General features: G+C 35.7%; 2 protein-coding genes across 2 annotated transcripts; one reads left to right on the forward strand and one right to left on the reverse strand.

Annotated features, from left to right (window-relative positions):
• Positions 1-8,577: 8,577 nt before the first annotated feature.
• CACNA2D3 (calcium channel, voltage-dependent, alpha 2/delta subunit 3) lies at positions 8,578-105,954 on the forward strand (the record flags this gene model as incomplete). Its single annotated transcript, XM_010153524.1, has 21 exons — positions 8,578-8,703; positions 13,649-13,720; positions 13,997-14,058; positions 15,936-16,003; positions 17,841-17,886; positions 18,040-18,137; positions 18,937-19,030; positions 19,369-19,464; positions 20,445-20,566; positions 21,179-21,259; positions 62,413-62,474; positions 63,436-63,480; positions 67,000-67,062; positions 70,316-70,386; positions 79,449-79,524; positions 82,717-82,769; positions 84,353-84,408; positions 88,144-88,255; positions 104,031-104,143; positions 104,583-104,665; positions 105,545-105,954. Coding segments are annotated over 21 exons (1,692 nt in total), but the record flags the coding sequence as incomplete, so codon positions are not given.
• Positions 33,048-40,271, reverse strand: LRTM1 (leucine-rich repeats and transmembrane domains 1). The gene is made up of 3 exons (XM_010153523.1): positions 40,262-40,271; positions 36,494-37,090; positions 33,048-33,481 (listed from the first exon to the last, which is right to left on the reverse strand). The coding sequence occupies exons 1-3, from the start codon at positions 40,269-40,271 to the stop codon at positions 33,048-33,050; spliced, it is 1,041 nt and encodes a 346-aa protein (XP_010151825.1).
• Positions 105,955-113,735: the final 7,781 nt, after the last annotated feature.

Consider the following 113,735-nt stretch of genomic DNA (forward strand, 5'->3'; position numbering starts at 1 on the left):
CTGCGCTGCCGCTGCCCGCAGTCGGGCCGGGCTGCGCCGGAGGCGGCCAGAAACGCATCTCAGCCCAGGAAAAATGCCTTTCTCATCCTTCTGCCCTATTTCTAAAATTTATTTTGTTAATTACATCCCGGATGAGTACGTTTGACATGTCTTTTTACACGGGATACCCTTCTGAGGGTGCCTTTCTCATCAACAACAGAAGAAACGAGAGAGGATGGTAACGATGTTTCAAAATACTCCTACATGCTGCGGTTTGATTAAAGTCTATTTTTACGGAGTATTATTTTATGTTCCACAAGAGAATGTTTTAAATTGTATGATGTAATTCTGAATTTTATTTCAAGTTTTATTTTAGGTTTAAAACCATGGCTTATTAAAAAAAAACAAAACCAAAAAACCCCCCAAAAACCCCAAACAAACAAAAACAAACCAAACAAACAAACCCCAAAAGAACACCCTATTTGTCTGGGGGTTCAAAAGTGAATTTTGAGATTTCCAAGGCAGTAACTGGGTTTCTGAGGCTCCTCACACGTGCTTGAAACGTGTACATGAGGACAAAGTTTGTCTCCGCAACCTTTATGTCAGGTCGAATTGCTTGCTTTTCAGTACCCTGTTGGCACTTGCAGCATGCTGGGTGTTACTCCGTTAAGTTTTAAATTGCAAAATGTGTTATGATGATATTACGGTTTGCCAAAGAAATGAGATTGCTGAGTGTGAAGGGGGAGTAACAAACGTGAGATATACTCTTTACATACGCTTAAAAACAACCACCATATTAATTGTGGCTGAATGCTCGTTACTGTAACTGTCACCATGTAGTCTGTTAAATGTTGGTGCCAGAGGAAAACTGCTGTCTTAGGAAAGTGTGGTAGGATTACAGAGAAATTAAGAAATGCCACTGCAAGATTAGTGTCTGCCAGACTCACAGATTAACACCTGTGCGAATCTTATCTGGTGTTAGGGGTTTGTAACTGTTGCCTCTCACTCCTCGTATTTGTGTGGTTTCCAGTGAATAATAGCAAGATTGCTAGTACATTTTGTGAAGCCTGTGGCTTTTTTTGATTCACCGTTGGCAATGGAATTTGTATTTTTGTTCAGGGAGTACAGGGAGATTTTGTTTTCAGTAATTAGGTTCATTTAGGGTAGCATACTCAAAGTTCTTGAGCAAGGGGCTCAAGTTCCTCAATTAAGGAAAATATGCATTTAAAGAAAAACATATATATTATGGAATTGAATTGCATCTTTTATCCAGATTCTACCTTTTTTTGATAAATGTAAGATTACAAATGTGTTATGACTTATGAATTCATGTAATAACATCCATGATGACTACAGATTTCATAATATTTCTGAGTTTAAACCAAAATCCTCTATCTCTTTGAGAAGATGGAATTATGCAGTCATACTGGGCACTGGAACAGGTTGCCCAGAGATGTTGTGGATGCCCCATCCCTGGATGTCTTCAAGGTCAGGCTGGATGTGGCTTTGAGCAACCTGGTGCAGTGGAAGGTGTCCCTGCCCATGGCAGGGGGGTTGGAACTAGATGATCTTTAAGGTCCCTTCCAACACTAACCATTCTATGATTCTATGAGAAATTAAGAGCAGTGTAAGTTCTGGAAAGCTATTAATGGTGATTTTTAAAAATTTTTTTTGAATGGCTGTGTGTGAATGCAATTTTTATAATTGTAAACCAATTGAACTGATACATTTTCTTTAAAATTATGCGCATCTTTAATTTGGTCAGTCAATAGGGAAAGTGACACATAGAAATCAAAACCCATGTATATATTGCAATACCCTCACCGAAATGTATCGGTGGGTTAGCATCCTGAGTAAGTTACCCTTTTAAACTGTTGACTGTCACAATATATTTTATTAAGCTAAGGGACCTGGAGTATTTTAAGATTGCTAGATCAGTATTAAGTCTTTTGTAGCAGTAAATTCAGGGAAAATTTGTTTCTCCTAATATAGAAAAACAGAGAAATTTAAGTCTCAGGGGAAACATTAATGCCCCACTTAAGCAGTGTTAGCCTTTCATAAGCAGCAAATCTCATTTCTCTCTAGGGAGTCCTGCCTGGAACGTAAGATAACCTACAGTTACCCTTGCTTTATTCAGTGACTCCATAAAACTCTACAGCTGTAGCTGACAGCAGAATATTTAAATGATTTGAACAGTGTAAATGCTTCACGTTCATTTAAATAACTGAAGAATTCAATCACTTGAATGCCAATGATTATTCCTATTGGAGTTTACATTTCAAAAAAGACAGCCCATCTGAATCCCTGTGAGAGCATTAAATTGCTATCTAATTAGAAGTGCAAAATTACATATATTTAAAAGATAATTAAAGGTTTGAAGGCTGTTGAATAACTGCTTGTACATATAAATGAATCACTGAAAATTTGTTAGCAATATGTGAAGCTTTCTTTTATTCTTTGCTTTCAGCTTTGAAGTTAGGTATAACCGAGCTCATGAGTTTAAGTCTGGTAGTATTAAGATAAAGACAGATGTTTTTAATTATTTCTACTCAAACCCTCAAATAATTATAAGCAGCTGCCAGTTTTACATAATCCCAAATGATAAGGTCCTGAGAATGCAAATAAAATCCTAAATAGAGGGATTGTTTTTTTTCATTGGGGTAAATCACATACATGACGCATTGCTTATCAACTGCAATCCACCTGAAAATGTGGACAAAGAGTACATTGGCTGAGCTCAGTCTGTAGGTGTGTGACTTAAAGCAATTTTTTGTATTTGCTTGTACCTCACTCTCTATATTTCCATATTTTGTTTCATCAGTTTAAACATTACTGCACCATTTGTAATGCAAACACGTTATGTGTGTAAATAAAACGAGTAATTTAAATACACATGGCATGAGAATTATTTCTTCTATTACTTTGCCAGAGGGTTCTTCTGTGTACATAGCACATCTAATTGTTCCTACTTTTTCTCTGCCTGGAAACTTAGAATTGCATTGTTCTCTTTTCCCTAGCAAATGACATGGGTCCTGTTGTCATCTTTTCTCTGCAGTGTTTCTGCAATTTTTATAGCGTGACATTTTTTCACTGCCATCTGGCATGAAAAATCAGTCCAAAATAGCTGGGTTTTACTGACAACCATAAACTAGGAACTTCTGTATTAAAATCTTAAATAATAGGCTTGTCATGGAAATCTCCCTTTGGAAAGGGAAGTTGTTCTTCCTATTTTCATAAGAAAATCAAGATGTTACCCTTTTTAATATTAAAATAAGGAGCTTTGTATAGAAAACAACTTTGGTTTTGACCGGACCATTAAGGGTGTACTACAAAATCAAGATTAAGTGCAGATCAGTAGAAGATCATTTGAGGCGACAAACTGGATACAAATCATGAAATAAAAATATCACAAAAGACAAATCAGGTTAATGTGAGCAGGAAGGAAAAAAAAAAAAAGAAATTAAGAGCTTAAAAGCCAAGCAGTAGTGATTTACATTGAGATAGGATGCTGCTTCACATGTGTCCCCAGGCAGAATGTTTTGGAGCCACATAGCGCATGGTGGATGAAAGCTCTGTTGCTGCGGGTGGTGTTATAGAGACAGGTAAAGTAGTGAGTGAACACAGTTTTTCGCTAGTGGTTTGGGGTTTTTTTCCCAAATGTCAGAGTATGAATCAGTCTGTAGAACTGATCTCTTCCCCTGTCTTCTCACAACTTTTTACTGTTTTTTCCATTATCTTGTCTTTGTCTCATAGTATTTATACTCCACATATTTTATGATAGAAGAATTATTTTATTAATGGACTGGTGTTGAAGGACTTAATCCATAATTAAAGGAATTTGAAATTTGGAATTCTTACTATTCTTGCTGAAAAGTAGAAAGGGAATGCCCCTCTCCCCTTCCTTTCTGTGCATGTTTACATAGCAGGGGGGCATGGCTCTTCTTGGAGAAGTTCCTCAATCCAGCACGTATTCCCCTTTGCAGCCAGGAAAGGAAGTAGCAATATACTCCTGCCTTATTCTGTGTAAAAACCAAAGAAGACATGTTTGGAGGTCTGGTAACAGATGCAGATGATTCTGCTCCTAATCTCCCCCTGCACAGTCACCTCACTAAGGAATAGTGTGAGTCAGTAGCCAATTATGCTGGGATGGATAGCTGATAAAGGTCTTGGTATCAGCCATGACATTGACCAAGTAAAGTCAGGTTCAATGAAGTTTCCATTCAAACAGCCACAATCTTTGCATTATGTCAATCAGAGCTACACTAGACAATAAATAAGTGATAATGTTAGTGTCCAGAATTTTAGACGAAGGAGGTAGCTGAATAACAGGCTAGAGTAGGGAATTGATATAATATACTCGGTTTGTGTCTGTTTATTTAAAACTATATGGAAAACTGACATTTTAGTTAATGATGCTTTTCCTCTGATATTTGTTCATTCAACTTTTTCTATGAGACTTTGTAGACAAGAATGTCTTTACAGAATGGCTTAATGTAAGCTACAGTTATACATGCAATTGTATCGTGTATTTAACTATGTAGAATTAAAGCTCAGCAAAACGTCTTTGTTTGTCTCCTCTAAACAAAAAAGAGGTAACATTCTCATATCCTGTTCAGATTAATACATTATCTTAATCTTGAAGTACTAATCCAAAGAGATGAAAATTGATTGATGCTATGTTTTAAAATGGGAGGAGTTTTTCCAGTTCCTGATTCCTTACTTTTGTACATAGGAAAATAGTTTGGCAAGGAAGAGCTTTCCCTTGGAATTATTTTACCTCTCTAGCTTTTGGTTGCTGTTTACTAGATACTTTCTTGCTGTAATATTTTCTCACAGATGATTTCACAAGTGTGGCAAAGCAGGTTCATGAAAATCTATCCATGCTTTCAAGGCAGCTATCACAGCAACTTACTCTTTCCTACCTCCCCATTATCCAGATGGAGCATGTCTGAGAAATTCCAATCACCTTAGACCCAAGGCTTGCAGCTGTTAAGATGTAGCTTGCTCCCTCCGTGATCAGATTGCTGCACTCTGACTATAAACACGTGGCAGGTCATATTCAATGCAGATGGTTTGGGACTGCTCGTGTTAAAAAAAAAAAAAAAAAAATCAAAGCAAAGATTTTAATAATGGCACATGTAAATGGTTGTATACGGGGTGGTGAAAAAATGTGATTCAGTCTTTAAACTGTACACGTCACATGTTGTTTGAATCACCCAGTGCTGGAAGAGTTTGGCCAAGCCTGAAATAAAAGATACTGGGTAAGATAAAGTTCATTCTGATTACTGAACAAAATCATTTCCTGTGTTGTTTCCACAAACAAAAATATGTTGGAGCTATCATGTAATTTGAACAGACTAAAAGGTTCTTGTATTGCAGTCCAGATATTTGAAAACTTTCAGTATTTTTTTTTTTTTTCTTCCCAGGGGTTAACTACTATATAATAACATCACATGTTTTATACTGGCCAAAGTAGATTAACAGCACACAGTTTAAATCTAGCTCTTTTCCTCATGTACTTAAATCAGAGTAATTTGGTAGAGCTCCTAGTTTCTGTCTTTCCCAGTGGGTCCCATAATAATTTGTTTCAATGCTTTATAGTAATCTTGCAGATGGGTTTGGCTTCAGCCTTCAATCAGTATTTTATACTTCACCCAGGAGTCTCAGAGATAAAAAGATTAGGTCTGCTACCAGAGAAAAAGATGTAGATGAATGCCATTTTTAAAAGGTGGTGAATTGCTTTTATGTCCATGAATAACTTTTATTAAGAAATTAGTTAAGCAATAAAGCTAGAAAGAAACTAGGGAAGAATAGCCAATTGAGCAGTAGTGTTATGAAGTATTTTGTATTGGTCTACTTGCATTTGTGATTTAAGCTCTCGTTACAGAAGCATAAAGATATGTAAATTTACTGCTGGGAATAATGTAATATCTTCATAAAGGTTAGATTTGTAAGCAAAGTTACACAGATATACAAATAATTGCTGGTTTTGGGTATCCTGTCCTTGCTGGAGGTTGGTTTTTCTTTTTTCTGTCATCCCTTTCCAAACTATAACATAAACATACTCTTCACTTATTGAATTCCTGTGTAGGCAATTACACTGTAGTCCCTAAAATGTAAGAGCTAAATGAGGGGTTAGGCATCTCAATACTTCATTAATTCCTGTCCTAACTCTGTTTAAGCCTGACCCTTGCTTGAGCATTGGGATTTTGGTTTCGGTTTATCTGAATTTTAAAGACATGAATGCTTCCAATTCTGGCTTTGCTGCAGAACTTTGAATGTTTTATCCAGCTCTTCGTTTGATTGGTTTTGGATTTTGTTTTTGCTCTTTGAGTGCAAGGTGTGGAATGTATGATTAAAATAAACACAAACCCCATAATCAATATGATGCAAATGGTTTGTCTTGTGTTTGAAGCCTGGTGTCAGACACACAAGATCAACTCCTATTGTCATAAGTAAGAATTTGCACATGTGTCTGAGAATGCACTATAGCCCAGCAGCTCTTCAACATCTGTGAGTAAGGATGTAATTAAACATTGGAACAAATACGGGAGCTGTTTGCTTTACTCAGATAGTCCCAGCTAGCTTCTATGTAGCTCTCTGTATTTCAGAGCTTGACTGTAACCATTTCTATACTAGAATGACTAAATCGGATCAAAGATTTGTTTGGTTAACTGGTGCAGCAAGAGAGAGTATACATGGTTATTCCTTGTAAAGATTAAAGATAATGTTGATATAGCTGCAGACATAATGAAAGGCTTGCAAAACAGCTACAAAAACCAAGCCCTGCTAATGAACTCCTCTCATATTTTATTCTTGTGAGATTTAATTATGTTGGTTGCAGATTTTGTATTTCACTGGTTGGGTATAGTTATCTCTGGCTATCAGAGCTGTCACGTAGCTAGAATTAATCCTAGCATTGAGCTGCTTGAATTCAGAGTCTAGTGTACAAGCATGTGCTGAAAGCAGAAATTCTTTACATCTCTCTACCCATGTGTTGAATAGCATTAGCCCAGAAGTAGATAACCTTGCTGGTGGAATAGTGGTGACTTCTAGCAGAGGGACAAGAAGAGCACATGAAAATACTCTTCAATTGCGGCTGCATGAATTCTCACGTTAGCCTGAGTCTTGCACCAACAGAGCTGCTAGGATTTTTTGTTATTTAAAAGAAGAGTGAGAATTGATGCAGATTTTATCCCACATAGTTTCCCAAAAGAATCATCTGTAGAAATATCCAAGTTGTTATGAGCAAAAATTAAGGAGGCTCAGTGAAACCTGTGCTAGAAGAAACTTTGAAGTGCTACCATTATCTCAAAAAATCTTTGTGATCCGGTAGTCAATATTTTTAAATGTTTGCTGTTCTTCAGAAGATTTTGTCATGCCTATTTTTAAATAATATTTTACAAAAGCAACTGTGGTATTCACATGAGAATCTTTTAATTTAAAGAGGAAAAAGTCAGGATGGAAATAACCTTCTTCAGTGCTCAGAGAGCAGGTTTTTTCTTTGGCCTCTCTAGTCTCTCTGTAATCTGCAGAATGTGATTGAAAGTTACTGCACCATTGGCCCCAGTGATGAATTGGCTGTCTGAAGCATTGACAGGTTTGGTTTATGGTATAGTTTGTCCCGCCCTGAGGGAGGAGAATCAACTATATATACTGCCTTACAGGTACATTTGCTATCCTTCTATGATGCCATATTGTTGGGGAGTCACAAAAGCAGTTTGAGAGTTTTCCAAAGAATCCCAATGTCTCCTGTCATACTTCACAGAAAGGCTTGTGGTCTTCTCTCCCACTTCCATGCATCATAAAAGATAAAAGACCAGATTTCACATTACGCTGATCCTCTCTCAAATTTAATGGTTTTTTTTTTTTCCAAATATATTCTCATAGTTTTTCTTAGCCAGTTAGATTCTTTACTCAGATCTTCCTAAATACCATTTGCTTCTTCCACCAAGCAAAGTTTTTGTTCTTACACTAGTAGGCTCTCTGATTTTGAATGTTCAGTAGAGGGCAGAATTTCCTACGTTATAAACACCTCAGTGTCAAATCAATTTGTCACTAGAATGTTTATTTTAAATGTGTGATTTACAGTGTAATGGTGACTAGTGATAAAAAACTATAAATTATCATTATTGGTGTATTACTTTTTCCCCCATGAAGTTGTAGATTAAATGTAGTATCAGCAAATGTTAACACCATACTTCCCAAGACTTGTGTCTTATCTTGTTTAAAGAGAAATGGGTAAACATTTTGTTGATAAGAGCTATAGTAAATATAACTTCCTGTACAGCTGAAAGAACTAGTTTGAGACATTTAACATAAACTACAAGATCAAGGTCTCATGTATTTTCCATATGGAGAGAAGAAGGTACAACTGCTGAGTTTGACTTCCCAGCGTGTCCATCATGAACAGTTTTGTATCATGGCAAGAGATTATGCAAATAACCATGTGTGATATAGGTTTTCAGTTCACAGACAACATTTACGTAGCATTATGGTGCACTTTGTATGAGTTAAGATGCCTACTGTGATGTGTGTTGCATGCAATCAGTATGCAAGGAGTAAATATTTAAAATCTGATACAAAAACTTTGTGCAGGTAAAACAGGGTGTGCTAAATATTTCACCTCTTTTATGCCAGTATGAAGAGGGAAAGAAACGAAGAAAGCCCAACTACAGTAGTGTGGATCTTTCTGAGGTCGAGTGGGAAGACAGAGATGATGTGGTAAGTGATGTGTTTTTAAACCCTGACATAAAACTTTGTTGCATCCCACTACTGTACCTGGAAAGTGTTTAAGGAGTCATTAGAGAGGCCACCTGACTGCCCTCAGGAAGGCAAGGACAATAGGTTCTTTTACTTCATTCAGATTTTTGTAGCTGTTTTGTATTGATTCCTTGTTCCATATGCATATACCATAAACAGACTCTTAGTATCCTTGGTCATTACCCTTACAGTCTCCCTGCATTCCATTGTGTATTTTTTCTAGATAGAAAATACAGTGCTAGAAAAGGGAATAGCATATCTCTCCAGGGCTGGGCCAGACAACTGCTGAAACTCAGAACTTTAGGAATGAGTTTACCCTCTCTCCCTGAGATCCCTCTCTTCTTAACGGAAGTAATGAGAGCTGTGTTCCTTGATGTACAAAATCAAAAAACATCAGACAAATAAACAAAATTGGATTCTCTGACCTCTGTTCACAGCATAGATTCACTCCCAGCTCTTAATTTCAGACACATGGGTATTTGCAGAAGCATGTGTTCTGTGCCTATCAGCTGTTATGCACACAATCCCTTCCATTAAACTAATTTTTCAGTGTTCCATCTCCCTTGCCAGCTTAGCCTTTTCTGCAGTACTGTATCAAAAGCTTTCCTTATGTCCATGGCTTAACCTTTGCCTGGTTTTTCTGTTACTTCCTCAATAAATCTGATTTGTTAGGCATGATTCGTTTTGTGTGAATCTGTGCTGACTGTCCTTAATTAAATCGTAACTTTCCAGGTGTTCCCCTTTCTGTCTTGTAATTTAGTTTTTCCCATAAGTTCCCTACTGCCAAAGTCACGACTACATGTCTATATTTTTCATAAATGTCTCCTCAATCCCTTCTCAAATATCAGCACTGTGTTAGCTTGTCTCAAGTCCCTCATACCTCTACTTTTCCAGAGGTTTTGAATATATCCACTGAAGTTCCCATATTTACTTTGACATGTCCTTCCGAAATCTGGGATGGATCACGTACAACTGTCCCTGGAGTCTTGTCAGTCTTCAGATGTACTAATTTCTTGATCCCTGTTCTCAAAATATATATCTCACATTCCTCCTGCTCTCCACCCCCTTTGTGAATAGTGAAACAGTTCATTGATGTTTTAAGCAATGTCTGTTCCATCAGGTGATAGATTGTCCTCATCCTGTCCTAGGAGGCCACCTTACTTCCTTATTTAAAGTGTTGTGTTGGAGTGCACACTCAAATTTTTTTTAAATGTTTCTTCTATAGCTTTGTAAAGTTTTCTATGCAAGCACTATGTAAGCCTTTCTCATTAGATTTTCATATACTGTAAAAGCTTTCTGCAGTCTTTGCGATCACATTGACTTCATATTTTGTACCTTGCCTTTTGTCTTTTCTTTGATTGTGGATTACTCAGCCAGTTCCTCTGCAAATGACCTTTTAAAATTTACTTTCTCCTTTCAAATCTTATTGCTGTAGTTAAGTACAGATTTTAAACCTTCATGATTTTTTTTAAATTGTTTTTCTTTGGTGTTTTTTTAAATTATTTTTATTTCTTCCAATAATTTGTCTTCTTAATTTTTACAATTTTAATCCCTCATTTTTAATCATATCTAATATAAATTCAGTGATTCAGTTAATGTAACATTAAACTATTTCTGTGACATTGTTTGAAATTGTTGTATTTATAATGGAGGTTTTATCTGAATACACATGAAAACAACTCCTTAATATTATTAACTTTGAGTGCAAATGGTAAATATTGTGTAGGAGACTTAAGTAACTTACTGAAGTAACTTACTGATTTGAGAGCTACCTGTGACTCTGTTTCACCCAAGACCTTGGATTTGATGTTCTTAATTTTTTCCACGCTTCGGTAGTAAAGCATTGTTTATTCACCTGTAGAGGGGAAGAATTAATGTATTCACATAGCTACTTTTAATAATATTAACTACTACTGGTATATTTTTTTCTCCCATGAAGCACTTATGTGAAAGCTGGTTATGACATTCTCTTACTTTTTACCACTTTAAATTAATGTTTAAATATTTTTCCAAGAATATAGAATGATCTCATACTACAGCAATGGAATTGGGTTGTTAGCAACTGATTGGAAGATATTTAGTTGGAGGAATAAAATGTGTTATTCTGAAGAGGTGAAGAAATAGATTTTCTCTAGTTCTCAATAAGGAAAAGGTGGCAGAAACAAGATTAGATTTTTTTCACCATGAAGGAGAGTTGGTGTAAATATATATTAATCAGTACATTTTCCAGATTAACAGTACCTGCTATCTTGTTGTTGGTGCATTTTATTAGAAATAGAAATCTTTGCATCAGCTTATTAAACTATCGGTATCTTCCAGCAAAAGTTTGGGATATGCAGTACCAAAGACAAGGAGTTTTGATTTGGACAGAGACTTCTTTTTTCTTTAACTCGCTTCTTAAAATTCTTTTAATATCATTTCTAGCTGAATGAAATATTTTTTTCCAAATACAAAAGACCATGAATGAATGTTCTGGGGCTTGAAGCCAACTGAGGCAGTACTTATTTTATGCATTTGAGGAGGGAGATGAAACTGCGGAAGAGCTGAGAAACCAGATTACAAAGCCAAGAAATGTAATCACAGCAAGTGGAAAAAAAAAAAAAAAACACAGAAAAGTAAAACTCTAAATCCCACATGCAGACTTGATCTTAAACACTACTGAGAGTTTGGAGGCCCTTTTAGTAAATCTATGACTTGCCTGAGGCTTGTGGGAGGAATGGGTCTTAGACAACTGCAGGCACCAATAGGAGAAAAATGAAAACCATGTTAAAGATAAATGGAACTGTTCTGTAAATGTTAGAAAGTATATGGTTAATTAAGACCAGCTCTCCAAGTCCAAAACCACAAAACTTAAAATGGGAAAATATTTCTAGAATTGCCTATTATGTATTGTTAGAAAAAATCCACAGTAAAATATCTGCTTTATTTTATACATGCCTCCAGCTAAAAATTATTCTTTTACACACACTGACAGAAGAGTAAGACTGTTAATTCAAATCTAGATGCCCCAGAATTAAATTTAAAGAGCTGCAAAGTTTGCAGTTTTTCATAGGTCAGCCATGCTCAACTTGTTCGTGAAAATAAAACCAGGTATTTTGCTGGCACATTTGGTCATTCTTTTCACTCCATGCTAACTTGAAAAGCCTGCAGAGAGCATTGATGTGACTATCTTCATAATTTTTCGTTAAAATCTGACTGAATTGGCCAATCTGGCATGAGGTACTTGAGAACAGGAGATATTTATTTTTCAAGAACACGATGTTCAAAATTGTGTTCAGATAGATAAGAAATAGAAGACACATAAATATGCTCATTTTGTTAACCTGCATTTTGAATATCCTTGAGGAGGGAGTGTGAATTGTTCAATGATAGTGGAATTTTCCTATTTTAATGAAAATTACAGCTGCCAAAGATTTATAGGTGCTTCTTACCACAAAAAAAATCCTGTAAATATAACAAATTTCACTTTGTAATTGAAGATATCTTGAAACAATCACCCTAAACCTTCTGCATTTGTGCCATTAATTAAAAATATAAGCAAAATAAGTTACTTCTTCCATTTGTAAATCTAACAGCAGTCAAATAAAATATTACACCATATGGATGGTTTAACTGCTAAACAGTAACGTTCTTATTTCTTCCCTAAAGTCCTGAACTGATAAATTCAAAGTGCTTTGGCTGAGGGATTCTCAAAAGCCATGCCTTGTCATTCTTCAGTTTCAGCCCAGGGACCCTGCTCTCAGGCCAGCTGTGTCACCGTAGTGTGTACTCCTTCTAAGGGACACTGCAGGTCATTTGGCTTATAGACCTGGGGGACAGTTGGGTTTTTTCATTCTTCTTCTCATCATCGTGTCATGTTCACCTAAGGGAGAGGCTGTGACAGCTGGTGGTGAGCTCTGGGAGGAAGGCTCTTGTTCCTAAGGAGCAAATAGGTATGTGAAGGGAAGACTTTTTAGAGGTGATGGGTAAGAGACTTTGCAGCACAGATCTGGGATCCTGCAGCTCATATAGAGGCAACAATGAAGTTACAGAAAAACAGTGTTTGTGGTAATCTAAAAAGTGACAGGTTTAACTTGCAGAGCAGATAAGCCATTGTCTATAAACACTTCCAAACTTATTTTTGGTTTTCCCTAGATGCTTTGAGGTTTTGGTTTATATAGCAATGAGAAACTTGTTTTGAAGGGGATTTAAAAAGTCTTTTGGACAACTTTGGAAGGGAGAGGTCCAGGACAATAATTAAAGCTGTGACTGATCTAGGGCTTCCATCACAGAGATAAAATTTATTACCTTGCAAGGGAGGCTTGGACATCAGTGGAGAACCAGAGGGAATCTCACAGAGCACTGCAGCTGTGTGTTCCTATTGGAAGAGGTTACTGACCAAAGGAGCTGTAATTCCTTTGCTAGTTCTTAATTTCTGATGCAGTTAGGATACAGTTTCTGGTGCTACTTTAGGATGCAGCCCAATGTAGAGTATTAAGCAGAAGCAGAATGAATAGTGTTGGGTAAGTGGGGTTTTCTCTTTTTTGCTTTGTTATTATATGATAATTGTTGATGTATTCAAACACTGAGCCCTGGTCTAGCTTCAGCTAAATCCACTGGGGAACCTAGTCCTTATTTTCCTATGCAGTAGGAAACTACACTGGTTATCTCACATAACGTCCAGATTCCTACACAAAGAGCTATTTTACTCTGAAGGATGCAGAGAGTTGTGTGGCAGCCTTGGTCTATACAAGTCAATAATAAAATCTGTAATGGTGGTGTTCAATGTGTAGTCGAACTACCAAAAATGAAGAAATTAAGAAAATTAAGTACTGCTTGGGCCAAATGAGTGTACCAGAGAGCTCAGAGTTGATAGAATTACAGAAAATGCAAATAGAGGAATTGACACACATTTCCTTCATTTCAGCTTCGAAATGCAATGGTGAATCGGAAAACAGGGAAATTTTCCATGGAAGTGAAGAAGACAGTGGACAAAGGGGTACAATGTATAAAATATTATTCCAATTAAATATAAAGCAAGCAGTTCATTTTTAAAACAATTTTTAAGATTGCCTTAAGTATGACTCCTTGCAGTGGTGTTTGGGGGTTTTTTTGTTTGTTTTTGGTTTTTTGTGTTGTTTTTTTTTTTCCCACTCACTGAATGTAAACACTGCTTGTAATTTTATCAGTGACTAACCACTTGATCTTTTATACATTTCTTATAACTAACTTCTTCCCCCCCCCTCCCCTTCTGACTTTCTTGTTCTGAACCTAGAAGCGGGTATTGGTGATGACAAATGACTACTATTATACAGACATCAAGGGTACTCCGTTCAGGTAGAGCCGACCATAATAAATGGACATTTCATCAGACTCATTGGATTTGCATTTGTACCGAGTTTGTGAACTCATTAAAAGCTCATCAACAAAAGTTGACAATGAAATATCCCTGGACAATGCTGAAAATAGCAAGGAAAAGGAGCCTACCAGCATTCCTTCCAGCTTTTCCAGGGATGGAAATTTTGTGCAAGCTCACACAAGCAAAATCAGTGTTTGTCATGGCTTACGTTTCATTAAAAAAATACTCAGTTGAGGTTTACATTGAATGAAAGTCTTTCGTGAGTACTTGGAGAGCTATAAATACTATAATCCATTTAAGTAACTACATATTGAGCCCCATTTTGATTTTTTTTCCACAACAAAAATGTAATGTAAAATGAGATAGGATTTCACTTCCAATTTGAGGTTTGGATATTTTGTTTCTCTGAACTACCTTCAGTGTATTTGTATAACTAAAACTCAGTAAGTCAGCCATGTTATTTTGGCATGCATCTTAGGAGGAAAAAAAAAAAAAGAAAAGAGAGTCAGGAAGTCACTTAAAAATGCTCATAATTGAATTAAAAATAATACATTAATAAAAGAATACTAACTGCACTTTTTTTGTGCTTAAAGCAGGAGGCTGATAGTTGCAATACTCAACTGAAATTTTCTTCAATGGAACCGTTTCATAGAACTTGAGCTCCATTTCCACAGAGAGAAAATATAGGCACATTTCTCTGATCTCTGTTTATTCTTGTTAAAATTCACACATGGTGCTAAAACTCAGTGGAGTTGTTTTGTTTCATGTTTTTAATCTAATTGTGGGGGTGTGTGTGTGGGGTGTTGTTATTGGTCTTCCCCCCCTTCCTCCTGTGGCACTGTCATATTCTTACCCTATCTAGTAAACAGATATGGGGCTATATATATGTGTGCAGTGCGAGTTCTGATTCTTAGGACAGAAATACAGTAGGAAAACTGTCCTGCCTTTCTCAGCACTTGTTGAATTGTTGTTGAATTGTTGTATATAGTATTTAGCTGTATATAGTTGTATATAGTTTTGAAGGGTAGGAGTATAGAGTCAGGAAGACAGCAGGGGCAACAATTATTAAAATATACACTGTAGTGTCAAAGATGTTTACTATTCAGCCCATTTCCAGATTGAGGTGTTGATTGTAGCATGTGTGCTCTTGGAGTTGGTGCCTCTACGTGTACGTAAAGTATCAGCCCATGCATTTTCAGCCTTACTGATTACTGGCAGGTTCCCAGCCTGATGTAATCCCCTTGAATGAATGGATGCCAGAAGGTATTCTGTGTTGGTGTTCAATAGGAAGAGGCACAAGATTTCCCAGCCAGTTCATTAAACTTGAGTAATTTAAATGGCAAACTAAAGACCAGATCAAAACTGGGCATGTAACTTGTGAGAGTTTATGAAGCTGAAGTCAATACAAAAAAGTTAAGCTAGCTAAAAATATGAATCACAGAAAAATTAGTCTAAGAGGAGTCATGATGAGAAATTCTTTTCCTCTCAGTAGCTCCTTTGATTCCCACACTTACGTAACTTCTCAACAGCTTAGTCTGGTTTGCAAAAAATTGTCTCCTTCTCTGTAAGACCATGGGCATGTTCAAGGCTCAGCTGAAGAAATCTCATGCTGAGCAATAGTTTACTGCACCTCTAAGCACACATAAATACAGCCGATTGTTCCAGGCACATCAGAACTGAAAACGCACTAAAGCAGCTATTTGAACAATGAATATGATCGTTGAGGGTTTGGAAACAAGCAGTTTTAAAGTTAGTCGTAGTACACTAGCTGGAAATGTTAGAAATGAAAATAGCTCTGAATGTCTGTTACTGTTTGTCTCACAGATTTCAAGGTCTGCTTTATTTCTCTGCACAGTTTAGGTGTGGCTCTCTCTAGAGGACATGGAAAATATTTCTTCAGGGGGAATGTAACTGTAGAAGAAGGTAAGATACCTACCTTCTCATGTTCCTTACACAGTGGTTTTATTGTTGTTTTGGTAGACCTAAAGCTTGTATGCTTGTCTGCAGATTCCATAAGGCAACTAGATTGTTTTTTTTTCTTTAAAGAACTTTTACTTCATGGGATTTATTTTTTCTTCCCCCTCATTTATGTTAAGCGTAGTCAGACTGTCTCTGAATCTTCTTTAAATGGGAATCATCTTCCATCCTCTTCTCTGTGTTCCAGAGGATCACTTACGGTCCAGTGTTAAGTTTTTGTGGTGTTTTCTGAATGAAGCAACCACTGGGAGCATTGTAGAGGCTCTGGCTTTTTTGTACACAGACTACACATTGAGATCTCTCAGAGCTATGACTAATTTGGGCATTGTCTACAGGGATTTACGTTTTGCATTTTTATAACAGTAGAAGTAAGCAGGGAAGAACTGTTCTTTCTTTATGGTTTTACTTTTTGATAAGTCCACAACTGAATGGGGGGTCAGCTGTGAGTGGTGATGAAGTTTTTAATTAGTTAACAAGATCAAAACAAAAGTTTCCTGAAGATTAAGGAAGAGCAGAGACATTTCAGAAGAGTGAAGAGAGGGTTGAGAAGTTTTAGCAGTTGCTGAGCAAAAAAAGTTTCAGTAGAAGAATGCTTTCTGATTTTATGCTTAAGTCTCTATTTTTAATTCTGCTTCTTGTTTTGTCAGTGATGTTGAATAAGATAGTTAATTTCTTCAGGTGTTTGTTCCCCAGCTGTATTTTGGGACATGAATACTCTCCTGTACACTAGAGAGATGTAAAAAACAATGCTTTAAAGTTTAAGTCACTTGCACACAAATACATGTCTATATGGTAAGAAAGCACAGCAGGAGACTTGGAGCTGCTTACTCTCCGAACTGTTCCCAGCATCGCTCTCACCTATTTTCTTTAATCCAGCCATACATCTCAGCCAGTCTGTCTGATATTTCCTCTGGATGCACCACCAGAAATGTTAACATAGCCACAACTAACTGTTCCTTTTCTCCCACTCTTCACTGATTCTCTGTCACTGACACCTCACTGTCCTCCCCAAGGACTGTAATTATGGTTCTGGTGTTGACTTCCCTGCTTTCCTTAATCCCTGTAGCTCTGCCATTGTTTATTACGTACTCAGGGGGTTTAAACCCAGACCCTGCCTTCTGAACTCTGTTTGCTTATTGTCTATTGATAAGTGTTTTCAGAGTTTTTAAAATTGCCAAAGTACATTTTTATTGTGCTATATAACTAATGATATAGTTCTTATTTACAAGCATTTGCATGACCTGTTAGTACAATAAACCAATTCTGAACAATCCTGTAAATTGCTGTTTGTGTTCATGGGCTGTGTGCTTAGGTTTTGAGGGATTTATTCTTTTTAAAGTTGGAGGGTTTTTTGTTGTTGTTTTGGGGGTTTTCTGTTTGTTTTTAAGAGATAGATAACAACTCTAGTGAAATTTTAGCATAAAGAACTTTAGTAGACAAACAGAATCAAAGGAGGACAAAGAAGAGTCTTTTACCAGTGTGTATTTCTCTTTGCTCAAGTTTTCTTCCAAACTTCAGATATATCATGTGAATGATTTATATAAGTTAAACACATCAGCACAGAACAAGTTTTTCCTACCTTTTCAGTTTTAGATCTGATTTAGCTGGCTTTTGCCAGTTTGTTAGTCCATAAAGTGTATTTGAAGGTAGTTTACTGTGATTTATTAAATTGTGTTAATATTGCACTATCCAAAAAGGAAAGGTTTATGCTATAGAGCGTATGTAAATAATCATCTGTTACCACAACTGCTCCCTAAATAACCCATTATGATTCCTCTTACAGGCCTACATGATTTAGAACACCCTGATGTATCTTTAGCAGATGAATGGTGAGCCTTAAACAAAGCATGAAATTGGTGTCTGTTACCCTTCTTGGTTTCCTATCATTTGTGCTTGCTGAGCCCAATTCCTTACGTTCAAAGACAAACAGTGATCATGCTTATACATATTAACGTCTTAATGCTTTAACAATGTGTTCACAGGTCCTATTGCAACACTGACTTACATCCTGAACACCGTCAGATGACTCAGTTAGAAGCAATTAAACGCTACCTCACAGGAAAAGAGCCATTGCTGCAATGCAAGTATTCTGTAGGCTTTACCCCAGCTAAAAAATGTTGTACTGAACCTTCTACAAAATGCAAAGCTACTTAGTTTAACCGGTGGTAAATTGGCTGATCTTAATTTGGAATCTCATTTGGGTTTGAGCTTTTTCCAGGATATCAATAAAGATATTGATGATACAAATTTCTGACTTTTATGGTAAAGAGTATGTCTGAACCAAACATGCAAGTTTCTGTTCAGATGGTGTAGCTGTACTGTGCAATATTACTGCTCCATCTGGTTTTATCAGTTAAACAGGATTGATCTGAATCAATCCTTGGATCACACCTCTAAAGATTATGCCAGATATTTCATAAGTATTTTAAGGAGAATGTGTATGCAATTAGCATTTCTGAACTGCGTAGCAGGAAAAAAAAATTCAGATGCATAAGTGCATATTTTAGATATTTTCAGAAATGTAGAGCTTTTGTGCCTGTTAGTAGACTTAATTGTTTTAACCTTGTGTCATTGTGCAAATGTGAGCATTCGGCAATATGTACATGGATGTGTTGCATAAAGTGGAGAATCACCTTTTGATATTTAATCTAAAGTTGTTAGTGCAATGAAATCATATATGAAAAACTGAATTGTGGTAAAATACATACATAGTAAATTACATAGTAATTACATTTACATGGTAAATGCTTAATAGTGCAAATAGTTTGAATGCATATCACAGATAAAATATAGTACAGTAAAAAAAATCATTGTTTTGTCATCTAAAAAAGTATTATCTCTATGCACATTTGTTTACTGATTTTAATGTATTGGAACAGGTGATAAAGAATTGATCCAGGAAGTTTTGTTTGATGCAGTCGTGAGTGCACCCATTGAAGCGTATTGGACCAGTCTAGCGTTAAACAAATCAGAGTAAGCAAACTGTGTGTCAGTCACGGGTGAATTTGTAGTATTTCTGTATGCCACGCCCTTTTATTCTATGACTTTCATGTAATCCCTACCCACAAACCCTACCAAATTTATTGTCTTGGATTTTTTAGTGACTCTTGATCTCCATAGAATTTCTACATTGTATGTTTTCCAAAACCTACATGAATTAAATTTTTAAAAAGCATTAAAAAAAAAGGAAATATACTTAGAATTTTCTTTCTCAAAAATGTGTACACTTGTAGTTTCTGTGACCAGTAATACCACTTTATCTGTTCACTGTCTGGAAACGTAATCTTTGGTTGTGTTCTGCTCTATTTCAGAAACTCTGACAAGGGGGTGGAAGTTGCCTTCCTTGGAACACGGACTGGACTATCTCGTATCAACCTGTTTGTGGGTCCAGAACAGCTTACTAATCAGTAAGTAACTAAGCTGTGCTTGGCAGCCATATGAGGGGAAAAAAACCCAAACAAACAAAGGTGGTAGTTTATTTTTAGGAAGCCCATCTAACTGTTTCTCCCAAGGTTTTATGCTGGTGCACTGAGATATGTAGAACAAGTTAAAAGATATTATAGAATTCCTTAGATTCTTTCTTCAACTAGAACATCTGGAACAATGACCTATTTTATACCTGTAGCCCATACATTTACTTTCCCCTCACTGCCCTGGAGTCAGTCTCACATCTTTATTCTTTAGAGCAGAGTTATGAATATGCTACATTTGTAGAGAGAATATTTTTTATTTATTTATTATTATTATTATCATCCCATCTAAACCCAAATCTCTGTAAACTTTTCCATGGATTTTGTGTTATTGTTCTGGAAAATTTTTGGTGTTGAAATAAACCAAGTGACAGAAGTGGACTAGGTGAAAGACTAATCAGGAGGTCTCATCATTCAGGAGTTTCCAATTTCACTTAGACATGATGCAATCTAGTGGAGGTAGAGGTTTCTTAAAGTGGAGAGCTGTAAAATAAGGTCCCATAATTAATGACTTCTTCAGGCAGCAGTTTGCCATTGTCAGGCAAATCTATATGCATTATACGTGCCAAAACCTGCACCTGATATTAATATAAACTAAGGTTATGGAATATAGAATTATACGGTGCTTATCTGGCCACAAAATGCTGTTGTTGTGTGAGTAGCCTGACAGGTGAGATCAATAGCACTGCAGATTGTTACTGTTAGACAGTGGACCAGAACAACAGACTGGAGACCATACTTGCTCTGGCTGACCCAAACTTTCTTCTGTAATGATTGAAGAATAGAGCATGTAGTTGTCCACTACCACCCCTTAATTATTATTTGAAAAGTACGCTGTGAAATTAGTTTCTGGTACCCTAGAAACTACTGCGTGCCATGCGACAAATAAGTATTTTCTTTCTCTCTTCTTTCTCAAGAGATTTCCTGACTGCTGAAGATAAGGAGAACATTTTTAATGCTGACCATTTTCCACTCTGGTACAGAAGAGCTGCTGAGCAAATACCTGGGAGCTTTGTCTATTCAATCCCGTTTAGTACAGGTCTATAATTTTGTCATTCTCCCCATGCTGAGTCATATAGGATGCTGAAAGGATTCCAAGTATGTCAGTACAGAGTGGGCTGTGTAGCTAATCTCCAGTGTTACTCTAAAATATGTATTGAAATGTGGAGCTAATTTACTGGTCCTTTGACCAGGTGCGTCTTTTACAGGACTCCAGGTGAAACCCCAAGATGGGGTGTAACAGTTTTAATAGTTGCACGGAACTTACAGCCTCATATTTTAAGCAAGACAATTCCAGCAAAACAAGTGTCCACATTAATGAGAAGCCCTACCTAATGAGAATTGTCACCTTTGTTGTCACTTTTAGCAGAGAAAGCAAAAATTGATTACTTATTTCACTGGTTTAAGATTGTTGGGATTCTGAGGAATTTTGAAATGGCAGTGCCTGTATGTTTTCTGCATACGTAGAACGTGATGTTTGCTGTCTTATTTTCTGAGCACTAAGTACATGTGGACTGTTACCTCAAAATGGGGGGAAAAAAGCTCAATTTCCTCATTACTGTTACTTCAGACTGGGGGAAAAAAGCTCAATTTCCTCATTTTGTAAGAAGTTACTACAATTTGATTTTTCTTTTCTTAATATACCCTGCAGAAACCGCAAACAAAAGCAATGTAGTGACAGCCAGTACTGCTATACAGCTTTTGGATGACAGAAAATCTCCAGTTGTTGCAGGTAAAATTGTTATAGCTTATTTGTTTTGTTCATTTTTTTAAACGCAGTTTGAGATCCTCACATTCACTTTTGTGCGAACAGGAAATTAACATAGGAATGTCATCTTTTAAGAAGAGGGGATGAGGGAGAGATCAGTTACACCTATAAATATAACTGAATGACTTAGTGTAGAGAACACGTAATATCTCCTCTCCCTAAGAACTTGATCCTTTACTAATGGACTATCCAAGCTCCCTGTGAGCTATGGATTTTGACTTAATGGTAATAACCATTATCAGTGCAGCATTTTTAGTAGACACAATTTTTAGACATTTTTAGTAGATATAATTCTGTATCATAGTAAGTCAGAATATATTATGTTAAGTGAAAGGAAGTGTTTAAAGGTTCCACCCAGTCTTCAGGAGTGAAAATCCTGTCCTATAGCAAATAATGCAAAGGGTTAATTTTGACTAAATTATTAGATATGTGATTTGATCAGAGTATATAAATTGAATAACAAAGCTCTACAGTCTGTCAGACGAGGATAACAGTAGTTAAAGACTAAAAGGTGAAGTTTGACAATGACAGATTAGAGCTAAAACATACAGATTTAAAAATAAGAGTAATTAATTTTGAAATTGTTGGATGTTCCTCACTCAAGTTCTGATGCTTTTCTGAAGAGCTTTCCCTCATTCCAAATGGTTAGTGACTTTGAAGAAGGAAAGAATTTAGAGAAATCTGATAGTTTATTATCCCAGAAATCAAAGCTGTCTTATCTCAGGGAAAATTAGGTACCTACCACACAAAGCAAGAACCATCCTATTCTTCTTATATTTAAAATACGATTTTAAATGCAGTAACATACAGTGAATACAATCCTAAAAGAGCAAGAATGTGCCAGATAATTGGAAAATCTCTAATATGTTTCCTCAAACACAGAATGTGTCCAGTAATAATAATAGATTTTATAACATAAAGGATTTTTAAAGGAAGACCCTTTCTGACACCAGTTTGTGTGAACACATTCTTCACAAATTAATGAACTGTACCAAAATATAACAGAAAATACTATTTATGACTTCATACTTCTGTTAAAGCATAAATCAGTGTTTATAAACTAATGTCAGTGCAGATATCTGCAAATTGCTGAAGATGTAATTAAGAGACCTCACTGTACAATGAAGAAGGTTGACATGTTATTTCTAGAAGGCTCCAGCATTTGGAGTTAGGAAAAAGCTCATTGTACAGTTTACCATCATCTGTAAAATATATAGGGTTGACAGGCATCCTAGAATTTATTCTTTCCTCACTAGCATGTGCAGTTCAGTGTTGACTTAAAGGAGGCATTGCATATAACCAACTGTAATACTGTGTCAACAAGCTTTGATTTTTTTTTTTTTGGTATCAATTGTGAAAGAGAGAGGCAGATGTTGCTTTGATTTCCCCAGTAATTCTGTATAATATTGAACATTCAAAATTACTTGGGTCCCATACTTTCGATCTAAAATAAAGACAGGGTCTTCAAAGATTTTAATACCAAGGCACATAAAAGATTTCCATGATACCTGTAAACGCATAATGCCATGAAAAATATGAAGTGTGTTTACATTCTGAAGCACATCAGTAGTTTTTAACTTTTATTTCTGTAAATTTTAGAAGCTGTGCACTAGAATTTTTTTTCTGTATGAAGTATTTTCTCTTTCTTCTTGTACAGTTGCATACTCACCTTTTATTTTGTATTGGTTTTTTGGGGCAGGAGGCTTCTCTGGTTCTGTACAAACCATTTTCCATGAAATTGTCACTCAGCCATTCAGACAAACGAATATGTGCATTATTCTTGACCTCTTTTAGTTGGAGACCCTAAATGCAACTTCTGAGTCCTACTTTTTTAATCAGAAAACTTTCAACAAAGTACCCAGCACCTAGTTTAATTTTGGAGTTTTATTATAAGGTTGACAATATTCTGTTTTAAGCAGAAATAATTCAGAGGCAGAAACTCGGGCAGTGGTAAGTGGGAAAAGTTTGAAGTTTTTATTAGTCGGAATTGTGAGACTAAAGTAGGACTACGGGTAACATTTTCAAATACCTACATTGAAGTTCAAATTTGGCCAAAATGTCTCATTTTGTGTGAAGTAAGTATTCTTCATCCCCATTTGGTCTGAGTGGATTACAAAAAGCAGCATGATGAGATAGACTTTTCATGTAAAATTGCTTTGTTCCCTAGAGGGATTTGACTGCAAATAAAGCTGTTCCAGAATGTTGTTTATTACAGATCACTACAAGAGTTTGAAACTGGCAGAGAGAAACTAGAACATGACTATAAAATGGAAACCTGAGTTAGACCTGCCCACAAATGGAGAAAATGAAACAAAACCAACTCTTACTACAAAATCTTCAGCGTCTTCTATTTTCTTTGTTTTTTTTTTTTTTTTTTTTTTTTTTGATTCTGCTTTTGGTAGAAAAACATCAGTTATATCAGACTTCATATGCAAATCTACACTAAGGATTATTGCAAGTAGGGAAGACTCAACTCTTTAATATAGGCAGAAAATCCTAAAATCAATGAGTCTCCAGACTTACTACAGGGAACTCAAGTGCTGCTGCTGCTGCTTCACCATCTGTGCCTACTAATACCAGTTCACTGTCAGAAAGCTTTTGTTTATTGGCAAAAATCATGTAATTTGTTTTTAAAATCCCTCCTGCCTCTTTCAATTCAGATTGTAAATTTTTTTACTTAATTAAAATTTCTATAGAAAGTGTGGAAGAAGGAGGTAAGTCTTTAGCAAGTGTAGTTGCATCATATTTCTTACTGTTTATTCAGAGTTCAAATTTTTGCATGAGAGAAAGGGGCAATAGTACTTAACGCAGATTTTTTTTTTTGGTCAGATTTAAACGCATTTATGCTCTAAATTGCTTTCTTTTTCTGTTCTCTATGATCATGTCTCCTACATCACGTTTACATTGAAATAAGTTTCTTCAAACTGTCCATATTACAGTGTGAAGGAGAATAAAAGATGGGGAAACCTAATTTTTTAATTCTTTTCAACATGATCTAAAAACTGTAGATTCGCCCTGTCCTTGAAATTCCATGAGGTTCATGGAAGGTCGGTGTTCCTTTTAGTGACCAAAGCAAAGCCAGTCAATGTAAGATATCTGAATTTAGGCAGTAATCTAGCTAGTAGAAAAGAGACAAATTAAGATTCAATTATCTCTTCTGTTGGTCATGTGAAAGACAGTACATTTCACACTAACAATTTATGGAATTCAGCACTGCATTGTGATTTTTGACATTGCATGATGAGTGAACTCATTTAACGGCCGTATTTGATTCTCTGCTTCCAAGTAATGAACGTAGGGGCATCTGGATAAGTGCAGCATAGAATCTGTGTATGTTATGTACATGTTTCTTTTCATATCCAATTTCTTTGGGAAAGGTGATGTTTTCATCATTATGACTTTGTTTAAAATAAATTTTTTAGGATACTGCTCAACTAGACAGTTCTGGGCAAGAGATGGGGACAGAAGAAAGCAAATGAGAGTCATCATGGAGTAAAACAGGATCTAAAAAATGAAAAATTGTTCTCTCTTGAGATTTTGAGAGAGTTGAGACAGTACATGAAGCTTCATGTATGTACTTTCCTCTAGATGCATTTTACCTCAAAAGCTACAGTACAGTATGGGACCTTAAAAGCCCTTTGTGTTGAAACATGCCACTGCTGTTCACAGAAAACATGAAAATTAGTCCCTTGGGATGTTCAATTAAAGATAACAGAAATGACATAATTTTTTAGTGCAAAAGATTATTAAAGAACACTGAAGAAATTGTCTAATGAAAATTGTCAAAATCTCTAAAGTTTTCTTCATGTAACAAGCAGAACCTGGCATTTCAAGCCTCATTGAAAAAGTCCATAGCAGTGCTTAGTGAGAAGCTCTGGACACCTAGCCAGAAGAATGAAGGATTAAATCATATACAGGCACATCTTTAGTCTCATAGTAATTTGAAATTTAGAGTTAAAAGGAGATGAGGAGAAATAATCCATTTTTGTTTAATACAAGACAGCTTAAAAATTCTGAAATTAAGTACAAATTTTCCTTAATTCTTTTCTGCCTGCTTTTGTGCAGACTATTCATATAGATGAACAGCTGAGGTTGGAATTGACCTCTTGAGATCATCTAGTCCAATCCCAGTGGACTAGTCCTGAGCAGTCTTGAGCTAGAGCAGGTTACCCAGAACTGTGTGCAGTCAGGTCTTAAATGTCTCCATAGATGGAGAGGCCACATCCTCTCTGGCAAACCTCTTCCAGGGTTTAGCCACCCTCAAAGTAAAAAAATACATAAATAAAAATAGTGTTTTCTCTTTTAACAACCAGGTCCATGTTGCAAAGAGATATGGTAGGTACATAGAAATGAAAAAATAAGAATATAGAAAGATGGTGTTACTCTGAAATCTAGTTTGAATGTCATTAGCATGTTCTTTCCATGATGGAAAGGATGCAGTAGAAAATGGTTTAAAATTGTTAGGTATAACTACATAAGGAAAAACAGGTGGTTTTTCCTTACTATTGCTACTTATTGATAAAAATGTAGAATTGCAAAGAATTTTGTTTCTATGTTACCAAAGTATGAGGAAAGAATATCTACAGAGGTTTATATGTGATTAGTTTTGTATTGGACTTCATATTTATCAAAGCTGAAATTAGGACATGGAAAACACTAAACTAGTCCTCCCTGCACACATGCATTTCTGAGGTCACTCAGTCAAAAGCAAGTAATATTTTAATTGGTTGATTTTAAAAAACATAAAAAGCTTTACCATTACAGTCTTGTAGTTTCTGAAAAGAAGCAAGCCCGGGTTGCTCCATGTCAGCCTAACTGGGATAGTAGTTTAATGGAAACTCAGTGTTGCTAAATCAGAGGGAAATGAAAGTACCCCACTAATCTGGAGATTTCTCTTACTCAGTCTAATTTGGAAAGAAAAGAAATCCATGTTGTTCTTACGTACAGACATCTTTCCAGTAATTTTCTATCAAAGAGAAGTGATTGCCTTGGTGTTGCCATAGCTCTGTGTATCTAGCCTGACTCATTCTTTTCTGCTGATGCCACATAAAAAGAACGATTGCACTAATTCCTGTTTGGACATAAGAGGAAAATTGGTGCAGAAGGAACCCTGGTTTTCTTACTCTTGCAAGCTTCTTGATTGGTGTTTTTGTTTTTCTTCTGTGTATTAAACATTCCTCATACAGATAGTTCAAGATCAGCCACTCAGAATCTTCTATGACAAAGGTTACCACAAAGTCTGTTACTTTTGTGAGGATAAATAGACACATAAGGGTCAGATTCTGCCATTCATGAACTTGCTGAATAGTAGTTATACTTTGTATGTAGACCTTTCGAGATAATAGATTTACTGTTAATTTCAGAATGATTAAGGATCGCCAATTTTTTCTTGCAGCCATTATTTTCTCCTGCCAAGCAGTAAAAGCTGAAAAGAAAATGGGAAATACTTTCTACCACCCATGATTCATGTCTTTATATGTTGTCTTGTCTTTACATGGGAATGTGAATCCTTATTAGGCAAACAAGGTATATTATGCTCTATACCAACAAACAAATTATTGCCAGTAAAGCCAGGATCTTTCTCTTTCTAGTAAGTAACATTTCAAAGCTTTTTATAACTAGCCCATATGCTAGTTCAGAGATTTTTTTTTTACAAGTGTCCTCATCTATCACCTTCATTGTTCTCCTTTATATATTTAAAAACAAACAAAAAAACCCCAATAAATTTAGTGATACCATGTTAAAAATTCCTATTCAATATACTGAAAGCCCTTAGGTACTTTGAAAGACACATTTTGAAAATTCAGGTTCTCCTTTTTGTTTCCTACTCATAAGCTAAGGAAACTTGGTAAAGATTTCATTTTATGATAAGTTGTTAAAATTTAGAAATTTGGAATACCCCACTTCAGGCCAGAGGAAGTGACCCTGATGATCACGCTGTTTAAGATATTTCAAACTGTGCCTAGAAAACAGGGAAGATCAAAAATCTCATATTACTTTTAAAATACAAATCTGTCTACTTGAGGCTGGTCATACTTCAGTTCTTTAATCTTCCTGTTTGAATCAGCCTCTACACAACAAAAATTTGAAAGGAAAATTTGTGAACAAGCAGTTTTCCAGTAACTGAGGATTCTAGTGATCTAGGCTCTAAATAAGGAAGATTCTTTTATAATTTCATGGAAGAAAATGTGCAGAATCTATCTGAAAATAAATGCCTTTACAAACTGGAAAGTTTGTTCTTTCCCTTTTTCTTCTTTGTTTATTTTTTTTCTTTTGTTTATGTTAATAATTGCATATATGTGACCTCAACACTCCATTCACGGTTTTTTGAGTGAACTTAAATGGAGTTTACACACACATCTCTCTTTGAACAAGATCCCAGAACACGCTTTGTAAAAGTTATTCTCAGTAATTTAATCAAAAGTAGTTTGAACCACTGATATTTCTGTGAGTGGCAGATGCTGTAAATTCTTCACAAATAGTTAATGCTGTTATTCTTACAATAGCACATAAAGTAAATACATCTGCTCTGTACTTCTTATGCTTTTTTTTTTTTTCTTACATGTATTGCTTTGGTATTACTGTATTATTAAAAACATTCAAGCAAATGTCACTGTCATAAACAGTCCTTAAAATTTATGATACCTTCTATAAAATTGTATTTTAGTATGAAGGCCTAAGGGAAAATGAATATGTCATTGTAATGACACACCAACCAAATTTTTAGAGCGTTCTAAAATAGATGTTTTCCTTTTCAGGCAAGACAGTGATTTACTTAATCTTTACTCCATGTTATAAGCCGCAGAAGATTATATTCAGCAGTAGCATTTAGTAAATCCCTCAAAATGCTTTTCATGCTTTGGTGGAAAACCACTATTTATGTTTTCCCAGAGTTTCTTGTTCATTTTGAATATTATCTTTGTATTCATAAATCTAATATTAGTATATATTTTCAGTTTCAGGAAAATTGAAATGTGTATTTGTACAGTCCAACATTAAACAACTCTCAGACTTAGGTTGGGAGCTGTGATTTAGGAAACATGGTTTGTAGGTAATGCGTGGAGAAAGGTAAGCTCCTCCACAGAATGCTTCAGAGCATCTGGTAAAATCCTGCCTCTGTCCATTGTCTGAGCGGGGAATCTGAAGTTAGATGGCATATTCACAAGTGTTCGCACATTTCTTGTCACTTGTTGTTCACAGTTCATTTTACCATTCAGAATTAGCGTGTGGAGTAGTAGAATAACAAGGCTTTTGAAGACAGATCTCTGCTAGTGTTGGCTTCAGAATGTAACCCTTATTTATCTAAGTCTTGGGCTTTCCTCACCACTTCTTCTCAGGAAATCTGGGTCTCTGATGGATGAATTGGAACAGTATCCCACCATGTATTGTACTAACATACCTAGTAAACTGTATTCTCCTCTTTGCTTCTACACTTCTGCTTTGCTTTTGGGATTTTTTTGTTTGGCTGATTGGGTTTTAGTACTATGTAATTTGGGCAGGAGGAAGATCCTTGTGATCTAATAGCAATCAGATTATAGGGTCATTTTGCTAAACAATTATGCTGCTTAGCGAAATACATCCTTGATTGCAGAACAAGGCAGCAGATAATCTGTCAGGTCCTTTTGAAAACTTCAAATAATGCGGCGAAGGTATGAAGCTGCAATTGTGTAGTGTATGAATACATTAATACCAGTTTAAGTACAGCGGATTAACTGATTTATTTTCCCCCTAGTAGACTATATTTCCAAATATTAACAATTGTTTTCTCACTATTTATTGTCTTGAAATGTGGATGGCAGCCTTATGCAAACACTTCAACATATATGTGCATAGCCCTAAAGCAGTGGGGCATCGCAGTCAGAGAGAGCAACGGCAGCTTTCACTGGACATAGTTATGAAGTATGTAGTCATTGGTTTGTTTGTTACGGCTTTCTGATTCCTACTGCTTCTCCCCTCTTCTGGCTTACTGCCGCATCCAGATGATTGATGTTGCTGCCGGTCTCGTGGGGAGCATGTAGTCACATTTCGGGTAATATAAACCCAGGAAGTACCAAAACTTTCTTATGATTATTACTACTATGCCACTTTCAGACAAGTTCAAAGTTATGAAAGTAGACATACTTTCTGGGTGCTTAACTAAAGCCTGGGTGCCTGTCTTCTGGCCAGCAAAGATAGGTGGTTATTAGTAGGCAAGAGTTGGGTTTTTTTTGTTAATATTTTTAATGATAGATAAGCTGTGTATAATGTCACAAAATGTTCTACTTTGATAGTCAAGAAGGGGGATCCTGGTTTTGTTTGCACATTGTATTAGTAGAGAATAATGAAGAGGAATTTTGATGGACTTTTTGCAAGCTCTGGATGGAAAGACACATAGGGCAAGCAAGCAGGTTTCAGTTCAAGCTCTGTTTCTTTCAATATAGGTACTAGGGACATTTCATATAGGGAACATTGGCATATGGTAGGTTTTAGTCTCTGTTATAAATTGAAATTTTGGACAGCATCTTTTTTCTGAAAACAAAGTAATATGTTGAGCTTCTATATGAATGAGAAGAACACATCAACAAGTGTACTTTCTCTGTCTTTGCAAACACCTTCCAGAGTAGTGTGTCCTGATAACTTGTTGACTTTGAGGGGAAGAGTGTTTTTCACAGAGATTAGAAAAAAATACTGTGCTCACTATAATACCTCTCATGAGACTGCTGGAAAAATGACAAAGCTTTCTCAGGAGCCTTTATCTGGAAAATAAATCTGTGCAGACAACTTATTTCAGCGGCAGATGTCCATTGCTAAGCTTTACAAATTAAGGGTAGTTCTGTGGGGAATCCTAGATCCAGTCTCCCACTTGTACGCAAAAACTGCTATGGATTTTTCTTTTTTTCAGTGTTTTTATAACTATTTTCTAGTAGTCAAACATTCTGTTTCCTGTAGTGAAAAACAAATAATTTTGCATTTATTAATTTAAGCAGTTGAATCAATACTTTCCTCTGTTGAATGTCTGCTGTTAACTTATCATAAATAACTGGAATTTGTGAAATGCAAACAAATTTGTAAATATATATATATAGTCTTATAAACCTTAATTGAAAAATTTATCTGGGATTTTTGTTTGGTTCTTTTAAAAATTTTTTTATCTTTCTTTAGCGAACAGCGTTAGAAAGTATAAATCAGATTTTGCATGGATTGGCTTGCTCTACTCCCACAGCAGAGTGAACAAATGGAAATATGAAGTACTTTCTGGCAGAACAGCATATCAATTTATGGCCTTATGTGTGCATGAAAATCCCCAAAGCATCTGAAATGTGCCTTGGACAGAATTTCCATAAATGTTGTTGTGCCCTTCATTGCTTCTTCCTCCCTTTTTTCCTCTTATTTTCTTATTTGTTTTATTTTCTTTAGTTTTTAACCATCTTACAGTTAGGAAAACCTGAGAGATTTTTGTTGATAGGTCTGTTTTTTTAAGACCAAGAAATATGTTCTGGATATTCCTGACTGGGAAATATCAAGTCAGGTTTTTTTCCTCTGCTTGAAGATATCAGAAGTGTGAACTTAGTTGTGATAGAAGCTGCACTGCTGTATCTGAGCCTATTAGAAACACTGTGTTTGAAATTTCTCTGGCGGTCAGAGGTTTATCAGGCTTAATCTTAGGATCTGCAGTTTAGTACAAGTGTGTTTATTTTTTATTTTGTGACTATAGAAAAACACTGATTTGGCATGGTTCTGAACTTGTTTTTTGGCCCATGGGCAAGAAGATCCTATCCTGTGTGCTACTGTCTTCCCTATCTGAAAAATTTGTTGTAAAATGTTATTGCAATAAGTGTATAAAAGAGTATAAAATGTAGATCTATCCACTCAAATGATTTAGCTCTGAAAATAGATTATTTATTAAGCTTTAGTGAATATTTAAAAGGAAGAAAAGCAAACTTGCTTTTGAGATACATCATCAAGAGGTCAGATTTAAACAACCTGAATTTAAATATTCTAAAAATTCTGTGCTGATGAGGTCTCAGCTGAAGTAATGTGCCCAGTCTAGGGTACCACATTTTAAACAAAATGTAGAAGAACTGAAAAGGTTCCTGGGAATCTATAGGGGGGGGAAGAGTTTAGAGTATGTGGCCTTACAGGAAAAATTTGAAACAGCTTGGTTTATTTAGTTCAGGGGACAAAAGAATCATGAGAGCCTCTTAATAATAAAGTACTTAGCAGTTAAAAAAAAAAAAAAAGACAGACAGTAATTGATTGTTTTCAGTGTCTGCTAGATTTAGATTAAGACTGAGATGCTTAATGTTCTCTGGACATGAAAGTAACTGCAGATGCAGGAATGAGCTTTAATATTTAGGTTGCAATTATTACTAAGTAGATAAGAGCAAGGGTTACATGACTCCTGCCATACAGCCCATTACTCAGTTGAGGTTATTATTGGAATAGCTACAGAACTTGATCTTGGAATCCATCTGTTGGAAGGAGAGTGGAGGTCTCTGAATGCCGTGACACAGCTTCCTTTTGCAGACTGTTACTCAGCCATTGTCCTCAAGTCTTCTGCCCAGTGGAATAAACTGACAAGATTTTCACTAAAGGTTTAGGATAGATGTTAAGAAATGCTCTTAGACTACAAGTGTAGTTGAGTTCTACATTAGATATCTAGACAGGTCTTTAGAAAACACAATAAATGTCAGTGACAAATAGTCTAGATGTATTTTATCTAGTCTTGGAAAAGGTAGATAAAGTTGCTGTTTTCTGTTGGTTGCCTTGAAATAATTTCTAAGAATTATTTAAATACTTCTGCACATTCAGAATATTCTTTCTGTTCTAAACTTAGATTACTCAGATGGTTTTGGCTCTGATTTCCTCTGATGGCAAAACTGCACTGCAGAATGTTAGGGTGGACCCTTGACTGAATTCAGCTGAATGTTCTCTCTGTGAGTGAGAATGTGTAAACACGCAACTATATTATCCTCCGTACTGAAGGGCAGCACTGTGATGGGAGCTGCATCTGCAGTCATGATCTTTGCAAAATGGAGCACTTGTGTGTGGATTTGGTAATAAGAAGCTTCAGAAATGTCTGTAGCAAGTATGTATACCAGCAGGATAACAGGTAGTGCCTCTTTCATATATGCTGTATGTGCTCATTTCATTCCTTTATCTGAAACAGTATAGCACTTCTTTCGAAAGCGTTTTCTCAGCTTTCTTCTTCCTACTAAGTAATTCTAAAATAATATGTGATAGTTAACAAGGTATCACCTATTTTCTAAGTTATCTAACAGATGTAATGTTTTGGAGGGTGGAAAAAAATGTATTTGGAATTTTTTAGCACATTACCAGTGACTGTGTATAGACTGGCTGGTTCTAAGATTAATTGTGAATTGCATTTCTGGATAAATCTTAAAATAGACATTTGTAGATGTTTTATGTTTTTCTTTTTAAAAAGCTGACTACTACTGACTGTAGCTGCACCATAACTCATAAGTTATCAAGAGCTAGTAATGGAGAACAGAATACTTTTCAAGTAGTTACATCAAGATTTCATTATCTCAGCCTTAAATAGTGGCTTCCAAATATACATACACAAAATATAAACAAACTTATATTCTTCCACATAAAGTCCTTATATATATTCCAAAGGATATATATGTTTACTTAAAAAAAAAAAAAGAAAAAAGAAAGCAGTAAATACTATTAAATCAATCTTATTTAGATCCAGGCTTTTTGACTGAAATGGGGGTTTTATTTTCAAGAAATCAAAGACAGAAGTAACTCAAGCCAAGGAACTATCAAATGGCTCTTTTTCCTCAGGAGTCCCATGCTGTCTGACCCGGGCCAAATGTTCTCTGTGGTATTTAGCAGTAATTGCAGCATAGGCACAGCCATAAACAGCAGCTGCCAGCATCATTAGACACACAATTCCACAGACAACTCCAGTTATTACTACAGTGGCAATTGCATGACGCAAGCTAACAGGCCTTGGCTTTGGTTTGGGTTCACAGTTTGACCGGCTGTTTTCCCCGTGGTCGTTGTGATGAGCATGCTTTGGAGAACTTCTGTGCTCAACGCTATGGTGATGAATGCTAGCCAGATGAATGTGAGCTGTTGTTAGAGGGCATGCCCCAAAGAGCTCATAGGGAACTTTGAGGAGGTCCTTTCCCTTCCGAATGCCTGGCGTTGAGCAGATAATGCCATCACTTATTCCTCCTGAAAAAAAAAAAAACCAAACCAAGAAAACAAATACAGATTTATGATCTTAAGATTTGGTGGCTTTGGAATTATCTAAATGTAAAATTAACAGAAACCTGAAGTTAATTTATCATCAGTTTTGGCTTTATACTTTTAAAGATTGATAACCATATCCTTAAGATCTCTTTCTATTTAGATCGGTGGTGAGATTATTACACTTTAACACTCATATGAGGGAGTATTTGCAAGAAGCAATTCATCAGGAATTGTTATCTATGATTTTATGGGAGCAAAAGTAAAAAACAAGTGGTGTATAAAAGTAAGAACTATGTAATAGATAAAAACAAAGAGGTATTGTTAACAGCAAATTCATTCCATTCAAATTCATACCATTACTTCTTTTTATAAGGAGAAATGGAAGCAATATATTTAGTAAAGATTTCCCACTTGGTTGAAATATTCCATGAAACAGTCGTTGTTCTGATATCACATGCTAACTGTAATGAAGCAAAGAGAAAATTCAGTAAGTTGTATGTATACATAAGCAATTTTTTGAAGCAAGGCTCATGGTAAGAAAATATACAGAGATCTGAAGGAGTTAAGATTAATCAATTACCCTGCTCAAATGGTAAATTTCATGATTGCTTAGAGCCAGCTTCTGCTCCCTCCCAAAGGATGTTTTTAGTATAACAGGAAGTGAAGTAGGAAGCCTCAGTCCTGGTAAATCATGCCATTGTTCCTCACCATGTAAGAACACACACAGAGCCTAGCCTTCAGGTTTCTAATTAGTCCATATACCACACGCAGCTTTAGGGGTGTAGTGTGTCAAGGAGTCAACAAGGCCCAAAACAATGTTTACATATTTTAAAAAATTAACTAATCAAATCAGCTGAATTTTATTCCTCTTCTTCATCCAAAATAATACAACTTTCAACTAAAGCCAGACACAGAAATGTTCATCCTGAGAAGAATTTGTCTGAGAAAGTAGTGAATACAGATGGACACAAGCCGACATCTGGAGACTGCTCCACAAATATTAATGGTATTCCAAGATATATATGAGCATAGCAGCTTGTCTCTTGGTGTTTAATAGCCAAACCCAAAGCATGGTTCCAGACGGTTCCAATGTGTTAGTTTGAATGTGGATATAGATAAAACTCCAAATCCTGCCACTGTGATTCTTCTATGGCTTTAAGTAACTAAACGTGTGTACTTGGAATAGAAGACTGGTGTTCTACCTGAACTGAAGTTCTCTATAACTGTTTATGAGTATGCATCAGATGTCAATTGCCTGAGCTGTACTCAGCTAAAAATACTGAAATATTTTAGAGTTATACCGGACAAAACAGTCAGTACTTTTAAATTCAGACAATGTTCTATCTCTAGCAATATTTTTTTAGGACTTGCAAGAAATACCTGTAGAGCAACAGTACTATTTTATCATAAGTGTAGAATATAAGTTATAAAATTATTAGAAAGATTGATGTGCAAGGTAGCTAATTTTTCTTCACGTGATTCACACAAGTAATTTTATGGAAATATAAACACAGAAGAGAATGTAGTATTTGGGCTTCCTTTAAAATTTGCTGCTAAAATGAATTTGCAAGTTCCATATCACTTCATTTAAGTAATCTGTGTAATGTTTGGAAAGATGGAAGAGCACCACTGAATTTCTAAACAATGTTGGTTTTTGAAATAAATTACAATACTTATGCTGCTGGCAGAGTAATTAAGATAATTTGGTATGTTTATCTTGGATCATTACATTGTTCTGCACAGAGAAGTCAGAACCCCTGCTGAAATTCGTTGTAGGGAATGGTTCAAACATAATATAAATAAAGCCCTGGAATAATGTAATATTTTACCAATCCAAAATATTAAGATTTTAACCCTGGGAGGAGTGTAGCCTTTTCTGTTTTGTAAAAGGTTGCTGTTGGCAGTGGCTTTACCTCACCCACAGACTATTCTTACATTAATTGTGTCCCTGAATGGCCAGTATGGTTTTCCAGCTGGCCTTTAGAGTTCAGATGCCTGAAAAAGGCAGCCCGTTCAGTCCCCGGCAACATGGACCATATCTGCATCCAGTGTGCTGCAACATGCCCCATTCCACTTCCATAAACAGATGGGTAATCAGTAGTTTGATCACATACAAGCATCAAAGCCTGATTTAGAGAAGATCAAGTTGCCCTGCTGTTCTGGATTCTCAGGGTCTGAGTATATCTTCTGGGATAAAGAAATTAATTTCTTTTAATACTTAATTACTTTAGAATTAAATCATGTTCTCTTCTCTAGAGCATAACTCATTGAATATACTTAAAAGCAGGTGTGACAAAAATATGAGTCTACTTTTATTTACGAAATTCCCTTTTCCTCATGTGATGGCATTATACGTTTCTGTCAGGAAATTATCATTGTATTTAGTACCTCTTCTGGTTAAAAACAAATTAGGAAACAATATTAGTCAAGGGTAAACTTGTGCAACGTGTAACATACATTTTTAGGTAAAGTATTCTTAAAATATTTGAGTGATAATTTATAGAGGAAATAGAATCCTGGGCTCTCTGAAGTTAAATTGGTATTGATATCTGTCTTGATGTTTACCCTCATGCATCAGGTAAAGAGCTTTTAAACAGGAAGTGGGTTTCTAGCAAAAATATGTTGGTAGAATTAAAGCAAGTGTATGTGCACAAGTATACTTGTTATATACGTGGATATATATGCATACACACACTACACACATATTTCCAGAATGCATCTGTACATACTGTATGATTGTGTGTGTATACTTTCTCTCTTTGCACTAATATAAAGTTCCTCTATGACTGTAAGTTTGCCACCTGTATTTATGAAAGCACCTATATTCTGACCTATGCATAAGAATAGAATGCATTGTATTCTATTAGTAGAATAGTTCATTTGAGGGGATGTTCTAAGGTGTAGAGTAAATTGTTAAGCTGCCGTAGTGAAGATCAGTTAGGTGCTGGTTAAGTGTCCTCATATACATCGTATGTCATGAGAAGAATTTCTTACCTCTGTATAAAAAGCTCTCCAGCCACAGTTTCAGGCCAAAGACATTGCAATTACATTGCCAGGGATTATCTTTGAAAAGAACCACTTTCAGGTTTGGAAGTGACTCCAGCAGAACTCTGTCCATTTTCTGAAGTTTGTTATGCTTCACAGACAGCAATGTTATATTCCCTGTGCTGTTTCCAAAAGTCTCAGGCAAACGTATAATGCTGTTGGATGACAAGTCCAGTTCTTTTAGGTGTGGGAGGAAACTGAAAGTCTTGTTTTCTATATAATGAATCAAATTTCTGGTTAGGTTTAGAACCTGTAAATACCGCAATTTTTGGAAAGCACCTGGTGCCAAACTTGAGAGAGAATTATTAGACAAGTCTAAGATTTTGAGCAACGGTGTTCCAGTGAATGCATTTTGGTTGATTCTCCAAATACGGTTATTCTGCAACTGTAGTATCTGAATTTCAGGAGGTAAACGGGAAGGAATTTCAGTAAATCCTCTATTCTTGCAGTCTGCAGTCTTTGAGGCTGTATGGCATAGACATTTATCGGGACATCCATAAGCTGCACGTATTAACAAGGTGACGCTCAAACCCAAAAGCCAGTTACCTGTATCGTAAGTGAAAGAAGAATTAAAATTAGTTTAAAATATTTGGGGTTTGGCAATATACAGGTCATGAACATAGACAAATGATACACAGCTCCATAATAAACATTAATATAGAAAGAATAAAGAGGGTTCATTTCTTTTACAATACATTAGCAATTACAAATAGTATTGAGGTACGTTTACAGTGCAGAATGAAGTTAGTGCTTCCATGGTCTTCAAATGAAGTACTTCCCATGGCTTTATCTTAAGTACAAATGGTTTTCAGGAGGATTTTCCATCAGCAGAGAAGTGATGTTTGAAGGAAAGGTAACAGTTTCTAAAATTATTAAATTGGAATATTTCTCTTTCTGTGGTTGTAATATTTTTCAGACATCTTATGTCAGAAGGATTGCAAGTAGAACTTTCATTTTTCTGTGGCTTTAAAAGAATTAAGTTAATGTGCTGTCAAAAGAAAAATAAGCTTCAAAGACATTGCTATAAAGAGTTAACTACATTTTGAGAAGTCCAGATTCTGTAAGTTTGTTCTTTAAAATATCGATGTTTACACTGCTTTAATTCCCTTATCTGAATGGCAGCTGTACTTCCGATAGATACAAGTTTCTACACAATCAGCAAATATTTGTCAAGAACCTGTTAAGAAAATAAATGAGTTGACAGGAGTACTTAGTTATATTTAGTATTTATAATTATAATGTTCTCCATGATGTTCAGGTCAGTTTTATCTGAAAAAAATAACAGTTTTTACCTTTCATACTAGGAAAACAAGGTGCCACTTAAATCTATGTTTAATGAAATTATAGAAAAATTATCAGATGATGTTGAGTAATTAGATTTTATTTGACTAAAGAAATTAAAAATGAGAAATCATTTTGTCACATTGTTTTCGAGATGCCTCAAGTTTTACTATTTCAAAATAAAAAGCATTTCAGTTACTACCTGAAACCCTTGGACATTAAAGAATATACTGATTATTGACTTACAGGGATCAAACATTAAATAGTAACAGGGAATACCATATTAAAGGAGTGAGAGTGTATGATTATAACATTGAATATGACAAATGTCTAAGCGATAGTTTCATTTTGAGACTACAGCTTAAGTCACAAACTACTCAATTTCAGTCAAAGATGAAAATATATTTGTATTCAAATTATACATAAACTTCTGCAATACTGAATTCTACATTGTAGAATTGACTTAAAAGAATTCAGCATTCTTTAAAGCAAGGTAATCAATACTTTCATTTCATTACATTGTTCTGCAACAGTTGGCTTCAGAAACTGAGACATAACTTCCAACGTAAAGTTAAAATAAACACTGGCAAGAAAATTCTTAGAGGACAGAAAAAATCATTATTAATCAGAAAGCTTCAATATCTCACCTTTCATTCTGATTTGCTTGTTTTTCACCTTGCAGAAGATTCAGTTCAGTTTTCTGATGCAGAACTGTAACAGGCACGTCGTTCTGATTCCCACTTCAAATCTGTAATGTTCTCATCCAGTTTCCTCTGTGTTGTTTTTGTTTGAGTGTTTGGTTTTTTTCTGATGGTATCTGGGGCTTGTGTATAAGTGCAACGATATGTGTTATTCTATCAGCCTTTGTTTTTTTTTCTTTATCACAATCTCCATACTCCACCTCTACCCCCAACCATTTATGACTCTGAGGCTTACCCTGCCTCTTAATCAGTCAACAGGCCATGCAAAGAGTGTCTGTCAACTCTAACTGGACAGCTGTAACATACAAATAATGACCTGATAGCCTTGCTTTTTCAATTTATTTAATCTGCTTCAAATGCAAGGCACAGAAATAAAGCTGCCTTTTTAAATCCAGTATGGTTTCTGAGTTCTGATGGATTATTAGCTATGCTGTGTGAATTTTTGCAAGATCAGATGACTCTGAACATGCATTCTGATTATCGTCGTCTGTGATTGGAGGCAGTGGAGTGTATAATATCACTACGAATAGGCCTGTGGGTTGATGACATGGTTTTGGCAGTCCACTTGTTTGCTCTTCTAAGCTTATTCATCTGACATCCGTTAGCTGTGCTGACAGAATTTTCTTGCATGGGAACTCAGGACTGATGGCTCCTTCCATAAAAATTGCATACATACTGGTATGGTCACCAAGAATACTGAACAACTTTATTTCAAAGATACTGGAAAGAAATGGCAGGTGATACTAAAATTGTACTTCATGTGTTTGTATGGTGCCTTGACTTGTCTTTTTGTTGTTTCTTCAGTATAACCCATTTGTACTGTACCACCTACAAGAATAAAAATATTAATGACTTGTGACTATGAAGGAAGTCAAAGGTGTTTAAAGAATGAGAGATCTGGTCTATAGTAGAGTCTTTCAAGGCCATCTGATCACTCCATATGTTAGCTGTACTATGGGTAGGGAAGTTGTGCAATCAAAAGATTTCAGACCTATTCTTATATATTTAAAATAGCTTTCTTGGGTAAAAGCTTTCAAATTTTGCTTTTAGGTGCTTTTGAAAAGATCACACACAGCTCACTTTCTTGGGCAAAATTGATATGCTACAGACAATGCTATGGAAGGAATCACAGAAAAGTGAGATCATCAGGTCCAAACTGCTGTTGAAAGCAGGGTATTATACCAGAGGTTATCCATGGTCCTGTCAAGCTGAGACTTGGATGTTTCCAGCAAGTGAGATGCTCTCTCTGCTCTAGAAAACCTACTCCAATGTGTAACTGTTCTCAGTATTAATAATTTTGTCTTGCATCCAGACATTTTTTTCTTGAAACAACTGGTGTCCATCCACTGTTGGCCTGTCACCATGCATCCTTGTCATGAAAGTAACCCCATCCCCCTATAGCTACCTTTTGGTTACTGAAAGTCTGTGTTTAGATCTCTGCCACCCTCACCCACAGGAGAAAGCTGTAACTGTTATTATTGTATGCTTTGCTGAATTGTTTCTGATGCTATTTTTTTCCTACAAAAAGGAACAGTAAATACCACTGAGCAGTGAAAAAGAATGTAGAACTGACACTCTGTAAAGCAAACATGACTGCCCATCTTGAGGATACAAGGATTATGGCTACAAATGGCAGACTGTACTGTCCTTGACCATCTTGATGAATGACACATCATCCTGATAGAGGATGAAAGTCTGCAAGTTAATGCAGGGGAATAGTGTAGATGTAGATTACCTGGTGCCATATTCGTACTCCAACTTTTCAAAGAGAGAGGGAGATAAGCTTAAAGATCATCTGTAATGTGCTTTAAATTGAATTTCAGGTTAAAGAAAAAAACTTCTCTAACCTTTGTTGTGCAGTACATTTATTTGCTATTTCCTTTCCCAACCCATATATGTGTATAAGACACACCTGTCTTAAATAGTACTACTGAATCAATTTAATGAAGACAGAACTAAGTGTAAAAAGTGCTATTATAAAATATCATCATCCTTAGAATTTGTAGCCTTTCTAGCTGCAGATACTCTGCTGTGCTCTTTCAAAGACCAAATTTAAGTAAAATATTTGTTGCTTGAGATGACATCTCTCTCCTTGCAATAACTCATCCCTTGTATCAATGATATAACTTTCATGGCTTTTTATTATGTTGCAGGAGGTACTAGCTACTATGTTATTGTTTTCTTATATAATACCTTTTCACACTTTTAAATTCTCTTTGGTATCTAAAATTTTATTTTGGCGTATTAATTCAAAGGGTTTCTTTTTTAAGTTGTTTTTTCCTTCTTAACTAATGTTTGTTGACCAGGTTGGTTTACAAGCTCCCACAGCAGTTTGTGTCATCTAATAGATGGCTTAAAGAATGCCTCTTATTTTAGGCGAGACTTTGCTACTGGAATTGTGTTATTTTTAGCATGCGCCATATTAAAGAGATGTTTGTAGGACAGGGTCACTCAAAGTTAAGCACTGTGGGAGGTTCAGTTCCAACAATAATGCAGAGGTTGTTTTATGTACTCTGAATTGGGGCATAAGAAGTTATTACTTTTTTAAAAAAATCTTCTTGCAGAGTTCAGATTTGGAAACATATGATTAAATCTGTAGGTTTGCTTTCCATGTAGATGTGGCTATTTTTGCCTTATATTGAGAACTCTGAATGCACATGTTTTGTAAACAGAACTTTCCCCAACCTATAATCCATGCCGTATTCCCATTTATTAGAAATAATACTTTGGTTATGACAGAGGAGTCTGATGTGGTGAAAATTATAGTTGTGACACAGGTAGAGATTTGCCAGAAACAGAGTAACCATGAAATCTACTCTACTTCTGGCCTTTTGAACAACCAGCAGGATTTTTTTCACTTGTCTGATGTGGTGCGGCAACTTTGTTATTGTGACTGCTTAAATTAGCTTGTGCCGTTGTTGTAACAAGATATGTTTCCCATTGCAAATAGCAAGACAGCCCAATGAACTAATATCCTATCCCTGTTGGCTGGTGGGGGCAGTTCAGTGTTTGCCTTGCCAGCAAACACTTTGTTGCAGCAGTTCCTGCTATCTACTTTAAAATGAGTAGTAAGAACCATCTCTTCTATGGAAGAACACGATGTTAATTGAACTCTAGCAGAATTTCAAATATTTTAAAGCTACAGCATTCAGATTCCCACTGTACTATATATTGAGTTATATAGAAAAATGTTCTGAAGACCATGGCAGACAATTCCTGTACATTGTCTTTTATTAGATTTATCTTCCTTATGCTTTTGAGTGAGAGAGTATTAAAACTGTGACACTTACAGGAAAATGGCATGTGCTTTCTCCTTACTAACATGTCTCCAGATTGGTAAAACAGCTAAACTCTTGCTGAAGACCCTATATGCAACTCTAGTAAATGTAAACTTTCCATTTTGGTTCAGGACAAAAAATAATTAATATTTGTTAATGAAACATCCCATACCTCTATTGTTAAAAGTTTCTCCCTTTAACTGGCACTTAAAAAGTACACCATTGCATCATGGAGAAAGATCTTATCCATTCCCAGGTATGAGTCAGAATGCTGTGCAAAGATGACAGGGCAGAAGAAACCCATGAGTCCCTCATGCTTTTCTTTCTACAAAGGCAGTCCTTGTACTCTAAGAGCTCAGGACCCTGTCAGTTTTTGTCTGGCATGGTACCAGGTTTTCAGAAGTTGACAAAATTAGAGGAAGGCCTGGGATCCTACATCTGCCTACCTTTCACAAGAGAAGTATAAGCTGATGGATCAAACCAAATTTGGCCTGAGGAAGATTTATACCTTAAAAAGATGGTCATGTTTTCCAGAAGAGGTGGGTGTGTGCATTTCTTTAGACATCACTTTGGTAGGTTAAGGGAAGAGTAATACCAGATAGAATTTAAAAACATTGAATCTTGGTTATCACACAACATAAGGAGACACCATGAGGTCTAAAAAGTTGTTCATGTCTGTCCTTGGCAGTTGTTATGAATTGTTTGGTGGTCCCCCTTTAAAGTGAGAATCAGTATTTTATAAATCTAGAAACGAGGAAACAGGCAGGCAGTTGTGAGTTGGTATCTGGGATCACTGAATTTCAGGGGAAGAGCCCAGTTTTCTTCTTTTCAGTGGCTTGTTTTGCCTTACTTAGATACATCTGGTACTTGTTTATACAATGCGTAATTAATCTATGAAATACATTGTTGGAAGTTATCCTTGGGCCAAAATATTAGTAGGATTCATATATAATCTGGAGCCATAGTTACCTCAAGGGGCAAAAAATCATTTAGAAGGGATATAAACTTTCACTCCTAAGGGTTTTAATCAACCACTAATGACATAAGTTATGGAGAAAAACCTTTCCCTATGGGCAGGGTTTTTTTTCCATAATTATTATTTATGGGAATTTTTACACCTTCCTCTGACACCTCTAGAAGAGGCCAGTGTATGAGGTGTAATAGGTGGACTAGATGAACTGGGACATACTGCATTTCATGTGGAAATTTCCAGTGGGGGAAGGGATAGCTGGGCAGACTTAGCCTGCTAGCTGCAGTGAGCTACAATCTGGTGAGGTGTGTGCTGCTGTGCCAGGTGGTATCATTTAGGGTGACTACGTGAGCATCTTCTCAGTTTAGGTCAGAACTCTATTTGTCCCCAGACCACTCTTCTGGTTTAGGCTGGAAAATTCTTTTAACAGTCACATCTAGGTCACTGCTGGTAATCTCTAGAGAGCTGTCCGGGTTAGTTCTTTGCAGTTTCTTCTTTTTTTTTTTTTCTCCACTAGAGTTATGCAAGACTTTCAATACATTAGGTAGATCAGTCAGCAATGTGTTGTGATGTTATAACTCTAATATATGTAGTTAGGAGTTGGTTTGGCTTGTACTCCTTTTCCCATAACTAAATGAACAGAAATATATGAAGGTGGGAAGGGGTTACTTGGAAAATGCTCAAGCCCTAGCCTTACAGTATGCTTTGGTAGGTAGGAAAGCTATTATAAGGGATGAAAGGCCTTCAGATTGAGGAGAAGTGCAGGGAATAGAGATGCTGAGCTTCTTCACCTTAACTGCAAGTTAGATGAATTTGCAGCAAGGGGCATCTTATGTGTCAGCATAATATTTGTTCCATCACAAAGAGAGCAGTGAGGGCAGGGGAGTGCAGATTCAATTTTCAAACATTTCCTGACTGATGACAACCACCTGTTACACATGCTGAACATCCTTAGATAATATGTAATTTCAGTATGATTACAGCTAAATAATTAATAAGTATTATTGTAAATAGAAATTATGATGTCATAAAGATAACAGAAATGAAAGGAATTAAAACAGGATCTAGAAAAATACATGTAAAAATAAGAGCAGGTGTACATTTTGTTTTATCTATACATTTTAAATATTTTATGTCCACTCTTAAAAATGTTAGAATTGAGATCGCTCTAGGGAGCTTATTTATCTACACCAAATACAAAATTATTTTCTAAGTTTTTACTTAGTGTTCCTGTTTTCTTATTTTACTTTTTAATAAAAATTTCTATTCATGGTCATAGCTCACCCTGGACTCAAACTTAAGAACAAAATATAAATTTCCTGTGCATTTTGAATGATTGGTTTACTAGGCCAGTTCTTGTAAGAATTGGAAGGAATTTTCTTGAACAAATTCCTGTATAAGGGTTTTGAAATGAAAGATTGTAAATGAAAGGTTGTAAAATGCGGTTGATTTTCTTAAACTGCTGCTCACCAATTGTGCTACAAAACAGAACACGTACTTCATTAATTTCTTTTGCGCTTTTAAAGGCAAATCATGAAGTGCAACTGTATGTTGGGAACTTCTGTATTTACAGGCTCAAAAGGACTCTCTTTCTCTTTATCCTAGTAGTCACGTGAATATGAGAACTTGCAGGAGCAGGGAGGACATTTGGTACAGTAAAAAGTCAGATAATTAAAAGAAAAGCTTGAAGCTTGTAACTCCTTAAAGAATCGCTGTTCCATCTGCCAACCACATTATAACGTGCACGATAGCAGACTATACCCCTCTTCAATACTGCTACGTAGCAGTGTTAACTAGCAGACCCCTGAATATGACAGAGGAATGGAACCTCTAAAATCAGTGTTCATTGTTTATGGGACCATTTGACAAGTGGAATAAGGCTATTGTAAACTTTTTCCATATTACTCCAATGAATAAGAATGAGCCTGATACCTATACTTGCTGCTGATGATGTTTATTTCAACAGCAGGTAAGTTTTACAAGGCAGCACATAGTTTGCTGCTTTTCTTGTCTCTGTTCTCTCTGGATTTCTCTGTCATCCCTACTGCTTTAACTGCTACAGCAACAGGCACCAAAAGCCCTCTATACAACATCGTAGAGATCACATAGTATGCTGTTATCTCCCACACCTCCCCTCCACCCCCATTTTTAAAGTATAAGCAGGTTTTAAGCACCAATTGTGTTTTTAAAATACCTTTTCTTACACAGAATATTTTAAATTACATGACAAGGCAAGTCAGATGCATAGGTAAGACTTATCCCTCAAGTTTAGCTAGTTGTGCTGTTTTCAGATATGATAAATCCTTGGAAAACATAGCTGGTATAAAGGATAGTTATGTTTCTGTTCAAAATTTCTAAAATAGGCCACTGAGAGTTCTTTAAAAAAAAAAAATCAAACAAACTCTTTCAGAGGGCATTCTATTAATGAGAATTACAATACTGGAAATCTGGTATAGATTACGAATGAACAGTAACAGTGTATCCAAATGGTACTGGTTGGATAATTAAATTCCTTTAATAGGTACTGAAATTTAAACCCCTTGATCCCTCTGACGTAAGCATAACTCTTAAAAGTCATGGAACTTGATTCTCAAAGTATAATGTGGGAGAGAAATATTGAGAAAGATGATTAAGGATTTCAGATACCCTGGGAGGAAATTTATGCAGGAGTAAAACAATAGGCATGTAAAAATTTTTTTTTAAAAAAACAACAAACAAACAAAACCAATCCTGTAGCTATATATAAAAAGAAGCTTTAACAAAACCCTGTTTATATAGGTGTGCAGTTTATAACAGCAGTAATGAAGCAACTGGGATAACCTAATAGCGAATAAAGGACACTGAAGATTGAAATCTTTAAGTAACATCATGTTTTTTGTATTCTTACACTCTTTTTATTGTTCATTATTATCTTGTCTGTTTTCACTGTATGGTCTGCTGCATGTCTGTTTTGGTTTCCTATTTTCATGCTTAGACACAGAAAAGGTCCTCATTCTATGGTTTCTTTTATCATTAAGAAAATACGTTTTTTCCAGTATTGATTACAATTTAGAAAGTATCTACAATGAATAATATTTGTCTTTTCTTAACATTGTAAAAAGGAAAATTGTTTATTGAGCTTTAGTACCACTTTTAGGAGGATCATACCAAATGGCTGACATGCTGTCTGCTAAGTAAGAAGGAAAATGTTTTAGTAAGTTTAGCATAAATTATGATATCCTGACGGTCACAATAGCTTGCTATGCCTAGTTTTTTTGTACTGACCAAAGTTATCTGCAAGCTTTTAACTATGGTTTCTGTTTTACTGTCCCCTAAGATGCTGAAGGATGAATTTTCTAGGTTGAGCACATACATTAGTTGAGAGGATAACAATTGTAGAACAACATTTGGAATGCCTGTGGGCAAATACAAAGAAAAAATACTGCATAAAAGTCGATTACTAGCCCTGAAGTTCAGGCAACATATAGATGTTAATCCCATCTTTTTGTCTTCACTGTTTATGTGTGAATTCTACTTCCTCTCCACTGAGTGATGCTGAATTATACAGGTAATACATATTATCATTTAATAAAATCCGGTTTTTTATCCAAAGGCACTTTATTTTACTACAATTTCATTTGAGGTATATTCTCAAAAGTTCCTAACCTAGCTGAGCTTCCTCTGTCCATATAGCTATAGTTGTCTTGGTCAAAAAGGGTGCATTTTCATCTTCCTTATTTGCTTTCATTCCCTTCTGCAGTATGTTATTTTGGAACATAATGGTAGGGCTGACCCTGGTTACTCATGTTTTGGCTAAGCCTTTATATCCTTCTCCCTTTTCAAAATGACAGTACATTTCTCAGTGTCCATCCATTTTTTCTCTATCTCTCTGTTTCTGCAGAGTTAGACTAGATGAGTTCACAGAATAGTACTACTGGCTTCTCTGTTTCTTTAAGTACTCTTTGAGAGAAGTAGGCTAACTGCTTTTAGAAGTTGAAGTTATGCATCCTGTGCCTAGTTTAGTGAACTAATAATTTCCTTGCCTCTTTTTTTTAGTGTCAGTAAGATCTTAAATACGTTTTTGTTAGTTACTGCTACAAACTTCCTTTCTATAAATCCTGTAGAAAGAGGAAAGAGCAGAGAGGTCTCTTCATCATTTGTAGCTTATGATGATTTGGAGATGTCATATTACAAACCTGGGCACTTAAGTGAACACTTGTATTTTGTGCAACTGAAAGAAGCTGTTTCCATGGAAACTAGACACTTTTTCTACTCTATTATGTGCCATCAGCTGCTCATATTTTACATGTTGTTGCCTTCTTAGCTTTGGAGTTAAGGGCTACCTATTCTAAAAGAACAGTTCTGCAGACTTCCTTAAATTGAAAATGTGAAAACAGTTTTGGGAAAGAAGTAGTTACTTCATTTGCATCATGGTACAGTGCAGATTTACACTACAAGAGTCAAAAAATATTTATCTCCAGTCCTCTTCATTGTAGTGTCACAGTACTTTTGCTAAGACATGTCTTGCATCTTTAAATATTCCTAATGAAGACTTTAGGTCTGGTTCTTCTCCTAAAATCTTAGGGAAATCTTTCACTGAACTCAGCAGAGATAAGATGAAGTGTGATTTGCACCCTTTCATCAACATATCATTTCAACTAGAAGTGAGAGTATGGTATGACCTTTCTCTTTTTCTGAGTAAGAATAGTAAGAAATGATGAAAAAATTTGTTCACTAAAAGATTCAAAACTTTTTGGATCGATGACGGCACTTGTAAGACCTAGATTTCTAGAGTTCTTGTGAGACTAAACATGGAAAAAAAATCACTTCTGAAAGAATAGCTGTTTGATTTTTATTGCTAGTGGGCAAAAACAAGTCTTTTAATCAATATGCTGCTTCTCCACTGAAGGTAAGAGACTAGAAAAAGCGCAAGTAGGCAGTATTAGCCGTTAGAAGAAGGAAAACATTTATGAATGGACTTCCTGTTATTTCTACCAGTGTTGTGAGCAAGGGTGTAAAATCTGTAAATTGGAACTTAAAGTCATAATGTTCTGGAAAAAATTATTTGTTGTAGTCTCTTTTTTCAGACTTTTAGGATTCAGACTTTGAAGCTTTTCTCTTTAACTACAAATAAGAAATCATCCTTTTTTGCTTGTGATCACCTTCTGTTAGAGCTACTGTAAATCCACCATGTGATTTTAGAAAGTACACTATTGGGGAGAATAATAATAATAAAAAAATGCTTCAGGCTATTCCTGCTATTTGTAGTTGTAGATTAAAAATTGATGAGGATATGCTTTTAAATGATACGTGTTTTCTACTTTTTCTAAAGCAGTAGGTTCACTGTTTTTGGAAGAGTGACCTTTACCTCTGGATAAAAGGGTTTCCCATTCTGTCTTACAGTTTTAAAGACCAAATCCTGCCATATTTTTCTCACCCAAGATTGCTCCATGCAAGTTGGCATGCCTGGTTCTGGGTTGTACCCTAATCTATAACATATGATTGTAAGGATACTTAACTATTATTGCTTTCTTTCATACAGTTCAAATAACTTTTCATAGAATGTGAGGTATCCGTCCTCCCGTTTCACAAACAGGGAAATGGGACGCAGAGAAGTAAGGTGATTTGGTCACAGTTGCATAACAGGTAGGCAGTGGAGCAAGCAACAGACCCTACACCTTCTAAATCCAGTTCGACGCTTTAGCCGCTGGATCACCCTGTCTTCACAGGCAGATGTTCTCTGATGGAAGTTTCACAGAAATACAGATGCCCTGGGATAATGTCCTTACATACGAACAATTGTAAAACAAGACCAATGTTGTCATTTAATAAAAGAGATTATTTTATAGATATAAGACGAGTTAACACATTTTAAGTAAAGGCAATGCTGATGTTTCCTGTTTTTCAGAGATTAAGATGGATGGTTTCCCATGGTAAAAGTACTGCTGTAAATGTTTCTTCTGGTAATGCAATTAGGAAGTATTGGCTCCAGTTAACGTAACTTAAACAAAACATGTTGTCCTCGGCAAACTTGTTAAACAGGCATAGCCTTGCCTTAAAAGAAAACAGGGCCATATAATGTTTCCATGGAAACTTGGTTAAAATGCTGATTTTGTGGATATGATCATAATCAGTACCACAATATAATCTGATTGAATTAAATGAAAAGGAGTCTTACTTATGAAGTCAGCACAGTATAAAAGTATCTCTACAGATGCAGAAGTCGTAGTCTTCCATCCTTATGAGTGCTTTCTAGCTGCTCAGAAAAGCAGAGAACATACTAGGGAAAATTGTGTGGAAGCCTCCTCTTTTTCTTTCTACGGTCAGTTGTACTGTTTTTAATACAAAACTCAAGATCAAAATTTGAATGCTTTTGAATATACTTCATTGAAGTTGCTTATAGCTTACCGCATCTCTAATATGTGTGTTTGATTTTTTATTTTTTTTTTAATGAAAGTGAGAAGAACTTTTTCCTTAGGGTAAGGCATATCAGGTCTGTACTCTGAAAGAATGGAGAAGATTTATTAATCCTGAAGAAGATTCTTGGCAGCCTTGTTTGTAAAAATAGCAGTAAAATGCAGAGTTGATTGAATTGACCCTACTAGAAAAGTAAATATATCTTATAAAATGTGTTATAGCAACATTTCCAAGGGAACCTTTGTCATTTAGGAATATCCACATTTTGGAAATTGGTATTTCAAAGTTTTTTGGATGCCTAGGAATACAGTAGAGATTTCAGAATAACGACCTAATATTTACCAATTGCAGTGTGAAATAAGTGCTTATGGAAATCCCATTACTATCAGTCTACCTTTGATATATGCCTTAGCAGCTATAAAAACCTGGATTTTGGAAGGCTAACTTTCTTTGTAAGACAATAATAGGCTTGCCTTTATACGACAACATGATTTCTGAAAATTCTTGCCAAAAGTCCCATTTTGAGTGGAGATTTGAGGACTATTTTACATTCTCTAGAGCCTCATTCTTGAAGTGTTAAGTATTCTTATCATATGCTGGGCATCCCTTAACTTTCTCGGACTTCAGTGAGCACTAGCAGTGCTCAACACCTTTCAGGCAGAAGCCCCAGTAGAATTTACACCTATCTTGCAATGTAGTAGAAATACAAGCTATTTAGTATGATAAATCCTTAGTTAATGAAATATTAAAGACAGCTACCTTTCAGCAAGCCTTTCTGATTTATTTCAGAGCTGTTCCATTAAAGAGGATTACAGCTGGTAGCCATGATACTAATTTCCCTTAAAAATTATTAATTTATACTTCTATAAAATGCTTTACTCTGTTGTATTGACAGCTAAATCCTACTAATCATTAGGATATAAATTGTAATATACTACTTGTTGAAGCATCTGGATAATGGTTTATGTGGTGTAGGTATAGTACTTTTGTAATTCTATTGTGGAAGTCATGTCAGCACTTAGACTGTTTCCAGAAGTTAATAACTCGCACAGAGAAGTTCACTTCTGATCATAACTTGACACGGAGATCTCAGGCAATGAAAGTATTTTATTAAGAAATTTGAAAAATCTGTCAATTCATTTTAATTTTATCAGTCTCAACCTTTTTTAAAAGCCTTCTTTCTTAGTTGTTGTCTTGAAATATTCATTCAAATAATTTATTAATTATGTATTTGGCCATAAGTTAGTCAGTAAGTTGTTCTTTGTATTTGATGGCATTAGGAGGTCATTTCAACTTACTGTAATGAAGCAAGCAAGCTCTTGGCTAATTTTCAGCAATATGAAGATCTCTCTCAGTTCATGAATATTCACAGGATCAGACCTAAACAAATATTTCTGCTGAAGAGTATGTAACAGGCTTATGTAACAATTCTGAACATGTTAATTTTTTATTTTTTCTGAAATGTGGTAAGTAGACAAGTAGCATAGAAAGCTGTTATCCCTCAGTGCCTCCCTACCTGTTGGGTGCAGATTAGGTATTTCCCAGTTCACACACTTGAACTTCTTTAGGTTAGATAAAGCAAGAGAGAAATTATTTTTCCAAATATAGTTATTCCTAAGAAGTATAATTAACATTTCTTGATAGGGTTTCAAAATGGTGGCAATAAATTTTTCTCGTGAAGGAAAGTTAAGTATATGTGAAAATGTTAAGATTATGGCCAATATTAATCCTTGGTTTTAGAAATTGAATAAACTTTCAAGATGTTTATATGTAATATACTGAATACATCTTGAAACATGGTATTTCTTTTCCTTTACACATACAAAGTAGGACAATATGAAAAAGAAGAAAACTTATGTTTCAGTATATTGGAAAATCAGTGTTATTAATCTAAGATTACTTTCCATTCTGGATGTGGTTTAAATGTCTAGTTCAGGATATTCCAAGAATGATAGATCATAGCTCAAATACTAGCTCCTATTTTTATTGAGCAGTAGCTATGTTATATTCTACACAGAGATTTAATAAAAATGCATTTTTGAATTAAAAAAAGAACCCAGACAAACAGCTAATACTGTTCATGGAAAAGTATAATGTCTGTATATTTTGCTATTAGTGTTTTTTAAATTTTTTTGCTAAAAGACACATACATCAGGAGGACTGCAAATCCATCAGAGCCATTTTCTTTGTATTAACAACTACAAAATACTATTGAACAATTCAAGTGTATTTACACCAAATAAAAATGTGCGCACTGAGTCTTCTGGGCACATACACTGTTTTGTACATTTCTAAAACTCTAGATTAGCACCATGTAGTTAAACAGCAAAAACATGGTTAAATAAAGTAGTGTTCTTAGAAAAATAAAAACTTGAAAACTGTTCTGGAACATTACAGTAAATTTTTGACTTATAAAGCAGCCAATGCATATGGTGTTGAAAAGCTGTAGAGTTGTATTCATGATGAGGTGTTTCTGATGTACTATCTGACTTCAAATAACATTATTCATATTTTTAGTAATTCAAAGTAATTTGCTAATCACACCATAGCACAAACAGTTTGTAGCAAATGTCACTATTATTATTATAACTCAGTCAATATGAGATCCAAGGCTTATTTCCAGATGATGTGAATTGATAAAATGTTGGTGTTTTCTTGCTCAGTGTCCTAAGCCTGGTTTAACTAATGAGATTTCATGTATTCATGAACTTCCGTGCATGTAAGTACCCACAATGATAACTGGATAGCACAAACAGTTGGTAGTCAGTGTGTTCTGGAGGCAGAAAGAGTTTAATTCCATGTCTCCCTTTCGTGCTGAGATTAGTAGCAGAAGAATATCCATGTCTTGGTTTCTAGTTCAACGGCAGGATAGAACGCATTGTACTGACAGGTGAGGAACTGGACAGAGACCCTGTGGGGTTCATTTTGCAGTGGATACCATAACATTTATCTTTAAGGTCTCATCCAAACTCTTCTGTGCCTGGCAGCAGGACAACTTGTAGCCATTCTGCCATAGGAGGGATAAACCTCTTTGAAAATAAGAGCAGTAGAAGCTTTGCCCATTTCTGAAATCAGCTTTTGTCATAATGCTGAGACAGGTACACACAGACTTTTTTTGTCAACACAGTTAGGTACTAGCCAGGATCAAGTCTGAAAAAAAGAAAATACTATAAAGTTTTGAACATGCTGTATTTTAGTTACAAGTGGAAACAGAAAGCCTGACATCTCCTAAGAGAATCTGGTCACAATCTCCAAGAGTTCAGATAAGTATCCTAATTTCTGGATGTTTGTATGAACTTTGAGCCTCGTAGGGTTCATTAATTGCAAACTTGAAACCACAGCCTTTTGGCTGAGATGTGGAGGTATACTGGCTAAGCTACTCTGAATTAGGACATTAGCTGTAAGAAGTAAACCTTTTTTTTGAGAACTTGACACGTCATGGATCCTCCCTTAAGATTATAAATGTGATTACAAATATATACTGTACTTATTTTTCATTTCAGTCACGGGATGTACTTGAATAGTGCCAAAAAATGAGCAAGAAAAACCCATAAAACTAAAAAATGGTTAGGGAGTTATTAAAATACCATCACTGCTTCATTATTTTAGTGTTACTGTGGTCAGATTTCAGTCTTCACATGCTCTCTGTACCATTCAGCAATATTCATCAGACCAGTAGCCATGCAGGGGGGTGTTGGAAGAAAGCTGAAGGCTCATAGGAATGCCATATAAAAATTCTGCCACCAACACAACTTTCTGATGGCACTTGCCTTCCCCTGCATGTCACTGAAGCATTCCTGGGGCTAATAAAAGTACTACCCAACCCACCTTTTTTTTTTCTTCTTTGGTAATGGAATGAACCAGATGTCAGTAGGTGTCAGGTATTTTCTAAAAGTGACAGGGAGGCTACTCCAGACACCAGACAGGGCTTAACTGTGCCCCACCTCAATCCCTTCAAATGGTGCAGTCTAAACCCCTATTTTATACTATCCATGTACTCCTTGTATTTCTCAGAAACAAGGTATATATCTTTCCAGCAAAGTGCGCTTAGTGTAATTACGTATGCCAAGTGGTTACCTCCCTCCAGGCTTAAGGGAGGGATTTTTTCCTTGGTTTGGGTTTTTTTTTTTTGCATGTGTGGGTTTTTTTGGTTAGTGGGTTTGGGGTTTTATTTGTGTGTGTGTGTGTTTTTTTTTTTTCTTTTTGTCTTTTTAAATTGCAAATGGATTCCGAAGCAGCTCCCTTGAGCTGTGCTCCTGGTACACCGAGTTTATCAGGGGGTAAATGGGTAGATATCTGTGGGAGCCCTTTCTTAGAGTGTTGGCAGCACATCAGCTACTATCTTGTAAAGTTTGAAATACAGCATAACTGTCTGAATGATAATTTACAGATAACCTGTTTCCCTCCAAGCTCCTCAGTAAAGCCTCCTAAAAAGGCAATGGACTTTCAGTCAACAGCATCGATATTTTTTTAATGTTTTCACTCAATTTATATCCTTTTTGTGTTTCCTCCTGCTCCTGCTGCTACTTCATTAGTCCTCCAGAAGGAAGATATGTGTCAGGGAGTCAAAGGGAGTCTGGTTTATGATGATGTTCCCAGACTGCCCTCCACAGTTCGGTTTGTCAGGGGTTGGCTGCACACCAAGCCCTTCAGCTTTCCCTGGTGGTTTGAGTTTGGATGAACTTCGGCCTCCCAGCAATCATCATCCTGCTCCCCTTTCAGCTTGGCCTCACATCAAGTTCCCAATATCTCCTCCCTTTCTGCTTGAACTTGGCCTCCAGGAAATACCAGTTGCTGCTGCCTTCCCTGTATCCTGGGAGTTTCCATCCAGACAACTACTTCCACCACTAATTTTAAAAATCTTCTGGAAGAAAATAGCAGGTTTGAGGTCCGTGAGTAAAGAGGCAGAACTTCAACTTTCCAGTGCCCTTTTTAAGAATTCACTCATTAACATGTTACACCCTGATAGCAATGATGAAGAAAATATTGTGTTGCTGAAATCTGATGATATATTACAACATACGAAAACTGCCTGCCATAAAAAACTGATAATTATATAGAAATTATATGTGCATGTGGAGTCATTCCACTTATTTGATGACAAAAAGATAAAGGTACGGTACCAGTAATAATACAGGATTTTTTCCTGAATATTGATTAGAATCCAAAACTATATGATAATTTGCACTTTGAGATTTTTTGAATTTTACGTTTTGTCTAGGTTCATGAAAGACTTTGTTTTGGAAAATCAGTTTGTAAATGTCAATATGATGCTATAGGTCAAATTTAGGTGGAAAAGGTAGGTGCACATTTGCATGGATTTCAAATGGATTTAATACTAAAGTAGTTCTAAAATGTTAAAATAATTTAAGAGTGCCTAAATATGCAATAGACGTACTGAAGGGTTAGGCAAGAAGGATTCAAGTTGGAACAGCTACAAGAGAAGTTGTAAAGAACAACAGAAAAGTCCACTGAGTTAATAAAATAAAATAACCTCAACAAAACAACAAGTTGCAGAGGTCAATTTATTAAAAAAAAAAATCATTTTGTACAAATATATAACTCATATTTTGTTTTTACTGGCATAGGAACTATGCTTTATTACAAGAAAAACAGAAGAAAGTGCACAACTGGTCTGTAGTTTGGCTTAGCTTTTTGTCAATTTTCCTCTTTTATCACAGGCTACTTACAACAGCTCGTTATGAAGATGGCTGGTATCACCACCAAGTATTGAGGTTGCCCAACCCTTCAAATTATAAGATCATGTTTCCAGTATATTAGAGGAAAAAAAAAAAAAAGCCAGACTCAAACTGTTAGGTTGAAATTTTTTGTGTTGGGTGTCTGAATCAGGTTCAGACATTCTAGATAATAAAACTAATATATTTTTCTGTTGAAAGAAAATTCTGGGGAGCTTCTGTTTGAAGAGAGGAACTGAAGAAAATGAGCTGGGGTAAGAAGAGGAAAGTAGGGGTAGAATAAAAAGGATCACTGAGATCAAGAAGGAAATCCAATGAAGTGTGAAGTTTGGAAGGGTGAAACTGCATTTTACTGTGCAAGTAAACTGAAACTGGGATTAGAATCAGTCTGGGAAGTGCACATTTGATGATTGCTCATTCATATTTTTTATATATCCTGCATGTGATGAAAGTGACTACCACTGGGAATGCAGCTATGTTAGATGATACTGAATCATAATTATATTGCTGTAAGAGAGTGTTTGTTGGAATATCTCTAATTTATTAGCTAAGAATTCTTGCAATTGAGGGGGAAAATATCTGTAAATTTTCTTTATAAATACAGAACATAACACCTATGTTTTATAAGTATTTTAAGGGCATCATCTTTTGTGGTGGCAGTATTCCATTCATCTGTACTAGAGGTATTTTTTGGCAGTTATGGTGTGTATTTCTCAATATTATGCATTGGGGTGTAATATTCAGCATCTCATTCTTTGGCAGAGCTAAAAACTGCAGACAGCTTTTGAACTGAATCAGATTTAGAGTATAAACAAAAAAAGTGCAGTCAACTTTTTTTTAAGTAGTTAAAGATGTTTTGGAATATTTCACATTTAGTTTATTAGATATTTTAAAAGATAGTACTAAGAGGTAATATGAGTACAGAGAAAGAAGGGAATCTTAAGGAGTCTAAACTTAATCTGAAAAGGCAATGTAGATTAAAAAAATAATCCTGCTACAAATCTGACTTCAGGTTTCCTTCTTTTGAAGCCAAGTTAAATCTCATTTAAGACACTTCCGTCAGAAACAGGAGGCCCAAATGTCCTCAAAATGTTGAGCATCTTTTATGTATAAGAAAGAATCTTAGACTATAGTGTGTTGTGTTGGAAAAGGTAGTGGACACCTTAAACTATTTTTCTAACCTTTGCTCATCTAGTGCTTTTATATAATGGAATATTCTTTAGATATTTCATAGAAAGGAAATCCGTTTAGCTTTTACTCCTTTTTGCTTAATTATGTATTTGGAATTCCTCTGCCAGGTTTATAGGGAGATTAAGCTCCTCTCTTGCCTGAAATAAATCAATCTAATCTATTTTCCTCTCTTATTTTAAGTAGGAGATGATTCTTTTTACTTAGTATCTAAGAGCTCTTGTAATTCTGTGCACAGAAGTAATTTGTTGGGGAATGCTTTCTTTATCTTTTTGTCCATTTGCTTAACCATGGAGATCCTGAAAGGAACACAAGCAATCCTGATCTATTCTGAGTAGTTACTTGTTTTCCTTCCTGTTTGCCTTGAAACTAAGCAGCCCTGAGATCTCTGCTAATTGAGTCCCTCCCGATACTTCTACCCTGAAAACGTCCTACTGAAAGTGAAATAGTACCCTCAGCCATGGAATCAATGCATAAGGAAATTACTTATTTAACAATAATTATCACTGAGCCAAGAATTTAACTTTGTAATTCTCAACCATTTTTTACTTCACAGGGTATGCACAACAGAATAGCAGCCACATTATTAAACAAAGGAACGAATTCTCAGGGAGTTAATAACTGGTTTCCATAGGCAGCATTGAAGGTATTTATTGGAATCACCTAAGTAAATTTGCCACTATGATTGAAACAAAAAATTGGATTTTCAATATTTATTTGAAATTACACATTTTGTGTTCAGTGGAGAAAGAGCCTTAATACCCCTCTGTCAGCTCGCAGGAGTTATCTCCTGTATACCTCTACCTCTAGCCCACTCTCCTCAAGACATTACAAAGGAAAGGCTTCAGTGAAGACAAAACTTTTTCTCCTGCTCTTTACTCATTTCTTCCTGTCTGAAGAAAACTAATTTGTATCCCTTAGCCATTTTGATTGAACCAAGCTTACAAATGTTGAAGAATACTTTAAAATATACTTTAAAATGTATCTTCCAAGATCAATTACAGTTTTCGTTTGTTTGTGGGTTTTTTTATTTAAAAATGTGGGTGTTATCTGAATACCTCGCTGAACAATATTTAGGAAAAAATCAGTGCAGTTACCGTTTTTTTCTCTAACCTCTATGTTAGCTATTATACCCAGTAGGCTAAACAAGGAATTGGGCATACTTGAGATGTAATCTGAAGTTTCCTTTTTTCCCTTTTTTTCCACATGCAGCCAGTTTGTAAAATATAGATTTAAATATAGAGTAGCTTGGAGCATAGATATTTCATTCTGAAATGCTGAAGGACTAGGGATTGCTCAGAAAAATGTATTGGCTCTAAAACCTTTGAAGTGTATTTGAATAGCTCTTAAGGGTTTAAATGACCAGACCAGAAAATATGCTGTAGTAGTTCTTGAAAAGCTCAAGGAAAAAAAGCCAGCAAAAATGCTTTTGTATCACCTCAGGGGTTGAAAATTATTTTATCGTCCACTAACACTGTTAATTCTCTTGAATGTAGAGTCATTCAAATAACTACTTGCTAAATTGTAGGAAACAAAATTGTAATTTGTTATATATTACATAGGTTATAGAATATTTAGAAATTACTAATTCAGTGACAGGGAAGTTCCTATGTGGAATTGTGCAAAGAACAAAAGGTAAAGAAGCTAAAATGGCGAGATTAAAATCTCACATTGAGATACACCTCTTCAAAGAAAACATCTATTGCTGCTTTCACCGTGCCATGTTTATGGGAGCAGTGTTTTCTTCTCCTATCCTGCAACACAGGTACAGATCATAGAATCACTCGGGTTGGAAAAGACCATTAAGACCATCAAGTCCAACTGTAGATGAAATCCAACCATCATGTAGCACTTCATTATTTAATAAGTAAAAGTTTATGAAACTCTAACTGAGGAAATACTTCACAAGGGAAATGAGTAATCTGCTGTGTTACACTTAAAAAGTTGCCATTATAACATACTATTACCTTGACCAGTGCAAACTAAGTTTAAGATGCATTTTTGGTTTACCTCCTTTAAGGGTATTGTATCTCAGAGATTAGTGATATTGCTCTTTTCAAAGTTAGGTAAAGAAATAAACTGATTTTTTTTTTAATAAGGAAAACTAATTAAATTGATAATGCCTGGGCCTTCAGTTTCTGCACATATTACACTACTGCTGAAATCATAGAAATCTGCCTGAGTGGGAGCAAGTCCAGTGTTTCTCACTATCCTTTCTTTCCCCTCACATTCTGTCCAAGAAAGCATCAACATTTATAGAGCTAATACTATTAAAACAAAACTGCAGCTGCCTGCCTCCTCTCATCTTCATGAAGAGGGATGCTCTATGTTTCATAGAAATTGTCTTTGTACTGCAGCATTCCGTTGTGCAACTTATTAAAACCTGCACGTGGAATCTTTTACAGATGAGCTTTGTCATAATTATCCTGTTACTGTTTCAGATTCTCTCTCATGTGGTAACTAATTCATACTGGACACAAGAAATCGTTCAGTACTCACTTTCTTTTCATTTAAGGAAGATTCTAGGCTCTGTATTTAGCATTTCTTTATAAAACATCTACACTTATGTCTTAGAATCTGAAGATAATTTAGGCTGGGAGGGATCTCCTGAAGTCATGTACTCCAGCGTCCAAATTTGTATATATCTACAACTTCATTATGGGAGAACAATAGTTTTAATTGTTTCTTAATGGTTTTTACACTTTTATTAGTAGATTACAAGAACAAAAATGACATTTAATCAAAAGTTTCTTTGCCAGGTATTTTAAACAGGCCAGGCATCGCAGATGAAATAACCTCTAAATTATGGAGGTTTATCACTGACATGGAATGGAATAATTTGTATTTTAATATCACTTACTGATCTGTACTGATATTTTATAGTTTAGATATACTATAGATCTTTGATAGATTCCATATATGTCAGATATATAAGCACAAATGGACGAACTTCCATAAACAGTGGAATAGATCTTTGTCTTCATACTTTAAAGGTTAATAAATATTTCTTGCAGGTTTAAACTTATACTGATGTTTGAGAACAATTCTGTTCTTTTGCATCATCAGGATAATGAACTTGATAATTTTCTGAGTTTTGGCAACTGCTTCTCTGATCTGGATGGTGTTGTCTCTAATAAGAGTGCGGGCTCCAAAGGGTTAACCTTATCAGGACCTTACATGAACCATGCCTAACCACTGTCCACTCACCTGTGTCTGTTAAGAGCAGCGGTATTTCTGACAGATTGAACAAGGCTTTAGAGAGCACAGATCTGTGTTTTATTCTAAATCCCGCTATTGTGACTGTTTATATCAGATCTTTGTATTCACTTCCTTTATGCATCATGATCCTAGCAATAAAATAAGAATTTGTAGATTTAATCACATTTAGTGAGTATTTTGGGATTCTTTGTTTAGAGGTGTCTATAGTAAGTATAAGTGGTCATAGTTGTTAGTGTTTATGAATAAGCAAGGAACAGAATTTCTCAGGCATCTGAGAGTCCAGAGGTGGAGACAAGTATTTTGGAGGCATTACAGAAATAGTTAAACAGACTAGAAACCTGCTTGGTTATGGAACCATAGAAATCAGTAGGAATGAATAGCAACTCTGCATAAATACTTCTGAAAACCTGCATCTTTAAAAATCTAAACACTTTTGAAAATCCATTTTTTCGGGAACTCAGCCATTTTAAGCAGATTAAGCAGAAGATGATATAAAATCACTGGGAGGAAGATGCAGCTCCATGAGTCTATATATCCTAATCCTTTTGTTTCCCAGAGAAAAATGCCTACTGGTTTAGAGCTGAGACCCAGCTGAGAAGTGAGATTGACTCCACTAGATCCTGTCAGGTTACTTTTAAACTGAGAGCTCAGAAACATGTAAAGATTCACAACACAGGTCTAAGAATTTTTATTTTTCCAGTGGAGAGTATAGACAACTGTTTTCACTCCAGCTTCCTTTAGATACCATGTTTTATTGAAAAAAACTTGTTTATTCTGTATCTTTTGGAAGTTTGATCCTCCATGATCAGAAAGCTACTGATTCCACTTGAAGTCTGAAAAAGATTACATTCTTTGCAGGCTGAAGTCTTAGACTGTTGGAGTCTAATCTAGGGCTTGATTCAGCAAATTACCTGTTTGTGTAGCTGACATTGGTTGTGAGGGTTGATTCAGGGAATTCAACAGGAATGTTCACATACAGAAAACAAGGCATTAACTTTGCTTGCTGAAATAAAAAAAAACCTTTTACTGATATAAATGGTTTTACATTAATTCTTTCATTATGAAATGGCTTGGTAGAAATGTAGTATGAGACTGACTCTTCGAACGCTGATATAGCATCCAGAATCAATATAATTTCCTTGTGGAAAGGTCCAGAAACTGTGTGTGGTTTGCCTCCACTTCAGAAAAAGCAGGTAGGATGTGCAGATCGCCTGCATGCCAGGAGTGAAGCTAAAGGCAAACAACAGATGAAGAAAACATGTGCTGCATGGCTGTCAGATAGCATCTTCTCATTGACTATAAAATAAATTACTAGATAATAAAATGTACCGGGAGAGAGCCTCCTCTGGAGTTTATTCAGATGGAGAACTGGATTTCTCTGCTTATTCCCTTAGGCAGAAATGTCCATGAGTTACAGATAGCAGAAAACGATTTATAACCTGCTGTAATAAAAGAATTCCTTATGTAATTTTATATCCCATTGTATCAGTTCATAGCAGATTTCATTTCACATACTTTTTCCTACCTGCTAACACAAAATAAAAGCATGACATCAGCATGTGTGCATTTGCAAAAGCAAGTACCAGTAATCTAAATGTAAATGTTTTTAAACGATCCCCGCTGTGGACCCTAGAGGGGAAATGAATAAACAAGATTTTCTTCAATTTTCCAAAACAACGAAATTTTTCAATCTTGTTTGTAAAGCAAAACATTTTTTCAGACTTTCAAGGCCTTGAGAGCTTTATTTTTGTAAAGAAAATAGCATACTAAGTTTACTGATTAGTCATTAGGGCTCAGTTCATTCTTCTTACCCTTGCAATTATGTATCCTGTAAGCTGACATGAAAGAGGTGTAGGACATTGAACTAGGACCTGATATAAATTGTACTGAAGAAGTGGAATATCACTTGGTGCAGGCCAGCACTGAAACACTTCTGCAGAAAAGCCTAGCACAAGGTGTGCTGTGTGAGTGCGTGAGAGCATAAAAGGCTGTCTTCAAGGCCAGGCTGGGTGAGGCTTTGAGCAACCTGGTCTGGTGGAAGGTGTCCCTGCCCGTGGCAGGGGGGTTGGAACTGGATGGGCTTTGAGGTCCCTTCCAACCCAAACCATTCTGTGATGCTATGATCCTATGGCATGGTCCAGCGATGCAGCAAGAGCTGGTAAGAGCAGTCAAAGCAGTTATCTTTAGCCCCTCAGTACCTGTCTTCTTGCCCTATTCTTGATCATATTAACTTCTTTTAAATAAGAAGAAATGAATTCAGAAATTTTCAGCACAAGTAGAGGGATGTGTTATCATTCTCTTAGTTTAGGCAGATGAAACCAGACGAATCAACTACCTTTGCAGCTATGCAAACCACAATGCGTTATATTGTTGAATAGAAACAATGTAGAGTTAGGTCTGATAGGGATATCAGAGTAGGCTGTAAGAAACCTTAATTGGTATTAGGAGAAACATTATCCTACCAGAGGCTAAGAGAAATACATAATTTAAACCAGTAGTATCTTGAATCAATATTAAATAAAAATTACAGGTTAGTAGTAGTAGTATTTTTTAATTTGAAAGCCAGCAATATTTGTCAGATAGTTTCATTTGACAGAATTGCACATAATGCTATTAATTTCAATTTTTTTAAAAAGTTTTTCATTGTTGAAATAGGCTTCTTGAGTTCCACTGGTAATTCATGGATTCAATGACCAAAAACCAAAAAATCAGTTGACATGTTAACCAATATTTTCATGTTGTTTCAGCATATTTTCACGTATTTCAGCACGAAACACATAGTGTGTGTATTCCTATAGCTGTTATTGGTATCAGTAAAATGTAAATTTGAAGTAGATGTGAACATAAATATGTTCAGCTTGTGATTCTTTTATGTTAATTATGGAGACATGAAATGTGAATGTTTGCCTTGTGTATTCTTCACATTGTATTAGAAATGTCTTCATGTTTAACAAAACTGTCAGTGGTTTAAAATATGACTGTGGTCTCTTTAATTAGTTGTGGGTTTTTTATTTTAGGGCTTACTTTCCCTTTTTATTATGACAACTTTTCCTTCTGATTAATTTGAGATAATTATGTTGAAGGTATTAAACACAGTGTAGTTTGTTGTTGTTTTTATTTTTATTTATGTTTTTCCTAGCTGTAGGCATACAGATGAAACTTGAATTTTTCCAGCGGAAATTTTGGACTGCAAGCAGACAGGTATGTTTTGAATTGAAATTTTCTTTGTCATTGAACCCCCAACAGCTTTCTAACTGTGCAGATGATGATCTGCAATTTTTTTTGTCACCATCAAAAGTACTGTGAAGAAACAATGTATTTGAAATACATAATGGCTAGCTCTTCTGATTTACATTCCTGATCATCATTACAAAAAAGGGAAATCAGCGGTCACACGGAGTTGCTTGTTCCCATCTTTATGGGAATAAGCAGAAAGATTATGAATTTTAAGCCCCTATAGATATGGATTGACTTTGTTGGCCTGATACGTTTTGATTTTTTTCCCTCAGAAATAGTGGAAACAGTTAACCAAATTGTGATATTTATTTGATTTCAGTGGTAGCAGAATTATGACTTTTCACTTACTTATGAGCTATCTTCTAACATTCAGCAACTGAAGTATTACATGGATTAATTGAACTAGATTACTGAATCATGGCTGGTGTTCATAGTGTTTAATAAACTATACCAAAAGCGTTCAGGATATAGAATTTGTACTCACTGAAGAGGATAGTCATATACTTTCTAAAGGTTTGGAGATTGGATAACCTTTCTAAAGGTTATCCTCATTTTGAGAATAGATTGAAACTGTACTGTTTCAGAAAATAGCCCTGAAAATGCAGGTCCTAACTCACCCCTACTAGAAAATAATGTATTCTTGCCTACGAATGGTCTCCAGGCTTCTAACTTGTGGAGGAGATTATCGTGTTAACAACCGTTGAAATTGTTACAGTGTGAATGCACCCTTTTTTCTGCAGACAGGGGCAGAATAGGATTGATGAACAGTTTTAAAACTTTCCTAGTCATATTTAGAGCAATTGCTGTCATAAAAATGTAATTAACTTCTTTATAATTGTAGTCATATGGATTTGTAAAGTGTCATATTTTGTAATTATCAAATGAAGATTGAAAATATTTTATTGATTTTTGATATCATCTCTAGTGTGCATCTCTCGATGGCAGATGTGCTATAAGTTGTGATGATGAAGTAAGTATTTAACAGATATTTTTTCCATTTATACCTCTCTGGTAATAGAACATAAACTCAAATTTAGTTTGATCATCCCATTATACATTACAGTCTCCTCATATAACTTGGAATCACCTTCTAAATATTATACTACTTAATGAGATTTTTTATGATTGCTTACAAACATTCGTTCAATTACAAGATTGACACTAATACCTCAAATGTGCAGAATTAGACATGAATTCAGAGTTGAATTAATGCAGAATTGATACATTAATAGCACATCAGAAATATAAAAAAACGTAGTAACCTTAGCTTCGCTTAATGAACTCATTAACTTGCTTTTTATGTAGTTTAATTTGTTAGATAAAAATAGTTCTTTTAATATTTCAGGCACAGATTTTTGCAAAGAATTTGACATCATACCTTATGATGTTTTTATTAAGCCATGAATGTTTCACAGGTTAAATGAATTAAAAAGTGGTTAATAAAGCACAGACTGTATTGCTCTATGGGAGGAGTTTGGCATACCAGGTTCTAGAAAATCAGAGTTGGGTTTGAGATATTGTATCATGTATAGAATTGGAAGAAAACAAAGCAATTCTGATAACATCCATGTGTTATCTCTAAACTGTGTGAATGGTGTGAGGAGATCTGGATCACCTGATGAACTGTGCTGAAACAAGCGATATGAGTTCAAGTAGAATAAAATGTAAATTCTTATGCCTGGAAATAAAAACTACAGGCTGTATTTGTGTGATACTTTTCATACACTGGCCCAAATAACCAGTGCAAAACATACGTAAAAAGCAAGAGCCTGTTTGCAATTCATGCTAATGCAATGATTTTTTTTTGCAATCCTTTTTTTAAGTTAGATAACATTATTTTATACAGTTACAAACTTTTTATACAGTTCTATTCATTTTTTTATACATGCTTGTTTGTTTTCAGGAAAGCTACTATCTATAAGGCCAAGAGTCAGCAGTCAGCGCAGCATTAATTTTTACCCTCTTTTCAACAAAACATAACATGCAGTACTCAGCAAACCGTGAGAAACTGAGCAGTTAGCCCCACCATCGCAAACTGTGGTGTTTAAACGATGCCTTCTCATCTCTTTTCTCTCAATTTATTTCTTCTGAATATTTTCAAGTTCTCACAAGTTTGGGTCACTACTTTTTATATTCGGAATCCACATGTATTATTTGCGGTATCCCCTAGGTCTTTATTGTCCCTTTTTCTGCTGTCTCATCTTTCTTATACTGGTGTCATACAGGTCTCTTTCTGACTGCCCCAGCATTTGAAATAGAATCCCACTTCTTATCATAGAGGTGTCGCTTGCCCCGTGCTAATGTATTTCCAATGAAATCTCTGCATCTTCCAAGACCTGAACTGCTGCCCTGACTGTATTCCTGCCTATACAATAGTTCATTTGGAGTGTGCTCTGTGTTGTGTAGCACTAGTTTTGTTCAGGGATGCTCAGGACATTAAAAAAATTAACAATAATGGTTACATAAAACAGTGTGTGATGTTTCCTGTAGTGAAAGTTAGCAGCGTCAGGCTTTGCTGAGGGTAGGTAATACCTATAATACCTATATCTATACCTATTTTGGATACCTCCAAAAAGATACAGATTCCGCTCATTATGTTATGCCTATTTCCAATAATAATGCTAGAATATTAGTATTTTTTAAATTCTGAACAATGCTACTGAATGACTGTGGCTTAGATTTGAGACATGGCCACTAATTCTTGAATTGAACAAGTGTTTCCCAACTGTGTGTAATCCTTAAGCTTTGAAATTCAGCCTACAGTCTTTCTTATCCAGCATAACTACTTTTATTTATTTTCCATACAATGGAGAAATATTGTTTCTAAAGCACTATCTTTAGATTAAACTTCCATGCATGAGGACTGCAAATATGTATCCTCAACAGAGCTCTTTGTTGACTTAGCTCCTCTCCTAATAAAGTTAGTGGGAGGTTTATGATTGACTTCAGGGAGAGCAATGTTCTGGTGTTACAGTCTACTTCTGAAATTCCACCCTTCACACACCATTGAGGTTAAGTAGCTGCCTCTTCTGAACGCATTAGCTCTACTCGATTCTTTGCCAGCATCATCAGCTTTTCAAATTGCATTTGCCAATTTTTGGCTTTCTAGGAGATCAGAGGCTGGAAATGAGTTCTGTTAACTTCCTTTTTGACAGTTTTTCTGTCACTGGGGGAGTCTGTAGCTTAGGTTCCCCTATTAGAATGAATCTCCTGCATTTGCATTAGGGAATGATGTAAACTTTCACCTAATTGGGCTTCTTTGCTTTTTTAAAAACTGAAATTCTAGCCAGCATTGCTGCAAATCTCTCGTCTTCTTCAGCCCCACAGATCAGTACTAATATGTGACCAGAATGAGAATCAAACACATCTAACCATCTCTTGAAAACTCAGACTGCATTTTCACAATGTCTTGCACAACGGCTACTGCATGGAACTGCTTTCCTCTCTAAAACATCAGGGAGATTTTGCTGGATGTGCAGAGCGTAAGGAAAGCATATGTTAGCATGTCTCTGTGCAGCCCATTTGCAGCAGGAAAGGTTTTGAATCAAAAGCAAAGCCTTGATAATTCCTATATTGGAAGTCATCCTACTTTTTTTTTTTTTTTTTTTACACACTGTCACAGAAATTTCAAGAAATAATAATAGAATGCATGTTGATTTAGACCAACAGTAGAATTACATTATTTAACACTGAGGTAGGTATTTGGCAATACTGAAGAGAAACTGAGTTACACCAAGGTTTGAGTTGAACCTCATGTTTAAAGTCTGAAGCACAGTAATTAAAACTTTGCCTGTAGCAAGTAATTCACTGGAGGTTAAAATAGTGCACGTATGGAGGGAAGCACTGATTTGGGCTTACCTTGTTTTATACAGTTTATACATCTGACCTACGAAAAGCTAACAGTTCTACCTCTAAATCCAGTTCCCAATTAAAAACACAATTTGAAAAGCTTTAGGAGACCTGTGGGGCCTCTTTTACAGAAGTTTCTGGTCCCATCCCCCAAGAACAAATTAAAAAATATTACCTGGTCCCCTGTTGGTCCTCCAGGCTGACACTGTGTTTTCATTAATACATCATTAGGGTAATGACATTGTGCTGATGTTTTTCTCCAAACACAGGAGAAGCCATCAGGACCAACAAAATTCTGTGCCTTTGCAAATTTAGTTGTAAGGAAAACTTTTAAGAATGGATTATAAAAACACTGACCTTGTCGGTTTATGTTTGTTTATAATTATCTTATATCCTCCCGTTCTGTACACATAGTTGTTTTGTTTTGCATGAAACAAATGCATAAAAAATTAAATTGGATACCATCCCGTTATCCCATGCAGTTGAGACTGCATTCACTTAAAAGTTATATAAGCCATTATAACAACCTGAAGACTTTAACCATTTAGAAGTCACTTGGAATTTGAATAATCTGAGTAACTAATAACTTATTGTTGTATCCTAAAATCAAAAATTAAAATTGCATTTTGTTATTTTTCAGACAATCAACTGTTACTTAATAGATAACAATGGATTTATTTTAGTGTCGGAAGATTATAGGCAGGTAAGTGAAAGATTTGTATTCAATTTTATCATGTAACATTCTTATTTTTTTTAATAGGCCTGTGTCTCAAAATGTTAAGGAATTATTAACATAAAATTAAAATAATTCCTTCACCAAAGAAGGTAAATTGTTTCTCATAGGAGCTCAGTTTCTGTCTCCCATTGGGTTTGCTCTTAAACTCATAAATATTCTCTTAAAGGGCTGGTTTTTGCTGCAGAAGTGTCTGTTCTTCCAGAAGACATTTTTGCTCCAAGAAAAAAAGATTCTCTGTGGCGTTATTGCCATGTGGAAAAGTTGGGGAGGGAGGACGCTGGGGACACAGACCTTTTACATTCAAATTTGAGATAATGAAATTTCACTCCTCAGCTACAGAGCTGTTAGCTGAGGAGTTTGTTTTCTGAAGTGGATTACAGCCATTGAAGGATTAAAGCTAAGCACTCAGCATCACAACAGAGAGGCCAGGGATCGTGTTTAATGAAAAGATCATTCAAAACATTAATTTCCTTTGTCTGTGGAACATTTTTGAAAAATGAATGCATAATTGCTCAATCCTCCAAACCTTGTGAGGGAACCATCATCGTTCTTGCTAACTTTTGCCTGAAAATTGCTGGGATGGTGCCCCAATTATGCCAGAATTGTCTGAAGTGGAATTTATTTTATGTGTTGGGATTTTGAGTAAGAATAGGAACTCTCAATTAGCCCTCAGGTGAGTTAAATCTGTTATGACTAGGTTGGTAACTGAGAAACAGCTGTCAGAAAGAGCTCTGGGTGACATAGGAGAGTGAGGTGACTGAAGAGGAGGTAAAAAACTTGAAGTGAATGTCAAAAAAGAAGCCAAGCTGAGCATTTTGCTTTTAAATTAAAAGCTTGAATTATTGAAACCTTAAATCTGACACTTCTGAAAGTAAAAAGACACAGATATTTTTCACTTTTCAATTTCACCTTTGTATGTTTCCTCATGAGCCCACACTCCCATGTTCCGTTTTTGTTGAGACGTTGAAAAGTCTATTATCACATAATAAACAAGGGGAACACAGTATTTCTGCAACTATTATCCTTCCAATGTGTAGTAGAGCATTGACTGTTAAGCTGTACTGTGTCATGCAATAGCAATTCCTCATTATTTGTCATTATATACAAAACTGAGCACGAAAATTGATTATTTTGTTTTACTTTATTAAATTTATTGCTTCCATCTCTTTAGAATATCAAACATGTTCTGAATATAATTCTAGGATGTACCCAAAATATAATATAAACCAAAAAGGTAACATTGCTTAAATTTTAACCACATTATGTTAGAAACAGCTGTTTGTGTTTTCTTCCCTTGTATCTATCAAATCTATATTTTCTAGTAATTTGAGCAATTCCCTAAGAAAAAAACTCATTCTACAATAATCTTGATGTATTTAAAACATTTTTCTCTCAATATTCCCCCTGTTGTTGTTATTCACAGGTACTTCCTTGTGGCTTATATACCCAATTTGCTAGTTGATAGTGGGCTACAGTTAATAAATAGGATTAGGAGGTAATTTTTGCTTTAGTAGGTAATCTGATATTAGCCCTTGAATATTCCCGGGAAGAATATAGTGTGGACAACAGCTGGACCAGAAGTAGGCTAGAAATGTGTTATGACCTGTTTTTTTAGTTACGAGGGATCTAAGCCTAAAAAGCACAGTAAAGTTGTCCCTATGTTTATATAACACTTTAGTAAGATTATGATACTTAAAATAATATATGTGTATGTATGTATCCACTCTGTACTTACTGTGGACAATGAAAGGGTAGGGAAGTGGGATGACGCATTATCCATTACTCACCTGCCTGGGGTTGCTTCAGCACTGTTTTTCTACAGATGTTCCAAAAATGACCTGAACTGCTCTAAGAATCTTGTTTGGGGCCAGTGTAATTTTTCCTCTCGATTGCAACTAAATCCTAATATATTTAAAAATAACAATAATCTGAGTGTTACTGCTCTGGGGGAGAGCAGAACTAGCATATACAAATGGAGCTTCTGTGGAGAGAACTGTCACTGAAATGTCTTTATAAGGCTGAAGCCCAACTTGATAAATCAGGTTTATTGCCATCTATGGTTATACTAGTCATTTTTGGTTTGGGCTTTTTGACATTGACTGCCTCTCCAATAGTTGGCATAATCTTTCTTCATCAGTCAGCTAGGGCTATTTGTAGTCATATAAGCTACAAATGTTCTTCTTGTTTCTCGGAGACTTTACACACCCGCATGTTTTGGAAAATGTTCCAAGTTTCCCCTGAGTAGGGAAAAAAAAAAAGAAAACACGGCAATACTTGCTTTTAGGTGGAGGAATGCCTTTTTTTTGGCTAGGGCTGTAACTTTTCTGCCTGCGAACTCCCAGGTGCATACTTGAGGTCAGCTAAGTTCCTTGTAATGGAATTGGGGTTTAGTTCATACAAAACCTATGGAATCCATGCAATTTGAGAGTGTAGTGCCCTTTCCCCCCCATAAATTGTGGGATTTCTCCCTTTAAACAATGCAGAGAACATACCCAATCCCTCTGGGTGTTGAGGCTCTAAAATAAAAAATGTCTTCCTCAACTAGAAAAATGTTGTACGTGCAAGATTTTCCTCTGTCGTATGAATGGCTGCAGATGATGGAGTCACTTCCATATTACACACCAAATCCATAACATAAATGTTTGTTTTCTCAACAGAGATTTATTTTTATTAGTCCACATCTACTGAACGAGGACAAAATGAGTAATTCATCAAGCTGAGTGGTTTTAAGTATGAAATGACTCTGAATGGAGTAAAAATTTATAGGATTGATGAAATGTACTGTTCCAGCTCCTTAAGCAGGTCATGCAGGAATTATAAACAATGCTTTTTAATGACTGTTTATGAAATCCTCTCACAACCTGTTTATATCTTTTTTGAGTAACATTTTAATCACAAGGGTTTGTGATCAGATTAGTGTGTTTTCTTTATGAGCTTTAGGTTTTGATGGCTTTTATTTCTGATATTAGATATTACATAATGTACCTCAATACATTGTTTAAGCTCTCACATCTGCTCAGGGGTAGTAATATATTCCCTATAACTTGCCATGACTGCTGAGTCCTCTTCAGTTTTTATGTAGCAGTAGTCATGGAAATCTAACTATGTAACTGTCAAAACCACTCTTGTCACATCCTAGAATATGCCAGTTTAAATTGCATCCAATGCTGTTTTGCATTTATCTACACTTCTGGTAATTTCTTGCATTTTCCCTTTACAGACTGGTTACTTTTTTGGTGAGGTTGAAGGGGCTGTGATGAACAAGTTACTAACAATGGGCTCCTTTAAGAGGTAAGAATTAACTCAACTTTCTATCTCTTAAAAATGCTGTAACAACAAAATGAAGTAAAACAAACTCAAAATCATGTAAAAGAAGGCCAAGACTGGAAGTGTGGCTGGATTCTCATGTATACCTATTTTCCATATGATCTGAGTCTAACTTGATGCCATGCCCATCGAATATTAAGTGTATTGGAGACAGCCTACAGTGAGTTTCTTGTTAAAGGAACAGTTAATTTGATAACGATGCTAAAACTGTGTGCCTCTCCTGGGCTCAAGTGGAAAAGGGATTTGGCCATATCTACTCCTGAGCAGTTTCAAATGGCTCTAAAGCAAATCCTTGATGCAACATTACACATTTTGACCTGTAAGAAGTTGGAGGTTGCTCAAACTAGACAGTGCAAAATGCCCTACTGTTAATGGGAGAATGTGTTCTGCCAGTAATTCATTTTCATTCACATACTAACTCACCTGTGAACATTGTTGTGACTACTGACCTGGTCTTATTATCATGACAATAAAAAATAATAGTGATTTTATGTGTTGTCCTTTGAAATAAATTATGCATCCTGGGGATGTAAGAAAGAAGTTTTCCCTTTAATCTGTAATTCAGCACTGTAATCTTCATGGCTTTCACATGGTCTAAAAACTGCTCCTTAGCCCTTTGTCCTCTTACAGCATGAGAGAAATGCTGACCATGCATATTACACTTTTTATTTGCCTGTACCTTTATATCAGTATAAAAAACCCTGAGCCCATCAAGCACTGAATTTACTTATTACGTGTGAGGGTGTATACAGAGGCTCTGAAAACATATGGTTTGTGTGCTTCCTTGGTAAACCAGCTCTCTCAAAGGCAGAAGGGTTTCTGTGCTGCCTCTGGGCATTATAGCTGAACACCACTCCCAGTAAATGACTGACCTGAAATGGAAAGATCTACCACTCACTGAATCATCCCAAATCCTAGCTTTCTGAGGGTGGCAACCTTTTTGGGTTTAGCACTACATTCTTAACATATACTGTAAAAGGAAGTGAAGTAATACATATTTATAGACTGGGTTCTACGATGAAAAGAAGTGTTTATATAAGAGATGAAGCATTTTATTTAATGCAAACAAAAACATAGAGTCAAAATCAAGGGATAGTGCTTTGATTTGTCCCAATTTCTTTTGTCCTGCCTAGCAAAGCATTTCAAACAGACTATCTACTGAACAATCGATGGTAGTAGGCACCACAATTGAGAGAACAATGGCTGCGTGGCTCGAGTGTTCCATCTAAACTGCGGCAGACGCCAATTTGGCGTGGATTATTGGCTTATGATTTTGCTGGTCTTGAGCTCTAAGGGAGTTACAGATAATGAAGCCACTAGCTCAGTGCAACTGAGCTGCATCCTAAAGAAAATGTAAACAAGATGAGCCGATTATTTAAACACAGTAAACTGGTCATTGCCTATCAATTAGAAATGGGAGACAGTCAAAGTGGTGTAATTGCACTAAATAAGCCACCTGCTTTTCCTGCTGTACAGCAGATAGCTCTGTGCAGCAAGAAAAAAAAAAAAAACAACCCAAACTGTCTTTGAGCTCTGCTAGATGAGGCCTTTAAAATAAATTATTCCAGCAATATGAAAAAGAAATCTTGGCTGGCTCTCATGAAAATAGTCAGATACATTTACGATATTTTTAAGATTAGTAATTTGTTTAGGTGGGTTTGTGTTTTGCTTTTCAAACTTTATTTTATATATAATTAGAAGTAAAGAAAAAAAGCACTGAATAATGCAGTGGCAAAATCTACTGCCAGTACCATTTCCCTGAGAGCACAATAATGTAGATACTGCATGCATTATACTTGTCATTACTGCTCTTACCACAGAGCAAGCTCTGTTCTTCAGCCTTTTATTCTGATAATATCCAGAGTCATCCTTTCTTGCAATTTGCTGCTTATATGGCATTTACTGTGTAGCAGGTGAGTTATATAGCTTTGCCCTGTTTCATCTAGTCTTGCTCCTGTTTTGTTTAGTGTAGAAGTAAAAAGTTCTACAGTGCCTGATCTTCACTGCAGAAGAGTTTACTGGCATCCCCAGTAATCGTGGGGATGGGAGTCCTTTCTTCCTTTTGCACCAGTAATCTGAGTGGCAGTGCAGATATGTGCTACCGCCGCGCTGATTCATGCCAGCTTTCAGGCTTTCCATCCACAAAAGGAATGAAGTAACTTTTTGTGCGTTCTCTCAACTACCACTAATTTGGAGGGATATAGAAGTTCTTTTTTGGATTGAGCTGGAAGTGTGAAACAAAAGGGGGTTGTTTGCTGCTGACTATATTTCTTTTCAACCTGCAGCAGGATGAAATTTAATTTTTGTGTTCGCTGTTTATTTTTTAAAGTGGACTTAAATACCTCCTTCCCTCCTCGATTTCTTTAAACTCAGTACTTCTTTTGAATAATGTGTACATAGGTATGTATGTATATTTTCTTAGTTTATGGGTTTTATATTTAGGGAGAAAAATTATATCAGTGCCTCCACAGCAACGTGACATGTTCTATGATTTCATTTAGTAAAATGATGTTTATCTTATACCCTGAATATTGCACAGAGTTACATAATTTAAATATAATTTAAATTTATTATTAAATAAATTAGGATGTGCTTATGGAAAAGTATCTGCTTCACATAACTTAGAAAAAAGTTTCTTTATATTTTCCTCAGCACTTTGTTTACATAAAAGTAGTGAAAAAAATACATTCAGCTGCTCAAAGCATGAAAATCTAAAAAACCCAAACATTAACATCAGAAAAATTAAGGGCTATAGGAGCAATGAGATCCCCAAATAAATTAACGTAATAAATCTGTAAGAGAATATTAAATATCTTGACTTCAAAACACTTTCATCCTTTCCAGTAGGAGGAAAACTAAGCAATTCTTTAAGACAAATATGGAAGCAGCATAATTTCCTCTTAACAGTTCAGTTTCCACCAGGCATCCCCTTGGCCTATGAAGAAGAATCTACGCTTTGGTATTTAATCATGTTGTCAGAATATATGACTGAAATGGTGCACCCCTGAATTCCAGCTTTCCCAGATCCTAAAGCTTGCTTTAATAGGTTCTTGTTGCTTTGAGAGCTTTTCACGTTTCTCAGTTTTTCTTGGTCTGTTCCTTTATCTTTACTTGGTGATTCTTAGTGAGTCGTGCATACTGTGTGTGCCCTTACAGCACGGTACAGTCCTAATCTTTCACCTGTGTTCTCCAGATAGATGCACATGGGGGCAGATTTTCATGCCTCTGTCCTCATTTGCTTTATAAGCAAACCCTAACAAGTGTTTTACCTTCAGTTAACAAGGTTATAAAAACATTCATAGCTTAGCGCTACTAAGCTATTTGCAATGAGCAGAACATTCTTAGAGTCATGTCACGATGGCAGTAACTAGCTGCTCACCAACGAGACAGTCATTTCCACTGAGGCAGCACAGCCTCCAAATGAAAGATATTTTTCTGTAAAGTTTAGGCCACTCTTTCTTATTTAAGCATTCATTTTAATAAGATATTCTTGATTTTTTTGGTCAAGATGCAAAATGGACACTTACATTTTTAAATTATGTTTATTTTCTTGCTGATTCATACAGTCATTGTTTTGACCTTCCATTAATTAGGCAGTGTTTCTGAATGTGGATGTATACTTTGGAGGAGATCAGTGATAGACTGAAGAAACAGTTGAAACTGCAGTTAGTGGCTTTGCTGTTGGACAAATGCAACTGAAATGTAGCCATTCTACAATGGGGCAGTTCTTATATTATTAGAAAACAAATCTATCTTTAGTGGTGATTTATTTAGTCAAAGAAAAGGTAGTCTCAAAATATACCCTATGTTCATGGCATAAATACCACAAAAAATCGTCATGTATATGAACAGGCATTTTTCTATATGGATGGGCGGAAGATATTCAAGGTAGGAGAATGAGCAGACTACTTCCAATCAACATCATCTATATTAGCTGTCATGTGCACTGCAGAGCACACAAGGCCTGCTGCCTTAATCTTCAGTTTCCAAAATTAAAAATATGTAATTGTACTGCCCTGAAGAATGACATCCCATTTTCAACGAAGAAATAGCTGTCGGAAAGGCAATAATATAGCAGACTATCTAGTACAGGTTTACAAATAGGTACAAAAGAACCACATAGTATCAGTCACTTCCCTCTTGTCAATACCAGCAAGTAGAGCCCTGTTCTGATTTTTATTTTTTTTGCATTTACCAGATGTGCATCTGGTTGGTACCTCTGCTCAGAAACTCCCGCACTGCTGTGTGGTATGTTTGCTGCTCATATTTTGTCCACGTGACATCTAAAATTAATGTTTAAGCTGAGCTTGGCCATAGTTAGTTTATATTACCACTAATTTAATGCAGTCTATTTGTATATGGGAATTGTTTTACCCACTTAAGGAGAAACCCAGGCTATGTGAATGATTTGTCATTCTGTGTGCCGCAAATACAGGTTGACTTGTAGTTTTCCTACATGTTATGCCTTGGAGCACCTTGGCAATTGGGAATAGCTGAACAATAAAGGCAAAGATGTGTGATGACAAGTTTGTTTTGTCAAAATGCTGTAATTTATTTTTATGCTTTTCACTGATTTTCTTGGTGGTGAAAGGTATTAGTCTGACAGCTTCTGGACGCTAATAATCTGTCTATCAATGAAGGCGGGAGAGCCAGAGCAGCAATAGTATTTTCCTTACAGTGTCCTGCTACCTACCCACAGAAACCCACCCTAGGCTTTAGAAACTAGTTTACTCTTCATACCGTTCAACACTCCCTTCTTCCCCTCTTCGCAGGAATGTGTCTGTGTTAATGAAGATCTTTCCATGAGAAGTGAACTGTGGTCACCATTAATTCCTACATACAGTAAAGCATAATGTCAGTAATTAGGGCTTCTATTATTGCCTTCCTCTGTTGTTTTTTTTGGAGCACTTTGTCTTCTTTTTTTTTTTTTTTAATGAACTTGACATTTACTTCCATGGTAAGAAGCTTATTATTCCCACACATTATATGAAAACATCTAAATGTTGAACTAGTGGCAAAACATTTGAAATACTATGTATTGAAGATCTTTCAGCTGTTGGAATTGTCAGTGATGGTATTTTACACTACCAACTAGAAATCCACAGGTGTGCTGAAAATCTAGCTGAAAGTAGTAGAGTACATTTGTTAATATAGCCTGTGCTCCTGGTAGGTCCTAGAAGTTGAATTCTCTTGAACCAGATTCGTAGTTAATTGTAAGTACATTGCAAAGTACAAGACTGGAATTTACTGTATCAGGAAATTGACAATAAAAGGCTTTTCACTAAAATGTATTTGGCCCATGAAGTTATATGCAGTGGAGGTGCACATTTAGGTTTTGTAAGTTATTTTCCATTAGTTAAAGATGGTTGCACATAGTCTGTGTTTGTCCAATGACTGATGTTGAAACAATTGCTCTGCGGACTTCAGTGACCAAGTGTGGAAATATGGGCAGTTAACAGCACAGTGATGTCAGAAATTCTCAAGCACATTATCCATAGCAAGACTAAAGCTCTCCTGTGTGAGATGCTGTAATACATAGCACAGGCTTGGGCATCTAGATGGACTTAAAATTAGACCATGGGAAGCTGGCAATTATGTTCACTGACTGTAGTCAATTGAACAGGATATGGTTAGCTGCAAACAGTTATTTAACACTGAAATACAATCACTTCAAAAAGGGTAATCTGGAAGCCTTTCTTTATGCAAAAGCAAGTTAAGTTTGTCTGAGTGAGAGGAAAGCATATTTTCTAAAATCTCAGCCAAGGCATTAGCAATAAAATAGCATTCTGGAAATGACACCTGAACAAAGTAGCTCCACAGTGTCTCAGGTAGTGTTTTGACTACGAATCCTATAGTAGCCTTTATAAGGAAATAAGACTGGGACGCTTTTACCTTCCTATTACATTTACAGGAATAGAAACAAAACAAAACTGGATTTGAATTTGTGAATGCCTTGGAATCAATTTATACTGAGCTTTAATGCTATTTCTAGTGACAGGGAGTCCAGAATTGATTCAATATGTTGCAGTGTTCAGATTTCAACGTGGTTATTTATGGGCTTCATCCACTGATCTTTGAAGTGTGCTGCACAATTCCTGTTTGTTTTTAATGAGGAAGAATCAGGTCCTTTTAGATCATTTGGCAATAATGATTTCGATGGTATATTTTGCACATCCTATGATATAGTTGTTTGAATCATTTTTAGAAACTTTCATATAGGTGTTGAACTTGCACTCTTTGAAATTTACTGAGATGGGAATACAGTGTTCAAAAACCAGAACTCATTCCAGGCTTTGCTTAAAAATCTGTCTGTCATGTACCTTTCTAAAGATTTGCTCTGGGGTTTTATTGTTGGTTTGGTTTGGGGTTTTTTTTCCTTTTTTTTTTTTTTTTTAACCTGGATACAGTGTATTGTTTTCTAGTTTGTTCCTGAACCAGAATCTTCACACTGGAAACACCTTCAAATATACTTACTAAAACTAAACTCATTATAATATCATCCACAAATTGTATTCAAGCATTTCCAAACAATAATTTTGCAGTGTTCCACAATGATTTTGAGGCTGTTTATTACAATTCTTCCCCTCTGCCATCCCTCTAAAATGTAATATTTCTGTCCCTGTTACATTAATTTTTTTTTTAACTACACACATTTTAACATGTTTGTTCCTCTGGCTTATAATACAATACTAGATTGTTGTGTACTCCCTACAATATGACAATCAAAAAAATATATAACCTCACATGTTGGGGTATGTTATTAATTATATTTCTGATTATTTGTGTGAGCACATATTTCAATCTTTTTTATCACTGAGCATTTAAAGAAACTATTACATTTATTACAATATAATCATTACATAAGAAATGTAGTACAAGAACAAATATTGAGGGGGGACAGGCTTTCTCCAATATTTAAAGTGAATTTCAAATTATAACAGATGTTCCACATGATACACTGTAATAGTATGGGATTAACACTTATCACAAACACGAAGTCCACAGATCGACCAAGGAGTTCTGGTGTATGAAATTGAAAGTGAGAAACTGATTGCACTTTCAAACACCAAAAAATGGTCACCAAACTTATCGTATTGAAAAACCATTTACAAAGAATAAAGGCAAAACTGAATGCGATTGTACTTGTAACACTAGGTATTGCATGAAGCAGGATGGGACTTCATATAGAATTCCTTGACTACTCTGCAGAGAGTGCATTAACACCCGTAAGCTGCCCGTGTCTGCATTTATCACTTGTCACCATCACTAGGAGGTCCAGTGCACATGCAACACGGTCCTTGGATCTAGAGGAATAAAATAGTCAAGTCAACCAAGACTGGAAAGGCTGAGCTGTAGAGGTTTCCTTACAGGGGCTGGATTCTGACCATGGTTAAAGGGGGGAAAAATGAAGGGAAGAAAGAAAAAAAAAAAAGCTAGGGAAAGTGGTGTATTACTGCATGCCACAGAGGCAGCACAGCTTACACCATGTACTGCTCTGTTTGTCTTGGCAGATCTGTGTGCGCGGATCTGGCTGTGGGCGTGATTCTGCCAAATATGGTCAGTGTTCAACTTACACCCATGTTTAGGTCTCTAGTTATGCGTTTGTCTACCATGTGCCTCTCTCTGCCAGTCCACAAAACAATGGCTTCCTAGCCATTTCTATTCTGAATATAAGATAAAATTACTAATGTAAGCAGTATGGCCATGTAGTAAATGTTTAGTTGAAGCTGCAAGATCCAATATATTAGATGTTTTGCCTGTACGAAAATATAGGCACAAGAAAGAAGCTTTTAGTGATGGTTGCTGTCACAAAATTAGATCAGAAAAATTATATAGTTTCTACCACAATGGATTACAACATTTTATCGGTACAGGTTGCAACGTTTCATGGCATGCAGTGCAGAATGCCTCATGGTGATGCTGAATGCATTTCATGACCTGTATTTGGCAGCTTCTGGGACATCCTTTCTGTAGCCGAATATGTGTGCTCTCCTTTCCTCTTCACTTAGAAGCAAGGCACACGTTGCAAAATGTTGCAGTCCCATCTCATACATCTATAAACCATCTATGTCCAATTGTGTTTCTTTGTCCCTCTGATGATGCAAAAGTCAAATGGATATGTACAAACAATAATAGTAACTTATATATTTACACTTGTTGCAACTTATCAGCTAAAGATTCTTTACATCTGCTATAGATGTTAAATGCTTTTTATGTGGATGGATATAGGTAATTGATTGTTCCATGGAGAGACAGATTTAGAGAAATAATCACAATTCCATGTAGTATCTCTGAGTTCTGGATTTTACATTTAGATCTCTGAAGTGTATCAATGGTGAATTAAATCACAATCAGAAACAAATTTTGCTGTTTGCTATGCATCTGAGGAGGCTTCTAGCATATGTTGATTACAGCAGGTACTTAACATGGAGTATTTTGCCCTTGTGAAAAGAAGCCAGAGTAAACCCATCCTGCTTCAATTATCTGTACTGTGAATAAACTGAAATGTCACCTCTCTCTTCTTCGGAAGCAACATCATTATTTTACAAATTAATTGTGCACTGAAAACTGTAGAAATGTCTTTTTGCCTTTATGGAATTCAGGAGTAATCTGTTGTGAGAAACCCCTCAAATGCATAGGTTCTTTCACTTTCTGCAGCTAAATGTGCTGATCTCAGTCCAGAACCAACTGTTTAAACATCATGTTGAACGTGTATTCTCCTCCTCCTCGCATTGTTTATGTCATTGTGTGTTACACTGTACGTGTATCTTCCCAAGTTTCTCCCAGTTACGCTTTTGCTTTGTTCTGTAGTCTGATAAAATCCTTGCAAAGTTTTCACAGTGTTTCTTACCTTCACTCTCCTTTGTGAATCCTTTTGGATTTTATGATCCCTTTCCCTCTTTCCCCTGCTGCTGTTACAGTTTTTATTTTCCTGTCTACTTTGTGGGCAGCGTGTTCCATATCAACATTTTGATTCCACTGTGTTTTCTTCTTTTAGTCAAGTAGTTTTCTGTTCTTCTCTGTAGAATTACACTTTATGACTACCAGGCCATGTGTAGAACAAACAAAGAGAGTAGCGACAGTGCCCATAGCTTACTGGACGTAAGTATAGCAAATTTTCTGAGCACCTTTCCATGAAATCATCAAAGAAATTGTTGCAAATATGTCATGGACATTGCAAGCCCATTATTTTGATTTGGAATGCTTATAGCTCTTATCCTGATGCATAGAGGGAATGGTTCATTATAAACAAATGCAAAGTGTTAAGCATTTTCAAGTTCAAATACTCCCACAATCACTTTTAAAGCTGGGCCACCATTTCTGAGGTTCTGTTAGAATGTTCTGTGCAAAATATGAATCCTCCTTCCTAAGACTTTGTGAATTTGTCAATAGATTGCGCTTTATTTGGGGGACTGGAATCACATATGCCTTTTCTGTATGTAAACACACACGTATGCAGAAATGTAATTAAAATTTAAAATTTGGATTTTTTTTTTATATGAAAGGATTGGTTCATTGCCAAGGCATACAAGTCAGTGATTCTATCACTTTTTTTTTCCTTAATATTTAAAGAAGATGTGTTTTAAAATAGAATTCCATTGTGTTTAAACCCTTGTCTTGCAATCAGATCTGAATACAAACCCTGTCCCCCTGCAAATCCTGATTAGAATCAAAGGGGGTCTTCCTACAGCCATGCTTCCTTGTTGCTAAATCATGTACCTAGATAATAACCCAAAGGGTATTTTATAATAATGTATGTGTTTTACTGATTGCTATAATAATCTATCAGAACTAATAATGTGTTAGATAAAATACAGGTTTTGCATATTAGAAAGGAACCATTTTAACAAGTATATGACTGTATTAGCATGAAAAATTCTTATGTGAAAACAGCAGCAACACGCTCTAGCAATTTTACCAGTCTGGAAAAGTTATCTGATAGTATTTTTAAATGCACAGGCATCTAGCTAGAAAAAATGAGCCTACCCATACTTAAACTTCTGAGTAAATATTAAAGTTCTGGCAACTTCCAAATATCTATAAATATCTATATTTTCATTTCCATATTTACATGATTATGCTTATCAAATACCTAGAAATTTGGATTTACTGCATTTATCAGTGTGTTATCTGCTAAAGCCTGAACCTGAAAAAAGACTATCCACACAATAAGTACCAGGCTGTGCAATGAGACTTAAATTATCAGTGAAATAAAACGAGATGCAGTGAATCACATTTGCATGAAATATTTTAAAATTACAAGTCTTAGCAACAACATTCTATCCCAAGGCTTGGGGCTTCAGCTCAGTTTGCATAAACACCCAGCATGTAGAGCCAAAGTATTTCTCTCTTACGAGTGAGTTTTAATGCAGGAGATTTTCACTACTCCAATTTTTGTGCAGTCTGTGTTTACAGAGTGTAAACTATGCAACTGTTGTGAAATACAATGAGACATGGTGAGCATGTCCATTCCTTATTTTTTTTAAAGATAGCCAAACACTTCTTTAAATGTGAAATGAGTTTTTGTGATGTTCAACATGAAATTTCAGCAGAGCTTTGGTTATTTTATTACTTTCCTGTTGATTGAGACACTTCTAAGAACCATGACTATAGAGAAAATATAGAGAACTTGAATAAAAACAGGTAGGGTTAGATTCCTCAAAAGTATTTTTTTCCTAGTTTTAGGTTTAGTTTTGTACATATTGATCAGGTTATTAGGCAGTACTCAGTACAGTTTCTACATCTTTTTTTCTAGCATATTTTCTTGTTTTAATTTATTGAAGTCCTAGATAACTCTCCATAGAACCACTTTGTTGCACATGTATCAGTGCCATAGCTACCTAGCTCAGTTCCTTTAGCTCTCAACGATAGTTTAAATACATAGAATAAACTTCCTGCAGTTTTTGAAGGAACACTCTCTGAGTGGAAAACGTTTAGTAAAATCGTATTTCATAAGAATGCATTATATCAATGTAATTAAATATTTTCACACTAAAATTTCCAAACAAATTATTTTTCTCATTTTTTATTGAAAGGTTTTTTTAGATATATTGAGTTTTTAAATTTACTTTTAGTTCTCGTATTCATTTTATAATATTATATTTTGCATTAAATGTATATTGTTATACATATACTTTACTGTAATAATAAATGTATCATTTTCACTATATCATTTGTAATCATGAAAAAAAAGGAATGCAAGGAAGTTAATTACTTGAGTGTGAAATTTCAGTTTATCTGATTTGGAATGAAAGCAAATAAGATGTTCCACAGGGCTGAAATTTTGTTTTCTTTTCATCTCTAGGAAAGACTTGTAGCTTGGCCACTATGCATTCTTCTGGCTTGCTATTTCAGCCTTTCATGCCACTGACTGGCTGGCTTTCTGTTATCAGCCCTGTGCAGAGATACTCTGTGCCCTCTGAGAATGTTGAATGGCCAGTTACTGCGGTGCAAAATGGCACTGCCTCAGCAAAGTGCTGATTCACGACATTTAAATGTGGTTTTAGATATCTGAGTAATTACTTTAAAGTCAGTACTACTTCTTACATTTACTAAAATACTCTGTTGATATGGAATCTAAAAAGGCTGTAAAACTTTATGTAGCTAGGAGACCCTAAAACAAATGAGTGAGACAAGGATAGACTCAAAATTTCTGGGAACTGACTTTTCTGCCTTAGATTCTTTCATAAAAGAATGATCCTATTGATGGTATTTTCCCAAACAATATTCAAACTATAGCTGTAGGACTGTAAACACAGGATTTTAAAAGTATTTGCTATGATCCAGAAAAACAGTTGGAGGGGGAAAGAATGTTAAAATCTACTTAAAATACTTACAACTGGGCCTTCAATATGACAGAGATAACTTCATTTAGGTAAATTCAAAACTCAAACTAATTAGGCTGAGGTAATTAATAGAGATTTGCATTATAGGCAGGTCTGTGAATTGCAGCCTAAGAAAAGCTCATGTTACCTACCAGAGCTGTTCCTCCAGCAATAGCCTGGGAAATAGGAACCCCTAGAGGTTAAAGAATGAAGAATCAATTGCGAAACTTTTCTTTTCCAAGTGATAATCTGTGTAGATGACCAACCACATTAAAATGAAATTTTATTACTATATATTTTAATATTCAATATAATAACATTTGCATCTTCATAGGAAAAGATTATTGCTCTATTTCTCATTCTACCCATGCATTTGAATTTCTATAACATAGTCTTTACATTAAGAATTCAGTTAAGATACAAATACTGCATGTTTTGTGTTTTTATTAAATGAGTTGCTTCTCTTCAGCCTTATAATGCCTTCTTTGCTGCAGTAAAATGGATTATGACTGAGCTGGTCTTGTAAGTAAATTTTATCAAGAACTTAATCAATATTTCTATGAATTAATGAATATTTGTACTTCTGAATACTAATGGATATTTGTATGTTTTGCCTTTTGCAAACAGCTGCTTCTATCATATGATTTTAAACACCGTAGTATTATTTTTTTTACTTTCCAATTTTACATTGTTAAAATCTGAGAAAACTTTGGCTATATGAATGCATAGCTGCACTTTTTACATTGTTCATGGTCTTTACTTGTATCAGTTTGTCTTTGCTTAGCAGATCGCAATATACAATCCAAATTTATTATTGTGGTTACTGTTAAATTTGACATAAATGTCTGGCTGTTTGTAATGCTGTTTGGGTGGGCTGTTGTCAATATAGCAAACTGTTACAGAAATTCATTGTATTGTTTGTCACTTCATGGATTTCTGTCAGATGGACCTTTTACAATATATGCCCAATAAGGTATACTCTGGATGTTGGCAATATTTTTTTTTTACCTAGCCTAATTCTTCTAACATTTCAAATTAATACATAATGAGCATTGCCTTTAAGAGAAATCGCCTAAGAAATCACAGAGAAATATCATATGGCGAAGAGGAAGCCTTAAAATGTATCTTGTATTATTAATATACATGTTTTATTATTATTATTCTTATCAGAGAGCAAAGTTACAGATTTATGTGAATTTTATGTTTACTGAAACAGAACTTCTTTTTAAATCATTTTGTTTTAATTGCGAATTATGTGAGCTTTCCTCAAAGTTTGGAGTAAGAGTTGAGGAGGATTAACTGAATGTCTGTTGCCAAAGGGCAGAGGCTGATCTTAAATGTAGCTTTCAAAGTAAATATCAGGGAAAGAAATCATGTTAAAATGAGACTTTGATGCTAGCTATAACAACTTCAAATATTTCCAGAAACTCTCTGTTTTTAAATATTGTAGTTCCATGTCCATATGATAAACCAAATGTTGGTTTCACATTCTTTACACTTAGAATAACTAATAGACTGACACGTTTCAGTCCATTCTTTAAAGTATATTGCAGTATATTTTAGTGGGAAAATGCATTCTCTACATATCTAATTAGAGTTGATTAGACACTGGTTAATTAATCTTTTCTGTCCCTAGAAATAAACTAGTTTTATTATTTTGTTCCAGAATTAATGCAGGAAAGTATTTTATGTCTACTCCTATACCGTAACCTGGATGGTTAAAATAGACTAGAGTCTATTTTACTAGAGTCAAAATACCCTACATAATGAAATAAAGTTCAGTAATGTCTAACAATAAAAATACTGTAAACTGCCATGCTTTTGAGGATTTTAATTGACACTTCAAATAAGATCAGTAATTTAAATTAATAATGGATAAACCTATTATTTATCAAGGGGTTTAGTTTAAGAATAAATTATCAGTGGTTAGATACAATCCAGTGAAAACATTGAGAATAGCATTAGTTTATAATCCCAGCATTATACTAGTTACATGAATTTCAGTTCTGTGTCAGCATTTCTTTAAAATAGGATTAATGGTATCAAAGATCAATGTTTTGAAAACATTTTGTGAGATAATATGAAAACTCTAATTATTTCTTTAGGTTCCTTGTGGAATTTAATCTATGCAGTTGGTGGCATTCTGATCTAACAGCAAAAGGTAAGTGTAATTTGTTTCCTGGTCATAATGACAGAAATAGCTAGATTAAATTAGATTTTTGAAATTCAGTTCTGTGTACAATGTTTTAGATTAATGATAATGGACATTTGGTAAAAATAGTTTGTCTCCCATGTCAGCATCTTCCTTTTTCTTAATGTTTCCCAAAACAAAAGATAATTAAGATCTCTGAGCACAAAATGCTTCTGTGTACTCTAGGAATACAGTGCCCTGCTATAGTGGAAAAGTTCAAATAGATATGATTAAATATGGAGGGTTTAAAATGTTTCTCTTCATTCCAAAACAGTCTTTGTGAATAAAGCAATTTCACTAGCCTTTTTCTGCTTGTACTACAATTTTCTAGAGATGTTTTAATATGTAGGGGGTTATTGTGCTGGAAAATACCATTTTAACAAAAGTCCACAAGAACATAGTCATCTCCATATCATTTCACATGAAAAGAATTTTTAAGGCTTAAGCAGTAAATTTTATGGGTTTTTTAGAAACAAGATTGGTTAAAACTGTAATTAGTTTTATCATTCCATGCAAAGTAGACATTTTAAAGTAATAAAATCTAGATGAATTAAAATTCAATTTACTCAAAATAATTTTGAAAGTTGTGGAGGCTTCATTTGAAATAGAAATGAATTTTAACAGTTCCCATAAGAATTGGGAAGTTTTCAATGTCAAATGTCTCTTATATTTTAGTAGACTTTTTATGGCATTTCACAACTGTTACTCAAAAATAAGGGACTAATTTACAAAAGCAGTTCTTTTCAATTGGCTATTTCATATACCATTTATTGGTGTAATGATTTAAACTCCATTCTTCAGCCTCGTATTTGCAGATTTGCATATTCCTTAGCAAAGCAGGGAATAAAATTGCTACTTTAGACTTCAGTTTATATTTGCATTACTTGGAAACTAGGCTGCCTCTATGCCAAAATAATATCCTGTCTCAAGTTAAGGTATCAAGAAAATGGAACATACTGATGCCCTGTATTCCAGTATCCCCCTGGAGTAATAAAATGCTGGAGCTCTTCTAGCAGAAAGAGCTATCCTGGAGCAACCAGAAAGTATGGCAGTAAATGGCAAAGCCCATGTCAGGTTACTACCCTTAGTATAGCTTTGCCCATACTGACGTAAACTATATACTGCATTGCCACACTGAAGCTAATTCTTCTGTTACGTGAACAATGAGCTTGATTTAAATTGTATGCACATACAGATAGAGGTTCATGAGAACCACCAAGACGCTCTTTGCTTTTGGGGCTGCTTCATAATCAGCAGTGCCTGGATAAGTCTTCTAAAATCCAAGACTAACTTTCCAGTGACTTCCCTAACCATGATGAAAACTGTGTCTTACATGACGGCTGTGCAGGACAGTAGGGTTTGCTGTGCTGGACCTAGAAAATAGAAAGCTGTTCTGTATATCTAAAGAAGAATGGCAGGTATGCCAGTCTTAGTACTTGGTGTCTGTGGAACAGCACAGTGCAGCCTGAGTAGGGGATGGGTACCTTTTTCAGATGTTTTTCAAGTGTACTGTAGAAATATGCCTTAATGTATGCTGACAGGAAACATCTAGCGGCACTTGCATTGTATATTGGGGAAAATAATCTTTAAAGACAGCATCCCTCCTCATCTCATGATAATGTTTTGTATTCTAAGTGTGTACTAACTACAGAAGACAGGCATTAATAACTTGCAACCTTTCTGTTCTTAAAGATAAAAATAGCATTACAACACTTAGACAAGTGATTGAGGGATTTTCTTTTATGTTTTATTTGAAAATGAAGCTTTAACTACACAATTAGCTTACTCCATTTCTTTGATGAGTAAGATTATCGAAAATATCCCTTCATCATGATCATTGGACTATCATCATTGTTATGGTACTACTTGCCCGGTTCAAATTTGTTTAGGTAGTAAGCGATAGTTGTTTGGAAGCCAACATGTGTTAGCAAAGCAGAAAAGATTTTGCAAGAGAGAAGTCAACAGGAGAGAAAAGCACATGCTTAGGTATGTTCTTTTGTAGATGCTTTACCACTAAGAGTTGTAATAATTATAACTGTACTTCATGGAACTAAAACTAATGAACTTGCACATTTTTTTACTTAACTACACTTAACAAAACTCAGTAAATAAACAAAACAAACTAATAAATCACAATTCTTCTGATGGAGAAATTACTTCCTGCTCAAATTGTGACATTAATCGAACACCATGTTATGGAGATCCTAGGGGGTCCCCATACACCTGCCAATTTGCCAAACCCTAGTATGAAAAGTACTTCTGCACAAGGTCTTGTAATCTCAATCACATTTGTAAATGAGAAAGAAGAAACTGATGCCCTAAACCTTGGGCAACCCCATCATCTTCTGGTCTCTAACGAGGTGCTGGAAACCTGAGACCCATGGATCTCTGACAGTCTCTTTGTTACACAAGCCATATGTTGATACAAGTGAGAGTAGACCCAAAATACAGGTGATAAATTTCAGTCATTCTTGGCAACAGATAAGGAGAACAGAAGAGAAAGGGAGAAGGTGCAGCAGAGCTAGGCAGACAATTCATAAGAAAATGCTAAATTCTTAAATATGTCAGAACCATGGGGGAAAGATCAGAAATAACAAAACTTTTCTGACCAACCTTAGTTCTTCCCTTGAGACCAGTGCATTTGGGGGACTGTTTTTAAATTACACACAAAAGTTACGAACAGTTCAGAAATGCATGCCCTAGTGCGTGATTGCGAATGGAGTTTTGCTCATTCCCCTGGCACTGTGCATTAGATACACCACGGGCTCTGCAACAGATTATCTTGAATGGAAGATCTGTCGAGTCCAAGAGCCTGTTTAGTGTAATCTATTTTTGTCATACCTCGTCTTGTTTTCTCACTTAGCAATTAGCTTAAGATAGGCTTAACATTTGTGCTGATGTGCAAGTGTATCCCTGTGTTAAGAAAGAATGAAGGGGTGGGGAGGAAAAAGTTAATGAGGGAGAGACATTGTTCATCAGATATATCGGTGTGGGAGTCAGAAGAGCTGCCTTCCGTTCCCAGCTTTGCTGCTGTCCTGCACTTCAGTCTTGAAACAGTCTCACTGCTTCCTGGTACCTCAATTTCCCAATCTTTAAGATGTAACACTTTCTTTTCCCTCGCAGGGCAAGGGCTTCAGATTAAAGTGTTACGGAGTCTTAATTATTACGATTGAGGGAAGCAGATAACAAGCGTTAGTTCTGGGCAAAGTAACACTTCTGCTCCCCACCCACACAGTTATTCTGACAGATGTAACTCTGCAAAGATCCCCAAACTGTAATCAAAATAAGTGTTTTGACTTCAGTAAAATGTACCACAATTTAGTTATCAAATATATGTAAACTCCCCCCACAATTGTTAGTGATGCAGAACATCAATGGAATAAAAACTGTAGTAAGTCCATTTTGAACCTACAGAGAAATAAAAGCTTGTGCATAAACGTAAAGTAGGTTGGCAATGGCTAAACCATGAATAACTACTTTAACAGTTATGTCTTACAAAATTACATTCCATGGATAAACTTACTTTTTTTTTTTTTAATTGAAAAAATAGTGTTATGCACTGCCTAGGAAATCTCACAGGGTGGCAGAAGCTGAGTAACATTTCCGTTCTCTGTGAGCTCTGTAATACAGCATCTCATGTTGTTCAGAATTTTGTGTGCTGTTCTTCCCATGTTAACATCAAGATATTTTTTCCTGTGCCTATAGCGCAGAGGTTGAAACAAACCTTAGAGCCCTGTGATACTGAATATCCAGCTTTTGTTTCCGAACGCACTATAAAGGAGACCACGGGGAATATTGCTTGCGATGACTGTTTCAAGTAAGCCCTTTCAATTTTTCTTATACAACTGTTTGTGAAAAAGCAGTAAAACTGAACTATTCAAGGTTATGTTGAAGAACGTACGAGTCTGTTATGTTTTATCTTTTATAATGACCTCTGTCAGGTTGTCATTTCTCTTATTACAGGGGTCATTTAAAAGTTTGATACTCTTAAATTAAAGCAGTGCCTATTATTTTCTACCAAAAAATGTAAACCCAGTAGAGACTTATGCTAATTTCAAAGAATAGTGAATGTTTTAAGACACAGGCAGTGTTCTAAGGGCATATTCTGTAAAGATATAGATAGGAAAAGGTTGGTGCTGTTAGCTCACCTATTCAGGAGTGAAACCCTGCTGGATGGGTTAGAAGTTCCCTTTGGTACAGTGAGATCTGATTGTTTTACTTGAATGCCAAACAGTGTTTCTGTCTTAGAATTGTCAAGCTGAAAGAGTGGGAGAGCATTAAATCTTTCCTCCAAACTTTCAGTGCTGGGAAGCTTAGTTTATAGTAACAAATCTCACATGTCAGGGCTGCAACCTTGTCAGTTATATCAGTGCTACTCCGAAGTTGTCCCTCACAGGGTCAAAAGAAGAGAGAGACCAGTCTAGTTTTTCTCCTTCATACTAAAAATGTCTTTTCCCTGCATTTTTTGCCTATGTGCAGGGATATTTTTACTGTAGTTATGGTACATTTTAATTGAAGAATTGCATAGGTATATTGTTTATGCAAACTTATGTACATCAGTAAGTATCTTAATCATATTCCCTTTATGCTGACAGGTCATTATCACAAAGGAGATGTTTTTACAGAATTAATTTCTTTAGCAATATAAATGACAGGAAGAATTCATAAGTTAAACAGAAATTGTTACAACTCTCTCTTTCCAGACTAAATCAATATGCAATTAGCAAATAAACGTGAAAACTTCTTCCCTTTGAAGTCAATAGATGGGCTTCTGGACTTGCTTCTAAATTTTCTCCTCGATATCTTCATTGTTTTAAAACGAGTAACAGGAGCAAGTACACTGGAGATATATTTTAAGTGCTAATATTCACTTTTAATTTGCTGCTGACCAACTTTTAATTATAAGGAAATTATTAATGTCCAGTATGAATAATTGGTTTTATATGTCCCTTGGGACAGAAGTAAGTAAATTGATCTAGGGAACCTGTTAAGTGTAACAATAGGTCCCACTGCCTGAAAAGTACCAACTCAGCAAAATCAAGCAGTAACTTTTCCACTTGACATATTAAATACAATGTATGCTACGCTGCTATGAGTCCTTCATGTCAACACTGTAGAACTGAAGCAACCTCATTAACTTAAGCAGCCTTATCTTTTAGCAGAAGATTGCTGAGAAGTTATGCAACAAATTATCATACCTCTCTTATGTCTAAATATTGCAAACAGACCTGATTCCATCAAAAGATTAATTAAACAGGACCAGATTTTCCCAAAGGAATGCAGATTTCAGTCTGTCTTCTTAGGTAACTTCAGGTCAAAGGAAATAACTTTCAAAAATAACACAATTCTGCAATACTTGGACAACACTGAGTTGGAAACTGACTTTAGTGAAAATTATAGTATTTCAAAAATAATGCGCTAAGATCTTTTTCATAGAAAAACATTTTGTGTTCCACAGTGGAACAGAAAAAAAAAAAAAAGAAAACCCTGTAAGTTACAAACTGATCTCAAGGCACCCATTATTTTTCTCCGCAAGCAATGGCAAAACCTAGAGAAATAATCCAGAAGAACTATTACATTCTCATGGGAAAGTTCTTCCTTATACCATTTACCCACTGTCATTAACAATCTACAAATTGCATCTAAGATTGCAGACTGCATTAGATTCCAAATACTTTTGTTATAACCCAGGACACTTTCCCGCAGAACAGCTAAGGAATTTGACCTGAAGTCCTTTGTAGACCTACATCTTCTGACCCAGTTTTCTGTTTCATGGTCTCAGTACCAATAAATATTTTTACAAGCAAGTGTATTGCTTAACATTTGTAATTTAAGAATGATGGGTTCAATCAGTCAAAATTAAGGTTCAACTGACACTGTGTATTGAGTAGTTAATCTGCATGGTATCTGTTGCATACTAGGCTCTTGATTGAGATCTCTTTGAGATTCAATGGGATTATTTTCTGTGTCCTTCTTGGATTGTGTTAGAGACTAATTTGTGATACATACTTAATAATCTTGATTACAAATAGAAAAAATGTATTTGTAAATTTTTAGCTGAATATACACCCACACTAATATTGCAAACCTCTCTGAAAAATACTGGAAAAGTGAACAGGTTTGCATACAAAAGTTGTGCAAATAGTCTGCTCAAGAAAGCTGGTATCACAAGTTACTCGTTTGAGTCACTGCCTGTTGTTCCTGCAGTGGCAGGCAATGCTACAGACCCCTTGTCTGAAAAAGGAGACTAAAAGCTGTCTCTTACTACAAGTAAAATTGATGGCTGATGTTAATTGAAACCATATAATTTACTTAGATAAGACATTTTGGAGCACAAATACTGTGTTATTGCTAACAAAGTCACAGTCATAGTCAACAGGGTCACATAGTGAGAGTCAGAAGCTCAGTCTTATTCTGTCCTGGGTGTGCTGTTACTGATCTTATAGGAATACCCTGCACTTCACAGTCACCAAGGGGAACAGTTACCAACTGTAGTTATGAAAACTAAGCCTTGTTCTTATAAATGTTTCCAATCATAATATTTAATTATGGGTGCTTGGATCTAAGTCAAAATACCCTCACAAATCAATCACACAGTAGAAAGGACTACATGCTAATTACTTCATAAATAGCTGGCTCACCATTTTTAGCCGTCTCCCAAAACTTATTCAGTCAATGGAAGGGCACCTAGGCACTTAAGTGGGCTTTTGAGTCAGGCACTAAATGTATACAGACATAAAATACACTTTCTGTATGTAAACTTATCTCTTACTAGCAAAAGTAAATGCTACCTTGGGATAATTTGCAATGTTTGAAAAAGATTTTCAAAAATATAGGTTTTATTAAGAAAGCAGGAGCCTAAAAGAAAATAAGAATTAACATAAGAATGTCATTAGGGTCAAGGTTTGGCTGGCCCAACCCATAATTTGTTGTTATTCAATATTCCAATGATTATTAAATTAATCTGTTATTTAAACAGCAATCAAAACCAAGTCAACCCACATTTTCTAAGCACTGTCAACAAGACAGAAAAACTGTTGGGGTTTCTTTTTTTTGGCCTTTTTTTTTTTTCTTTAATCAGAAATGCTGTCAGATTTTCCAGTAAGATACGCCCTTTTATAGCAAAGTCATACTTCTGAAAACTCATATGATAGACTGTTGAATGTTCTATGGCAATTTCAGTGTTGGAAATAGTTAATTGCTAAAAAGAAATGGTTTTTTTCTTTATCAAAGTCAACTGGCACTCTTCCTGTTGAGTCAGAACTACACTAATGCCAAACGCACTTGGTATGGGTTTTAAAGGCATTGTGCTGCTCAGAGATGTGTTTTTGATTAGACGTTAAATTTGAAGTCTTTGGCTAAATAAGCATCTCAATGCTGCCTGCAGTTTTATGAGGTATTGCCCTGATGTGTTAGCCAGTATTTACTACAAGTAAGCATGTCAACCAAAGTTCTTCAGCAGTTCTCACTGGTTATGTTACTGGTTTTTGCTTTCTGGTGATCTCAGCTTTGCAAAGTTTAATTGCTTATACTTAAAAAAAAAAAAAACAAACAAACAAAAAATCCCACTGAAAATGTCTAAGGAAAACATCTTTAGAAAGGCAGAGGTGTTATAAATGAGAAAGGATGATGGCTTCTAGGATATTTGACCAAAGGAAGTTACCTGATCTTTTAGTATATCTATTCATCTGTTTGTAGAACAAACAAAATGCTTTCTTTAATTGCAAATCTCATTTTTGCATGAACATTTAGTTGTTTTCTGTTAGCTTCATCTAGGAAAATACCATTAATTTCATCATTAAATCAGGCAGCTATGAGGGTGTTATAGATATTCTGTAGGCACAGCAGCTTACTCATCTGACTATTTATACATTAAGTAAATATCTTAAAATTTCAAAGTTACAAGGAACCATTTGAGTGCAGAGTTGCCAGATTTGCTTGTTCATCTGTAGAAACTGTGGGTATACAAATCATGCAGCAGTTGCATAGTCAAATGCTTAAAAATCTGCCCTTTTAACCTCTCCTGTTCATGTGTGATGACATACTGGACTTGGATGGAGATCAAAAATCTGGCCTTACTTCCAGTGACCCAGAGAGCAAACCCCTTTCTCTTTTAATTGCCACACTCATGGGTCCACAAGGTCAATACCAAAAACCCAAAGAAATTGGTTTTTTCCCAGTTGATTCTTTGTGCACAGTTGTAAGACACAAAATGAAGAGAAAAGCAAATATGAGCCATATTTTCACTAGGGAAGCAAGGAAGTGTGTAGCTACAAGCATTCTAACCCTGGGAAAGACTAATGTGTGTGTTCTAATTATGCAAGATTAATGTAAGCGTTCCCTTTACTTTGTTGTATATCACATGTAAATTGCCTGTTAAATTGATAGGAACTACTTGTGTGATGAAATACTGTTTCATGTATTATATATTAGGCACATTAGAGTGTTAGTAAGCAGACAGTTTTTTAAGAGGGAAAATCCTGAATAAACCAAATGCCTTCTCTTGCTTTCTTATGCAATGGGCATTGGGTGCTGTTCATTGTCAATAAAAAGAGGTAAATGGCAGTGGAATTATAGTTCAGGATGACACTGATCCCTTCGTATGGATTTATAATGGCAAATTCCAGACTTGTCCACTGAATGCGCTTATTTGGCAGTAGCAGAAAAATAGCAATACAAATTAGATTCAGATTGTTCAGGGCATGAGTATATTAGTGTCAGGAATAGTGCAATCTGCAGACGTTAAAATGGTAATGGTTTTTTAAAACCACTTCATCTTGCGACATACCACTATTTGCTAAAATATTTCTGCATCTCTTTCTCATTAGAAGCTTGCCAAAATGCTGTACGTGATCGTGTTTAAAATGTGTAAATAAATACACATTTTCAATTTCCTGTGAAATAAATAATCATTTGCCTTTTCAGATATAGTTGTTTTACTTCTAAACAAATCAGCTTGCCACATAAAACAAGCAAAGCATCAAGGGCCAATTTCTTCTCATTTGGACCTCTATCTACATACATCAGAATACTCCTGAAGATTCCCTGGAGTAGTTTGGGCAGAAAATTATAGTCTGTCTTCTAGCAGACATTTTGAGTTGCTTTCATTTTACTGTATCCGTTTTATAAGAAAGGCAAAAAAGAAAAACAAATGTTCCCAATATTTCATCACACTTTGTTTAGACTCATTGTTTTTACATGCTTGGTTTTTTCAGCAAACATGCTAAGTGCACGTGATACCATGCACATAAAATGGTTTTGACCTCTACCCGTGTTGAGACACAGGTGTGCTGCAGTCAAACTGCTCATGGCTGATTTTGGCAATGTTGAACAGGACTTAAATCTCCGAGGGCTTCCTTAGATGTGCGTTGGACATCAAGAAGTACCTTCAGGGGAAACTCAGTATTTTGCTTACCTTGGTAGTTAATTGTTGAATTCTCAAGAATCCACGTCTTAGCCTATAGAGTCATCTTGCAACTGTACCTTGAAAATAAGATCTCCCAAACTTGCAGAATACTTATGAGTGTTGAAAGGTCTTCATATTTGTGGCAACAGCAGTACTGGTAGAAACATAGTAGCCAAAACACTAAAACTCTAGAAGGTCCCAAAAGACTTTTTCTTTGTTCTTTCCTTGTAAAGGGTATCAAATTCTGCAGTTTCAACTGCTAGAATTATTTATTAAAGGTCTTTATACTTAGTTTAAAATCCTATATGTTTTGTTACCCACACATCTCCAATTGTATGCTGAGTAACTTCCTCTCCACTCCAAAGGCAACAGTGATTATAACGTTTGTCATGCAGGTGCAGTTTAAAGTCACTGAATGGGTAATTTAACTCTACCCTTTGATAATGTATATTTTGAAGGACCAGTTCAGGAAACACTGTAAATTACTATTTTCATTTAAGAAAATAGGGATATAAAATAATAGGGCAAGACATACATGTTACCAGACAGGTCGGTGCCTGACAGACATTAGTTTAACAATTCTTTGAACAGTTTGCAAGGTGGGTGGGGGTTTTTGTTTGTTTGCTTGTTTTTTTTTGTTTTTAAATAGACAAGGAATTTCTATATTCCTTTTTTAGTTTCAGAACTTTTTTAGTGTTCCTGGTGAATTTGGGAGTATCATAGTTGCTAATACACAAAATGCCACCTCACATTGGAAATAGTCTTTCATTATTATTCTCAGATTCTGTTTCAGTGTTCCCCCCAAAAATTAAAAACTTGGCGTTTGTCTATTTAGTTGACAAAACCATGTAAATCTGTATTCAGGTTCTCTCTCTCAATTTGTTTGGCATTATAACCGTCATAAAAAAGTTAGAGAATGAAAGAATCACTATGGATCAAAGGAGAAAAAGTATATTCAATGGGGAAAAAAAAAAAAGAAAAAAATCTGCTCATATTAAATTTTTTTAAAAAGGCATTATCAATGTGAAGGAATGTATACTGAATGAGAAGGGGACTTTGTAGAAGGAAGAGAAAAATGAGGAAATGCACAGTGCTCTTCTCTTGCTGATCTGAACAACCTTTTTCATTAGGAGACTTCATAATACTGACCGTGTGGTCCATTGATAAATTCTGTAAAGTCTTGGAGGTACATGTGTCAGCTCCCTGGCAATTCAATCTATTAATGTGATCATTAGTTTCACTGTAAGGTTTTTTTCTGGTTTTAGTATAAGATGTACTCTCCTAACTCCCCACTACCTTACTTATTTCTCTCAAATCAGCCTAGAGCTGAACTGCTTGACATATAAAACTTCTGTGTGGGAGGGTGGTGATTCTCACCCATTCTCTATTCACAGTTAAGCTCAGAAGTGCTGTAAAATGTAATTACCATTACTTAAAAGTTAACATAATTTTGCATTTTAAATAAGCAGTAATAAATATTAACAAAATGATAGATAGCAGATGAAACAATGAAAGGATGCTTTGTAATGACAGGAGATTAAAAAAGTTGTGTGAATGTCATATTACATTGACTTGCAATATATATATATATCTCAAAGATGGCTTGGAATAGGAAAACTCACTAAAATAGGAAAACATGCAGTGACAATTTTAAAGCCAAGCACACTTGTGAAGAACTGCTAGGACTTGGAAATTCATTTCAATTTATAATATAATCATATTATACTCTGATGAAAAATAATGCAAACATGACTTTAGGCACCTGTACATGTAGCACATCCTTTTATAAAGAATTTGAAAGTGTAATAGATATTTAATAGCTTTTAACTTGCAAACCCAACATGAATCTTACATCTGAGTGCCATGCAGGGGACATTTGTGTATTACCTAAAATGTCATAGAGTTTTAACTAGCTTTGGAGAAGATGACATGTAGTGTACTTCATTCTTTCAGATGGGGCCTTCTCAAAAAAAAGTTAATAGACCTCTGATATGATTCGCTTTGTGTCAATTACCATCAGTGTACTTCATTCTTTCAGACGGGGCCTTCTCAATCATTGCTAAAGTTTATACTTACAGAAAAAAGTTAATAGACCTCTGACATGATTCGCTTTGTGTCAATTACCATATCTCCTCTGTTGTTCATTGTGAGCAATTTATCATAGATTCAGGTACCCACTATGCTTATGGACACCCAGTTATGCCTGGACTAGAAAGCTTAGGAGCACTGTCACACAAAATACTTTTTTCATCATAAATTCTGTACCCTCAAAGCTTTTTGGATGTTTGCAATATTTCTAATATACAGTTAGTAAATTGCTCTTATCTGAACATCAGTTAATTTGAGAAAGAATCCCCTGATTGATAATGAAAGAGGAATGACACTTCTGGACTTCCCTGTCTGAAACAAAGTGGTTGCTAACCCTGCCACAGCTCCCTGGGGTTGCAAGACTTCAGCAGATATACGAATGATGAGGATGATATTGTTAATTTAAATCCTTGTTTCTAAACTTTGCTTTGAGTAGGTGTGTGTGTACTGACACCAAATTGTGCTACAGCCAGTCAGGCTATACGTGGTAGCAATATTTTGCTAGCCTGGGGTCAGGTTACTAGCCTGAGGCTGAGAGTTTATCTATCTGTCTTTATATGAGAGGGTCACTAGCTACTTTTTTCTTATCCTTTAACTGCTCCAGTTCTCAGAAATGTTGTTATTGGCATATATGTTATTTTTATAAACTGCATTAAATATATTCCATTCTCTATTATCATTCACTTTAAAAAAAACCAAGTAGCACAATTCGACTGTGATATAAACATTTCATTCATTCATTTAAAAAATGTGATAAGTGAGAGAAATGTGGGTTGGAAATGTAGCCAGCAGCCTGGAAAGCACATGATAGAAGTTGGGAAACAGCTCAGTGGATATCTGCACTTCAGTTGAATGCTTAAAGTTTGTTCCAGACCATTAGGGTTGAACGTTTGCAACCAACAGTTATGTGAGTAATACATATTTGAGTACAGAGTGCACAATATTTTCCATTTACTCTACCCTGGTGCTGGTATGCTTTTTCTTTCTCTAAAAAATATGAAAGATCAAATTTGACAGATACAAAATGTAATTCCAAAGTAGCGACTAATCTTAATCCAAAATACTTCATTAATGCAGGTTTGCACTCAAAAAATACACTGAAAGGCTTGAAAGGAAATGGTTGAATTTACAGAGATGCTCGAGCATTGGATTACCCAGTGGGGGCTATCTGAATCAAGTAAGATAGAAATTCAGACTATTTTTTCCCATCTTTGTACATGTGTTTTGAGTTGCCCATTTGAAAATATGGCCCTCAGTTTATTTCAGTTTAAAATACTCACAGTGAAATTCATTCGTGCTTTTTAGTATGCATCCACATGGGCAAAACAACTGGTAGCTAAAAGATCTTTTCTATTGCCTCCTAAAAATAATTGATATGATTATGTATGTACAGGAGTGACATCTGCTAACACAAAAAAGAGATATTATTCTAGTCATAATGTAAGTCCCCCAGTCATGACTGTAACATTAAAAAATAGTATTTAAGTGTTCCTATGGTCACTAAGTTTCTCCTTAGAGAAACAAAGGAAAAATGCACATCTAGATTTTTTTCCTCCCCATCTTTGAATCAGCTTGTTAAAGTTCCTGAAAATGAAATTAAAGATGATTTTCAATAGCCATTTAAATGGTTATAAGGTTAAAAACCTGCCTCATTCATGTGTTTATTGTGACCACATACTCTACTACACAGTATCTGTTGTCATGAGCACAGATAAAATACCAGCATATTTTGTAGAATTAAAAATGTATGTTTGTAAAACACAACATATAGATCAGTAATCCTTACTTATGAATAAAAGTGTTTTAAAACAAAGCACAATAAATGCAGTATTTCTGTGAGAAAATAAGAATTATGTTTGAAATAGAAACATATAGCATTGTTTTTAAACAAGTTGAATTATTTAAATGTTGGTGCTGTGCTCAAATCATCCTCAAAGTGCAAAGAAGTATCTTCCATTCTGCAGGATAATGGCAAAAAATTTTCTCTAAATTTTTTACTTCCTCAGCTGTAGTCTTACCATGTTAAGTGTCTTCAGAGTTGGTGCTGCTTATCATTCATTTGTTCCCTCAAACACTTTGCAATCTTTGTGACTGTATGAAGAAAGAAGGGGAAAATGGATCTGAAAATCAGAGATTTCTGCATGCATTTAGGAGGTTTATTACCATTCTTTGTTGTTGAAATAAGTTGTGCAGCAGTGTCGCTGGCCATCAGCTAGCGGCAGCATGGTTGTAACACAGGAAAAGGAAAACAATTCAGTGCAAGTGACCCGATGATGGTATCTGGGAATCTCAGTCTCAACAGTCTAATACAACTGTGTCCTCTCTACAGCTGTCTGGCCCTCCCTCAGTCCCATACAGCATCTGCTGCCTTCAACACGTTTCCTTAACATTGGGTGTGTCTGGGGCTATGTGAGTAGCTGCTTATTAGTAGGGAAACCTCAGGTCTGTGTTCAGTTTATATCCTGTTCCGAACTTAACATCAGTCGACAAGGAAATGTATTCTGTCTCCTGCATGGAAATGCAGAGATCAAGCTATTTAACAGTAATATCGATTTCCTTTAATAGCAGATGTTATAGTCAAATAGTAGAGAGTACACAATGTAAAGGTTAAGTTTGCTTAGCTGAACAAGGCACATCTCTTGCATGTTTGAATTTAAATTACCTTAGCTTTGCCTGTTATGAATCCAGCCATGGTTAGGAAAGAAAAGGTGAAGCCAGCAGCATTTCTGAGATGACATGTTAAGCCTAACACATACAGATTATTTTGCACCGTATGATTCAAGTAGTTGTAGTGAAGCAATGACCTGTATTAAGCAAGAAAATAAGAGATTTACACAAGGGTGTGATCTTCAAGGTGGCCAGTAAACTGGTTTTCTTACTTTGGGAGATGTATCAGCCTCATGACTACAGCAGTCAGGAAGAAAACGGAGTCTAGTTCTGCCTTGCTACTGCTGTGCCTGGTTTCGTCTATGGGGATGATGCTCAGAAATCCCTAAGGAGACACACTGCAGAGGCCCCACAACAAAGCTGTCTGATGCAGCAATAACCTTCTTCCCTCTGTCCCTTTCCCACAGGGTGCTGACACTGTTTGTCCTATGGTCCCTGCCTTTTCCCCCTGTCTTGGAACATCTCCCTCCTTTCCGGGGAAATTTGTCCCTCCGCCACTTGCCTTATTGATACTTTGCCACCCCAGAGGTTCAGAGGCTGGAAGATGAAAGGAAGAGAAAGAAGCACACAGCGTAGAAAAAGGGCAGTGTCAGCTCAGTCCCTACTCTTCTACTGCCCTGAGTAGATTTTTTTTAATTATTCCTCCTTGCAGGAGAAAATAATTCTTATAATAGGAAAAAGAGGTGACATTTTTAAAATTCGTTTTTTGGAGTTTTTTTTAAACATAGTCTGTGGAAGAAATGATATATATCTACATGAGAAATTTTATATATACAAGCAAAGGAAGAGATTCAAATTGGGAAAAAAAAATCAAACCAAACAGGTTTGAAGGTAGTTTGCTGGTTCTTTTAGAACAGGTGCTGTAGTCTGCACTTAGCTTTAGGCATCACACTTCACCCTGTTCAGGGTGCATTTCTCTGCAGAATCACTATTCAGCCACTAAAGAGAGAGAAAGACCCTATTGCAGCAGATGATTCAGATCACGAAGCCAAGCTTCTGCTCTGAATTATCCTTGAATAGTCTGTGTCTCTGCTTGTACTCTGTTCAAAGTTGGAGACTATTACCCTTCTAATGTCAGAACCTGAGTTACATGCATAAAGGCAGCTGGTGTGACTGCCCTAGATTTGTATTACAGTCCTATTATGTTGCTTTCCAAATTCTAGGCTATCTTAAGAAATTAGAAAGAACTGGTTCTCTGTGGGAAGAGTCATTTAACCACTAGACACAAAAGTGTGCTTTCTTATCATGCCTTCATAAGCATGACTTCAGCAAATATAATTATGACTGGAGATGTACTTGAATTCCAAGTTTTTCCTGTTTCATTCCACAATGAAAAATTAATTTTCAAGCAACAGATAATTAAATACTTGCATTTTTGAGCAAATATTTCCTCTTTCCAAGTAAAGCATGATGTTTTTATATTCCAAGTTAATTTGTATGATATTTGTACAGATGTTTTTATACGGACCGATACAGAAATAGGATAGAAAGAAACAGATGAAGCATGTGCAATATGAGAAAAGCATTACATAATTCTCTGCCTCAAAATACAGACTTTCTTGGAAATTAACTCTCTATTCTTATTTTTTTCTTCATTAACAAAATAGTGTGGCATGACTAGGTTTTCTTCCTCCTCCTCTCTTTAGCACTTTCAAGCATTAAATATCTTCCCTCCTCACCTTCCCTGCAAGTGAAGAAGTAGTTTGTGTTTAGGTCTGTTTTAAGTCTCTGAGCCTCCACATCAAAAAACCCCAAACTATTTCCTTGGTGGATGGAAGATGGAGGAGAAATTATTAATAAAGTCCTTATTGACTCAATGTGGCTTCAACCTAACAGGAACCCCAACAGTTTATTCCATTTTATATGTGGAGACACATGCAAGGCTTTTCCTGTGTTGTCACTGTCGAATGATGGTGATGATACTGGTGTAAAGGGAAGAAGTTAAAATTAGAAGATTTACATTACTTAACACAAAAAGAGCTTTATCATTTAAACATGAAACATTCTCAATAATATTAAACATAGGCTATTGAACATAGACATTATTTTGGTTGTTAATCCAGCAATAAATTTCAATGAGCCCCCTTACTCTGTCCCTGAGAGTTGGCTCCCATATTGCCAGTGACACAAATGACAGCCTAAGCCAGCAGGTGTTCAGAAATGCTTATTGTAATATAAACTTTAGAGACTCACAGTGGGGCACACTTAAAAGACAAGACCATTTTCATTACTTTGTCAGCAACTTTATTTCCAGCTGCAGTCATGGAAGCTGTTTTGCTATAGGTTTTTCTCCCTTGCAACTGAATCTTGGCATATGCAATGAAACATTTTCATGGAATATTTCAGTATTTGAAAGCCTTCGTCCTGACTGTATGCACCTTTTGTTTTCTTTGAATGTTCAGTTCCTTAGACTTTACTGGCATGAACATTCACTGAAAATGAATTTCAAAAATGCATGCACAAGTCGCCATGGAAACTGAAAGTTGAACTCAAACAGAAGACCTGCTGCTGGGATGATTGTGTGGTTTATCCAGTTTGGTCACGGAAGCAGTGCCATGTGAATTATCTGAATAGTCACAGAGCAACTGCAGTGGTCCTGATTGGCAGAAACTTCTTTGCCATTGACCTTGTGAGGGTAAGAATACTTCATGACTGTGAAATGATCTTAAATTACAGCAGCTGAAAGAAGTATAATTTGCTTATGCACATTCTATTAATAGAAAAGAAAGCTAAATTGCACATAAAATATTTTTTCCCTTAATTATTTGCTCAACTTAATCTCTGTCTTCAATCCTTTCTCTTCACTTGTTGATATGTTAATCCTTTGCCTGTGACCTCACAAGTGAATAGCTGGTGAGGACATGCACTGGGCTTTACAACTTCATTTCAAGATTATGTTTGAGAATTGTGAAAGGGAAAACTTTCATTTACTGCTTGTGGAAGAGAATATATTCTTTTGTATTTACCTCTAGTATGGTGGATGAGAAGCTGGTTGTACCACTTTACTGAATATCTTGTTATGCACTATGAAAAAAAAACCTGAAGTGAGCCAAAAGTTTCCTCTTTATACGGCTCTTTAGATGACAGTTATGTGCTCTGTGGCACTCACCATATGGCTACACAGTTCACAAAATTCTGTATTAGATAAGCAGACTGTAGATTTATAAGAATGTTTACTGTTTGGTAAACTGAATCACTGGAATTAGTCAATATTTATCATATAATTCATGAAGTAGAAAAGTTTTTTTTGACTTAACCTAACATATTGCTCTTTTCAGTTCCTTTAATTCATAATTTCCTTCAATTCATGCATATACTACATTCCCCAAATAACCAGGTCTAGCAAAAATTTCTGTATCACTTAATTCCTACAAACCATTGTAGTTTTTGACTGTTTTGTCAGAGAAACCGTGAAGTAATTTACTCAACATCATAGCTCTATAGTGGAAACTTGCTTCTGGATTAAAGTGCTTTCTTTTTTATTCCAACAAGGTGATGTGACAGGAAAAGTTCCCAAATTTTTTTTTTTTTTTACTTCTCCTGTCCTGTCTTCTCTGGGGAAGCAGTAGCCTATATTGTACAGCCCTTATGCCCGCCCCCACCCCGGGATATGTGCCCACCTTTCATTAAATGGCACCTTTAAGCCTGGCCATGTGGTACATGCTTTCTCACAGGCTTCAGTATTTCCCTGGGGGCAGCAAAAAGGCACTATCACAAAAGTACTTGGAGTCAGGCACACTCTAGGTACAGCAGAAGAGTGATTACTCCCCTCACATCAAAAAGACAAATGGATCATTTAGCATCCAGTTGTTACAACACTTTATGCCCTTCAGGTCCTTTTCTGACCTACTTCTAAAGATACAACAAATACAGGTTTCAGACTGCCAAAATCCAAATTATGCCAATTTCTGGGAATAAAATTAATATGTTTTTCTGTCCTTTAAGGTTTGATTTATTCGTAACTCTTTTGAGAAATTCATGCAGTACAATTTTGGTCTTATTGTCTGTTAAAGATTTTCCCTCCTTTCCTTTTATTGGCCCCATTTCTCCCACACACAAATCCACAAAGCCACAGATACTCCATTACAATGATGTCAGCCTTGCTACATGCTGCAGCTGTTTGGTAGGTACATTTATAAAGTTCAGCCTTTTACATTGTGCCATAAATGTATATTTAATGTATAAACATAAAGCTAACATATTGCAGATCACTCTAAGTGTAATTTTAATGGAGGTTCAGTAAATTTAAAAAATACTGAAAAGTGTTTAATCTTTCCGTTGGCAACATTTGTATAGTAAGTTTTCCAAATTTTTTTTTTCTGAAGCTAGGTTTGAATATTCCCTGCCCCCTTGGCTATTTCATACTCTGTGATCTTTGGAAAAAGCAGGGAGATATTTTAGTAAGACAATATGTACTTTAAATAAAGATGTCTTAGGGAAAATATGCTTCTCTCCACATCATCTTCGTGCTCAAAACCTCACTTCATGTTCTGTACATTTACCAGTATACCACACTGAAAAACACCTAATTACTGGAATTGCCAGATTTCAATGATATTCAGTATGGCAGATATTCTGTTGATACAATATCTAAATTCTGACATGTTGTTTAAAAAATTTATCAAGAATTGGGTCTCAGCCTTAAAGCCTTTCTTTGTAGTGTGTCCTGAATTTCAAAGTAAAGGCTAAACAGTGCTTATTTGGCTCTGCCTCCTCCCACTTTTTGCTCTGGTATGTGCTTATGAGTTCAGCTCATTGTAACTATGTGGATCATTGAATAGTGCCCACAGGATCCTTCCCTGCTCTCCCCTGGGTGCTTTCCTTCTTACAAGCAATGTCTTTATTTCATGGTCTCCTTTTGAGTTGTCCACTTTGTCTTAATTTGAATGTGGTGCTGAGTTATCACCATATTTGTACTATATAGTCATCATTATTCTAAAATAAATCTCCCCACTTAGGAAGACTTTGAGGCTTAATCTCTGTTTTGTTGGCTCAGTAATAAAATAAGTCTCAAGAGGACAGATGAAAGCTGACATCTTTCTCAGTAGTTCATGTCGCTTCAAGCAAGACCCAGTGTGAATAAAGGTCCGAATGTGATTGTAGAGGCTAAAGTTTGGGACCGTGAGTTATCTCTCTGTGGCTGCAGAAGAGCCTTCATTATTTCTGCGGATTGGTTTCATGAGTACTTAAAACCTCTGGATCATCAATATGTCATGTACATCTCAGAATGAACCACCATGTTCTGTGAACTCAGGGAAGTATTGTCCAAAGCTCTCTACTTCTGTGAAGTGTGGAGATGTAGTATGATGTATAAATTATCTTTGTCAGCGTAATACAGCTGTTGTTGACAAGTTCAAAAACACCCTAACAAAACCTGTTGCTCAGAAGTACAGGTAAATTCACCATTATCTGATTTCTTTTTAATTTGCAGGTCTTTTGTTATCCAGCAAATCCCAAGCAGCAATCTCTTCATGGTGGTAGTAGATAATGAATGCTTCTGTGATTCTGTCCCACCTATTACCATGGCACCTATAGAAATAAGGTATATCCTTTTATTTGTAAATTTTTAAAGAGATGCAAGCATTGAATTTTTTTAAATGTAAAACTTGCAATACATGACTTAAGATCACATCTTTACTCATTACCAAGTGCTGGGGCTGTTTGAAATTCAACCAGCTGAGAATGTATTCTTACTTACTTTCAAATAGAATTCACTTTTTTTTTTTCTTTTTTGAACAGCCAACACAAATTAAACACACTTATGTGTGTATTTAAGTATCATGAGGCAGTGGTCATCTTTCTAACTAAACATCTTTCGAATTAGGCACTAAACATGCAATTTCCTTATGAGAATGGAGCTCCTGATATTGGAATTTATAACATAAAGAATATAGATTTTTACTATATTCATTTGAAAACACTCACATAAACTCAGGACATTAAAATGCAATGCTCAGAAGACCTCTCCTTAACTACCTTGTACATAATGAATCCCTTAAATGCGAACGTTTAAAATCTCAGAAGATAAGAAGACGCCCAGAATCTTGTCATGGATTTCACCCTGAAGTAAGTTTCTACCTCCTTTTCCATTCTTTTAGACTATGGTAGATGTTTAATTTCTTAAATAAATAAATAAATGGTAGGAAAACTATCTAAACATCAAGTAATCTGAATGCTTGGAACAGAGTAGTAGGGAAAATGAGTGACATTGTAGGTGCTTCAAATCTTCCTAGTACTCTTGTAGTCAATGGCTTGATTTACCACTTTTGTAGACTGGTTGGTATCACATAAGAGAACATGGCAGGATGTGAGCACAGACTGGCAGCCAAGGATTATCTGAGAACTTACTCTGGCTCAAGCACTGACCACAAGATTCCTCATTAGACATGGCTGGGAACCTTGTGCTGTTAATGGTTTTTGCTTTGGTTTTTTTTTTTTTTTTTCCAGTAACTAGCTTCAGTACCTCAACTGTCATGCTATAGTCATCATGTTTACACTTAGTATTGCTTGGGAGGGATCACTACACACATTTACTACTCTGTGTTCTGCGTAGTACTCTTACTTGTGTAGTGCCAAGGAGATCTGATGGAGAGCAGGACAGGATTACAGGGGCTTGTACAGCATATGTTCATAGACATATGTTTTACTATGGAGTATTATGACTTCGATAGTGTAATGCAATGTACAATGTGACCTAAAATATGGCATGGAGAGGACTGTGGAATGCTTGTTGACCATGCTCACTTTCAGCTTATAATCTAAACTTGTTCAAATGAAAAGGTATACCTGTATTACTTCCTGAGTGTATTTAGTTCATGGCGTTCATTGTTTGCACCAATTCTCTCTTTCCTATGTAGTCTGGCAAATAATAATGTTATCAGAGTTGAGTGTAATCGCTTGTATTTCTTTTTTTTTCTTCTTTTTCCTTTTTTTTTTTTTTTTAAGGAAAATGCAAGAGAATGTGGTGGTGTCTCAGGCCTTAGTGCTAAACCTCCTCTTGTCATTCTTCCTCTGCTATTGACGATTTTCTCAAGGTGACATTGACTGATGTGTTTGATTGGCATGCTAATACATGGATAAACTGTGACCTGGGAAATGGTGCAACGTAAAGGACATGAAATATAGTCAGAGCATCAGCATTTCATGATTTTAAACTGTTGGTGATATAAATTCTTAAAGATATGTTGAAAAAAGATTTATCTTTTTATTTTGCAAGTCATGCAGATGTGAATTTGGCATATGGTAGTCATGATTCATCAAAAAAGGACTTGGTAGATAGAGGTGACCATTGCTTTGTCCCATTGAAAACAATTTAAAACTGTGTACTTTTTCAATAAAGTATATTAAAATCACAATTTCAGAGTGTATTTTAAGTATGATAAATATTTGTTCCGTTAATTAATCATGGGAAGAGAATAAAATAATTGGTAGATGTTTTATTATGCTTTTAGCCTATTTCTGAAAAGATTTAGTGAAGTGTGGAGTTAGCTCTTATAATAAGGCAGAATACCTTTTATTAAGAAGTCAAGGAAACACATGTGCATGTATGAAGCTGAGCAGGTAATATGCTGTGCTGATTTATAGTGAAGTTTTGGTTTCTGGAAATAGCTATAAAACATCTCAGCCACATTTGGAAAGTGAGCCAAAGCCTGATTAAAGCTTTTTCCCTAACTTGGGAAAGCTTTAGGTCAAATTGGTTGATTTTGTTGCAAATGGCAAAATTAAATGCTTTTCATCTGTTACAATTTGTGGGAAGATATGTAAAATAACCTATATAAAAGGATGATACTGTTCTGTTAGTGTTCTGCCCTGTAGACGTCATGTCAGCTAGAAGCAGCTTGTTTTGAGGACACTCATAAGCAGAGAAAATTTCACTTACAGCACATCTGCGTCAGCTGAACTCACTACAATTTTCTCTGAGAATTCATTGAGGCTCACCCTCAGTGGGCAGAGATGAAGACCAGCATGGGCTTTTTTCCTAGGCCTTATGTTCTTCTTTGTAAGGGAAATGAGAAGATAAGATTTTGAGTATTTTAAAATCCTAAAGAAAGGGAGGTATTTATCCTACCCCTAGTATAATGAACATATTCCTCTTGCAAATCAGTAGTAATGTCCCTGTTGTGGATATGTTTGCTGAAGATCTTGGTCTTTGAAGTATGATAATCTCTCAGTTCATCTTTCGAGTTTTATACAAAGTAGAATGCTGTCAAGAGAATAATGTTACCTTCTAACAATACAATATATCAAATGCAAAATAAAATGCCCCTGTTCTAAATCTGCCGCTTGAAGATTGCACTTTCCTGATTGAGACTAAGTATGCTTTTAGCGTTAGATAAACACTAAGGAAATTTGCTATGTATCCTAGGTGAGCATAGGGAGTTAAGCCACTGAGAGGGGCTTTGTTTTAAGGAATACTATCCAGTATGTAAGAGGAAGAACCAGTAAAATAAAATTTCTACTTCAGTGCTTTAATGGGTTCAAACGCACCGGTACTTCCTTTGGTTCTGAAACCATACAAATTTTTGTCTGGGCTCACAATTTTCTTTTCCTCACCTTTTTATGGTTAGGAGTGTTTTACTGCAGACTTCTCTATCCTTCCTTGTTGGTCTCAAAATCACTCACTATGGGAATAATTTCCCAGCTGACAGTCAGTCGTTCTGTTGTCCTAGTGACATGCTCTGTTTACTAAGCTAATTGAGAATTCGAGGCATTTTCTACACTTCGACTGGCACAGATATCCTGCAGATCTTTGCTTGGTTTTTCTCTGAGCACCACTCCCCCTTGTTATCCATCATGCCTCCAAAATTAACCTCAATACTTTATAAATAAAGTATTTTAGTTCCTGATTTTCTTTATGAGTTTCCAGAACGCACAGCACTACAGCCTCATAATGCTTTTGTATGTCTGATGCTTGTTCTTTCTCAGTGAAACTTAAATGGGATATGTTTATAAAGCAACACAGTCCAGGTGATTTTTCCTTGTTAGTAGAAAGTGAAAAGAAAAACCTTGCTCATTAGAGCCATTGAAAAGCTTTGCATACAAATGTCTATCCTGTCTGATGTATAAATCATCATTGCTCTTACAAAGAAAAGAAATACATTAAAGGAGAAAATTTATTTCTACTGAACCAGGATGAAAATGCCTAATAATAATTCATTGTTAATTTTGGAAAGAAGTGGACAGTTTTGTAATTAAAAAGTAGCTGTGGACTAACAAGATTAAAATATGACAGTGTAATATTGTGAAAGACATTAACATATGGGTGTGTAAATTAATATTGGTCAGAGAAATGTGACAGCTCATTTTCAGACATTAAGACAAAATTATAAAGCAGAACGTATTGGTGTGCAAAAACAAGTTACCATGTAAAACAGAATAATCCAGGTAAGTTGTTTAAGTGTAAAAACATTTTTTATGAATTGCCATTTCTTTGCTAATGAAGATGTCCTTTTGATTTTGTATGTATTCCTCTACAAATTGGTGACGCTGTTTGGATTCAGGTTCGTAAAGCCAGAAGTTCATAAAGCCAGGAGAAATGGAAATGTTGCCTTGGGTTCACATTTGTGGATCATTGCCTATGCAGGTCCTCACATTCAGTTGCCTATGTTCAGTCAGTGACATTCACGTTGCCTTCTCTGAATTGCAAACATCAATCATGAGGGCATGAAACAGATCAATGTGGAATAGTGATAATGCTGTGAGATCTCTAGTTATCTGAACCAATTGGCTGCATCTGTACTAGTAAAGTGAGTGTGTCTGGAAACATTCCTTGGCACTGAGGCCGATGGGCTCAGAGTGGCGTGTAGATGTGTTGGTAAGATCTCTTGGTCTCTCAAATGGAGTAGCTGCAATACAAACAGCCTATGTCCATACCAATACAATGATCATGAGTTTTATGGGGCAGAGCTAGCTGACACAGGCTGAAAGCATGCCAAGGGCTATTCAAAACAGTTCTGCTGAAAAGCTGATCTCATTCTAATGCATAGGAATGTTCCTGACTGTTGTTAAGTTTACCCGTCTGTATGTCATCATTAGCTCTGAAACACTGAGAAGGTGTGAAGATACGGTGAAGTGAGTCTGTGCTGTTATACCGTAACCTGTGGCAGGTCACAGAAGGTGTAATTAAGTTTCATAACCTCACTAATCATAGGTGTTGCTCCGCTCAAATCCTAAAAATATCACGCAAGGTCTGATCCAGAGTCCAGTGTAGTCAGTAGAGAAACAGATGTATACATATGCATATATACAGCTGTATGTATGTAAACTATATGCATTTCAAATAAACAGGAAATTCAGACATCATCTATATTTTTATCTCCCTAAATCTGAGGTCAAAACCAAGAACTTGGACAACCGTACAGTCTGTTTCTACGCAGCAAGAGGCATAGCTGAAAGTTTCAGTTTCTGCAGGGCTTGGATTTTTATTCTTTTTTTCCTCTCTTTGTTAATGGCATTGATTTTCAACTTATTAGCCCCAGCTGCCTAGTCTTCCTTTAATCTTGATACAGCAAAAGCTGTTTGGGGGCTCAGGACTAGCCCTGGACACACCATTTTCTAATGGCTTTGTGTGGGAAAACTATCTGCCCATAACTGTCAGTGCTGCAAATACTCCTTCAAAATCCTGTAAGCTGGATAGCCTTAGGCAGGTTTCTGCAGCTGTGCTATCTCCTCTCATTGTTTTTGGGACACTGAGACTGCCTGACCACTGCATTTTGCTGCCAGGACCGATTCTGCAATATATATGCTAGGCAAAACAGGTGGTTGCCTAAGGCAAGAAGATATTAAAAGCAGCAGTGATTGTTTCATTGCTTAAATGGCTTCAAGACACTGTTTCAGTTTTCTTCTGATAGCAAGACCTCCAGAACAAGGCACTGGCCTTTTACCCCTTCGGTTCAGAAGGCTAGATAGAAATTTGGCTCAGAAGGTTTGCGGCTAGAAGACGCCAGTTATTTCCATTTGTCTCCCGAGTCCTTTATGGCCTCTGAAGACTTTTATATCTTGGGACTTTCTGTGCTCAGAAATTCCAACTCATACAACTTTAATGTAAATAGACATTCACAATTGGAAAGTTTTCTGCAGAAGAGTGCATCAAAATCTTGCAAGTTTATTTTATTTTCCTACTTGATTATTCTTTTCCCTGATCTGTCCAAGATATTTCCATTAGGTTGTTTTGGGTTTTTGGTTTTTTTTCTTTTTGTCCAAGTTCCTCGCCATGGTCCTGAAGGTTTCAAGTATGTAGTTAGCTGACTAGCTATTTATCTGATTTATACTTCCTCTGACAGGCCCAGCTCCCATGCATATACTGAGAGAGATATGGTTCCCATATACAGCATCTTCAGAAGATCTCACTGGAGTTTATCACAGTCCAGCTTGAAAGTCAGTTTTCTTCTCTCTCGTTTTTAGCCTTTGGCCATTAGGCTCAGATTATATTTCTTCCAATATAAAAATATTCTTTCTATAGCTCCTTGGGAGGATTTACCTCATCTTCAAGAGTCAGTCCTATGTTTCTTCCCAAGAATACTTTTGGAGCTGGATGTTATAACTTGGATATACCAAGTTATAGTGTATTCTGGTGATGCTCTGAGTGGAAGAGTATGTTTCCAACTTTCAGACTTTTTTTTCCCATAGTAACTGTGGTCAACCTAGCAAATGCTATTATTTGCAATTCCAGTACAGATTATTTTAAAAGTCCATGGTTCTGCCTAGCAGATGCTTTGAAGAATTTCAAAGCACATTGTTAATCTAGGAAGAATCCATTGACTTTCATTGGATTATAGTTGGAACAAGAGGCACTTTTGTGTTATGCTGGAGTTAGATCCCAGTTAAAGATGGTAAAACAAAGCTATATTACCCATCAGTAACTATTATAAACAAAATGTATGCAATACATTTTAAAACAAAAATTATACCTAACATAACATTAAATGCCAGAAGGCTGCTTAATGATTGGTTTTAAAAACATGAAACTTTGCTTGCAGAATTATATTTAATTGAAACTGAAATTATTATAAACAAGGCATGCTCTTTCATTGTGAAAGCATTGCATTCCCATGTAAAGATATGTTAAATATCTAATTGCTGAGGCTTCCTTTAGGCCTGTAATTGTAAAAATGGTACCCTTAATTAAACAGAAAAAAATAATTAAAGGGTGGTAACTAAATATTTTTGTATTATTTTCTCCTAAGTCTGAAGGTGGCCTTACTTAAAAGTAGCCAATAGAGCTGTGAATTGATCCAGCCAAGTGATGAGATGCTGAAACCTTAAGAAGACAATTTCCATTTCAACAATTTTAACAGATTCGAATGCTCATTGTTGTGGCAGAAATAACCAGGTAATTGTGTTTATGTCAAGCTATGCTTTAACACCTCACCAGGTGTCAAAATCTCACATTTTTTCTCTGCTCCATTGCTAACAATTTTTGGCAGTATATGGGTCACCTTATTTGTGAAGAAATTAGTAGGTAATTCACCCAAAATTGAAAAAATAGAATTGGAAAAAAAAAAATCAATGCAGGATCAAGAAAAGTGGCACAAAATCTACTGTATTACCTGTGATATTTTCATTATTAATTGAAAATCATCTGTTATCTTTATGTTAAAATGGAATTGAGGTTGAATTTTCAGTTTGTCACGTGAGGATGCTGCAGAATCCAAGATGCTTGTTGAAGAGTTGAACTCTAGTTCGTTCAAATAGTGCAGAGCTTGATTATCTCTTGCTGGAATTCCTTTATCAAAATATTATAAGGATTTGACAGCTATCACAGCCTCTGTAAGATCAAACTTGGAAGTTGACCTTTTTGTTCAAGATTGTCTTGAGCTGCACTTATATGTGTCTAAAGCAGCCTTGTAAGAAAAGGTTACACTTGACAACTTTGAGTCAAATTTGAACCTTAACACAAGAAGTTCAAGTGGTTAATGTTGGGTTTGTTTGACTATGCTAGGATTTAGTTTGCAGCTTTAACATGTTGGGTATTTCACTTCCAGGAGAAAAGGAAGATCAGATTTCAGTTCACCACAAGAAGTGTTTTGAATCAGCTATTTAAATGTCTTAGGAAGAGTGCTAAATGTTTAATAGAGAAAGCTAGTTGGGGCTAGTTGGGACAGCTGAACTAATCAAGAATGCTTTTGGCAGACATGCAAATGTGCAGATGGCTCCTGAGACAGGAAATAAAGAATTGTTTTGTTTCATTTCTTTGTTAGTGTTTTGGCACTGGTCAGTTGGGCTTAGCTTAGGAAAATGAAAGATTATTTTTCATTTGCCCATGTTGTCTGTGGTGAAAAAAATAGATAGAATTAATTCATAAGCAGCCAGCTGCATTCCTGGATCTTCTAATACCACCTCTGAGACATTACTGTGATATGTACAATAGTTAAGATAGAATCCCAAGTTCCTGTCAATATTTTATTATCCGTTATAGTTAATGAAACTGTTTAGGTACATCTGTTTCATGTCTACAGATGTGAGTGAAATATTTAGGGGGGAAAAAAATCTACTTACATGTCTAGTTTCTAAGCATCAAAAACAAAACAGAGCCACAATTAATTTGTAAATTCATTATCTAACATAAATTAAAAAGCTGGACACAAAACTTAATGATAAAGACTAATGGAGACTTGTGATTTCCCATCATCAGATCTTTGTGGGTTTTAGAAAGGCATTTTGTTTTAAAGCAGGCTTTCTTCCTGCTTTTTCTTCTTCAGTCTTTCAAAGTGCAACCCCAGACAATTTCAGGAACTTCCAGGAAATCTCTCCTCTGGAGATGGTGAACAAAGTGTATTTTCAATTCAGCTTTAAACCTGAAGTTAATATGATACACTTAAATTCACACAAACATGGACTCAATAAGGGATATCGAGTTAATATCCTTTAGGTCCTCTAATAATGATATAAGCAGAGATCTCTGCAGGAAGATAAATATTCTGTGAGATATAGGAAGGTCAAGAATTGTTATTTTCCACTGATAAAACTTTTCTTGGCAGAAAACCTCCAGATTTTATTTAAAAGAAAAAACTTTTAAAACTTGGGTTTATGAGAACTTAGAGAGGCATTGTTTAAGTCCATTTTTAAACCATGAAATCCTTTTGACATATGGCAGTCATTATGTATTTGCATCTGCCTATCTTGAAAGATTTTTTCTAATAGAAGATACTTAGAAGTTTCACGTTTAACATATTTTTCAATAAACACTTGAGAACTTCTTAACAGTAAACAATGATCTTAAACTGCCTTGCCAAGCATGTAAATGATCTACAGCTTCTAATGCACCAAAGATTGTTGCATATTTTCAGCTCTGCATTTGGGACCTCTAGGCAATGCTGTTTCAGATTAGGACAAACCATGAATTTCTTAACTGTTTCACTCGAGAGAAGAAGGCTTTATCCTTCTGATATTCATGGCAGAAAACCTGAAAATTTGTCCTGCCCATTCCTTTCCAAATACAGCAGCCCTATCTTCATTAGCATCTGACAGATTTAAGATTAGTGGAGGATATTGAAATACTCTATGAGCAAAATAAACAGGAACAAACCATCTATGCTTTATACAACTTTCTCTGCCTGTCCAGCTTTTGCCTCAGTCTTACACAAGAAGAAAAATCTCTTGAAACATGGCAGGCATACAAAGGAAATATTATGGCTTCTTGAAAGGGATGAATGACCCATTTTTCATTCTGTCCTGTTGTAACAGTCAATAGAAATAGCCATGCCACATTCTTGGAAATATTCTTGCTTTCACGTAGACCTACTGGCAAAACTACCTATGAACAGGTAGGGCATATAAGATTTGGCTTTTTTAGGTGTTAGAGCACAAAATGAAATTTTGTTTAGACAGCATTTTCACGGCTTTAGTATAAAGCAGTTTTTATGTGGAAGAACAAAACCATATGTGGTTAGTGGCAGTGCCTCAGTGCCACTTTGCAGAAAGGACAACTTGGTGCATGCTTGTATTTGTGACAAGCAAGGCATCTTATGAGAAGCTTCATTTGCTATCCAAGACGGATTACAAGCAAGAACAGACTCAAAGATAAAGCATTTGAAATCAAGGGAACAGGGGAGGGAAGTTGACTCTGAGCAAATTCTGAAAAATACAAAATGAAAAGGACAAGCTACCCACTGAGCTGGGTTTGGTCTTGGTTCAG

The sequence above is a fragment of the Eurypyga helias genome, unplaced genomic scaffold (genome assembly GCF_000690775.1).
Source record: "Eurypyga helias isolate BGI_N326 unplaced genomic scaffold, ASM69077v1 scaffold12096, whole genome shotgun sequence".
NCBI lineage: Eukaryota > Metazoa > Chordata > Aves > Eurypygiformes > Eurypygidae > Eurypyga > Eurypyga helias.

Coding starts and splice junctions, on each gene's coding strand:
- LRTM1 (XM_010153523.1), bottom strand. Junction 33,482..36,493: donor GGAGAGCTTTTTATACAGAG/GTAAGAAATTCT, acceptor TTTTTTTTTCAG/GAGGAATAAGTGATGGCATT.